This window comes from Camelus bactrianus, chromosome 10 (assembly GCF_048773025.1).
Source record: "Camelus bactrianus isolate YW-2024 breed Bactrian camel chromosome 10, ASM4877302v1, whole genome shotgun sequence".
Lineage (NCBI taxonomy): Eukaryota > Metazoa > Chordata > Mammalia > Artiodactyla > Camelidae > Camelus > Camelus bactrianus.
In genome coordinates this window covers 8,201,849-8,329,157 of record NC_133548.1, presented here as the reverse complement: position 1 = coordinate 8,329,157, position 127,309 = coordinate 8,201,849, and the positions used below count along the sequence as shown (strand labels likewise).

Below are 127,309 nucleotides of genomic sequence, written 5' to 3'. Positions count from 1 at the left end.
GAGATTCAGCTCTAGTCATCTAGAATGGATCTTTCTCCATCCTTGTGTATTTTTCTCACTTGCAGAAATATCTGACTGAATACTTACAAGAGACTCCCTGGTGAATGCTCAGTGTATTCTCTCTGCAGGTCTCAGAATGAAAATAATTTCTAAGAAGTCCAATTGAACTTGACAGTTCAAAAAAACCTTAGTGTGTATGGAATAATTTATGATTCTATATAGGTGAATTTAGAAACAGTGTGGAAAGTAGTATAGTTCTAGAAAAAATATTTAAATATTTTGGGGAAATAATATGATAGATTTATATTACATCAAAGTAAATCGATTAATCTAAAAGTTATAACTTTAAATAAAAGCAAATCATCAAAATACTACGAGAAAATAGAGATGAACATTAAATCTTCAGGATGTGAAAGGTTTCAATCAGCAACCACAATACAGCTAGCATGACTACATGAATATCATACAAAATAGACTTTAAGACAACAACTGTTACTAAGGCAAAAAAAGGTGATAAACATGTCAATTCTTAATGAAGATATAATAGTTATAAATTTGTTCTTTTAATATTTTTATTGAGTCATAGTCATTTTACAATGTTGTGTCAAATTCCAGTGTAGAGCACAATTTTTCAGTTATACATGAACATACATATATTCATTGTCACATTTTTTTTTTTTTTTGGTGTGAGCTACCACAAGATCTTGTATATATTTCCCTGTGTTATACACTACAATCTTGTTTATCTATTCTACATATGCCTGTCAGTATCTACAAATTTTGAAATCCCAGTCTGTCCCTTCCCACCCCCAACCCCCTTGGCAACCACAAGTTTGTATTCTATGTCTATGAGTCTATTTCTGTTTTGTATTTATGTTCACTTTTTTTTTTTTTTAGATTCCACATATGAGAGATCTCATATGGTATTTTTCTTTCTCTTTCTGGCTTACTTCACTTGGAATGACATTCTCCAGGAACATCCATATTGCTGCAAGTGGCATTATGTTGTCGTTTTTATGGCTGAATAGTATTCCATTGTATAAATATACCACTTCTTCTTTATCCAGTCATCTGTTGATGGACATTTAGGCTGTATCCATGTCTTGGCTATTATAAATAGTACTGCTATGAATATTGGGGTGCAGGTGTCATTTTGAAGTAGGCTTCCTTCTGGATATATGCCCAGGAGTGGGATTACTGAGGGAACTAAAAGAGATAGTGTTTAGGAACATAAAATATGTAAAAAATGAAATTGAAGCTGCAAAGAAGAGCCAAGTAGAATTGGTAAACTCATTGGCCGAGATGAGAACTCATCTAAAGGCTGTACAAAGCGGACTAGATAATGCAGAGGAATGAATAAGTGACCTAGAAGACAAGACAACAGAAAGTACCCAATTAGAACAGCTGAGAGAGAAACAAATAAAACACAATGAAAACAATATGAGGGACCTATAGGATAATATGAAGCTTGCCAATCTACACATAACAGGGGTTCCAGAAGGGGAAGAAAGAACAAAGGGGATTGAAAAGGTATTTGAAGAAATCATGACTGAAAACTTCCCAAAACTAAAGAAGGAATCAGATATCCAAGTACAGGAAGCTCAGAGGGTCCCAAACAGGAAGAACCCAAACAGACCCACACCAAAACATATCACAATCAAGATGGCCAGAGTCAAGGATAAAGAAATAATCCTAAAGGCAGCAAGAGAAAAACAAAGAGTGAGTTACAAGGGAACCCCCATAAGGCTCTCAGCTGATTTCTCTACACAAAAACTATACATTTGCATTAACTTAACAACAGTATCCTAAAGTACATGAACAAAAACTATAGAATTGAAGGGAGAAATAGAAAACTCAACAATAATGTTTGGAAACTTTAATATCCTACTTTATAAAATGGATAGAACAATTAGGCAGAACTTCAGCAAGGATATAGAAGACTTCTACAATACTATAAGCCAACAAGTCCTAGCAAGCATGGAATATTTCCGCTAAAAGATCACAATTCATATTCTTCTGAAGAATTCATGTTTGCCAGAATAGATTATATATTAGTCCATTAAACAATTCTTTACACATAGTAAAGAACTGAAATAATACAAAGTATGATCTCTGACCACAAGGGAATTAAATTAGAAACCAACAAGACAAATTTTGAGAAATTTACAAATATGTGGAAATTAAGTAACATACTTTCATACAACCATTACTTAAAGAAGGAATCACATGGAAAATTAGAAAATTCTTTGAAATTAATGAACATGAAAACAAAACATACCAAAACTTATGTGATGCACTAAAGCAGTGGTCAAAGGAAAATATAAAGCAATAAATGACTATTTTAAACAAAGAGAAAGAGCACAAACCAGCAATCTAACCTTCAATCTTTGAACTTGAAAAAGAAGAGAAATCTAAACCCAAATAAAGCAGAAAGAAGATAATAAAAATTAGTACAATAATCAAAAAGTTAGAGACAATAGAAAAAAATAGAGAAAAATCAGTGAAACCGGAAGTGTTTCTTGAAGGATGAACAATATTGAGGAAATAAACTTTAGGTAACTTTTTTAACCAAGGTAAAAAAGAGAGAGGACTCATATTTCTCAAATTACAAATGAAAGAGAGCAGTAGATAATGCTGTGAACAACTGAATGCCAAGAAATAAGGTAACTTTGATGAAATAGACACATTTCTAGAAAGATGACATTTACCAATGACTGACTCCAAGAAGGAATAGAAAATTCCAATAAGACTATACAAGTTAAAGATCTTTAATTAGTAATTTAAAAACTTACCACAAATAAAAGCTCAGGCTCATGTAGCTTTACTGGTGAACTCTGCCAAACATATAAAAGAAACTAACACGAATCCTTTACAAACTCTTCTAGACATACATGAGATGAGAGCATTTCCAATTCACCATAGGAGTTCTGTATGAAACTGATAAACAACTCAGAAAAAGACATCATAAAAAAAGAAAATCACAGACTGCTATAGGTAATGTTTGTGTCTTACCCAAATACATACACTGAAACTTAATCCCTAATATGATGGTATTCGATGTGCAATTTTTGGGAGGTGACTACATCATGAATGCAGAACCATTAATGGGATTAGTGTCCTAATAAAAGATAACCCAGAGAGCTCCCTCATTCCTTCAACCACTTGAAGGCACAGCAAAAAGATGGTTGTGCATGAACCAGAAGTGGGCTTTCAGCAGAGATCAAATCTGCTGAGAATTTAATCTTGAACTTGCTTGCCTCCAGAGCTGTGAGAAATAAATTTCAGCCATTTCTAATTGTTGGAGGTGAGGCATGGCTTCCACTAACTGCTTATAGCAAAATGTGAGAAGAGAGAAGTGACTTAAAGATAGAATCATTAATCAAAAAGTAAGCAGAACTTAAAGCTTCAGAAAATTTTCAGCCTATCTGTGTTGTAAAATATGGGAAAGCATGATTGGAAGAGAATACTAAGGGTGTAGCCAAATGACTTTTTGATAAGGAGGTTATTATGAATCAGCCATCTCAACAGAAGCTAGAAGCTACTGTCCAAAATCATGGAAGAATTACTCCAATGGCCTTTCAGAAATCATCAGAGCTGCCACTCCACTCACAAGCCCTGAATGTAAGGGACTGTCAGTGCCTGCACAACCTCAGTGTGCCCTGCCTAGTACTGCCTCAGATTATGGTCTCTACTACCAGCACTCCAGCTGTGAGCTCCTTGGCCACCCTGGATGGGGCTGATGGGCTCTAGTGATGTGTGGGCTGTGTTCAGCAGAGCCATGGAGGGGTGTGGCTGCTTCCACTTACATTTCCTAACAGAGCTTAGGCTTGGGACTCAACCTCAGGTAGTAGGGGAGCTTCGGGGCCCAGACAGAGAACTACCATTGTGTGGCCCAGGCATAGAGGTGCTGTGGGAGAGGGGCTGTCCAAAGGTGTGAGGGCAGAGGATCTTGGAGCTTGGGAACATAATCTCTGTCTGGAAAAGCTATGGGAGTAGGAGTGCTACCCCATTGAATCCAGAAAGCAGAGCATTGAGCCAATGGGAATTATTCTTGACATTTAAGGTCTAATAAAACTTGCCCTGTGGGGTTTTGGACTTGCTCATAACCTGTCATTCATTCCTTCTTTGCTATTTCTCTTTGTTGGAATGGGAATGTCTAGCCTATGCCTCTCTTAACATTATATTTTGGATGCTCATAACATGTTGATTTTACAGGTTCATAGCTGGAGGAAAAATTGCCTCAGAATGAGTTATATCTTGAGTATCACCCATACCTAATTTAGATTGTACTTAGATAAGCTTTTGGACTTAGACTTTAAAGTTGATGCTGGAATGAGTTAAGACATTTGGGGCTATTTGGATGGAATGAATATATTTTACACGTTAGGAGGACAAGAACTTTGGAAGGCTATAGAGTGAGTACTTGTGTCCCCATAAGGAAACTTAATTCCAAATGTGATAATATTTCAAGGTGGAACTTCTGGGAGGAAATTTGGGAATTGATACTAGTCCATGGTATTCTGTTATAGCACTCCAAATGAACTAAGACATAGACCAATTTCCTTCTATTTTTAAAATTTGAGAAATAATTGAGATATAAAATTGTGTATACTTAAGGTATACTATGTGATGATTTGATACATTTATATATTGTAATATGATTAGCAGTGTATTGCTGGCTAACATCTCTATCATGACACATAATTGTAATTTCATTTTTGTAGTGGGAACAATTAAAGTTTAGTCTCTTAGGAACTTTGAAGTTTAAAATACAGTATCATTGACTATAAACACTATGCTGGGCATTAGATCTCCAGAACTTTTTATCTACTAGTTGCTAGTTTGTGTCCTTGAACAATATCTCTCTAATTCTCCTTTCCTCACCTTCTGGTAACAACCATTCTACTCTTTATTTTTATGAGTTTGGCTTTTTAAGATTCTACATATAAATGACATCATATAGTATTTGTCTATCTCTGACTGATTCATCTCAAATATCATAACGTCCTTGAGGCCCATTCATGATATTTCAAATGGCAGGATTTCCTTCATTCTCATGGCTGAATAATATTTCATTGCATATATGTATGTGTGTGTATATGTATATGTATATGTATATATATAATGTTTTCTTTATTCATTCACTTTGACAGACATTTAGTTTGTTTTCACAAATGGCTATTTTGATAATGTTGCAATAAACATGGGAATGCATTTATCTCTTCAATATATTGTTTGTTTAAATTGAAGTATAGTCAATTTACAGTGCTGTGTTAATTTTTGGTGTACAGGATAATGATTCAATTATATATATATACTTTTTCATATTCTTTTTCATTATAGTCTATTAGAAGGTATTGAATATAGTTCTTTGTGCTATATAGTAGGATCTTGTTTATTTATTTTTTAGTTTATTTTTTATTGAGGTATAGTTGATTTACAATGTTAGTTTCAGGTGTACAGCAAAGTGATTCAGTTATACATATACATATATGTATTTTTTTTTCTTTTCAGATTCTTTTCCATTATATATTATTACAAGAAACTGAAAATAGTTCCCTGTGTTATACAGTAGGTCCTTGCTGTTTATCTATTTTATATATAGTAATGTGTATCTGTTAATCGTCAACCCCTAATTTATCCCTGCCTGCTCTTTCCCCTTTGGTAACCATAGTTTTGTTTTCTATTGTTTTCTATGCCAGTGAGTCTGTTTTGGTTTGTAAATAGAATTTGTATCATTTTTCTTTTTAGGTTCCACATATAAGTGATATTATATAGTTTTCTTTCTCTGTCTGACTTACTTCACTCAATGTGATAATTCCTAGGTCCACCCATGTTGCTGAAAATGGCATTATTTCATTCTTTTTTATGGCTGAGTTGTATATGTATGTGTATATATATGTGTGTATACACACACACACACACACACACACACACACACACACCCTGCATATCTTCTTTACCTAGTCATCTGTTGATGAGCATTTAGGTTGTCTTCATGTCCTCGCTATTGTAAGTAGTGTTACTATTGAACACTGGGGTGCATATGTCTTTTTAAATTATAATTTTCTCTGGATATATGCCCAGGAGTGGAATTGCTGGATCATATGTTAGGCCCGCTTTTAATTTTTTTTAATTTTTAAAAAAAATTTAACATTTTTTATTGAGTTATAGTCATTTTACAATGTTGTGTCAAATTCCAGTGTAGAGCACAATTTTTCAGTTATACATGAACATACATATATTCATTGTCACATTTTTTTTTTGGTGTGAGCTACAAGATGTTGTATATATTTCCCTGTGCTATACAGTATAATCTTGTTTATCTATCTACATATGCCTGTCAGTATCTACAAATTTTGAAATCCCAGTCTGTCCCTTCCCACCCCCAACCCCCTTGGCTACCACAAATTTGTATTCTATGTCTGTGAGTCTATTGCTGTTTTGTATTTATGTTCTTTTTTTTTTTTATTTTAGATTCCACATATGAGCGATCTCATATGGCATTTTTCTTTCTCTTTCTGGCTTACTTCACCTAGAATGACATTCTCCAGGAGCATCCATGTTGCTGCAAATGGCATTATGTTGTCGGTTTTTATGGCTGAGTAGCATTCCATTGTATAAATATACCACTTCTTCTTTATCCAGTCATCTGTTGATGGACATTTAGGCTGTCTCCATGTCTTGGCTATTGTAAATAGTGCTGCTATGAACATTGGGGTACAGGTGTCATCCTGAAGTAGAGCTCCTTCTGGATATATTCCCAGGAGTGGGATTCCTACGGTAAGTCTATTCCTAGTCTTTTGGGGAATCTCCATAGTGTTTTCCACAGTGGCTGCACCAAACTGCATTCCCACCAGCAGTGTAGGAGGGTTCCCCTTTCTCCGCAGCCTCTCCAGCATTTGTCATTTGTGGATTTTTGAATGATGGCCATTCTGACTAGTGTGAGGTTATACCTCATTGTAGTTTTGATTTGCATTTCTCTGATAATTAGTGATATGGAGCATTTTTTTCATGTGCCTATTGATCATTTGTATGTCTTCCTTGGAGAATTGCTTATTTAGGTCTTCTGCTCATTTTTGGATTGGGTTGTTTTTTTTTCTTATTAAGTCGTATGAGCTGCTTATATATTCTGGAGAGTATCTTCTTATTTCTGCTCTAAGACCACCCTGTAGCATTTCTTGTAAGGTAGGTTTAGTGGTGTTGACTTTCCTCAGTTTTGTTAATACTGGAGAATCTTTATTGGCTTCATTCCTCAAGGGCAGCTTTGCTATGTATAGTTCTCTTGGTTGACATTCCATCCCTTCCCCAATATTTGTAATAAATCATCTCACTCTGGAGTACAAAATTTCAGCTCATAAATCTGATCATAGTGCTACAGGGGCTCCCTTGTATGTGAAAGTCACCTTTCTCTTGCTGATTTCAAAAATTTCTATTTGTGTTTGACTTTTGACAATTTAATGATAATATGTCTCAGTATATCTCTTCTCAGGTTTAACCTATTTATGGTCTGGGTCTCATGAATCTGATATCCATTTCTCTCCCTATGTTTGGGAATTGATCAGTCTTTATTGCTTTAAATTGGTTCCTGTCTCTGTCTCTTTCACTTTTTCTTGGATTCCCATAAAGCATATATTCTTTTCTGGAGTCCATAAGTCTCATAGACTTTCTTCACTCTTTTTAATTGTTTTTTTTTTCTCCCTCCACTGATTGGATAATTTCAAATGACCCATCTTCTAGTTCACTAATTCTTTCTTCTGCAATGTTGAGTCTTCTATGGAAAGTATCTATTAAATTCTTTGGTTCAGTCATTGTCTTCTTCAATTTTAGGATTTCTGTTTCTATTTGTTTTTGGTAGGTTTCTATTTCTTTTTTAAAGTTATTTTGTTCATGCATTGTTTTTCTAACTTAGCTTTACTGTGTGTATGTGTGTTATTGTAGTTCACTGAACTTTAAAAAGAAGATTATTCTGAATTATTTGTCAGACAGTTCATAGATATCTATTTCTTTAGAGTCAATTACTGGTGGTATAATGTTTATGTGATTCTTTGTGATTCTTGATTCCTTGCATTGGTATCTGTGCCAAGAACAGGCAGTGTCCTTTTCCAGACTTTATAGGTTTGTTTTAACAGGGAAAGATCTTCACCAGTCAGCTTAGTCTGGGGTACTGAATGGGTCAACTAATAGTGTTCATGGACAGGTAGGGCCTGCTATTGAGGTCTCTAGTTCGGTGAGACCATTGCCTGTTCTCTGAGGTTGTGGTAGTGGTGTTTCTGGCTATGCTCCATGGTTGGGTTAGCCTGCTGGCTAGGATTAACCTACATGGGGAGGGGATGGTGCTGTTTGAGCTCCCTATTGGGCCGGACTGCTGTCTGTGCTTCATTGTCAGGTGAGGTAACTAGCTGGGCTCTCAATCACATCTGGTTGTCAAGGTTGCAGACTGTGTTCCTTAGCAGGGTAGTGCCACTAGTTGGGCTCTGATTTGGCAGGGCTCCAGGATAAGCTCCATAATTGTCTATGTTTGGATAGGGTCTTAGGCTCTGCTCCCCACCTGGATGTTACTGCTGAGTGGACTCTGTTCAGGTAGGGCCACAGGCAGGGTTTCACAGTTGGACAGGCCTTTAGTCCGTGCTCTGTGATTAAGCAGGGCTGTATACTGTGCCTGAAGTTGGGCAGCTCTGCAGGCTGGGTTTCATAATTAAGCAGACTGTTGACTCTCATCTGCTGTTTGGCAAGGTTGCTGGCTGAATCTTTGGTTTGGGGGACCTCCAGCTGTATATCACAGTTGAGTGGGCCTGGAGGCTCTATGCTGTGAGTAGGTGAGGTCAACCATCTGGGCTTCCGTGTTGTGTGGGGTTGCAGGCTATGGTGCACAATTGTCTTGGGTCACTGGATGAAGCCTGGATGAAACTGCAGGCTGTGTTCAACAATCAGGCAGGGCCATAGCATGGGGTCTGCTGTGGAGTTGAGCTGTTTTCTGGGCTATTCAACTAGGTTGTACCATAGTCTGGGCTTGACATTGCCCAGGGTCACTGTTCAGGATTCCTGGTTATGTGGGGCCAAAGGTTATACATAACAGTTGAGGAGGCTTGCCTTCTTGTCCATATAGGGCCATAGGATGGGATCTATGGCTGCCTGGGTTCTATGGGCAGGCTTTCTGGTTGGGTGGGAATAGAGACCATACTTAGCAACTGGGCAGGGCTATGAATTTGCTTCCTGGCTCAGAGAGGGTTGTAGAACCAGCTCTATGGCTGTCATGGCTTATTGGCTGAGAATCCAAAACAGGTAGAACTGCCAACTGAGCTCCTTGGCCAGACAGGGCCACCAGCTCAGCTCTGTAGATGGACAGAACCAATGGCCAGGATCTGTGCTTGGGTGCCACTGCAAGCAGAAATGTGGTCCACCAAGCCTTGAGTGCTGTTTGCTGTGAAGGTTCCCCACTTCCTCATCTTTGTCTGATTCCCAGGGGTGAGCCCTGAAGATTCTCCCAGTGGTCCCCACTGTGAGGGGTTACCTGAGTGTGCCTTATATGGAGCATCTCACAATTCTGGGGGAGCTAGATGCCCACTTTGGCTCTCTTTTTCTTGCTGGAGAAAATGTAGGCTCAATGGTTCCCTATTATTGTGGTGCTGTTCTGGCCTGGGGAAGAAGTGATGCAGTCAGTGTGTAGTCACTCCTCTTACCCTTCTAATGTGGTTTTTCCTCATCTTTGTGTTGCAGGTGTTGCTTCAACCTCACTCTCATGTTCTGGGATTTTTCACAATGGTGACTTGTCTGTGGATAGTTGCTAGTTGATCTTCTTTTGAGGAGGACTGTGTTAGAAATGACCTATTATACCATCTTGATGATGTCTCTCTGCTATTTTATTCTTTGTATGTAACAATTTTTAAATTACAAGAGTGAAAGTATCCAAAACTGATTAGTAGTTGTGAAAAATAGAAAAGGGAATGACAGGAGCAATAGGAAGGTGAGTATACTTACAACAGTATAACAAGAAGGGTGCCAATGGAGATGGAATTCTTTAGTGTCTTGACTGTATTGGTCATTTCACTAACCTACATGTATGACAAAACTATACAGTACGAAATACACACACACATACACACACACACACACAAAGTACCAGTAAATTGACTGGGGAAATCTGAATAAGATCAGTAGATTGTATCAGTATCAATATATTAGTTGTGATACTATACTATAGTTTTGCAAATGTTACTACTGGGAGAAAATGGGTGAAGTGCATGTAGTTTCTCCTATTATTTCTTTCTACTGCATGTGAATCTATAATAATCTTACTGGGCATTTAAATTAAAAGTATAAAGGATTGGAAACCAAAACATGCAAATTGTAGTGATAAGAAACCTGGAATGGCTATATTAATATGATTGTGAAGTATGTATTCTTTCATATTATTAATAATATCAAGGAGCTATACCAGATATGAGAGGCCAAATTCATAATGATATAATAATTAATCAGGATTCTGAATGCTAGCATATAAAAGACCCTCTAAAATAATCTGTAAATTGAAAAAGAAACCTAAGAAAATGAACCCTTGTAGAGCTTACAATTGCCTTTCTCCTGTATCTATGTTTCAAGGAATTTAAAATTATTGTGAGTTCCTGGTGTGATTTACACTGAAGCACAATATCAATTACCAAAAGGTACTAATTGCACCCATTCTACTCTGTTTTAATTAAAAACAAAAGATTGTATTTTGTTAAATATTTTAATCATAAATTCATATATAAGAAAATACTTGTTCTCTGTTCTTTCCAGAGAAAAAAATCATAAAGCAGTTCACTTCTGTGTCTCTCAAATTCCATTTTCTGGGAATGACTGAAGACTGTGTAGGAGGCTTATTTTAGATTATTTAGAGATTCATGTACTTGCCAAAGTTCAATGCTGATTTTGCAGAATCACTGAAGACAAGCACATTCAGAGAGTAAACCTTTAAAAGATTTCATTGGCAAGAGCTAGAAGTATCTTTGGTAAATAATTTTCTCTATGACTTTACTAAAAAATAGTATCTCCTGATTCCAAAAGGACTTGGGAACTGCTCCCACTGTTCTGTTTCAATAGTGAGGTGGGTGGGACCCATTTATGGAAAGTGGTGTGAGGTCACATAGAATTAATGTGAATTAATGAAAGGAAACATTTTTTCCTCCCTTTGAACTTATAAAGTCATTGTGCCTCCTCTTGAGGATCACCTGTTCACAATGGCCTTTGAGGAGCTCCTGGATAAAGTTGGTGGCCTGGGAAAATTTCAGATCCTTCAGATGGCTTTATTTTTTCCCTTTTTGATGCTTGGAGTCTGTCAGGTGCTGTTGGAGAATTTCACTGCAGCCATTCCTGGTCATCGCTGCTGGGTCCACATCTTGGATAATGACACTGTCTCTGATAATGGCACTGGGATACTCAGCCCTGATGTCTTCCTAAGAATCTCCATCCCATTGGATTCAAACTTGAAGCCAGAAAAATGTCATTGCTTCCTTCTTCCCCAGTGGCAGCTCCTTCACCTGAATGGGACCCTCCCCAACATGACTCACCTGGACACAGAGCCCTGTGTGGATGGCTGGGTGTATGATCAAAGCTCTTTCCACTCTACCATAGTGACTGAGGTAAATGCCCCATTTACCTTTTGTAAGTACATGGTCTGGGTGTTTAGAATAACATAAAACAAACAAGGTTCAAGTCTTCAGTTACTGTGTAGATTGCATAGCCATCTTTCTTTCATTGTTTCAGCAAAAAGTGATTGCTTTTCTTTTTAATTGCCAAGTAATTACATGACAGTAGAGGACAGTGGAATCAGCCAGTGAGACATGAAATTTACTATCACAAACCGTTCAATGTAAGATGAAGGCTGATGATTAGACAAATAAGGACTTGATATAATGTGTGAAAAATTATTCTTAGTCACTTGTTATCAGCCTAGTTGCAAATTGGAAATACTGTATTAATTAATACCAAACTTCATGCCCTGGCTACTTGATAGAGAAACCTATCAGGTATTCCACTCTAAGTGTGAAATCCAGGCATCAGTATAAAAAATCAACCTCAATATTTTCAATGTGGGGCAAAGATTGAGAATGACTGAAGTATGCAGTTCTAAGTGAATATAAAGTTCGGCTCTAATATAACTTAGAAAATTTAGTTGAAGATTTCTAGAGAAAGCCATGCTTAAGCTAAGACTTGAATGATATAGATGAATATATCTAGTAATAGAAGCCAGAGAGTGTGCTCCCTAAGGGTTACTGGAGTGAGTGAACACATAAGATGGTGTGAATCTCCGTTGTGCTGGTTTCCTTCTCTTCCAGTGGGACCTAGTATGTAATTATCAGTCACAGAAACCAGTGGTTCAGTTCCTATTCATGGTTGGAATGCTGGTGGGAGGCTTCGTGTATGGCCATCTCTCAGACAGGTGAGTGTCTCCAGATCACTGCTGTCCTTCCTCTGTGGTGTTTTCACAGTTTATGATTAATTGTTTAATAAAGAAGTCTTTATTGAGTTTCAATATGCAATTTATTCTGTTTTGGGTTGCCTTGGTTCCCAGGGAGCTATAGATGGAAATGTAGAATTAAACTTATTGTGATCAATGCAATTTTGTTGTCACACAGCTCTCTGTCTTGGACACAGAAATGACATTTCCATAAGATATGGGTGGCATTTCAGAGCAGTATTTAGAGGTGAAGTATCATGATTCTTAATTTAGCAAGATGAGAAGGAATTACCTATGGGAAGTGGGGGAGGGTTGTTCAAGACAGGAGATTCAGCCTGTTCAAAAGACATGGATATGGTGAACAGCACTGTAGGCCTTTGCCATGGTTTCTGTGTTAAGTGACTCCTGGACTCTGATTAAATTCTTCTGTATTCCCAGATTGATCATTATGTTATCGAGCATGCCCCACTGTAATTAGTAGGTATTTTCATAAAACCTGGGTGCGTTGTGAGATGGCACTATATTGTATTAAGAAATAATTGTGATTATAATCTGGACCTCTGATCTTGTGAAAAAAGGCTCTTCAGTGGTAATACTTGCAAACATATAAGGTAATTAATCTATAGACCTCAGGCGTCATAATCTGTGATGTGAGATGTTTGGGTTATCCTTGCCTGACTATACCCATCCTGAAGCAAGAGACAGCCATAGCAGCCACACATTTAAGTCTTTCAGAGAAGAATTGGAAGACTTAAAGTATCCCTTACCATCTATAAACCTAGCATCATTTAATCTTTCAGTTGAAAATTGTGAACTCAATGTATCACTCTGAGTTCAATTTGTAAAATATTTCAGGGTTAGAGTGCTCATATTGACCAGTTTTCAGACTGAGCTCTTTATGGTGATTCACAATAAAATGCTGATTGATCAGTTTAGGGGGGCAGAAAGTGATAAATGTTTTAAATTTCTTAATGTGGAAAAGAGGTATGACAGAACATAAGAGTTGAAAATTTGGTGAAGAAAAGGGAGAATGATAGCTAAGCTAAAGACTTTGAACCAAACATAGGTATAAAGCTTCTGGACATTGACCTTGACAATAAGGCACAGGTAATGAAAGCAAAAATAGACAAATGAGATTATGTCAGTCCATAATGCTTCTGCACAGCAAACGAAATTATCAACAAAATGAAATGGAAGCATACCAAATGGGAAAAATATTTGCTAGCCTCATATTTGATAGAGTTAATATCCAATTATACAGGGGAACTACTACACCTAATAGAAAAACAACCAATAATCTGGCTCAAAAATGGCACAGAAGCTCAATAGGTATTTCTCCATAGAAGTCATAGAAATAGTCAACAAGTATATGAAAAGATGCTTAACATCATTAATCAACAGGGAAATACGATTCAAAACCACAATGAGATATACCCTTATGCTAATTTGGGTTGTTATTATATTAAAAAATAAAGCAGTGTCAGGGAGCTATTTGCCTATATTTTCCCTAGAAGTTTTACTGTTTCAGGTCTAATTTAAGTCTTTAATCAGTTCTGAGTGAATTTTTAAATAGTGTAAATAGGGGTCAAATCTCATTCTTCTACATGTTATCATCTCATTTTCCCAACATCATTATTGAGGGGACTGTCTTTTCCCCTTTAAGTATTATTGGTTCCTTTATCAAATATGATATATGAAGCACTAGTTTCTGGAATCTTGTTTCTGTTCTTTTGGTTTATGTGTCTATTTTTTATGTCACTACCATACTGTTTTGATCACTACTGTTTTATAATATAGTTTGAAATCAGAAAATGTGATGCTCCTATCTTGGTTCTTTGTCAGGATTGCTTTGGCTTTTGGGGATTATTTGTGATGTCAGATAAATTTTAGGATAGTTTTTTCTATTTCTGTGAAAAATGCCATTGGAATTTTAACAGGGATATCATATAATTTATGGATGGCTTTGCATAGCATGGTCATTTTAACAATACTAACTTTTCCGATCCATAAGCATGGGTTCTCTTTCCATTTTTTGGTGGGGAGGAGGTAATTAGGTATGTATGTATGTATGTATGTATGTATGTATTTATAGAAGAGGTATTGGGAATTGAACCCAGGACCTCATTCATGCTAAGCATGCACTCTACCACTACCACTTGAGCTATACCCTCCTCCTCTTTTTCCATTTTTTTTGTACATTATTCAACTTCTTTCATCAAAGCATTATTTCCAGTATCCAGATCTATCACCTCCTTGGTTAAATTTATACTTAAGTATTTTATTGTTTTTGATTCTATTATGAGTGAAATTGTTTCCTTTATTAGTTTTCCCCCCAAATATTTCATTGTTCATGTATAGAAATGCAGTTGTTTTCTGTATATTGATTTGTATCCTACAACTTTACTGTATTTATAGATAATTTCTAACAGATTTGTAGATTATTTCTGTAGATTTTTGGTTGAGTCTTTAGGATTTTCTATGCATAAGATCATAGCATCTGCAAAGACAATTTAATCCTTCATTTCCAATTTGGATTCCTTTTATCTTGCCTGATTAGTCTGACTAGGACTTCCAGTATTATGTTGAAAGGAGTGGTTTGAGGGGCACCCTTGTTTTTTTCTGAATTTAGAGTAAAATCTTTCACTGTCATTGTTGAATGATGTTAGCTGAGGGCTTGTCTATATATGGCCTTATTATGGTGAGCTACTTTCATTCTATAATAATTGAGGATTTTTGTCATGAAGGATGCTGTGTTTTGTCAAATTGGTTTTTCAGCATCTGTTGAGGAGGTCCTATTATTTTTGTCTTTCACCCTATTAATGTGGTGTATCACATTTATTGATTTGCACATGTCAAACTATCCTTATATCCTATGGATGAATCCCACTTGATCATGGTGTATGATCCCTTTAATGTACTGTTGACTTTGGTTTGCTTATATTATGTTGAGAATTATTTGCATCTATCTTCAGCAAAGATGTAGATCTGCAGTTTTCTTGTAATGTCCTTATCTGATTTTGATATCAGTAATTTGGTGGCCTTCTAAAATGAGTTTGAGATTGTACCTTCCTCTTCAATTTTTCAGAAGTGTTTGAGAAGAATTTGTGCTAATTCTTCCTTAAATGTTAGATAGAATTCATCCATTTGACATCTTGGTGCTTTTTAAAAAATTTAAATATAGTTGATTTACAAGATTATATTAATTTGCAGTGTGCTGTATAGTGATTCAAGATTAATTAATTAATCTCTTAAAGATCATACTCCATTTAAAGTTATTAGAAAATAATGGCTGTATTTCTTTGTGCTGAACAACATTTCCTTGTTGCTCAGCTATTTTATACATAATAGTTTGTATCTCTTAATCCCATACCCCTGTCTGCTGCTCCCCTTTCCCTATTTCCCCTGATAACTAGCAGTTTGTTTTCTATATCTCTGAGTCTGTTTTGTCATATACATTCGATTGTTTTATTTGTTTAGTTTCCACATGTAGGTGATACTGTCTCTTGCCTGATTTATTTCACTAAGTAAAATACCCACCCCAATTCCCAAGTCCATCCACATTGTACAAATGCCAAAATTTCATTCATTTTTATGGCTGAATTATATTCCACATATATACCACATCTTTATCCATTCATGTGTTGATGAGCACTTAGGTTGCTTCCATATCTTGGCTATTGTAAATAATACTTCTGTAAACTTTGCTGCATGTATCTTTTTGAATTAGTGTTTTTGTTTTCTTTGGGTATGTACCCAAGAGTAGAATTGCTGGATCACATGGTAATTCTATTTTTAGTTTTTGGAGGAATCTCTATACTGTTTTCCATAGTGGCCTCACCAATTTGCATTCCCACAAATGTTGCATAAACGTTCACTTTTTGGTTCATTGTCACCATCATTTGTTTGTGGTCTTTTTGATGATAGCCATTTTGACTGGTGTGAGATGGTATTTCATTTTGGTTTTTATTTGCATTTGTCTGATGCTTAGCAGTGTTGGACATCTTTTTATGTGCCTGTTAGCAATCTGTATGTCCTCTGGATAAGTGTCTCTTCAGGTCTTTGTCCATTTTTTAATTGAGCTGTTTGTTTTTGATATTGAATTATATGAGCTATTAATATATTTTTGATAATAAGCCTTTTTGAGGGTGTGTGTATGATTACTGATTGAGTCTCCTCAATCATTATTGGTCTGTTCAGATTTTCTATTTCTTTATGATTCAGTTTTGGGTGATTGTATGTTTCTAGGAGTTTATCCATTTCTTCTAGGTTATCCTACTGTGATACTAATCCCTTATTTTTTGTATCATTTGCAAATATATCTTCTCCAGTTCAGTAGATGTCTTTTCATTTTGATGATTTTCATTGTTGTGCAAAAGCTTTACAGTTTAATTAGTTCCCATTTCTTTATATTTGCTTTCAATTCTTTGCCTTGGGAGGCTGATCCAAGAGAATATTGCAATGATTTATGTCAAAGTGTGTTTTGCCTAATTTTCTCTTCCAGGAGTTTTATGGTTTCATGTTTTACATTTAGATATTTAAACCAGTTTTTGCTAATTTACTTACTTATTTTTCATTGAAGTATAGTTGATTTACAGTGTTAGTTTCAGGTGTACAGCAAAGTGATGTGATTATAGATATATACACATTTGTTTTCAGATTCTTTCCCATTATAGGTTATTACAAGATAATGAATATAGTTCCCTGTTCCATACAGTAGGTCTTTGTTTTATCTATTTTGTATATAGTAGTGTGTATATATTAATACCAAACTCTTAGTTTATCCCTCCCCCTCTTTTCCCCTTTTGTAACCATGTTTGTTTTCTATGTCTGTCAGCCTATTTATGTTTTGTAAATCAGTTCATCTATGTCAGTTTTTTAGATTCTACATATTTCCTGTCTGGATGTTCTATCTATTGATGCAAGTTGGGTGTTAAAGTCACTATTATTTTGTTATTGTCAATTTCTCCTTGTATCTTATTATTTGCTTCATGTTTTTAGATGCACCTATGTTCGGCACATATATGTTTATAATATCCTCTTCTTGTACTGATCCCTCTATTTTTATATAATGCCCTTCTTTGTCTTTATACTTTTGTTTTAAAGTCTATTTTGTCTGCTATGAATTTTGCTACCTCTATTTTCTGTTGTTTCTGTTTACATGAAATATCTTTTTCTGTTTTCTCATTTTCAGTCTTTGTGTGTCTTTAGCCCTGAAGTGAGTCTCTTGCAGGCAGAATTTTGAAGGGTCTTTTTAAAATACAGTCAGCTGACATATATCTTTTTTTTTTAAACATTTTTTATTGATTTATAATCATTTTACAATGTTGTGTCAAATTCCAGTGTTCAGCACAATTTTTCAGTCATTCATGGACATATACACACTCATTGTCACATTTTTTTCTCTGTGAGTTATCATAACATTTTGCGTTTATTTCCCTGTGCTATACAGTGTAATCTTGTTTATCTATTCTACAATTTTGAAATCCCAGTCTATCCCTTCCCACCCTCCACCACCCTGGTAACCACAAGTCTGTATTCTCTGTCTGTGAGTCTATTTCTGTCCTGTATTTACGCTTTGTTTTTGTTTGTTTGTTTGTTTTTGTTTTTGTTTTTTAGATTCCACATATGAGCGATCTCATATGGTATTTTTCTTTCTCTTTCTGGCTTACTTCACTTAGAATGACATTCTCCAGGAGCATCCATGTTGCTGCAAATGGCATTATGTTGTCGGTTTTTATGGCTGAGTAGTATTCCATTTTATAAATATACCACATCTTCTATATCCAGTCACCTGTTGATGGACATTTAGGCTGTTTCCATGTTTTGGCTATTGTAAATAGTGCTGCTATGAACATTGGGGTACAGGTGTCATCCTGAAGTAGATTTCCTTCTGGATACAAGCTCAGGAGTGGGATTCCTGGGTCATATGGTAAGTCTATTCCTAGTCTTTTGAGGAATCTCCATACTGTTTTCCATAGTGGCTGCACCAAACTGCATTCCCACCAGCAGTGTAGGAGGGTTCCCCTTTCTCCACAGCCTCTCCAGCATTTGTCATTTGTGGATTTTTGAATGACGGCCATTCTGACTGGAGTGAGGTTATACCTCATTGTAGTTTTGATTTGCATTTCTCTGATAATTAGTGATATTGAGCATTTTTTCATGTGCTTTTTGATCATTTGTATGTCTTCCTTGGAGAATTGCTTGTTTAGGTCTTCTGCCCTGACATATATCTTTTGATCAGAGCATTTAGTGCATTGACAATTAAAGTAATTATGGCGGGTAGATATTTATTGCTATTTAATTAATTGTTTTCTGCTTGTTTCTATAGTTCTTCCTTGTTCATTTCTTATTTTTTTTCCTTCCCTTATTTTTTGATGATTCTCTTTAGTAGCAGCCTTTTGTTCCTTTCTTTCAATTTTTGCATATTTGTTACAGGTTTTTGATTTGTCACCATGGGGTTCATATATGTAGATGAATAATTATATCTACTTGTTTTAAACTGATAGTCATTTAAGTTTAAACACATTCTAAAGGATCTACTTTTTTTATTCCCCTCCCCCACATTTTGTGTTTTTGATGTCATGTTTTAAATATTCATGTTTATTCTTTAATTATTTATTTTATTTATAGTTGCTTTTACAGTTTCTTTTCATCTTATAATCTACATACTGGCTTATTTATGTGGTTGATCTTAAGTCCTTAATGTATATTTACCTTTCCTAGTATTGTTTTACCTTTTCTATAGGTTCTTCCTTCTTTTTCACTTAGAGAAGACCCTTCAACATTTCTATTAGTGTAGTTTTAGTATTGATGAATTCTTAAGTTTTTTGCTTGTCGGAGGATTTCTTTAACTCTCCTTCCATTCTAAATAATAATCTTGCTGGGTAGAGTATCCTAGGTTTCAGGTTTTTCCCTTTCAGCACTTTGAATATATCATACCAGTGTTTTCTGATCTGCAATGTTTCTGAAGTAGAAAAATTTTCTAGGCTTATGGGGATTTCCCTGTGTATGACTATTTTTCTCTTGCTTCTTTAGAATTTTCTCCTTATCTTTCATTTTTGCCACTGTAAGTATAATATGTCTTGGTGTGAGTCTGTTTGGATTCATCTTGTTTGGGATCCCCTGTGCTTCCTGTACTTGGATATCTATTTCCTTCTTTAGGTTTGGGAAGTTTTCAGCTATAATTTCCTCAAATACATTTTTGTTCCCCTTCTCTCTCTCTTTCTCTTTTTTTCTAGGACCCTTATTATGCAAATTAGTGTTGTCTCAGAGATCTCTTAAATTGTTTCATTTTGAAAATTTCTTTTCCTTCTGCTGTTTTAATTCAGTGATTTCCATAATCCTGTTTTCCACATCACTTATGCAGTGTTCTATATCACTTAGTTTTGTATTCATTCCTTCTAGTGTGTTTTCTAATTTTAGCTATTGAATTGTTTATTTCTGATTGGGTCTTTTAACAATATTTTCTGGTTTCTCATTAAATTGTTCACTGTTTAGATCAATTCTTTTCTGTAATTCAGATAATGTTTTTATCATCAATGTTTTGAATTCCTTATCTTGTTTTTGTTTCATTATTTTTTTCAGAGGTTTTCTCTTGACCTTTCAAGTAGAGTAGTTCCTCTGCCTTTTCATTTGCTTAATTTTCTCTGCCTCTATTAATTTTTTAATGAAAGTAAAGAAACAATCCCCTTTAAAATAGCACTCAAAGTAAAAAAATACCTAGGAATAAATCTAACCAAGGAAGTGAAAGAAATATACACAGAAAACTATAAACCATTGATGAAGGAAATTAAAGAAGACTTTAAAAAATGGAAAGATATCCCATACTCTTGGATTGGAAGAATCAATATTGTTAAAATGGTCACACTGCCCAAGGCAATCTACAGATTTAATGCAATCCCTATCAAATTACCCAGGACATATTTCACAGTACTAGAACAAATCATATTAAAATTTATATGGAACCATCAAAGACCTAGAATTGCCAAAGCATTACTGAAGAAAAAGAAAGAGGCTGGACGAATAACTCTCCCAGACTTCAGACAATACTATAGAGCTACAGTCAACAAGACAGCATGGTATTGGTACAAAAACAGACATATAGACCAATGGAACAGAATAGAGAGCCCAGAAATGAACCCACAAACTTTTGGTCAACTAATCTTTGACAAAGGAGGCAAGAATATACAATGGAATAAAGACAGTCTCTTCAGCAAATGGTGTTGGGAAAATTGAACAGCAGCATGTAAAGCAATGAAGCTAGAACACTCTCTTACACCATACACAAAAATCAACTCAAAATGGATCAAAGACTTAAACATAAGACAAGATACAATAAACCTCCTAGAAGAAAATATAGGCAAAACATTGTCTGACATACATCTCAAAATTTTTCTCCTAGACTTTATTCTTTTAGAGCAGTTTCAGATTCACAACAGAATTGAGCAGAAACACAAAGAGTTTACACATAGCCCTCCCCACCTACACATATATACTCTTCTACCCTCAACATCCCTCATCAATGCAGCATATTTGGTACAATTGATGAAACCACATGGGCACATGATTATCAACCAAAGTCCATAGTTTACATTAGGGTTCACTCTTGATGTTGTACATTCTATGGGCTTTGACAAATGCATAATGACATATAGCCATCACTATATTATCATACAGAATAATTTCATTGCCCTAAAAATCCCCTGTGCTCCATCTGTTCATTCCTCCATCCCTCCCTCCCTCTCCCCAGACACCTGGAAAACACAATCTTTTAATTGTTTCTGTAGCTGTGCCTTTTCCAGAATGTCATTTGGCTGGAATCATAGTTTGTAACCTTTTCAGACTGGCTTTTTTCATTTAGTAATATGTCTTTTAAGTTTCTTCTATGTCTTTCATGGCTTTATAGGTCATTTTTTTTACTGCACGTATATTTTTAAATTTATATGTATGTACTGTTCATTTTTTCTAAGAACGTTCAGAGCTTTAGCTTTTTAAACTTACATAGCTATCAAAGAAATAAAGTCAACCACAAAATAAGAATTAACTGAAAAAGATACATACACAATACTATCAACAGCAACATTATTTATAATTGCCAGGATATGGAAGCATCCTAAGTGCACATCAATAGTTCAATAGATAATGGAGATGCAGCATATATATATGTAATGAGATACAACTCACCCATAAAAATGAAGAATATTTTGCCATTTGTGGCCCTTAATTCACTTTTTTTTTTCACTTCAAAAGCCAGAATTTTATAACTGGCAGTGACATTTCCATTACATCAAAACACCTAAAAATAAACTTAACCAAGGAGGTTACCTATACTCTGAAAACTGAAATGACACAAAGAAATGCAAAGATTTCTTGTGCTCTTGGATTGGAAGAATCAACACCATCAAAATGGCCACAGATCCAACACAACCCCCAACAAAATACTCACGACATTCCTCACAGAACTAGAGCAAATAACTCCAAAATTTATAAGGAACCACAAAAGACTCTGAACAGCCAAAGCAATCTTTTGTAGGTTTTTTTTTCCTCTTCTTTTTGTTCTCTTTTCTTATGGTTTGATGACTAGAGAAGTTCCTTTAACATTTGTTATGGAGCTGATTTGGTGGTGCTGAAATCTTTTAGCTTTTGTTTAACTGTGACACTTTTGGTTTCTCCATCAAGACTATACGAGAGCCTTGCTGGATAGAGGATTCTTGGTTGTTAAGTTTCCCCTTGCATCACTTTAAATATATCGTGCCACTCCCTTCTGGCCTGTAGAGTTTCTGCTGAAAAATCAGCTGATAACCTTATAGGAGTCCCTTGTATGTTATATGTTGCTTTTCTCTTGCTAATTTTAATATTTTCTCCTTATCCTTAATTGTTGTCAATTTGATGGCTATGTGCCTTGGTGTGTTCCTCTTTGGGGTGATCCTGTGTGGTACTCTCTGCACTTCTAGGACTTGGATGACTGTTTCCTTTCCCAAGTTGGGGATGTTTTTGGTTATTATCTCTCCAAAAATTTTCTCAGGTCCTTTCTCTTTTTCTTCTCTTTCTGAGACCCCTATAATGAGAATATTAGAGCACTTCATGTTGTCCCAGAGTTCTCTTAAACTATCCTCATTCCTTTTTATTCTTTTTTCTGTTATGAAGTAGTGATTTCCACTAATCTGTCTTCTAGCTCACTGATCCGTTCTGCCTCATTTAGTCTATTCTTGATTCCTTCTTGTGTATTATTCATTTCAGTGATTTTATTCATCAACTCTGTTTGAGTATTCTTTATATTTTCCAACTGTTTGCTAAAAACTTTATTCTGTGCATCTATACTCCTCTTGAGTTCTCTGAACATCTTAACTGCCTCTATGAATTTAGATGAAAGAGTTACCTACTGGGAAAGGGTGTTGTTATGTGGGAGCTTTCCTGTATAGACTGTGTGTGCCTATGCCTTTGTATGAGAGCTAGATATACCTGGACACACATCACATCTTTCCTTATGTTGTGCCTTCAGCTATCACCTTGGTAGGAGGTGGGACTGGAGATGGAGGGACTAGATCCAGCACCTAGTGTAAGATGGGACTTCCTCTGTGCTCAGTGGCTATAATTGCCCTGTCAGGGTTGGGATATAATCTTAAAATATTGTAACAGAAGCTCTGAGACTTGGACACATGCTGGATTTGTCCTTTTTTTTTTTCCTCTCCCTTTGCCCTGGGACCTTTTCTCCAGAGGAAAGGTGTGATGAGGCAATGGGGCCTGTGTACTGACAAGGGCTCTTGTGCAGACAAAGGTTTGATGTGCTGCTGTTTGGCATCCATGGCTACAGTCAGACACAGGCTCAGGTGCATGTACCCTTTGTTTCTCACAGCCAATCGCTTCTGCATGCTTCCACTACTCTTACCTTATCGTGGAACTGCTCCATAGGATTGGCAGTGGCCCATGAGGACTCAGCATATATTGGGTGGTTATCTATGGAGAAGCAGCTGTTGTCAGAGATCTGGGTGGTTTCTGAGATGTTGCTTGGCTGTGTCAACAATAGCTGCTGCCACCCTACCCAGGTTCCACCCCAGAACTAGGTTGCCTCTGTGTCCCACAGTTTTTCTGGTTGTGGGTACCACAGATCCAATGCAGCACTGAGGTGTGGAATTGAGTGGGGCCAGAGAGTTTGCTTGGTTATGGGTGTGATGCACTGCAAGGTGGTAGTGGGAAACCTTGCAGCTGCTAGGGCAGAACTTTCTATGCCCTGCCTTCGGGGCTAGCAAGTTCATGTGTGTTCCTCAAAAGCTGAGTCCAGACTCTCCAAAGCTCTTCAATTATTCCCAGTAGTCCTCCAACCAGCCAAGGGGGATTGTCTCCTCCAGTAGGCCCCCGGATTTGGACATGCAATCTGTAACCTGACCTTCTCATTCCCCAGGTGACGTGTCCACCCATATAATCTCCCTTTTCCTCTGAGTCTTCCCGATGAGCACAGGTCCTGACCTAATAGAGTTTCTTCCCTTCCTACCTGTTTACATGTGTATCTTTCTTACATCCTTGGTTTACAGAAGTCAATCCGCCATTTTCCAGTTAGTTTTAGTGAGAATTGTTCCATATGTAAATGTATTTTTTATCTGCTCATGGGGAGAGGTGAGCTCCACGTCCTTTACTCCACCGTCTTGTTCATTTTCCAGAGTTGTGGTGCTCTTATACTCTGTTCTAGATGAAACATATTGCTTGAGCCTTATAAATCCAGATTCAACAAAGACTGGTCCTTACATAAACCTTCAAAAACTTTAGTGCATTGCTCCATTGATCTTTTGCATCAGTTGAGTTTTAACCTGTCTAGTCCTAGAGATTCAAGTATACTTCTAGCTCTCTTATATTCTAGACATTATACAGACTCTCTACTTTGCTAAATACATGTACAAGTATAATGGGTGCTTCTAGTATATTACAATTTCCAACATTGTAGTTTCTTTTATATGATATCTCTTGGTGTCAGATGCCTCCTGACAATTGGAGAATAAAATTTTTTGGTATTGTTAGTGTATATTATAGACAAGGAGTGTTACTTTCAGATTTCTGTTGTTGATTTAGCTCTTGATTTTTCAAGTTTCAGGTACAAAGAATCACTTGTTAAAACATTCTCTATGTTCATGTATAACTGAAAAATTGTGCTCTACACTGGAATTTGACACAACATTGTAAAATGATTATAACTCAATAAAAATATTTTAAAAAATTCTCTAAATTTCAGAGTAGTCTTTTGTTTTTACCACAAATTGTCATTTCTCCAATAATCTAATTTGCTTCTCTGTTTCTTAGGTTTGGGAGGAGGTTGGTTCTCAGATGGTGTTTGCTCCAGCTTGCCATCTCTGGGACCTGTGCAGTTTTGCTCCCACCTTCCTCACTTTCTGCTCACTACACTTTTGGTCAGGTTGTTCTACTGTGGTCATCTTAATAAATACCAGTACACTCAGTAAGTCAACAGTTTTGATCTCCATTTTCCAAGTCTTGAATTTGACCTTCAAATTTCACATTTATCTGACATTAATATCCCAACTGGATTTTCTTTCAGTTGTGGAGTGGACAAGATCCCAGTCTAAAGCCATGGTAATAACACTGGTAACCTGTGCCACTAGTATGGGACAGATAGTCCTGGGAGGACTGGCTTTTGTTTTTCAAGAGTGGCGTACTCTGCAGCTGGTGGTGTCTATACCTTTCTTTGTCTTCTTTATCTCCTCAAGGTATGAGCCTTCTCTCTCACTCTGTCTTATGGGGTCCTGGGATGAAAATGCAGATTGTATCTGGATGTATTGATTTCTTATTCCCTAGGCCCTCTTTTATTGTTTGAACCTAGAACCTATGACTATCATCTGTTCATTCTGTGCAATTTGCAAAACAGAACAGGGGATAACAATGATCTTTCTGCTGGGGAGTTCTAAATATTTTCTGCTGTCTTCCTTCATAAGATTAACTCACTATACTGGTCGTAGAGTTATCCCAATTTTACTCTCCTTAATGTAAAATATAGACTAAAACATTTAAAAAGAAATGCCTTTAATTCTTTTTTTTTTTGAATTTGAGTGAACCAGGTCATGGTAAAATTTTCTGTGACTTTCATTGTTGTAGATGAAATTGGATAATAGGAAGATGTAGCAAATTTATTCTTAGAGCAATTTGACAAAAGAGCAGTGTAATTTCTCCAGTACCAAAAACTGGCATGCAGTTTAGATGATTTACATCATATGTTCAGCACTCTCTCTTCCCTTAAATAATTTTAACAAATGTTTATGTATAGATAATGTCATTCTTACAAGTATAACCAGTCTAGGAAGAATCAGATTTAGTCAATCACAGAGAGATGACTATAGATTCAATACAGTGAGATGAGTTCACAGACAGAGGGAGTGTGATACATGTAAGACTCATTCATTATGTCATTCCATCCTATAACAACCCTACAGAGAAGAAGACACCATGGTCCCCATTTTATTGATAAAAATCTGAGGTGGGTGTAAATAAGTGACTCACTTGGGTAATTAGTTACCAACAGAGCTGGTAGTGGCAGAAGTCTTCCAATCTTTGTTGGGCTTTAAGCTTACATATTTGGGGCCTTCTTTTTTATTTTTATTAAAAATTTGTTTATTGAGGTATAGTCAGTTTACAATGTTATGTCAATTTCTAATATATAACATAATGTTTCAGTCATACATGTATACATATATTCATTTTCATTATATATATAGTAGAAACTTGTTGTTTATCTATTTTATATATAATAGTTAGTACATGCAAATTTTGAACTCCCAAATTTATTCATTCCATCCCCTTTGCTCCCTCGTGGCCATAGTTTGTTTTCTATGTCTGTGAGTCTATTTATGTTTTGTAACTATGTTCATTTATGTCACTTTTTAAAGATTCCACATATGAGTGATATCAAATGATATTTTTCTCTCTGGCTTACTTCACTTAGTATGATAATCTCCAGGTCCAACCATGTGTAGCAAATGGCATTATTATATTCTTTTTTATGGCTGAGTAGTACTCCATTGTACATGTATACATCACAACTTCTTTACTGAGTCTTCTATTGATGACATTTAGGTTGTTTTCATGTCTTGGCTATTGCAAATACTGCTGCTATGAACATTGGTGTGAATGCATCTTTTTGAATTAGAATTCCCTCTGGATATAACTCCAGGAGTGGGATTGCTAGATTATATAGTAACTCTATTTTTTTAGTTTTTAAGGAATCTCCATATTCCAATGGCTGCACCAAACTACATTCCCACCAACAGTGTAGGAGGGTTGCCATTTCCCCACACCCTCTCCAGCATTTGTCATTTGTAGACTTTTTCATGATGGCCATTCTGACTGATGTGAAGTGATACTTCACTGTACTTTTGAGTTGCACTTCTCTAGTAATTAGTAATATTGAGCACCTTTTCATTTGCCTATTGGCCATTTTTAAAACTTTTTTTACTGATTTATAATAAGTTTACAATGTTGTGTCAAATTCCAGTGTAGAGCACAATTTTTCAGTTATACATGAACATACATATATTCATTGTCACTTTTTTTCTCTGTGAGCTACCATAAGATTTTGTGTATATTTCCCTGTGCTATACAGTATAATCTTGTTTATCTATTCTACAATTTTGAAATCCTGTCTATCTCTTCCCATCCTCCACCCCCTTGGCAACCACAAGTTTGTATTCTATGTCTATGAGTCTGTTTCTGTTTTGTATTTATGCTTTGTTTGTTTGTTTTTGTTTTTTTTAGATTCCACATATGAATGATCTCATATGGTATTTTTCTTTCCCTTTCTGGCTTACTTCACTTAGAATGACATTCTCCAGGAGCATCCATGTTGCTGCAAATGGCATTATGTTGTCGGTTTTTATGGCTGAGTAGTATTCCATTGTATAAATATACCACATCTTCTTTATCCAGTCATCTGTTGATGGACATTTAGGCTGTCTCCATGTCTTGGCTATTGTAAATAGTGCTGCTACGAACATTGGGGTGCAGGTGTCATCCTGAAGTAGGGTTCCTTCTGGATATATGCCCAGAAGCGGGATTCCTGGGTCATACGATAAGTCCATTGATGAAGAAAATTAAAGAAGACTTTAAAAAATGGAAAGATATTCCATGCTCTTGGATTGGAAGAATCAATATTGTTAAAATGGTCACACTGCCCAAGGCAATCTACAGATTTAATGCAATCCCTATCAAATTACCCAGGACATATTTCACAGTACTAGAACAAATCATATTAAAATTTATATGGAACCATCAAAGACCTAGAATTGCCAAAGCATTACTGAAGAAAAAGAAAGAGGCTGGACGAATAACTCTCCCAGACTTCAGACAATACTATAGAGCTACAGTCAACAAGACAGCATGGTATTGGTACAAAAACAGACATATAGACCAATGGAACAGAATAGAGAGCCCAGAAATGAACCCACAAACTTTTGGTCAACTAATCTTTGACAAAGGAGGCAAGAATATACAATGGAATAAAGACAGTCTCTTCAGCAAATGGTGTTGGGAAAATTGAACAGCAGCATGTAAAGCAATGAAGCTAGAACACTCTCTTACACCATACACAAAAATCAACTCAGAATGGATCCAAGACTTAAACATAAAACAAGATACAATAAACCTCCTAGAAGAAAATATAGGCAAAACATTATCTGACATGCATCTCAAAAATGTTCTCCTTGAACAGTCTACTCAAGCAATAGAAATAAAAGCAAGAATAAACAAATGGGACCTAATGAAACTTACAAGCTTCTGCACAGCAAAGGAAACCATAAGTAAAACAAAAAGACAACCTACCGAATGGGAGAAAATTTTTGCAAATGAAACCGACAGAGGCTTGATCTCCAGAATATATAAGCAGCTCATACGACTTAATAAGAAACAACCAAACAACCCAATCCAAAAATGGACAGAAGACCTAAACAAGCAATTCTCCAAGGAAGACATACAAATGATCAATAGGCACATGAAAAAATGCTTAATATCACTAATTATCAGAGAAATGCAAATCAAAACTACAATGAGGTATCACCTCACACCAGTCAGAATGGCCATCATTCAAAAATCCACAAATGACAAATGCTGGAGAGGCTGTGGAGAAAGGGGAACCCTCCTACACTGCTGGTGGGAATGCAGTTTGGTGCAGCCACTATGGAAAACAGTATGGAGATTCCTCAAAAGACTAGGAATATTGGCCATTTGTATGTCTTCTTGGAGAAATATTTGTTTAGGTCTTTTGCCCATTTTTGGATTGGGTTGTTTGTATTTTTTGATATTGAGTTGTATGAGCTGTTTGTATATTCTGAAAATTAAGCCCTTGTCAGTTGCATCATTTGCAAATATTGTCTCCCAGTTCATAGGTTGTCTTTTTGTTTTGTTTATAGTTTCCTTTGCTGTGTAAAAGTGTAAGTTTATTTAAGTCCCATTTGCTTATTTTTGCTTTTATTTCTATTGCCTGGGAAGACTGCCCTAGGAGAACATTGCTAAGATTTATGTCAGAAAAGTTTTGCCTATGTTTTCTTCTAGGAGGTTTATAGTGTCTTGTCTTATGTTTAAATCTTAAGCCATTTTGAATTTGTGTGTGTGTGTGATGTGAGGGACTGTTCTAACTTCATTGATTTACACGTGACTGTCCAGCTTTCCCAACACCATTTGCTGAAGAGACTGCCTTTTATCCATTCTTGCCTCCTTTGTTGAAGATTAATTGACCATAGATATGTGAATTTATTTCTTGGCTCCCTGTTCTTTTCCATTGATCCATGTAGCTGTTTTTGTGCCAATATTGTGCTGCTTTGATTACTGTAGCTCTGTAGCATTGTCTGAAGTCTGGGAGGGTTATTCCTCTAGCCTCACTCTTTTTCTTCAGTATTGCCTAGGTAATTCTGGGTCTTTTGTGATTCCATATAAATTTGAGGGTTATTTGTTCTAGTTTTGTGGAAAACATCCTGGGTAATTTGGTAGGGACTGCATTAATCTGTGTGCTTTGGGTAGTACGGTCATTTTAACAATATTAATTCTTTCAATCCAAGAGCATGGGATATCTTCATTTCTTTAAATCATCTTTAATTTCCTTTATCAATGCTTTGTAGTTCTCTACATAAAGGCTTTCACATCCTTGGTCAGGTTTACTCCTATGTATTTTTTATTTTTTGGATGCAGTTTTAAAAGGGATTGTTTTTTCACTTTCATTTTCTGGTATTTCATTGTTAGTGTAAAGAAATGCAACTGATTTTTATATATTAATCTTGTAGCCTACTACCTTGCCAAATTCTTTTATCAGTCCAGTAATTTTTGTGTGGAGCCTTTAGAGTTTTCTATAGTATCTGTCATCTCCATATAATGACAATTAGCTCTTCTCTTCCAATTTATATACCTTTTATTTCTTTTTCTTGTCTGACTGCTATGGTTAGTACTTCCAGTAGTATGTTGAATAGAAGCAGTGAGAGTGGGCATCCTTGTCTTGTTACAGATTTTAGTGAGGAGGCTTTAAACTTTTCACCTTTGAGTATTATGCTGGCTGTGGATTTGTCATAAATAGCTTTTATTATGTTGAGATAGTTCCCTCTATACCCACTTCAGTTAGAATTTTTATCACAATTGGTGTTGAGTTTTATCAAGTACTTTTTCTGCATCTATTGAGATGGTCATGTGATTTTTGTGTTTTCTTTTGTGATGTAACATTGACTGATTTGTGTATATTGAACTATCCTTGTGTTCCTGGGATGAATCCAATTTCTTCATTATGTATTATCTTTTTAATGTTTTGTTGGATTCTGTTTGCTAATATTTTGTTGAGAACTGGGGAGCCTATTTTTTTTAAAAGTATATATATTATAAATATATATTGGGAGTACAAATTTGCTAGATCCTATGCCAAGGTTTGAAAGGAAATCATTCATGTGAGGAACTCTCAATCTTAAGCTTCATAAGCTTCTTGGAAAATCTCCTAGAGAGTAAGCAGAGAGTCATTTTGGCTCCAAAGTTTGTTATCCTTTGCATTTAGTACACCTTTAAATGTACTGTACGGAGAGATCATTGCCATATTTGTGTAATAGAACACGATTTCTATTCCAAACCCAACAAGTGAAATGTTGGATATTACATGGGAGACAAAAGCATGTGTTATCAAAATCATATGACAAACAAGCAGAAGAGAGTTGACTTACATGTGTGTGCCATTCTTTCATCAGGTGGCTGATAGAATCTGCTCGGTGGCTGATTATCACCAACAAACCAGATAAGAGCTTAAAGGAACTTAAAAAAGTTGCACAAAGAAATGGAATAAAGAATGCTGAAGCTATGCTGAACATGGAGGTGAGCAGGAGAACAAAGGTGGCTACTGGGTTGGAGGGAAGTCATAAACTGACAACTGTCTTCTTATTGAGACAGGCAAACTGCTTTTCTAACAAGGGCAGCTAGATGAGAATGCAAGCTCCATTACTTCATCTTTCATGTCTGTCTCATAGAAAGGTAGTGTTGCCCACTGTGCAGCTTCCTTCCTTTCACTTCCTGATCTGAATCTATAATCTATGTACTCTTGTGGATGCCCTGTCTCCATCGGTGGCCTTGTTTTCAAAATACCATTATTGCTATCTAATTTCCTGGAGTGTCCCTTAACTCCTTACATCTTCCTTCATATCACGTGCTCACCTGTGACTGTATGTGTAATATGTTGTACTCAAAAGAAAAGGAACACATCTTCTCATCCTGTTTGGTGTTAGTGCTCACAGAAATACGTGGCACTATGTTGGCAAGTGATACATGTTTGTTGTTGTTGAAGGGTTTGAGATCTGCCATACAGAAGGAGCTGGAGGCAGCACAGACCAAAGCTACTGTGTTTGACTTGTTCCGCACACCCAACCTACGTAAGAGGATATGTCTCCTGCTCTTTGTGAGGTGGGCTTCACATAGTGCATGACAACATTCAAAGAGTGGAGCCATGATTCTATTCATTTCAAATGTTATAATAGTGTTACGAAAGAGGGGCACTGATTTGGAGAAAAAAGATGAGGAAAACACTAAATATGTGCTATGTTTGGGGATAGTCAACAGATTGTAAAAAGACTCACATTGAACTAATTATACAATGAGGAGTAGTTATTTCATGTCACACTCCAGTCTTTTCACTGGAGTCCGATGTTAAGAACTTCCATCACAGTGCAGATTTTGACATTTAATTTTTTCATTGTTTTCTTTTAATTTTAATTGAAGCAAATCTTGCAACTGTAATATGAAGAGATCATGAATATATACAGATCAATGAATATTTCAATATGCAAAAATACAACCAACATCCAGATGAAGATAGAAAAATCTGAATTCCCCACAAGGTCCACTCATATACCATACATTAATAACCACCACCATCACCACCATCACCACCATCACCACCACTACCACCACTATGACAGCTCCACTTTCATTCCCTTCTCCCTGCCCTCCCATGTCAAATAAAACTTAACAACTGTTCTCAACTTTGTCACCATAGATCAGTGTTGCCTCATCTTGACCTTCACATAATGTAAATGATAAAAAGATTCTGTGACAGGCCCTCTTTCCTCATACTCATTCATGAAGTTTCATCCATTCTGTTGCATGTAACAGTAGTTTGTTCTCCTCTCTAGTGTTTTAGTTTCCAGTAGATGAATACACTACAATTTTTTTTTATGTGCTTCAACACTGGTGGACTTTCACTTGTTTCCAACTTGAGGTTTTAGCAGTAGGGCTTCTGTAGAAAATTTTGTACGTTATCTCTTGAGATGATATAAGTACTTAATTTGGTAGGGTTAAAAGGAGAAAATTGAGATATAATTCTGAATTTTTGAAGACTTATGAAAAAGAAAAGGAATAACAGGAGAATACAGACCTACTGCCAAGCTTAAGAAATTAACTATTGAGTTGTACAGATTACCTCTTCCTTTGCATATCCTAGTAGACTGCTTCTTTGATTAACTGCATTGTACTTTATAACCTTTCCCCTATCCACTAGGTCACAGACTTAGGTTAATGAACCCTAGGCACATTGAGTGGAAAGAAAAAGTAGAGATAATGGTCAGGAAAGGACATACTTGCTTATAATTTCTGTGATCGGTGGTGGCTTCTTCTGCTGTAATGTCTAGGTCTAGCTCTATCTGGGTGTACTAGATCATTAAAGTGGATTCTTAGATAGTGTCTGGATAAATTTTAGCTCCCCACTAGCTACCTTTGATTCCATTTGCTATGTTACAGTTAGTACATATTTGTTTGCCTGAATTCTTGCATTTTCTCTCAGCCCCAAGAAAGCAGATATGAACTTTAATTTCCTAGAATTATGTTAGACCCCAGGAGACTGTGCTTCCTGGTCAAGGGGACAAGATAGATTCTTTGCAGCTTCAATCACCTGTTGAGAAAAGGGAAATTATTCACAGTATTGGGATGGAGGAGGGGATGGGGAACCCAGAGCATACTGAGAAACCTCAAAAAAAAAAGAAACTCTTCTTAAATTTCCAGTTTTCATTCTTCTATATTCAACTTCTATACACCATCCAAATGGTGACTGGGTCAGATTATGTTTTCCTATCAGTATCTAGTCTATGCTTATGGATGGCAAAGAATCACAGAAGGAATATCATTTTCATATATTGTCATGTAATTGTTTATGGTAACTTTAAAATGATCCCTTTACGATGTAGTATATACAAATCAGACTGGGTGTTTATTATTTAACATTGATCATTGGCTGCCTGGATCAATATAATCATCAACTATAGCACCCAGGCACTAAGGCTTGTGTCTTTCCTCTTTTGTTCACTACAGATTTGCAAACACAGTGCCAGTCTATGGCATCTCTCTAAATCTACAGCACTTTGGGAGCAATATTTTCTTGTTCCAGGTAATCTTTGGAGCTCTCACAGCTTTAGTCCGAAGTCTTGTATTTTTAGTACTGAAATATATGGGCCGTCGACCAACCCAGACACTTTTCTTGTTCCTGGTGGGACTTGCCATTTTGGTCAACATGTTTGTGCCACAAGGTGAGAGAAGACTGTACTTTGGGGAAAGGAAGTGTCTTTTCTTTACCTTCAGGGATTTTATTGGCCACACTTGTCTGAAGCCAGGAGTAAACAGAGGTCCCAATTGTATGCTAAGTATTCCCCCAAACCAATCTGAGGGTTTAGGAGAAATTCTGCTACTAAGTTGTTGGGAAAAGAGCTAAAGGACAACAAAGGGCAGCTCAGGCATATATTTATGTTCCTCACAGTTTAGTAGTGCCTGGAAACTGGTATCACTTATTCCAGACAGTTTCCTTAGGACAGCATGTGTTCACTTGCTCTTTGCCCATTCATACTTTTAAAAAGAAGCTTAGAGGGGCAATGCTTTGCAATTATAACCCAGGTGAGGACACAATATGGTCACTCCCTCTGTATGGGCTCTTCATTACCAGCTTTGATGACTAGTCTACTTACCGATCTCTATGTATCCACGTGTGAGTGTGGTGTTTTTTAGGTTACCATGACTACAGCTCTTGCTTATGAGAGTCTTCCAGGAAATGAAAAAAAAAAAAAACCCCATTTTTAAGAGGTGAAGGAGTATCGAGTGGGTACTTTTGTCAGAGTAAAATCCTTGTCCATTCCCTGTTCGATTATTTTATAAGTTGAAACAGTGATGATACGTAGTAATTAGGAGAACCTTAGTGAACACTATGCTTCACCATCTCCCAATGCAAGAATATGCTTTACAGCATCACAGATTGATGGACTCTGCTCCTCAGAATATCATGAATGAGGCAGGTTTACACTTTTACAATAGAATTCTTTCTAATATCATAAAGCTATAATTACATTTCTTTTTATACTGTGCAGAAAACTCATTCTCTGAAATTTTTTTTAGTGGTTCCCAATTTCTGATCTTTTTTTGCCTAAGTGATGTTTCAATTCTCGGTTCCATGTGTGTAACATTGATCTAAATCTAGCTTCTCTGCAGCTGGTCCACTTACAGAGTAGTCTTGTCCTTTTACTACTCTCATGCCATCCTCGCCCTGTGACAATGTTGTATCTACACTAGGTTAACTGACTCATTTAGGTTTACCTGGGACTTTTCCTGGCTTTATCAATGAAAATATCGCATTTCTAAAAACCACCTAATTTACAGGAATGCCAGGATGCCTCGTCACTTAAATTCAGCACTTTAATTGTCAAGTCCTCAAGATGAGAACTGAGTCTGAGACTCAGTAATTGTGTACTTGAGAGTCCTACTTCCTGCAATAAGGATTTACCAAATACTGGAAAGAATACTTAAAAGCAATTTCTGCCAGAAGCACCTTTTCTTCTCCATCTCCAGCAAATATCAGATATGCAGAGAGATTTGCTGCATTGACATCAGATAATTTTATGTACTTTTTAACCAAGTATATTGTTAATTCTACGCTTCTCAACTACTCCATGACGTCTGCCACTGTAATATTTTCTACAGTATATTTCAAAAATACCAATAACCTTTAGTCCTGACTAAATTTGTTGGATACTAATTTCTTCAGCCTGATTTCTTAGTCTTACTTGTTTTCCTGTCCCCAGAAATGCAGACTCTGCGTGTGACTTTGGCAAGTTTGGGGGTCAGCTTTGTTTCTGCCTCTGTCACCAGTTTCTCTATCCACTCTGCTGAACTCATCCCCACTCTGCTCAGGTATAAGAGTTTATGGATAATCTGCCTTGACCAAAAATGGGACTTTCCAAGCTAATTGATGCTTATTGCAAGAATAAACACAATAAGGTCTCTTCATTATAAGTAATCATTTGTAATAATAATATACTAACAGCAAGTATTACCAGATTTATTGAAAAAGCTGACTTTGTGCCATGTACTGAGATAAACAATACATCAATTCATCCTCTCATTTACCTTTTGGACCACTCACCAGAATATGTGTAATGTGCAACATTCTGTTTAAAATGATGAAAGTGAGTATTAACACACTTTGACCCTGACAAAGACAGCTAGAATCACAGAACAAATCTCGAAAACAAGTGTTTTTCATCAAGCCCATGTATGTAACAATTGTATTTTATTGTTTTCCAATAATAGTGTCAAAATAATAGACCATAAATTACACGTGTGTATTTTTCCTGGATTATTATGTATTTTCACTTACTCTTCAGGACAACAGCTTCAGGATTAGAAATGATAATTAGCAGGTGTGGGGCAGCACTGGCTCCCCTCTTGATGACCCTAGTGGTGTATCGACCCACCTTGCCCTGGATCATCTATGGAGTCATTCCCATCATTGCTGGTTTTGTTGCCTTTTTCCTGCCTGAAACCAGAAATCTGCCCCTGCCTGACACCATCCAGGATGTGGAAGATAAGTAAGTAAACCTAGCCATCCCCTGGAGAACTGTGTGCTTTGGATCTGTGGGTGAGAAAGGCAAAACACAGAATGAGTCCCTCTGGTCACTGGTAAGGCTGAGCCTTGCCTGGGATACTTCCATCTTGGGCCATTGCCTTTCCTGAGTGGCAAGGTCATTTCTACCCATTGTGAGCTCCAGTCTAGACTGCAGAGATCCCCTCTGCCCTGCTTCTGTTGGTAGTTTTAGTGCTGAAGAGACAATAATTAGGTTTGTGGTGATGGTACTTCCTTCATCCTACCTGCCCTCGTGAGAGAGACATATTCCTGATGGTGTTTCATGATCTTCAAACCCATAAGAGCCTGAAATATACTAGGAAATAAATGGGATAGCCAGTGAAGGAATAAAGTTAGGAAGATCACTTAGAGTTAAAGTCTCTCTGTGGAACGTGTGTGCGTGCCTATAACAATAGGCAATTTACTACCATAAGTAATGGAAACATTGAGGATAGTTAAAAATAAGAAACTGGCAAAAGATATTTTAAAATAAGAAAAATGATATATTAGTGACCATATAATAAATAGAGTTCCACCAACTGAGTGATTTAAATGAGAGAAATTTCTTGCCTCACAGTTCCAAAGGCTGAAGCCTGAAATCAAGCTATTGGTAGGGCCATGCCCCCCTGAAGACTTTAGAGAGAGATCTGTTCCAGGTCCTTCTTCTGGCTTCTGGTAGTTCCTTGGCTTGTGGCAGCATAATTCCAGTTTTCACATGGCTCTCACCCTGGAATGCTTCTATGTCCAAATTTGCCCTTTGTATAAGGACACTAGTCATACTGGGTTAGGGGCCCATCCTACTCCAGTATGACCTCAGCTTAATTAATCATATTGGTAACCACCCTGTTTCCAAATATGGTAATCTCATATTTTGAGATACTGTGTGGCAAGACTTCAGCATGTGAAATCTGGAAGGGACACAGTTAAATGCATAACAAACAGGGAGTTCCCTTAAGATTTTCAGTCCACCTCTTGACTTTCCAAATGTGTCATTGGCCAGAGGTTTAAAGAGACCGTGTGAGAATAACAACTTTGAAAACTGCTGTTTTGGGTTTGCACAATCAATAGAACCTTTTCCAGCCTGAGTGTCAATCCCTCATGGATTTTATTGAGCTTAAAAAGCTGATGGTTAGATCAGTTTGTACTTGAGCATGAAGGGCACCCAAACTTATTTTTATTTTTTTATTTGCTGATTGTTTGATTGATTGGTTGTTTCTGTTTTTTTTTTTCCAGACAAAAAAATATATATAATTAATACATGATACTTTGACATTATAAATCACTGGCTACTAGAAAGATTACGTGCTCTTTGGAAATCCATTCATTGAAATAAAAATGGTGATCTTTTAATGGTGGAATTTTAAGTGATTGTTACATTTTCTTTGCAATGTTCTCTCTTCATATTGTCAAGAGTTAACATATATAATTTAAGATATTATAAACATATCAAAATTGAAGGGCAAGTAACAGGAGAAGCAATTTTCAAATTGTATATACACTTAATGAAATCACTATAAATTAAAAATTATATTTCAAGTGTCATGGCTAATAAAATATGAAAAGCTGTTCAAATGTAATAGTAATTTAAGACAAATGCCAGTTGAAATATAAGCTCTCATTTTCAAAAGAGCAGACGTAATAATTCTCATTGTGTGTGAAGGCACACTGCAGTGGGCATTCATAAAGATCAAAATGTGTTATAATTAAAATATCAAGGAAGATTGAATCAAGATGGTGGAGTAGTAGGACCATGAACTCGCCTCTCTTTGCCACTACAACAAAACCACAACCAACTTCTGAACAGCCATTGAAAAAAAAGGCTGGAATCTAGCAAAAAGGATCCACTTCAACTGGAAACATTGAGACAGAACCACAAGAAGAAGGTAGGAGGAGTGCACTCATGATATAGTCAGGCCCCATACCCTCTGGGTGGGCAACCCACAAGCTGAAGAACAATTAAGTCAGAGACATTCCCATGAGAGTGAGAGTTCTGAGCTCCACCTCAGGCTTCCCAGACCAGAGTTCCAGCAGTGGGAGGAGGAGACCCCAGGACATCTGGTTTTGAAGGCCTGTGGGGCTTAACTTCAGGAGCCCCACATGACTGGGAGAGACAGAGACTTAATTCTCTTGGGAGGCACACATGGGATTTTGAGTGCACCAGGTCCAGGGGCAGAGACAGTGACTGCATAGGAACCTGGGCCAGACCAGCCTGCTGGTTTTGGAAGTTCTCCTGGGGAGTTAGGGAACTCCTGCAGATCACCCAGGGGACACAGAAGCTGGTGACAGACATCCTGGGAGTGTTTATCTATAAGAGCTTCCCTGGAGGCTGACATCTTCATTGGATTAATAACACCAAGACCTAGCTCCACCCAAAAGCCTATAGGCTTAAGGGCTGGGAACCCTCAGGCCAAACAACATACTGGGTGGAAACACAGACTCACCTATTGGCACACTTTCTGAGCCACAAACACCTCTAGGCAGGGCCCTATGCACCAGAGGTTCAGGCCAAGCTTCACCCAGCAGTGGGCAGACACCAACTGCTCCTGCCAGGAAAGCCACATAAGCCTCTAGCCCAGCCTCATCCACCAGGGGGCAGATACCAGAAATAAGAAAACAATAGCCCCAAGCCCGTGGAAGGAATCCACAAACACAGGCCAGACTCTACACTGGACCAGCCCAACCCTGCCCCTTGGGTGACAAGAGAGGAGTGTACTATTGGGACACATAGGACATTTCCCACAGAGAGCCACTTCTCCAAGTTCGAGAATCATAACTAGCCCATTTAAAAACAAAGAGAAAGACAGATAAAACGAGGCTGCAGAGGAATGTCCTCCAGGACAAGACACAAGATAAAATCACAGAAGAAATAAGTGATGAGGAAATAGGCAATTTATCCAAGAAAGAGTTTAAAATGATGATGGTGAAGATGTTCAGAGAACTCAAGAGGAGTATAGATGTACAGAGTGATGTTTTTAGCAAAGAGCTGAAAAATATAAAGAATACCCAAACAGAGCTGAAGAATAAAATTATTGAAATGAATAACACATTAGAAGGAACCAAAAATACACTAAATGAGGCAGAATGGATTAGTGAGCTAGAAGACAGAACAGTGGAAATCACCATTGCAGAACAGAAAAAGAAAAAAGAATGAAAACAAATGGGGATAATTTAAGAGAACTCCAGGACAATATGAAGCCACTAATATTCACATTATAGGGGTCCCAGAAAACGAAGAAGGGGAGAAAGGACCTCAGAAAATTTTTAAAGAGATACTAACTGAGAACTTCCCTAACTTGGGGAAGGAAACACTCACCTAAGTCCAGGAAGCTCAGCGAGTCCCACACAGGATCAACCAAAAGAGGAATACACCCAAGGCACATACTAATTAAATTCACAAAAATTAAGAATAAAGAGAGAATATTAAAATCAGCAAGCTAAAAGCAACAAATAACATACAAGGGAGCTCCCATAAGGTTAACAGCTGATTTTTCAGCAGAAACCTTTCAGGCCAGAATGGAGTAGCATGATATATTTAAAGTGCTGAAAGGGAAAACCTACAGCCAAGAATACTTTATCCAGCAAGGCTATCATTTATACTTGATGGAGAAATGAAAAGTTTTACAGATAAATAAAAGCTAAAAGAATTCAGCACCTCCAAACCAGCTTTACAAGAAATATTAAAGGAACTTCTCTAGTCATCAAAGTACAAGAAAATAGAACAAAAAGAAGAAAGAGAAGGGAGAAAAAAGCCCTACAAGAACAAACTCAAAACAATTAACAAAATGGTAGTAAGAACACACCTATCAATAATTACCTTAAATGTAAATGGATTAAATGCTCCAACCAAAAGATACAGACTGTCTGAATGGATACAAAAACAAGACCCATATATATGCTGCCTACAAGAGACCTACTTCAGAGCTAGAGACAGATGCAGATGGAAAGTAAGGGGACAGAAAAAGATATTCCATGCAAACAGAAACCAGAAGAAAGCTGGAGTAGCAATACTTATATCAGACAAAATAGATTTTAAAATAAAGACTGTTACAAGAGACAAAGAAAGGTACTACATAATGCTTAAGGGACCAATCCAAGAAGAGGATATAACAATTGTAAATATATATGCACCCAACATAGGAGCACCTCAATATATACAACTTTTAACAGACATAAAAGGAGAAATTGACAATTACACAATAATATTGGGGGAATCTTAACACCCCACTTACACCAATGGACAGATCATCCAGACAGAAAATCAATAAGGAAATACAGGCCCTAAATAACTTATTAGACCAGATGGACCTAATTGATATCTATAGAGCATTCCACCCCAAAACAACAGAGTACACATTCTTCTCAGGTGCACATGGAACAATCTCCAGAATCGACCACATGCTGGCCGCAAAGCTAGCCTCAGCAAATTTAAGAAAATTGAAATTGTACCAAGCACCCTTTCAGACCACAATGCTATTAGGTTAGTAATCAACTACAAGGAAAAAAACTGCAAAAACTGCAGACACTTGGAGGCTAACAATTTTGCTACTACACAACCAGTGGATCATGGAAGAAATCAAAGTGGAAATCAAAAAATACTTTGAGACAAATGAAAACACAACAATCCAAAACTTCTGGGATGCAGCTAAAGCAGTTCTCACAGGGAATTTTATAGCGACACAAGTATACCTCAGGAAATAAGAAAAATCTCAAGTAAACAACCTAAACTTACGCCTTAAGCAGCTGGAGAAAGAAGAACAAACACACCCTAAAGTTAGTAGAAGAAAAGAAATCATAAAGATTAGAGCAGAAATAAATGAAATACAGACTAAAAAAACAATAGAAAAGATCAATGAAACTAAAAGCTGGTTCTTAGAAAAGATAAACAAAATTGATAAGCCTTTAGTCAGACTCATCAAGAAAAAAAGGGAGACGGCTCAAATTAACAAAATCAAAAATGAAAAAGAAGTTACAACTGACACCACAGAAATACAAGGGATCGTAAGAGGATACTATGAGCAACTATATACTAACAGAAATGACAACGCAGAAGAAATGGACAATTTCTTAGAAAGGTACAATATGCCAAGACTAAGCCAAGAAGACATATACAATATGAATAGACCAATTACCAGTGCTGTAATTGAATCAGTAATTAAAAAGCTCCCAACAAACAAAAGTCCAGGACCAGATGGCTTCACAGGTGAATTCAACCAAACATTTGAAGAAGAGTTAACACCTATCCTTCTGAAACTATTCCAGAAAATTGCAGTGGAAGGAACACTTCCAAACTCATTCTATGAGGCCATAATCACCCTGATATCAAAACCAGACAAGGATATGGCAAAAAAAAAAAAAAAAAAAGAAAATTATAGGCCAATATCGCTTATGAATATAGATGCAAAAATCCTCAACAAAATATTAGCAAATTGACTCCAATAATGCATTAAAAGGATCATACACCATGATCAAGTCAGATTTGTCCCAGGGATGCAGGAAGTTTTCAATATACGCAAATCAATCAATGTGATACACCACATAAACAAACTGAAGAATAAAAACCATATGATACTCTCAATAGATGCAGAAAAAGCTTTTGATAAAATTCAACACCACTTATGATCAAAACTCTCCAGAAAGTGGGCATAGATGGAACATAGCTCAACATAATAAAGGCCATATATGACAAACCTACAGCTAACATCATACTTAACGGGAAACAGCTGAAAGCATTCCCTCTAAGATCAGGAACAAGACAAAAATGTCACCACTTTTATTCAACATAGTTTTGGAAGTCTTAGCTATAGCATTCAGAGAAGGAAAAGAAATGAAAGGAATCCAAATTGGAAATGAAGATGTAAAACTGTTACTGTTTGCAGATGATATGATACTATACATGGAAAACCCTAAAGAAGCAACCAGAAAACTACTAGAACTCATCAATGAATATGGTAAAGTTGGAGGATACAAAATTAATATACAGAGATCAGTTGCATTTCTATACACTAAAAATGAAATAGTAGAAAGGAAATTAAGGAAATGATACCATTTACTATCATGCCAAAGAGAATAAAATACCTGGGAATAAACCTACCCAAGAGGCAAAAGACCTGTATGCTAACAACTATAAGACAGTGATGAAGGAAATTGAAGACGACATGGACAGATGGAGGGATATACCGTGTTCTTGGATTGGAAGAATCAGTATTGTTAAGATGGCCATAGTGCCCAAGGCAATTTACAGATTCAATGCAATCCTTATCAAGTTACCAATGACATTCCTCACAGAGCTGAAACAAAAAATGTTAAAATTTGTATGGAAACACAAAAATCCTCGAATATCCAAAATAATCTTGAAAAAGAAGAATGGAGCTGGAGGAATCATGGTCCTTGACTCAGACTATACTACAAAAATACAATAATCAAAACAGTATGGTACTGACACAAAAACAGACACATAAATCTAGGAATAGGAGAGAAGGTCCAGAAATAAACCCACACACGTATGTTCAATTAATCTATGACAAAGGAGGCAAGAATATACAATGGAGAAAAGACAGTCTCTTCAATAAGTGCTGCTGGGAAAACTGGATAGCTACCTGTAAAAGACTGAAATTAGAACATTCCCTAACACCATGTACAAAAATAAACTCAAAATAGATTAAAGAGCTAAATGTAAAACTAGATACTATAAGATCCCTAGAGGAAAACATAGGCAGAACACTTGTGGACATACATTACAGCAATATATTTTTTGAACCAGCTCCTGGAGTATTGGAATTAAAAACAAAAATAAATAAATGGGATCTAACTAAACTTAAAAGCTTTTGCACAGCTAAGGATACCATCAACAAAATGAAAAGACAACTTACAGAAAGGAAGAAAATATTTGCAAAGGATGTGACTGACAGGGGACTAACTTCCAAAATAAACAAACAGCTCATACACCTTAATATCAAAGAAGCAAGCAACCCAATCCAAAAATGGGCAGAATACCTAAAGAAGCAATTCTTCAATGAAGACACACAAATGGCCAATATGCACATGAAAAAATGCTTAGCATCGCTAATTGTCAGAGAAATGCAGATCAAAACTGCAAAGAGGTATTACTTCAAACCAGCAGAATGGCCATCATTGAAAAGTCTACAAAGGATAGATGCTGGAGAGGGTGTGGAGAAAAGGAAACCCTCCTCCTACACTGTTGGTGGGAATGTCAACCTCTGCAACCACTATGGAGGACAGTATGGATGTTCCTTAAAAATCTGAAAATGGACTTACCATGTGACCCAGCAATCCCACTCCTGGGCATATATCCAGAGAAAAATAAAATTCAAAATGACACGTGTACCCCAATGTTCATAGCAGCACTGTTTATGATAGCTAAGACATGGAAACAACCCAAATGTCCATCAACAGATGACTGGATAAAGAAGATGTGGTACATAAATACAATGGAACACTACTCAGTCATAAAAAAGAATAAAATAATGCCATTTGCATCAATCTGGATGGACCTGAATAGTGTCATTCAAAGTGAAGTGGGCCAGAAAGAGAAAGAAAAATGCCGTATGACATCATTTATATGAAGAATCAAAATAATAATAACACTAATAATAAGGACACAAATGAACTAATTATTATTTTGATTTCTTAAGTATGTGTAAGCACATTTGACTGTCCTTTATGATTGGATTACCGCATTCTGTTGATTCTAATTTTGTACTTGGCTTTATTCCTTTGATAAGTATGTAAGCTTAAAAAGCTAAAGATCTAATCTGTTCTTAGAAACAATAATTAGTATATATATGAAAACTAAAAAAAGTCAAACATGCTATAAAGCTGCTAAAAGCAAATGACATTATATTAAGGTTTTTATTCAGTTCTTTAAAAAACATTTTTAATTGAGTTATAGTCATTTTTTTTTTCAGCAAATTCTTGTTGAGCATTTCTAACTTAAAATGGACTTGGCCTGTCCCTGCGGATCTTGAGATTTAATGAGACAAAAAGCATACAATCAGAAGTGTCAGGTAGTCCTCAAATGCAGTTTGGATATCACATTGTGCTTTTCTAAGAGTCCATGTGATTTTAACTTGTAGGCTCAACTCTCTGTAAATTGACAGAATTCCAGAATTATTTTCGGTGCATATACCTCAAAATCTTTCCACCTGAGGTATCAAGTTTCCAGCATTTTTATACAAAGCCAAAATTATGAGTTAGAGCACAGAGAGGGGTTTCTCACTTTTCTGTTAAAAAAGATTAGTAGTTCTCTGGAAAAGTACCCTTGGTCCATGTTCACTTTGCAGTTCAACAACTCTTTGCCTTTCCCAATAGATTTTTGTCAAATATATTGAGATAAGCATCTGATTTTATGTGTTTAGTCTAAGTGGTGAATTACAGATATATTTTAAACATTTTTTATTGAGTTATAGTCATTTTACAATGTTGTGTCAAATTCCAGTGTAGAGCACAATTTTTTCAGTTATACATGAATATACATACATTCATTGTCACATTCTCTTTCGCTGTGAGCCACCACAAGATCCTGTATATATTTCCCTGTGCTACACAGTACAATCTTGTTTATCTATTCTACACAGATATATTTTAAAATGTTAAACTAATCTTCCACTAGGCAAACCTACTTGTTCAGGATATAGTAACCTTTTTATTAAAAACATATTGCTTATTTGATTTGCTAAATTTCAGTGAGAAGTTTTCCATATATATTAATGACAGGTACTAGCCTGTAGATTATTTTTCTTCTATCTTCATCTGCTTTTGGTATCAGAATAATGCTGGCCACATAGAATACATTCTGATTAATTTGAAAGTTAAAACTTTAAAGAAAAGCAAGTCATAAAAATGCTATGAGAAAATCCAGATGAACATCAAATTTTCAGAATGTGAAGGGTTTTATAACTGCAAACTAAGTGTTCAAAGGTGTAAAAAAAAAACAGTGCTTACATTAACACTTAACTATTTCTAAGGAAAACACTTAGAAATTAATTAGGAAGAATAAACTATAAAAATACCTATTTTCACTTCTGAGCTGTGGATGTTTGGGTAAGTTTTACATTCTTTAAAAGCTTCTCTTAATTTTATTTTTTATTGAAGTGTAGTTGATTTACAGTGATAGTTTCAGGTGTACAGAAAAGAGATTCAGTTATATGTATACATACATATATTTTTTTATTTTCAGACTCTTTTCCATTATAAGTTATTACAAGAAATTGAATATAGTTCTCTACTCTACAGTAGGTCCTTGTTGTTTATCTGTTTTATATGTAGTCATGTGTATCTGTAAATCCCAAACTTCTAATTTATCTCTACTTCTCCCTTTCCCATTTGTTAACCATAGTTTGTTTTCTATGTCTGTGAGTATGTTTTTGGCCTGGAAATGGAATTTGTGTAATTTTTCTTTAGATTCCACATATAAGTGACATCATATGGTATTTGTATTTCTCTATCTGACTTACTCACTTAATATGATAATCTCTAGGTCCATTCATGTTACTGCAAAAAGCATTATTTCGTTCATTTTTTATGGCTGAGTAATATTCCATTATGTTTACATACCACATCTTTTTTTTTTTTTAACATTTTTTATTGGTTTATAATCGCTTTACAATGTTGTGTCAAATTCCAGTGTTCAGCACAATTTTTCAGTCATTCATGGACATATACACACTCATTGTCACATTTTTTTCTCTGTGGGTTATCATAACATTTTGTGTTTATTTCCCTGTGCTATACAGTGTAATCTTGTTTATCTATTCTACAATTTTGAAATCCCAGTCTATCCCTTCCCACCCTCCACCCTCCTGGCAACCACAAGTCTGTATTCTCTGTCTATGAGTCTATTTCTGTCCTGTATTTACACTTTGTTTTTGTTTGTTTGTTTGTTTTTGTTTTTGTTTTTTAGATTCCACATATGAGCAATCTCATATGGTATTTTTCTTTCTCTTTCTGGCTTACTTCACTTAGAATGACATTCTCCAGGAGCATCCATGTTGCTGCAAATGGCATTATGTTGTCGGTTTTTATGGCTGAGTAGTATTCCATTGTATAAATATACCACTTCTTCTTTATCCAGTCATCTGTTGATGGACATTTAGGCTGTCTCCATGTCTTGGCTATTGTAAATAGTGCTGCTATGAACATTGGGGTGCAGGTGTCATCCTGAAGTAGGGTTCCTTCTGGATATATGCCCAGGAGCGGGATGACTGGGTCATATGGTAAGTCTATTCCTAGTCTTTTGAGGAATCTCCATACTGTTTTCCATAGTGGCTGCATCAAACTGCATTCCCACCAGCAGTGTAGGAGGGTTCCCCTTTCTCCGCAGCCTCTCCAGCATTTGTCATTTGTGGACTTTTGAATGATGGCCATTCTGACTGGTGTGAGGTGATAGATACCTCATTGTAGTTTTGATTTGCATTTCTCTGATAATTAGTGATATTGAGCATTTTTTCATGTGCCTATTGATCATTTGTATGTCTTCCTTGGAGAATTGCTTGTTTAGGTCTTCTGTCCATTTTTGGATTGGGTTGTTTGATTGTTTCTTATTAAGTCGTATGAGCTGCTTATATATTCTGGAGATCAAGCCTTTGTCGATTTCATTTGCAAAAATTTTCTCCCATTCCGTACGTTGAAGAATGGTTTTAATATAATCTTAGTAGAGGATTTCTAGAGAAAACTATGCTGAAGCTGATACTTAAATGATATATGTGAGTAAATGTGGTAAATGAAGCCAGAGAGTGTGTTCACTGAGGGGATGCAGTGAGTGAATATTGAGAGGTTGTAAGATGCTGTGAAGCTCCTTTGTGCTGGTTTCCTTCTCTTTCAATGGGACCTAGTCTGTGATTATCAGTCACAGAAACCAGTGGTTCAGTTCCTAGTCATGACTGGAATGCTGGTGAGAGGCTTCATATATGGCCATCTCTCAGACAGGTGAGTGTCTCCAGATCATTGCTGCCCTTTCAGTTTGTAATTAATTTTCTCATAAAGAAGTCTTTATTGAATTCCAGTATACAGTTTATACTCTTGTGGGTTTCCTTAGTTCCCGGGGAGTTAAAGATGGAAATGTATAATTAGATTCATTATGATGAAATAAATAAATGGAAAGATATATCATATTCTTGTACTGGAAGGCTTAATACTGTCAATAAAGCAATACTCCCAAAATTAATTTACAGATTTAACACAATTTCTATACAAATCTTGGCTAGCTTTTTTTTCTTTTGGAAGACATTGACAAGCTGTCATGAATACTCATGTGGAAATTCAAGGACCCAGATTGTCCAAAAAAACCAATATTATAAAAGAGAATAAACTTAGACAACTTCCATTTTTCAGTTTCAAAGGTTACTGCAAAGCTATAGCATACTGTTGTTCAGGCATAAGGATAAACAGAGATAAAGGAATGAAATTCAAAGTACAGATCTTGTACACACAGACTGAAAGTGAAAGGATGGAAAAGATATTCTATGCTAATGGAAATAAAAAGAAAGCTATAATAGCAATATTTATATAAGACAAAATGTTTTCATTACACACACACTCACAAATGATACTTATGTGATGTGATGAAGGTTATAACTAACCCTATTGTGACAATCATCCCACAATATATACACATACCAACTCATCACATTGTACAACTTATACTTACACAATTTTATATGTCAATTACATCTCAGTAAAATTAGAAAAATAAAAACATAATATGCTAAAAATAAATAAGTAAAACAGAAAAGAAAAAAAATCTAAATCAGAAAAGTAGAAGTGAAACTGTATTTGCAGATGACATGGTCACTTATATTGAAACTCTAAAGACATCATTTAAAAAGTTGTTAGAAATAATAAATGAATTCAACAAGTTTGCAAAATACAAAATTGACCTACTTAGGAATAAACTTAATCAAGTAGGTGAAAGACTTGTACACTAAAAACTAAAACACACTGATGAAACAAATTAAAGAAGAAAGGAGAAAACGGATAGACATCTCATGCTCACGGATCAGAAGACTTAATATTGTTCAATTATTCATACTGCCCAAAGCAATCTATAGAATAAATGCTAACCTCATCAAAATCCCAATGGAAATTTTTAAAGAAATAGAAAAAATAATCTTAACATGCATATAGAGCTATAAAAGACCGTGAATTCCCAAAGCAATCTTAAGCAAGAAGAACAAAGCTGGAGACATCACACTTCTTGATTTCAAAATACATTATAAAGCTGTAGTATTAAAACAGTATGATACTGGCATAATAACAGATGAATAGACAAATGGAACAGAAGAGAGAGCCTAGAAATAAATCCATGTTTAGTTAGTCAACTGATTTTGAACAAGGGTGTCAAGAAAAAAGAGTGGAAAAAAGCAAATAAATATAAATTAAATACAAATACAAAATCAAGTAATTGTATAAGTTTTACAAATAATTAAGTATAAAAGTAAATAATTTTAGTTGACAAATTTCTTTTACTTGTTTTTGTGTCCACAGGATTAAAAAATAAGCAAACAGTGCTAATGGCTACTTTGGGAAGAATAGTTTTGTCAACAAATGGTGTTGGGAAAACTAGATATCCACATGCAAAAGAATTAAATTAGACTTTTCTTTTATACCACACAAAATTATCAGCTCAGAATAGATTAACAACTTAACCATTAGACCTGAAACTATAAGACTCTGAGAAGAAAACATAGAGGGAAGTTTCTTGAAATTGGTTTTAGCAATGACTTCTTGGATATGACACTGATAGCACAGACAACAGAAGTAAAAATAGACAAGAAAGGTTACATAAAACTAAAATCTTTTCAACAGCAAAGGATAAAGCTCACAAAATGCAAAGGCAACCTACAAAAGGGAGAAAATGCTTGCAAATAATCTGATAAGGGTTAAATATCCAAAATATATTAGGAACATAACAAATAGCTCAGTTTAAAAATGGGCAAAGAATTTGAACAGACATTTCTACAAGGAAGACATAAAAAGGGTCAACAGATGTATGAAATGGGCTCAACCTCAATACTATACAATGCAGGTTTATGATACAAATGCCTGAAACTATTTGAGAACCAAAGCCCAGAACATATATGTATATTCTTACAGTCACTGAACTATTAGAACATTAGGGAGATTCTGTAACTAATAGGAAGGAAGAAAGAATGACTCAAAGTAGAGGATTCAGCTGAAGTTCTCCAGTATCATAAATCTCCACTGTATAGTATCTGGAATACTAAAACTGGGTTCTTCCTATCCTTGGAAATTCCATGCCCCAGTGCCCTCCAGATAACAAAGTCATGTTGGTAACTACTGCACATTTCTTAGGGTTGCCATCTAGTGAAGAATAAGTAGAATCAAGTGAATCATGTTCAATCTCAGAGGAACAGAGGCTGCTTTACTGACCTTGATAACCATCTGAATGAGACTTGAGACCTATTTGAATTTGCCATGAGAAAACTTCAAACAAGTTACCTCTTTTGAAATTTTCTTTTAATGTAAAACATTTCAGTAAGTCAAAATATTTTTAGATATCTTAACTCTGCCATACACTTATTTTTTGGTTGTCATTTCTCCATATTATTTGATCTTTCATTGATTTGACACCAGTCTGTGCTTTATCTTGTGGTGTTAGCTTCTAAAAAACAGATCAACTTATGCATGGATTTATTTTCCCCCAAATTATTTTCTGGTTCATTATGTTAACATATTCAATAAATCCTTCTATAGTAAGATTTGGTGAAGATGATCATTCTTGGTCTTAAAGAAATTTTAATTCTATCACAAAACTTGTTTCATAGGATCACAATTTTACTTTATAAGTTCCAGATTTGGACCATTGTCCAACAACCCTTTTGACAAATGATTTAATGTACTTTTTCTAGAAATTTGTCAGCTTCTTTGTCTCATATTTCACCACTGTAACTTGACTATGCTAGCTATCTGATGCAGCTATTTCCCCTATAATGCAAAAGTAGTTTACCGCAAAATCTAACTCCTTAGAGTTGGTGATTTTTAAGAATTTGCTGTTAGAAAATGCATGTAATAAATGCATATTACTATAACAAGTGAAATTCAGTTTAGAACCTTCAGTTGCCAACTCCTTTTATCCATATTCTCTGTTTATGCATAAACCTCAACTCCACATTTCTCTGAAATTAATCAATTTTTTAAAATATTCTTCGGCATATGACTTCAGTGACACCTTTTAAGTTAAACTTGCCTGTCTATCAGCAAGCACAAGATTTCTCTCTAACTTTGAATATCCAGTCAATTGTGATGGAATCACAGTGGACTAACATGACTTCTGGCTTTTCAGCTGTTATAGACTTATCACAGGGTGACTTAGAATGTCTCACCATTTGTAAGTTCTTAACAGGTATTACTTTTCACATAGCTATCTATTGAAATCACTTTATCATACCCTGAACTAAAAATTATTTTGTCATATGCTTGCCTTTATATTTGCTGGAAAATTCCAGAATCTATAGACAACTTTTCTTATTCTCTTCCACTTCTCCCAACCAGGTCAGAAATGAGGGGGAAGGAAAAACCTTTTAATAAAATATAAGGTAGGGAGAGATGTACTGTAACTGGTAAATGGTGATTGAGGAAGAAAATAATTATAACTAAAACATTTTGTTCAACAAATTATTATTTTTATTGTTGATAAAAACTGAGTGCTATTGCCATTAAGGAAAATTGGTGCCACTGTTTTGAAAATAAAATCTTGTCCCAAAATTTCAGCTGAACAGAAAACAGTTGATCATTGAACAACATGGGGTTAATCTGCATATAAATCACCTTTGGCCCTTTGTGGTTCTTTCACATTTGCAGATTCAAACAACCACAGACTGTGTAGTACTGTCGTGTTCACTACTGAAAAATGTTTGTATGTAAGTGGACCTACACTGCTCAAACCCGGTTGTTCAAAGTTCAACTAAAAGGTCTTTAGTTCACACATTAATGCTGTTCAAAAATGAATAAATAGAAAATAATTTTGAATAAATAACATAATTTCATTCTAAGATCACCTAGTGTGATCCATTATGACCGTTCATTATGACCATTTTTCTATTTTTCTTTGCACAGAAGGTTATGTATTCTGGATGATTTTTTAAAAACAAGCATTTTAAATCCTACAAACTGATGTTATATATCAATTTTTAACATAGTAATATTTTTCTCACTCATCTTTTAAGAATTATTATATTTACATGGCAGAGAAAATGGATTGTTTCTGTATATAAGACTACTTTTGTATAAATGCTATTAAAAGCATTCAAAAGTTTATGTTGTAGGAGACATGTAGTAGAAGTAATAATGAACAATCTAATATTATAAATTCATGAACTATGTATTTGACTTCTTAAACACATACAGTACTAATATTAACCATCTGTAAAAAACTAGTTTTCCAAAATTTTTAATACACAAGAATTTTTTTCTTCCAGTTTTATTGAGATATAACTGACATGCAGCACTGTATAATACAATTGTACATTTTAGTAAAAAGATTTGGTCTAGGTAGTACCAATACGGTCATATTTATTTCAATGTCACTGAGCAATCAGTTGCATTCACGCTAAATAAACTGTAGAATTATCAAACCTGCTATTTGCATTATTGAACAAAACACACTATAGCTGTAAACTCTGAATTTTTGTGGGCTAGTTCCCTATGCTTCTGGAATCAGACCAGAAGAACTGAGGAAAAGACTTCTGGTTTCTGCTCTGATTTGCAAAGAGCATGGAAAATGTCATTTGTGTCCTCACATAAGAAAAAAAAACTACATAAACTGAAAAACAACTATTCTTAGATTCATCAGAGAACCGAGGTCAAAGGGCACTACTGGGGAGACCGAAAGTGACATAGAATCACTGCTTGCCAGGAGCAGAAGCTTAGAAGCAGCTCACTGCTGGAGCCTGTACTTGCAGGAACACTTAGATTGTAATTGAAGAATTATCAGAGTCTCAGCATAGAGTAGTTAGAGATGCAGAAGTACCGGGGGGTGGGAGGTTCCTGCACATTCATGGAGCACCCCCAGATCCTCATTCTGAAGATCAAAGAAAAATACCTTCTTCCTTTCAACAGGAAGAGACACAAAGTAAACATTTTGAAATATACCCAGAGCCAGAGTATCCGCTCTTGGCTCTATTTTCTGTAACAAAGGCCCAACATCAAGAGAAACTGTAATACCAAAGCTTAGCTGACATGGAGAAAGGCAATTAGTCAACTCCAGCGCCTTCTAGGCTTTCTATCTCACATAAAGGGAGCAGAAAAGACAGTGTACTCATCAAAAGATTACAGCACGGGGACTCTGGCCTACCAAAATAAGTAAATAAATTTGTGATAATAATATAGAATTTTTTTTCTCCCCAGTATCTAATCACCACATAAACAGGGCTCTGGGATAATGACAGTGGCTTGCAAGGGAGAGAACTGCAAGACACAGATTCCATATGAGAAGGAGTTTCTAGAGATTCTATATAAGAAGACCCCAAGACAATAGGGGGAGAAATTAAAAAGTGCACTAGACGAAATTGAAGCTTCTGACACATACATATACAGAAAATACTAAACATAGCATATCTTCCAGGCAGGTAAACATTAAACCTCACTAAAGATCTGTTTGCCTCAAACCGATTACCCAATGCATCAGAGACAAAGAAAACATCAGAGACAAATTCAGATGTGGCATAGATTTGGGGGTTATCAGGCCAGGAATTAAAATATCTATGATTGGTTGATCACACGATGGTGGAGTAGAAAGAGACTGAGCTCAACTCCTCTCATGGGAACACCAAAGTTGCAACTATTTACAAAACACCTATCAATGAAAAAGACCAAAAACTAATGGAACCTAGTTGTCCTTATACAAATAAAGATATAAAGAAAGAAGGAATCACAACGAAATGGGTAGGAGGGGTGGAGTCAGTATCATCAAGACCTACACCCCAGGGTGGGCAACCCACAAATAGGAGGATAATTGCAATTGGAGAGGTTCTCTTCAAGGTGTGAGAGGTCTGTGTCCCACATCAGCTCCCCAGCCCAGGGATCCTGTGCTAGGAAGTTGAACCTCTAGAAAATGTGGCTTTTAATGCCAGTAGGGCTTACTTTCAGGAAACCAAGAGAGCTGTTGAAAATAGAGACTCTATTATTTTTTCTTAAACACCTTTATTGTGGTATGATTCCTGTACAGTAAACCACACATACTTCAGATGTACAGTTTGATGAATTTTGATGGATGTATACACCAATGAAGCTACCACCACAATCAAGTTAGCTAACATTTCCATCGCTCCCCAAGAGGTGCAAATTTTGAATTCCCAATTTATCCTTTCCCACCCTCTTTACCCCCGATAACCATAAGTTTGTTCTGTATGTGAGTTTGTTTCTGTTTTGTAGAAAAGTTCATTTGTGTCCTTTTTTTAGATTCCACATATAAGCAGTATCATAAAATTTTTCTTTCTCTTTCTGGCTTACTTCACTTAGAATGACAATCTCCAGGCCCAACCATGTTGCTGCAAATGACATTATTTTATTCTTTTTTATGGCTGAGTATTATTCCATTGTGTATATATTATCTTCTTTATCCAGTCAACTGTCGATGGACATTTGGGTTGTTTCCATGTCTTGGCTATTGTAAATAGTGCTGCTGTGAACATTGGGGTGCATGTATCTTTTTTGAATTAAGGGTCCTCCTGGATATATGTCCAGGAGTGGGATTGCTGGATCATATGGTAAGTTTATTTTTAGCGTTTTAAGGAACATCCGTACTGTCCTCCATAGTGGCTGCACCAATTTACATTCCCACCAACAGTGGAGAAGAGTTCCTTTTTCTCCACACCCTCTCCAGTGTTTATCATTTGTACTTTTTAACGATGGTCATGGGTGTGAGGTGATACCTCATTGTAGTTTTAATTTGCATTTCTCTAACAATTAGTGATGTTAAGCATCTTATCACATGTTTGTTGGCCTTCTGGGTATCTTCTTTGGAGAGATGTCTATTTAGGTCTTCTACCATTTTTTGATTAGGTTGCTTATTTTTTTATATTAAGGTGTAGGAGCTGTTTGTATATTTTGGAAATTAGCCCCTTGTCAGTTGCATAATTTGCAAATATTTTCTCTCATTCTGTAGGTTGTCTTTTCATTTTGTGATTGTATCCTTAGCTGTGCAAAAGCTTTTAAGTTTAATTAGGCCCCATTTGTTTATTTTTGCTCTTATTTCTATTACTCTAGTAACTGGTTTGAAAAAAATATTGCTATGATTTATGTCAGAGAGTGCTCTCCCTTGTTTTCTCCTAGGAGTTTTGTGGTTTCTGGTCTTGCATTTAGGTCTTTATATGGTATTAGAGAATGTTCTAATTTCAGTCTTTTACAGGTAGCTGTCCAGTTTTCCCAGCATCGCTTGTTGAAGAGACTGTCTTTTCTCCATTGGATATTCTTGCTTCTTTTGTTGCAGATTAATTGACCATAAGTGTGTGGGTTTATTTATGGACTTTCTCTCCTGTACTATTGATCTATGTGTCTGTTTTTGTGCCAATACCATACTGTTTGGATTACTGTAATTTTGTGATATAGTCTGAAGTCAGGGATCATGATTCTCCCAGCTTTGTTCTCCTTTTTCAAGATTGTTTTGGCTACCCTGGGTGTTTTGTGTTTCCATATAAATTTTTAACATTTTTTTTTGTTCCAGCTCTGGAGACTCCACTCTTAAAAGGCACACACAGAATCTCATGCATTCCAGGACCCAGGATAGAAGCAAAAATTGAAAGAAGTATGGGTTAGACCTACCTGCTGGTTAGAAAGAAGTCTTTTCAAAGAATAGTGCTGACATACCTGGATATTCCATCCAATAAATGAATTTTTACCTCTACATCATGCCATAAACAAAAATAAACTCAAGCTGAATCATAGACCTAAATGTAAAAGCCCTAGAAGAGAATATAGGACTAAATCTTCATGATTTAGGAATGTGCAATGATATGGTAACACAGCACAAAAAGAACAAGTGATAAAAAAGAACTTTGATTAGTTGAACTTTATCGAAGTTAAAAAATTGTGCTTCAATAGACACCATCAAGAAAGTGAAAAGATAACCCAAAGAAATGGGGAGAGGGAACTTTTACAAATTGTAGATTTGTTAAGAAACTTGTGGCCAGAATATATAAAGTACTCTTACACCTAAATAATTAACTGACAAAGAACCTAATTTTTCAAATGGGAAAATTAAGTTACTACACTTTCATATAAACATGATATACAAATGACAAAAAAGCACATGAAATTACACTCATTATCACTAATTCTAAGGAAATGCAAATCAAAAAATAGTAAGATACACCTTACAAACAACTAGGATGACTATAATCAAACAAATAGTAAGTGTTGGTGGAATTGTGGAAAACTGGAACTTTCTTGTATTGCTGATGACAAAGAGGAAGGTACAGCCACTATAGAAAATAGTGGGGAAGTTTCTTAATGAATTAAATGAAGAAATACCATATGTCCAAGCAATTTCTTTCTTATGTGTGCATTCAGTCAAATTTAAAACTTATATTCACACAAATGAGTACAAGAAAAATCACAGAAGCATTGTTCACAATAGCCAAATGTGGAGACATCCCAAAATCCATCATTTAATGAATAGATAAACAAAAATGTATTATATCCATACAATGAAGAATTATGTAGTTATAAAAAGGAATGAAAGAGTGCATGTGCTACTACGTAGATGAAATTTGAAAACAGTATGTTAAGTGAAAAAACTGAAAGAAGCCAGATACAAAGGTAGATCCACATATTTTACAGCTTGATTTCTATGAAATCTGTAAATTAGGTAAAGTCATAGAAAGAGGTGCAGATTAGTGGCTGCTAAAAGCTAGGGGTAAAGTGGGAAGCAGGGAGTGACTCCTGGTGGGTACAGGTTTCTGTTGTAATGAAAATGTTCTGTAATGAGCGAGTAGTGATGGATGCACAACTCTGAATAAAACCTATGTAATTGTATATTTTAAAGAGTGAATTATGTGGTATGTGAATTATACCACAATGAACTTCAAAAGAAGAATTTTTAATCAAAGATTTAGTGCTAACAAAAGTGACAGTTTACCCGTATTGCTCTTCAATTCTTCCACAGCACATTGTGCATTTGCCATATATGTTTTATAATACCAGATTGTAGTTATGTACCTTTTCCTTACTCACCATAGTCTTACACTTAAAAGACCTTGTCTTAACACATTGCTGTACTCCTAGGACAGAAAAGATCCTAACAAATGTTATCTGGATGGATCAATAAGTCAGCAAAAAATAAACTTTATACACTCACCACTGGCTTAGCCCTCTGCCCTCCATCACTACCCACCCTGCCCCTCATTTCAAATAATTTATTTTCAGTGTGAATTCATGGTTTGATTTGACTTGTCATGTACCAAAAGGAAAGGACTGCACTATATTTCACGTGCTTTAACTCAGGATTGTTTTCATTAACACTTTTAATCAAAATTCAGTACTAAACAAGCACAGAACCTACTTCCAGTACTTTTCACAGAAAAATTTAAAGCATTTCATTTTTGAGTCTCACAAATGACATGTTCTGAAAGGAACTGCAAACCATGTAGCAGGTTTATTTTATTTTATTTACAGATGTGGAGATCAAAGTTCAATGCCACTTCGGGGCACTGCTGACGATAAGAATTTTCAAAAAGTAGACCTTTAAACAGTTTTGTCAACTGCTGGAAGCATCTCAGTAGAATATTTCTCTGTGACTTTCAAGAAAATAGTTTTCTATCTGATCCCTAAACAACTTGGAGAAATAGCTTCCATGGCCTTGTTGTGAGACGGGTCCCATTGAGTTAACGCTGGGATCAGGATCAATACACACCTGGTGTGTGACATAGTGAAAGGAAACTTTTTCTGCCTTTGAACTTCTCTCAGTAGTCATCTTGCCTCCCCTTGGGGATCACCTGCTCAGCCTCGATGGCCTTTCAGGAGCTCCTGGATCAAGTTGGAGGCCTGGGGAGATTCCAGATCCTTCAGATGGTTTTCCTTTGTATCTCCAGCCTCATAGTGTACCCTCATATACTACTGGAGAACTTCACTGCAGCCGTCCCTGGTCATCGCTGCTGGGTCCACATCCTCGACAATGACACTGACTCTGCTAATGGCACCGGGACCCTCAGCGAAGATGCCCTCCTGAGAATCTCCATCCCACTGGACTCAAACCTGAGGCCAGAGAACTGTCGTCGCTTCCGCCACCCCCAATGGCAGCTCCTTCACCTGAACGGGACTTTCCCCAAGACTGAGCTAGACACTGAGCCCTGTGTGGATGGCTGGGTGTATGACCGAAGCTCCTTCTCCTCCACCATCGTGACTGAGGTAAGAGGCTCCATTTACCTTTTGTAAGTACATGGTCCAGGAGTTTAGAGACAACACAGTACTGAACATACTTCTAGCCTTTAGTTACTGTTAAGTGCTCATTTTTCATTCTTTCATTATTTCTTTATTGAATGCCAGACACCTATATATTTAACAAGTCCAATGAACTCAAAAATAGATGTGACCTAGCTATGATATGGCTTTGATTATTAGAAAGACCAAAGGTTAAGCAAATAATTTATGTGATGTATTAAAAAGGTCAGTAATGCTCATCTTTGCTTGAAAATTAGAAATATCAGGGATATTGATCAAAATCTCTAAGCACTGTACCCCAGAGCAGTCATATGAGATGATCTGCGGTGAAATTTGACACCATTAAATGTTTAAAGCTCTTCAAATGACTGTATTCTGTGGCCAAGGTTGAGGACCCACTTAGTATGGAATGAAACAAGGCATTAATATAACTAATAGGTTTAGAGGAAGCTTCCTAAAGGAAGTTATGTTTAAGCCGAGACCTGAATAATAAAAGTCAGCTAATATAAATAAAAGGAAGCTGGAGAGGAAGAAAGGGCTGATTTAAAGAAACTTGTAAATCATTTAAGCTGTTTCAATCAGGTTTCCACTGAGGGGTTATAAGTCACGGAGCTCTCCTTTGCTGGTTTCCTTCTTTTCCAGTGGGACCTGGTATGTGAATCTCAGTCACTAAAATCATTGGCCAAATTCTTATTCATGGCTGGAATGCTGGTGGGAAGCATCATATATGGTCATTTATCAGACAGGTGAGTGTCTCTGGATCACAGGTCTCTTCACTCTGGAGTATTTTCCTGAACTCATGAATCATTCCTCCATTAAGAAACATTTATCACAAATTAAACTGTCCTGGGTCTTCCTTGGTCCCCAGGGATCTAGAAACACAAACAAATGGAGAATTACAGTCAGTGTGGTGAGTGCTATCTTGTCAGCTGTGGGGGCACTGTATCTAGGCTACAGAAACAACATCTCCACCAGACATGGGGGCATTCCAGGACAAGGTTTAGAGCAGAGGTGCCACAACACGTGGTTTATGAAGATGAGGAAGAATTACCTATGGGAACAGAGAGGAAGATGTTTCATGTCATGAGATTCAACCTGTTTGATGACACAGATATGGAAGACATTGTTGCAGGCCTTGGCCAGGGGGCCATTTTCAGCCCCTCCTGGACCCTTTGACCTGAATGCATGTGGATTTTCATGGTCATCATGTCATTATTTCTCAAGCATGATGGGCAGACATTCTCATGAAACCCATAGTATACATAGCAGTGTGTCTTGGTGGTGTATAGAAAAATTATTCCAGTAACCTTTATTTTTATTTTTGCAAAAACAGCACTTTAAAGGGAAAATTTTCAACCATGTAAGGTAATTAATCTAATGACAACTGCTGTCACCAATTGTGGTATTAGAAATTGGAGTATCCTGTGCAAGACAGTACCACTTCTGAATTAGATAGCCAACCATTGCCACCATCCAAGCCTGTCTCTTCTAAAGGGCATGGGAAATTAAGATACCCCTTACCATCTATTAGCATAACATCATTTGTTAGCTCAGCTGAAAACTGTGAATTATGAATGTATGGCAGTATATATACCTTATAAAAATGTTCAGAGTTGGAGTGTTCATTTCTAACAGTTCTATAACACAGAACTACCCACCTTGAAGAAATAAAAATAAAACAATAATACATCTATGCTGGTTGATTTTTGAGAAGGGTTCTAAGACAATTCAAGGGGTAAAATATGGCCCCTATTTAACAGACAGTGCCATGACAATTGGATATCCACATGCAAGAGAATGTGAATAAACCTAAAACCATAACAAATATTAATACAAAATGGAATAGTGTCTTAAATACAAGAGCTAAAACCACAGAACTCTTAGAAGAAACAAGGGCAAACCTACTTGATTTTAGGTTTGGCAATGTATTCTTAAATATATCACTAAAAGCCTGAGTAGCAAAAGAAAATATAGATAGATTGGACTTCATCAAAATTTAAAACTTTTGCACATCAAAGGACATTATCAAGAAAGTGAAAAGATAACTTGTGTAATGTGAGGAAAATATTTGTAAATCATATATAAGGAGTGAAGATAGGTGAATAGACCAATGGAATATGGTTTAATATCCAGAATATATAAAGAACTCCTACAACCCAACAACAAAAAGACAAAAAACTCATTTTTTAAATGGGAAAGAATTTGAATATACATTTCTTTAAAAAGATATACAAATGGTGCATAAGCACATGAAGAGGTGCTCAACATTATGTCATTTAAAAAAAAATGCAAGTCAAAACCACAATAAAATGCTACTTCATACCTACTAGGATGGCTACAATCCAAAAAAAAAAAAAAAGGAAAATAACATGTATTTGAAAGGATAGAGAGAAATTGGAATCTTATACATTGCTTGCTGATGGAGAGGTAAAATAGTGCCATTACTGTGAAAAATGCTTTGGAAGTTCTTCAAAAAGTTAAATTTAGAGAAACCACATGACCCAGCAATTACACTGCTAGGTATAAAACCAAAAAATTTGAAAGCAGGGACTAGAACAGATAGCTTATGCAACAATGTCATTTCAGCATTATTCACAATAGCCAAAAGGTGAAAACAACCCAAGTATTTTATCAACAGCTGGTTAGATAAAATGTGATGTGTACACAAAATGGAATACTGTTCAGCCATAAAAAGAAATAAAGTTCTAAATCATATTAAAACATGTAGAACCATGAATACATGCAAAGTAAAATAAGAGAGACAAAAGGGGACAAATATTGTATGATTCCAATTATATGAAACATGTAGAATCGGAAAATTCACAGAAAAAAAGGTAAGTTCGAGATACCAGAAGCTGGGAGTAGGGGAGGAATAATGGAGAATTATTGCCTAATGGGTACAAAGTTTCTGTTGAGGATTCTGAAAAATTTTGGCAGTAGATATTGATGATGGTTGCACAACATTGTGAATATATTTAATACCAGTGAGTGATTTATACAATCAAAAGTGATTAAAATAGCAAATTATACTTAATATATTATACTGCAATTAAAAAGAAACATAATCAAAAGAATGAAAAGACAAACCACAGACTGGGAAAAAACACTTGCAAAAGACAGCTGAAAAAGGATTGTTATCCAAAATATACGAAAAGCTCTTAACCCAACAACAAAAAAATGGGTATCCCAATTTTAAAAATGGGCAGAAGACTTGGACACCCCACCAAAGAAGTTATACAGATGGCAAAGAAGAATATAAAAAGATGCTCCACAACATATGTCATTAGGAAAATGCAAACTAAAACAATAAGATACTACTGCACACCTATTAGAATAGCAAATTCAAAACAAAACAAAACACTGACAACACCAAATCCTGACAAAGATGTAGAGCAACAGGAACAAACTCTCATTCATTGCTGGTGGGAATGTAAAATGGCACAGCCACTTTTGAAGACAGTTTGGCTGTTTCTTAAAAAATTAAGCATTCTCTTGCCATATAATCTAGCAATCATGCTCCTTGGTATTACCCAAAGGAGTTCAAAACTTATGTCTACACAAAAATCTACACATGGATGTTTATAGCAGCTTATTCATAATTGCCCATAGTTGGAACCTATCAATGTCTCCTTCAGTAGATGAATGCATTAATAAACTGTGATACATCAGACCATGGAATCTTATTCAATGATAAAAGAAAATGAGCTATCAAGTCATGAAAAGACATAGATGAAACATAGATGCGTATTACCAAATGAAATAAGCCGATTTGAAAAGACTACATACTGTATGATTTCAACTATATGACATTCTGCAAAAGTGAAAACTATGGAGACAGTAAAAGGATAAGTACTTGGTGGGGGAGAAAGAAATCAATAGGCAGAGTACAGAGGTATTTTAAGGCAGTGAAACTACTCTTTATGATACTGTAATGGTGGGCACATGTCATTACACATTTGTCAAAACCCATGGAATGTACAACACCAAAAGTGTATCCTAATGTAAACTATGGACTTTGGGGGATAATGACATATCATCATAGGTCCATCAATCACATCAAATGTATCACTTGGTTCAGGAATTTGATAGGTGGGGACACTGCATGAGTGGGAGCAGTGAGATATATGAGAAATTTCTGTACCTTCTGCTCAGTGTTGCAGTTAACCTAAAATTGCTCTAAAAATAAGATTTTTTAAGAAACACAAAAATTAGTTTAAAAGAAGAAAGAAAAATAAGAAAAAGACTTAGGCTCACAAAGTCTGCAATAATTAATTCAATAGTTCTCTAGCCCTTTATAGAAATATTTGCTGACTCCTAGTGTAACAACATTTTGAGACTCTGTTCATTTTCTTAACATCATTATTTCTCTCCATCCTTCACCTTCTACAACATCTGTTGATCTCTCTTCAAATATACTCTCTCATGTCTATGTGGTTGTTAAGTCCACTGAGTGAATTTTTGAAACATAAACTACTTTTTTTTGATTCTATAATGTCAATTATTTGGGGGGGTTTTGTGTCCCTGTATCTGCTGATAGTGCTTATTTCTAAGCTGTGATTTCCATATATTAAAATCATATTTTATTTATGTCTTTGAGGTAATTATATTACCACTTTAAAATCCTTGTTGATTAGTTCCAAAATTTGTCTCATCTCAGGAGAAATTTTGAAAGATTTCTGTTCTCTTGGGAATGAGTTCCATTATCTTGGTTCTTCACATATCAAGATATTTGAATTATATCTTGAATATTATAAATATTAAATTGTGATGATTCTATTTTCCAGTATTATTCATCAATAATACTGATTCCTTACTTTAGTAAGAAATTTTCATGGCTGGAGTTAAACTAAAAACTGTTTCTTATGCAGCATCTCTGGCCTCAGTTTAGATCTTTGTCTTTAGTTGAACTTGTTCTGCATGTATATGTTTCAGGTAGGGCAGAGATACAGTATAGTCAATACCCACAAACAGAATAATTGGACAGGTTGTCTCCATGGAGCAAGGGGCCCAAGCCCTAATCAATCTCCCCAGCCCAGGGGTCCTGCACCAGAAAGATGAGTCCCCAGAAGGTTTGACTCTGAAGGTCAAGAGAGCTTACTTTCAGGGGAGACAGAGGGCTGTGGGAAATAGAGGCTTCACTATTGAAAGGCACACACACAAATCTCACATGCTCCACAACCCAGGAGAGGAGTAATTTGAAAGGAACCTGGGTCAGACCCACCTGATGATCTTGGGGATACTCCCAGAAAGGCAGGGGGCAAATGTAACTTACTCTGTGAACACTGACACTGGCAGCAACAATTCTGAGGAGCTCATTTTACCATGTGGACATGGCTTCTGGCAAGCACCATTTTGGAATCCTTCCTCTGGCTTTTTAGCACCAGGATCTAGTCCTGTCTGCCAGCTTGTCAGTACCAGTAATAGAATGTCTCAGGTCAAGCAATTAGCCAGGTAGAGATACAGTCCTGCCAACCAGCAAGCGGGCAGCCTTAAGACTCCCTGAGCCCACAGCCACCCCAGGACATGTCCCTGTAAACCAGAAGGCCCAGTACGTGACCACACACACCAGTGTGCCATCACTGGTCCCAGGACCCATTGGGTCCCAGGCCCTCCCACCAGTGGGCAAACACCAGCCCCAAACCACCACAGCCCAACTGCCTGCCAAGTTAGGACCCAGCCCACTCATCCAGACCATATCAGCTCAGAGACACCTTGGCCCCCTCAGCAAGATGCTCCAGGATTAAGTCCTACTCATCAGCTTTGGGATAATCTGGAACCCACAGCTTTGGGATAATCTAGAACCCACAATCAGGTGTGTTAGGAACTGGCCCCAACAACCAGCAGGCTGACACTAGGTCTGGAAGCTCTGACCACACAAGCACCCACCCCAGAACTCACCCCACCAGTGGGAAAGCACTATCCCCAAGACAAATCAGGGCTCTACACCAGCCTACTTACAACCCATCCAAGCCAACCAGTATCTGGTAGCCTCCATACAAACCAGGGCCTGGCAACCAACTGGACTGGGGCCAGAATGCCCTCAGTAGGCAGCCCACAACAACAGAAGGACCCATGCAGCCCACATAGGGGGCCCCTAGAACATACAGCTCTTGTGACCAAAGTGGAGTGTACTGCTGAGATGCATAGGTCATGTCCTACAAAAGAGCCCTTCTTCAAGATTGAGAAACATAACCAACCTACCAAATACATAGAAATAAAAATAATGAATTAGGCAAAATGAGGCAACAGAAGAAAGATGTTCCAAATAAAAGAACAGGATAACACCCCAAAAGAAGAACTAAGTGATGTGGAGATAGCCAATCTACTCAATAAAGAGTTCAAAGTAATGATTTTAATGATGACCAAAGAAATCAAGAGAAGATTGAATGAACAGAGTAAGAAGTTAGAATTTTTTTTACGAAGAGTTAGAAAATATAAGGAACAACCAAATAGAGATGAAGAATACAATAACTTAAATGAAAAATACACTATAAGGAATCAACATACTAAATGGTAATGAGAAATGGATCAGCAAGCTGAAAGACAGGGTAGTGAAAATCACTGAAGCTGAACCAAGAAAAAAAACAGAATGAAAAGAAATAAGAACAGTTTAAGAGAATTCTGGGACATCAAGTATACTGACATTTACATTATAGGTGTCTCAAAAGGAGAAAGGAGAAAGAAAGGAGCAGAGAACATATGTGAAGACATTAACAGCTGAAAACATTCCTAACCTGGGAAAGAAAATAGACATCAACATCCAGGAAGCACAGAGTACCAAACAGGATCAACCCAAGAGCACCACACCAAGCACATTGTAATTAAAATGGCAAAAATTAAAGACAAAGAGGTAATATTAAAAGCAGAGAGGGAAAAACAACAAGTTATGTACAAGGGAAGTACCATAAGCCTATCAGCTGACTTTTCAGCAGAAATTCTGCAGGCCAGATGGGAGTGGCATGGAACATTTAAAGTGATGAAAGGGGAAAACCTACAAACAATCGTGCTCTACCCAACAAGGCTTTTATTCAGATTTGATGGAGAAATCAAAAGTTTAAAAGACAAACAAAAGCTAAAAGAATTAAGCACCACCAAAGCAGCTTTACAAGAAATGTTAAAGGGAATTCCTTAAATTAAAAAGAAAAGGCCCCAACTAGAACCATGATAATTATGAACAGAAAAATCTCATTTGTTAAGACAAACATACAGTAAATGTAATAAATAGGCCAGATATAAAGCTAGTCTGAAAGTTAAAAGACAAAATTAGTAAAATCATCTCTATGTGCAATAAGTACTTAAGGACTATAAGTAATAGAAAGATGTAAAATATGATGTCAAAAACAGTAATTGTGGAGGGAGGGAAGTAAAAATGCAGGACTGTTAAAATGCGTGAAACTTAAGAGACCAGCAACTTAAAATAATCATGTGTATAGATATAGAAATAGATTTACACACACACACACACACACACACACACATACCATGGTAGCCACAAACCAAAAATCTATAATAAATGCACACAAAAAAAGAGAAAGGAATCCAAGTATAACAGTAAAGATAGTCAACAAATCGCAAGTGAAGAGAACAAAAGAAGAAGAAAAAAACAAAAAAGAACTACAAAAACAACCCAAAGACAATTAACAAAATGACAATTAGTACATACCTAACAATAATTACTAAACATGTAAATGGACTAAATTCTCCAATTGAAAGATATAGAGTGACTGAATGGATTTTAAAAAAAGACTCATATATATGCTGCCTATGAGAGATTCATTTCATATCTAAAGACACACAGACTGAAAGTGAAGGGATGGAAAAGGGTATTCCAGGCAAGTGAAAATCAAAAGAAAACCAGAGTAGCAATACTTGTGTTGGACAAAATAGACTTTCAAAGAAAGACTATAACAAGAAACAAAGGACTTGCATAATGATCAAGGGCTCAATCCAAGATGAAGATATAAAAATTGTGTGCATGTGTGTGTGTATACCCAACATAGGAGCACCTAAATATATAAAGCAAATATTAACAGACATAAAGGGAGAAATTAGCAGTAACACAATGATAGTAGGGGATTTTAGCATCTAAGTTACATCAATGGACAGATCATCCAGACAGAAAATCAATAAGGAAACACTGACTTTACTTAAATGACACATTATACCAGATGGACTTAGCAGATATAGAATATCTCATCAAAAAATCAGCAGAATACACATTGTTTTCAAGAACACATGGAAAATTCCCCAGGATAAATCATATGTCAGGCCACAAAATGTCTCAGTCAACTTAAGAAAATTGAAATCATATCAAGCATCTTTCCTGACCACACTATGAGACTACAAATCAACTACAAGAAAACAACTGCAAAAAACCCCACAAAGATGTGGAGGTTAAACAAATGCTAAACGATCAATGGTCACTGAAGAAACGAAAACATACCTACAGACAAGTGAAAACAAAAATACAATGATGCAAAATTTATGGGATGCAGCTAAAGCAGTACTAAGAGGCAAGTATATATAAGCCTACCTCAGGAAACAAGAAAAGTCTCAAATAAACAATCTAACCTTACACATAAAGGAACTAGAAAAAGAAAATTAGACAAAATCCAAAGTGAGCAGAAAGAAAGAAATCCTAAAGATTAGAGCAGTAATGAGTGAAGTAGAGGCTAAAAAACAAAAAAAAATAGAGAAGACTAACAAAACTAAAAGCTGTTTCATTGAAAAGATAAACTAAATTGATAGATCTCTACCTGGATTCATCAAGAAAAAAAGAACAAAGAAAGAAATGAAAGAGGAGAAATAACAACCAACACCACCACAGAAATATAAAAAATTATGAGAGAATATTATGAACTACATGCCAACAAATGGGACAACTTAGAAGAAATGGACAAGTTTCTAGAAACACACAGCCCACCAAAACTAAATAAAAAATAAACAGATAATTTGAACAGACTGATCACTAGAACTAAAATAGAATCAGTAATTAAAAAAAAAAAAAACAACCAAAAAACCCCCCTGCAAACAAAAGTCCAGGATCAGATGGCTTCACTGGGGAATTCTACCAAATATACAAAGAAGAGCTTATGCCAATCATTCTCAAACTCTTCCAAAAGACTGAGGAGGAGGGAACACTCCCAAAATCATTCTATGAAGTCACCATTACCCTGACACCAAAACCATACAAAGACATTACCTAAAAAGAAAATTACAGGCCACTATCTTTGATGATAGTTGCAAAAATCCTCAACAAAATATTAGCAAACCAAATCCAACAACACATAAGAAGGATCATATACCATGATGAAGTTGGATTCATCCCAGGTCTCAAGGATGGTTAGTTCAATATGTGCAATCAATCAGTGTAATATACCACATCAACCAAAGGAAAGACAAAAACCACACGGTCATCTTAATAGATGCAGAAAAAGCATTCAATAAAGTTCAACATCCATTCATGAAAAAAATCTTACCAAAGTGGACATAGAGGAAACATGAATAAGCATAATAAAAATCTCTTTATGGCAAATCTACAGCCAACATAGTACAACAGTGAAAAGCTGAAGTCTTCCCACTAAATTCTGGAACAAGACAAGGATGCCCACTTTCACCGTTTCTATTCAACATACTACTGGAAGTCTTATTCACAGCAGTCAGACAAGAAAAAGAAATTAAAGTATCTAAATTGGAAGGATAGAGGTAAAATTGTCATTATATGCAGACGACGTGATCTATATAGAAAATCCTAGACTACATCGAAAAACTATTAGAACTGATAAATGAATTCAGCAAAGTTGCAGAATGCAAGATTTACATACAGAAATCTGTTGCATTTCTTTACACTAACAATGAAATATCAGAAAGAGAAAGTAAAAAAAAATCCCTTTTAAAATTGCATCAAAAAAAATCTTAGGAATAAATCTGACTAAGGAGATGAAAAACTTACACAATGAGAATGATAAACATTGATAAAGGGAATTTAAGATGATCCAAAGAAATGGAAAACTATCCCATGCTCTTGAATTGGAAGAATTAATATTGCTAAAATAGCCATAATACTACCCAAAGTAATTTGCAAATTTAAAGCAATCCCTATCAAATTACCCAGGACATTTTTCACAGAATTAGAACAAATAATCCTAAAATTTACATTGAATAATAAAAGATCTAGAATTGTCAAAGCAATCCTGAGGGAAAAGAACGAAGCTGGAGGCATAACCTTCCCAGACTTTAGACAATACTACAAAGCTACAGTGATCAAAACAGCATGATATTGGCACAAAAACAGACATGTGTCAATGGAACAGAATAGAGAGCCCAGAAATAAACTGACACACCTTCAGTCAATAATCTGCAATGAAGGAGGCAAGAACATGCAATGGAGAAAAGACAGTCTCTTCAGCAAGTGGTGTTGGGAAGCCTGGCCAGCTACATGTAAATCTATGAAGTTAGAACACTCCCTCACACCATACACAAAAATAAACTCAAAATGGCTAAAGACTTAAATATAAGAAATGACACCATAAAATTCCTAGAAGAAGGCATAGGCAAAACACTCTCTCTCATAAATCTTAGCAATGTTCTCCTAGGGCAGTCTACCCAAGCAATAGAAATAAAAGCAAAAATAAACAAATGGGACCTAATGAAACTTATAAGCTTTTACACACAAAGGCAAAAAGGCAACCTACAGAATGGGAGAAAACATTTCACAAATGATGTGACCAACAAGGACTTAATTTCCAAAATATACAAGCAGCTTATACAGTTCAATATCAAAAAACCTAATAACCCAATCAAAAAATGGGCAGAAGACCAAATAGACATTTCTCCAGAGAAGACATACAGATAACCAATAGGCACATGAAAAGATGTTCAACATCACTAATTATCAGAGAAATGCAAATCAAAACCGCAACCTGTTATCACCTCACACCAGTCAGAAGGACAACCATCAAAGTATCTGCAAATAATAAATGCTGGAGAGGGTGTGGAGAAAAGGGAACTGATGCAGCCACTATAGAAAACAGTATGGAGAAAAATTGTAAATAGAATTTCCGTATGACCCATTAATTCCAATTCTAGGTATTTATCCAAAGAAAAAGAAAGCACGAATTCAAAAAAATATGCACACCAATATCCATTGCAGCATTATTTACAATAGCCAAGATACGGAAGCAACCTAAATGCCCATCCATAGATGAATCAATAAAGAAGGTATGGTGTGTGTGTATACACACACATACACACACACACACACACACACACACACACACACACACAATGGAAAATTACTCAGCCATAAAAAAGAATGAAATCTTGCCATTTGCAACAACATGGATGGACCTAATGTGTATTATGCTAAGCGAGAAATAAGTCAAACAGAGAAGGACAAAAACTGATTTGATTTATATGTGGAATCTAAAAAAGAAAACAATGAACAAACATGACAAGATACAGAGAACAAACAGGTGGTTTCCAGAGGAGAGGGGGCTATGGGGAGGGAAGAAATAGGTGAGGGAGATTAAGAGTAATAAACCTCCAGGTGCAAAATAAATGAGTCAAGAGTATGAAATGTACAGTATGGGGAATATGATCCGTAACCACATAGTATCTTTTTATGGCGACAAACCAGACCTATTGTGGGGATTATTCTGAAATGTATAGAAATATCGAATTACTATATTGTATAATAGGAACTAATATAGTGTTATAGGTCACTTATACTTCAAAAACAGATTCATAGAAAAAGAGATTTGTGGTTACCAGAGGTGGGCATAAGGGGAGGGAAAATTAAATGAAGACAGTCAAAAGGTGAAAACTTCCAGTTATAAGAAAAATAAGTACTAGAGATATAATTCACATGATAAATATAATTAACACTGCTGTGTGTTACATATGAAAGCTGTTAAGACAGCAAATTGTGAGTTCTCATTTCAAGGAAAAATTTTCTATTTCTTTAATTTTGTATCTATATGAGATGACGGATGTTTGCTAAACTTGTAATAATTATTTCGTGATGTATGTAAGGCAAATCATTACACTGTTGCACACCTTAAACTTGTCCACTGCTGTATTTCAATTATATCTCAGTAAAATTAGGGGGAATAAAGAAAAACAAAAATGCTTAAATAAAATTAAAATAAGAAAACATCCCCTAAATTTCAAAGTGTCTTCTTTTTGTTAATCTTTACAGCAGGTGGCTACTATTACCATATCTAACCTGTTACCATTTCTCAGGTTTGGGAGGAGGTTAATGCTCAGATGGTGTTTGCTCCAGCTCGCCATTGCTGATACCTGTGCAGCCTTTGCTCCCACCTTCCTCATTTACTGCTCACTGCGCTTCTTGGCTGGGTTTTCTACCATGAGCATCCTGACAAATAGTTCCGTGCTTAGTAAGTCAAAACTTTGGATCTTTGACATTTTCCAAGTGTTAGCTTTGACTTTGAAATTCTAACTTTGTTTGAAGTCAAAATCCTGTTTGTGTTTTCTTTCAGTTGTAGAATGGACAATACACCGATTCCAAGCCATGGGAATGGTAATGGCAATCTCTGCCGCTTGTGTGGGACAGATCATCCTGGGAGGACTGGCTTTTGCCATTCGAGACTGGCTCACACTTCAGCTGGTGTTTTCTGTACCATTATTTGTCTTCTTTCTTTCCTCAAGGTATAAGCTTTCTAACTTTCTTTGTCTTAGAGGATCATAGGATGTAAGTTACATGGAATTAGGATGCAATAATTCTGTTTGATCTTAGTCAACACTTGAGCACATGCTTTACTAATCTGTGTCCTATGTACAATTTAAAAAGCAGAACAGGTAGGGTTGCCAGTTAAATGTGAATTTCAGATATGCCACCAAATTTTGGTATAGTATGCCAAATATTGTATGGAGCATAGTTGCACTAAAAATTATTCATTGTTTATGTAAAATTTCTATTTACCTAAGAGTTCCACAGTTTTATTTACTAACCTGATAAAATACAGAGTATCTCACTAAAGTAAAATGTCAAATAAATAGCAAATACTTTTTAGTGTATATCTAAACTATTGCATGGGACATAGTCATACTCAAGAATTACTCATATTCACTATTTATCTGAATTCAAATTTAACTAAACACACTATTTTTATTTGCTAAAACTGATTATATCCCCCTGAATAATGAAGGGCACTATGACTTCTACTTTATATTCCCAGCAGTGAAGTTGTGCTGCATGGAGAGTTCATCTTCACAGTTTCCTAGTTATGGTACAAGAGAATATAAGTTTATATTTCCCGATATAACAAAACAGAGGTAGGTATTAAAGGGGAAGATAGAGCCATTTCAGGAAAAAGGGTATGCGAATAAATGAGCAAATGAGAGTTGGTTGCACTTCTGTACTCTTCTTTGATCAGGTGGCTGGCAGAGTCTGCTCGGTGGCTGATTATCACCAACAAACCTGAGGAGGGCTTAAAGGAACTTAAAAAAGCTGCGCACAGGAATGGAATAAAGAATGCTGGAGACACCCTAACCATTGAGGTGAACAGGAGAGGGAGTTGGTTAATGGGATATAGGGGAGACATGACCTGACATATACACTACTTGGTGTCCAGAAAGTGAATAACGGGTGGGAACACAGGTGTGGTTTGGGGTCTTCTTACCTCATTGTCCTGGTCTTCAGTGCCTGTCAACATTGAACTAGCATTAAGAGAGACTATGCTGCTTCTGAAAGAATTGGACACAGATATTTTACTCAACATTGGTGGATAGAACTTAATATTTGGGATTGTAAAAGTTGTGTATTGGTCTCACTCTGTGTTAGAGAAAGTAACAAGAACTAATCCATTTCTTTCCAATTAACATTCTGATGGCTTTTTTTCAGGACAGTAAGGCAAGTAGAAGGGCAGCTAGTGACCATGCCGAATAGAGCATTAGGAACATCACTTATTTGTCAATTCATTCATTCATGCGTTCATTTATGGTATAGCTACTTAATGGGCCAATTCTGTTCTACATAGTAAATGTGGTAGTGATCACGAAAGTCCAAATCCCTGTTTTGTGGCCTTTGCATTACAAGTTCCAAGAGCATGACTGGGTGGAAATGCTTCTTTCTTTCATTTTCCATCCCAAGTATGGAAGGCAGATGTTGCTGTGCATCATAAAGTAAACCATTCATCATGTCGTGAACATATAAGTTATTTATTGAAAAATTATAATATATTAGGCATGGTGCTTGATCATACATGGCAGTGTGAGTCAGACTTCCATGTTTCCAGGAACTTTAATACGAGAAAAATTAACATACATTTTAAAATAATTTTTATTATGGTCAGAAATGCATGAAATGAAATCTGTCTTCTTAAAGTTTTAATTATACAACACAGTTTATTAAATATAGGTACAATGAGCTCTAGAACTTTTTCATCCTGCATGACTAAAACTAATTGAACAACAGCTTTCTCAATTCTCTTGTCCCTAGTCCCTGGTGATCACAATTCTACTTATTATTTTACTATTTTAACATTTTAGATACATCATATGAGTGGAATTATGCAGTATTTATCCTTCTGTGAGCACTATTTTTCCTTCTGTGGATGGTTTATTTCACTTAGCAAAATGTTTTCAAGATTCATTTATGATGTAGCATATGGAAGGATTTCCTTCTTTTTTATGGATGAATAATATCCTAGTGTATGAATATACTACATTTTATTTATCCATTTATCTATTGGTGGACATTTAGGTTGTTTCCATGTGTCAGTAGTGCTGCATTGAGCATGTGTAAACAAATACCTCTTCAAGATCCTGTGTACAATTCTTTTGGATGTATAACCATAATCAATATTGCCAGATCATGTGGTATTTCTATTGTTAACTTTTTTGTTTGCAGTGATAAGGGAATGGAAAGAATGCTAATAGAAATAAGAAGTCATCTACTCTCATTTATTAGGTTAAGAGAAGGTTAGGGAGCTAGAGAGTCAAAGAGGAGCCATAAAACACGTTGGATGGCACATTTGATGAATTTTTTAAAAAACCTTTACTGAGGCATGATTAACATACAAAGAGATGTACATATTTAATATATACAACTTGATGAATTTGGAGATGAGTGTACATCTAAATATCACCACAGTTTATGCAATAAATATATCTATTACCTCCTAAAACTTTCTCCTGCCTTTCTTTATTCATTATTTTTTGTAATAACACTTAACAAAATCTACCCTCACAGCAAATTTTAAGTGTACAGCACAGTATTATAACTATAGACACTATGTTGTGCAGTAGATTCCTAGGATTGATTTATCTTGCATAACTGAAACTTTGTACTCTTTGACAAATATGTCCCCATTTCTCATATCCTCCAGCACCTGGCAAACACCATTCTACTCTCTGCTTCTTTGAGTTTGACTATTGTAGATTCCTAATATAAGTGGTATTATGGAGTATTTGTTCTTTCACATAGGCTTATTTTACTTAGTATAATGTCCTCTAGGTTCCTCATGTTGTGGCAAATGGCAGAATAGCCTTATTTTTATTGATGAATAATATACCATTTGATATGTGAGATATATGTATTTTTTCTTTATCTATCCATGGATGGACTTTTAGTTTGCTTCAGTATCTTAGCTACAATGAATAATGATGCAATGGACATGGCAGTGCAGGTATCTCTTCAAGATCCTGATTTCAATTCCTTTGGATATAAACCCAGAAGAGGGATTACAGGATAATACAGTCATTCTATTTTTAATTTTTTGAGGAGACCTCACACTGTCTCTGTAGTGGCTACACCACTTCACATTCCCACCAACAGTGCACAGATGGTACCTTTTTCTCCACAACTTCACCAATAATATGTTTTTTTAATAGTAGCCATCCTAACTGATGTGACGTGATCATTCATTGTGATTTTGATTTGCCATTCCCTAACAATTAGTCATGTTAAGTACTTTTTCATGTACCCATTGGCCATTTGTATGTTGTCTTTGGGGAAAATGTCTATTCAGTTTTTATTCCCATTTTTAACTGAGTTTTTTGGCTTTTTTGTTATTGAGCTGTAGGGATTTCCTATATATTTTGAGTATTAACCTTCTATAAGACATATGGCTTACAAGTATTTTCTCCCACTCTGCAGAAGCTTTTTCATTTTTAAAATTATTTCCTAGCTGTGTAGAATCTCTTCAGTTTGACGTAGTTCCATTTGTCTATTTTTGCTCATTACCTGTGCTTTTGGTGTCACATTAAAAAAATCATTGCCAAAATCAATAATAGCAAGCTTTTCTCCTATGTTTTCTTTAGGAATTTTATAGTTTAGGTCTTATGTTTTTGTCTAATCCATTTGCATTTATTTTTGTGTATAGTGTAAAGGTAAATTTCCAGTCTCACTCTTTTGCATGTGGATATCCAGTTTTCCCAACACCATTTATTGAAGACAGTATCCTGTCCCCATTATGAATTCTTGGCACAACTATCAGAAATCAACTGACTGTTATATGCATGAGTTTATTGGTGGGCTCTCTGTTCTGCTCCATTGATCTAAATGTCTGTTTTTGTGCCAGTATCTTACTCTTGGTTACGGTAATTTTGAAATCAGAATATGTGATCCTTCCAGCTTTGTTCTTGCTCAAAAATGCTTTGACTGTTAAGGGTCTTCTGTGTTTCCATATGAATTTTAGGATTGCTTTTTTTTTTTATTTCTGTAAAGAATGCCATTGGGATTTTGACAGGGATTTATTTAATCAATATATTTCTTTGGATTGTATGGACACCTTAACAATATTAATTTTTTTCAATCCATGAACATGGATGTATTTCAATTTTCTAGTGTCTAGCCTTAATTTCTTTCTTTAATGTCTACAGTTTTCAGTGTGCAAGTCTTTGACCTCCTTAATTAAGTTTATCTCTAAGTACTTTATTATTTTTATGCTAACGTAAACAGGATTGTTTTCTTAATTTATTTTTAGGTAGTTTGTTGCTGGTGTATAGAAGCGCAACTGATTTTATATGTTAATTTTGTATCCTGCAGCTTTACTAAATTCATTTATTAATTCTAACAATTTTTTAATACAATGTATTTAAGGTTTTCTACAAATAAGATCATGTTGTCTGCAAACAGATAATTTCACTTTTTCCTTTCTGATTTAGATGCCTTTTATTTCTTTTTCTTACCTAATTACTCTGGCCAGGACTTCCAGTCCTATTTAAATTGAAATGTGATCCTTGTTCAGTTCCAGATCTTAGAGGAAAAGCTTTCAGTTTTTCACCATAGAGTATGATGTTAGCTGTGGGCTTTCCATATATGGTCTTTAATATAAGTTCCTTCAGCATCTAATTTGTTGAGAATTATTACCATGGAAGTGCACTGAATTTTGTCAGATGCATTTTCTGTATTTATTGAGATACTCATATGATTTTTAGACTTCATTCTGTGAATTTGGTGTATCACATTTTTTAATTTTCTTATGTTGAACCATCCCTGTATCCCAGGAATAAATCCCACTGGGTTATGGTGTATGATCCTTTTAACGTGCTCCTGAATTTGGTTTGCTAGTGTCTTGTTGATGATTTTCTCAACTATGTTCTTCAGGAATATTGGCCTGTAGTTTTCTTTTCCTACATTATCTTTGTCTTACCTTGGAGTCAGGGTCATATTGGCCTGATAAAATGAGTTTGGAAGTGCCTCCTTCTATTTTTTGGAAGAATTTGAGAGACTTGGTATTCAATCTTTTATTATTTTTATTTTGTATCAAGTAGAGTTGATTAACAATGTTGTGTTAGTTTCTAGTTTACAGCAAAATGATTCAGATATGTAAAAAAATATTCTTTTTCATATTTTTCCATTATAAGTTATTACAAGATATTAAACATAGTTCCCTGTGCTATACAGTAGGATCTTGTTGTTTATCTATTTTATACATGGTACTTTGTATCTGCAAGTTCCAAAATCCTAATTTATCCCTACCACCTTCCCCTTTGGTAACCATAAGTTTGTTTTCTATGTCTGTGAGTCTGTTTATGTTTTGTAAACAAGTTCATTTGTATCATATTTTAGATTCCACATATAAGTGATATCATATGATATTTGTCTTTTTCTGACTGACTTAACTTCACTTAGTATAATAATCTCTAGATTCAGCCATGTTGCTGCAAATGGCATTATTTCATTCTGTTTTATGGCTGAGTAGTATTCCATTTGCCACATCTTCTTTATACATTCATCTATGGATGGACATTTAGGTTACTTTTATGTCTTGGCTATTGTAAATAGTGCTGCTATGAACACTGTGGTGCATTTATCCTCAAATTAGAGTTTTCTCTGGATATATGCCCAGGAGTGGGATTGCTGGATCACATGGTAACTCTATTTTTAGATTTTTAAGGAACCTCCATACCGTTTTCCAGAAGGGCTGCACCAGTTTACATTCCCATCAATAGTGTAGGAGGGTTCTCTGTTCTCCACCCTCTCCAGCACGTATTGTTTCTATGCCTTTTAATTATGGCCATTGTAACCAGTGTGAGGTGATACTTCATTACAGTTCTGATTTACACTTCTCTGATAATTAGTGGTGTTCAGCATCCTTTCATATGCCTATTGGCCATCTGTATTTCTTCTTTGTAGAAATGTATATTTAGGTATTCTGCTCATTTTTTGATTGGGTTGTTTGTTTTTCTTATTATTGAGTTGCTTGAGCTCTTTATATATTTTGGAAATTAAGCCATTGTCAGTCACATCATTTGTAAATATTTTCTCCTAGTTCGTAGGTTGGCTTTTCATTTTGTTTATGATTTCCCTTGTTGTGCAAAAGCTTATAAGTTTGATTAGGTCCCATTTGTTAATTTTTGCTTTTATTTCTATTGCCTTGGGAGACTGACCAAAGAAAACATTTCTATGATTTATGTGAGAGAACGTTTTGCCTATGTTTTCTTCTAAGAGTTTTATGGTGTCATGTCTTATATTTAAGTCTTTAAGCCATTTTGAGTTTATTTTTGTGTATGGCATGAGGGAGTGTTCTAATTTCTCTTCTGCCTAAATCATACCCAACTGAAGGATAGTTAATGAGCTCAGAAAGATGGAGATTAAAATCTTTTGTTTTTCACTGCTGTGAAAACTGGAATAGAGGAAAAGACCAAGTCTCAAGCAACAATGGGTTCTTTAACACTTCAGTTCACAACTGAACTTATTCACCATTGACATGTTTTCCCACAGGTGCAGAATTTGCATTGCTAAATATAAGGTGTGGCCCAGGCAGCAGATCTGAATGAAATTTCTTTGTAAAGGCATTCTGAGTCACTGGAGCATGTCCACCTCATTCTCCTACCTTTACCAATAAAATACCTCAGTTCTCCATGGGCCATTGAAGATATGTATAAAGGAGTCTGTAGTATTAATCTTTCAAAATCTTTCCTCTTGGAAACATGAAGACTACGAAGAAAGTGTCTCCACCCTAAACCACCAGTGTTTCTCAGGCATCTTCTTTTTGGTGTACTTTCTAGGTCACCCCTTATTTCAGTCAGCCCTTGGCATATCCATATGTCCATCTTCAGAGCAGCATCTTCTTCATCTTTTAATAACTTGTCCTCCTTCTCTGCTCATTACATTCTATTGGTTCTGGTTTTTTTTTTATGCAGTTATGATCTTATGCACCTTCTTTCCTGCTCTAAACTCTATACATTCCAAACTCTGATACTCTCTTCTCACCACTTCTCTGCCCAATTTCCTCCTCCCATTCCTGTGTGACATGTGCAGTCTTTTTCAATCTTCATTTCTATTGTCCAAAGTATTTCAGACCCAGTAGAAACCAAGAAGTCATACCTCACAGTAGCCCAGTCTGAACTACATTCTCCACACACTCCCTTAAAGGAACTCAAGGTGCACTCTCCAGTCAAACCATAAGGAAAATATTCAGTGGAAACTCAATCCTCACAAAGTCAGTGATGGCACACTTATATACTGGTGAGTGACATGGTAACTATGAGAGACCAAAGCAAATTTCTCCACTGAATCCTCTGCAGGTTTCTCTTACAGCCATAAAACATCAGTGTTTTCCCAACTATACTGTGGTAAGAAATGTGTCAGTCTAGATACCATAAATTGTAATTTTGAAGAAATAAATGTCCATTTTATCCATCTCTGATTTAATTTACAAAAATTTTCCCAAAACTCTCCAAATCAACATTTTATACCTTTATTGGTTCTTGAATTCCAGATCGTTCAGCTTCTAAATGCATTCCACCTTCAATCAGCTTCTTCCACCCCTCCCTGTCTTCCCTCTTTCCTTTGTCTTCCTCTTTCCCTTCCAAATTTATTTTATAACTACTTGGTGAAGAATCCTGTGACAGTTGGGGGGTGGGGGGAACATCTACAGCTTCTTCAGTCTTCAGAATATATTACTCAACAAGTAAAATGGGCTTGATAAAGACTCTTTGAAGTAAAACGATGGTGGAATGTGAATGCTAAGGAGGGAGATATAACCTGCAAGTTATATGAACTGCAGGGGTGTGGGCAATGAATGCATCTTGGAGGTAGTTATACCTGAAATGGGTCTTACAGGTTAAGGTGGAACTAGCCAGGTTTAAACCAGGCAAAGATACAATTAAATTTGCAGTTTACTACAGAGGGATCAAGCCAGTGGTATGCTGGTAAATGCTTAACACTTAACATCATAGGAGAAAAAAAAAGCCATAGATCTCAGATTTGTGGTGATTATCAATTTCTATGGTGTGAATATTATAGCACCATCATCAATTTCAAGCCACCAACATAATGGCAACTGCTTTACAAACTATCTAAAAATTTATCAAAAGGCTTTTGTGATTTTGTGCACACTGATTTCAGGACACTCCTGGGCAAGTCTTCAGACGGGAGCTGTTTAGTGCTTCTCACCCCAGCATAGTGTTATGAGTGGTACAAATAGGTTTGTTTTTTTTTTTTTAACAAGCAAAGGAAGTGAAAATCACAGAGAACAAAGCATTTAAAAAAGCGAAGATCCAGCAGGCTCCCATTTGACTATGGGCTGCTTCTTTCAGGAATAAAGATGTTACCAGATAGGAGGAGTTCCTTGAATTCCTGTGAGGGATCTGTTATAGCCTCCCTAAATACTTCTGCTAATACTATTCACATCTCTACTTCCTCACCAAAAATGAATGGCCAGTGTAAAATAACTACAATGTATCCCGAACTTTAACTTTGATATTGGATATAATTTAAGGCCAGTCTTACAGGCATTGCATCCCTCACCTGGTCCAAGTTTAAGGTACTACTTGAACTCATTCTTATACCACCATCCATGACAGTGGCCAGTGATCATGGGTTTCCGGTGTTAGATGCAGGAAGGAGATGCCATCATGACCCCTCTCTTCCAAAAGTATGAATCTAATATTTTGCTCCTCAAGCTAGTTCTGCAGCTGAAAGGACATTCTTGAGTATGTGTAAGTCCTTAGTTCAGGTGACCTTTCATTTCTATGATTTCTTCATGGAATTATACCAATGGATTTCATGGTATTTTTCATTTGTAGAGATGAGATAAGAATTAAGTCTATATTGTTTGAATAATTAGTAAATAAGTATCTGAGTGTGTACTACCTATAATTCCATGTTCACATTTGTAGCCTCATGTATGGCCCAAGAATTCCTTCCGAGAGAGGTGCTCTTCTTTTTCTCCACCTACTATTCTCCTACTCTAATTCTTTTACGTATTCTTCTTTTTAATGAGAAGTAAATTGACTTTTAGAAATATTTAATTACCTTCCTCAAGATATACACCCACCATGTTGCAAGGCCATTAAGTAACTCCAGATTGTAACCAGTTCTGGGTATAAATCATTCTACACCAAAATCTCCCCTGATTTAGTCCTCAGACTTAATTCTAGGCATCTCATTCATGGAAACACAATGTGCCAGGATTCCTCCCAAAGTGACTGAGCAAAGAACCAGAATAAAGACTCTCAAGAAGTGTTCTTTCTCCTGAGATAAACTGTTTTTCTACAAAGGACAACCAGCCGAGAATCAAGCTTAGTTTCCAGATCTTTCATGACCATCTGACACAAATGGAGCTTTGGCCCATAATCCAAGTAACTCTGTATTTGATTCCCTTTCTAATCTTAATATCTATACACACCCTTTCTGAGGCTCTGTAGCCCTCCTGAATCTTTTTTTAATGGCTAAATTTTTAAAATATATTTATTTAGTTAGTTAGTTGAAGTATAGTCAGTTTACAAACTTTTGTCAATTTCTGGCGTACAGCATGTTTCAGTCACACATATACATACATATATTCCTTTTCATTATAGGTTACTGCAAGATATTGAATATAGTTCCCTCTGCTTTACAGTATAATCTTGTTGTTTATCTATTCTATATATAGTATTTAGTACCTGCAAATCTCAAACCCCAAATTTATCCCTTTCCACCCCATTTCCCCCCTGGTAACTAAAGTTTGTTTTCTGTATCTGTGAGTCTCTTCTGGTCTCGTAAATAAGTTCATTTGTGTCTTGTGTTTAAATATTTTCATTGTTACATAGTAATTTCCCTCAGGCCCCTTTAACCCCATAATTCACTATTCGTACCACTTTTACACCTTTCATTACATCTTCCATGGCTATATTTTCCAGTAGACAAAAAAGGAAGTTGTCTACCTTGTCCTCTGTTGGAGGTCTCACAACACCTACCATTGTGTGACAACTGAACAGTCTGTTGTTGTTGAAGGTCGTGAGGTCCACCATGCAGGAGGAGCTGGAGGCAGCACAGACCAGACCTTCTGTATTTGACTTGTTCCGCACACCCAACATGCGTAAAAGGATCTGTCTCCTGTCTTTTGTGAGGTATGCTTCACACCGTTTATGAAGGGTGTTACAAGAGTGGAGACATTGAATCTATCCCTTATCAAAGGATACAGCAAGTTGTGGGAACAGATTTGAGATAAAACATGATGAAGCCATAAAGATAATTGCTGTGTTTAAAGGTAGTCAAAGAGTTATGAAAAGACTGACCCAGAGCTAGTTATACAAAAAAGAATTTTATCGTATTACTCTACCAAGCTCATCACTGGAAACTAAGGCTGAGAATTTCAGTCATGGTACAGATGTTGGCTTTAACTTTCTCCACTTGTTTGTTTCCATTAGATGAAGATATAGAAAAAAACTCTAAAACCCTAGAAGGCTTCATCATGCATCCTCCAGATAAACACTCAAAGCCCTCCCCCGAAACTCAACAACAATTAGGAGCTCAAATAATATAATTAGTTTGTAGTTTTAAAATCATCACCATGCAAGGATATGTTCCGTAAAACATACCATGTTTTTATACTTTAAAACCAACCACTGACTGGCTGGCTAATATTTATTATCATCATTTGTGATGTCTCTGTGTCATTTAGAAATATATGCTAAATGTCTTTCATCTTTGTTCACTACAGATTTGCCAACTTCATGTCATTTTTTGGCCTGACTCTCCACCTCCAGTACATGGGGAACAATGTTTTCCTGTTCCAGATTCTCTTTGGTGTAGTCAACCTCCCAGCCAATTATGTTGCATTTTTGGCACTGAATCACTTGGGCCGTCAAGTAAGCCAGACACTTTTCATGTCTCTCCTTGGAATCTCCATCCTGTCCATCACATTTGTGCCTCAAGGTGAGAAAAGAGCACATGTTGAAATAAGAAAATGTCTTAGCTCAGAGGTTTGAAAACAGAATCTGAAGCCAGAGGAAATGGAGACTAGAGTTCTAAGGATTCCCCAAAACCAATCTGAGGATTTAGGATAGATTCTACCATTAAGCGGCTGTGAAATAGTCAAGGTCAGTAACAGTCAGTTCACATATGTCTTCATCATATCTGAGATGTATCTGATAATTGGTGCCATTTATTCTTGACTGTTTCTCTAGGAGAACAATTGATCATTTGTCCTTTGGCCAATCACACTTGTAATTGTAAGTGACAAGATTATGTCATTATATATAGTTGTATCTCTTGTGAGGACACAATACTGTCACTTCCTCTGTCTGGTCTCTTTCTCATTACTAAGTTTCAGTGACAGTTTACTCCCTGACTCTATGTATCCACTCGTGTGTCTGGAATTAGGTCACCATAACTGCAGCCTGGTTTTAGGGGATCATCTTGACTCCCTTGTCTTCAAGCATTGAAAGTGTATAGAATAGCATTAAGCTGTTCAGAGCCTCTGTTAAAAATCTATTTTACTAAGTTAAATAATCATATATAATAAATAAGGGAACCCACGTGGTCACCATCCTTCACCTTACTCCCAGTGTAATTATGCATTTTGCAGGATCCCATATTGGTGGGTTGCACTCCCCATCTTGTGTATCAGCATCAGTGAAATTTTGCTGCCTTACAACAGAGTCCACTCTGATGTTGTAACACTTTCATGATTTTTTAATGGTTAGGAAGCTGACTCTCTGAAATTTCCTTTCAGAAGTTCCCAAAGTCTATTTTTTCCCCTAATACAGGTCCTTATTCTTAAATCTTCCAATATTATGCTAGATCGAGCAACTCTCCAGCTTATCCATTTACATGAGTCCCATTCTTTTATTACTCTCTACTGCGGTACTAGCCAATATTGCATGTGCACCCAGGTTTTAAACTCCTGAAGGATACTGATGAGTTTTACATCCATAGTAATTGCTCATATGACCATCCTAAGTTATACATGAAAGGCAGAGGAGACACTGGACAGAATAAACAAAAGCAAATTCTTGCTGGCCTTTTGTTCCCCTCTCCATCTTTGGCAAATTTCTGAAATTTCTGATATGTAGAGAGAGTTGACACAGTAACTCAGGTTCTTAAATTCTTATTTAATCAGTTATGTACAGATAAGTCACATTTCTCAGCTATTAGTCACGGCACATCCTTTGCCTCTGTGCAATTTCTCTACTATGTATTTGACATGTACAAACATTTGCAATAGAGTCTTTTTCACTTATAATTTGGTAGATGGTGATTTCAGCTCAGATTTCCTGAGTCTCACTGGTCTTCCTCTCCAGAAATGCAGACTCTCCGTGTGGCTTTGTCCGCTTTGGGAGTAGCAGTTTCTTCTGTGGCTCTTCTGTGTTCTTTTACCCATGGAAATGAACTAATGCCCACCATCATCAGGTACATAATCTCATGGAAGCTATATCAGGGTCAAAACAGACCTTTCCCAGCTAATCAGTACATATAGTGGGAAGCAAACTAATCTGAAGAGTTATCAAAAGAATTGATTGTAGTAGTATTAATAATAACAAAACTGTAGCTAAAATTTATTAAAAGTTGACTTTTATCAGGCACTGAGCTAAGCCCTTTAATGTATCATCTCATGCAATCTGCTGAACCATTAAAGGGTAGGTACTGTGGATAAGAGTATTTTTGAAATAATGAAAACATGTCAGTGCACTTGTGTACTTGAAAAAATTTGTGAACAAATAAGAGCATATATCATATGTAAGAGTACATCATCAGGAGAGAGTAGAGCTCAGTGGTAGAGCGAGTGCTCAGCATGCACAAGGTCCTGGTTCAATCCCCAGTACCACCATTAAATAAATAAATAAATACCTAATTACCTCCTCCTCCCCCCAGTTTTTTTTAAAGAGTTAAAAAAAAAAAAGTACATCGTCAGCTTCATGTACCTAAACACTGCTGCGGTGTCTCCCATAATCAAAGTAAAATAATAAATCACAAATTACATATATGTGATTTATACTATATTATTTTTATATTGTTGTTTGCACCCCAAGGGTAACAGCTACAGGAATCATGGGAATTGCTGCTAATATTGGGGCAGCCCTGGCTCCCCTCTTGATGATCCTAACGGTGTATTTTCCCCACCTACCTTGGATCATCTATGGAGTCTTCTCCATCCTCGCTGGACTTGTCGCCCTACTCCTTCCTGAAACCAGGAATCAGCCTCTGCCTGACTCTATCCAGGATGTGGAAAAGGAGTGAGTAAACCCCTGGCTGTCCCTTAGGGGAGCTGTGTGATATAGGTCTGTGCTGAGAAGCGCAAGACACCATGCAGGGCCATAGACCCCAAGGAAAACTTACACCTGAACTACTGCATGTGGTCAGTGCCTTTGGTTTAGTTACAGCCTCATCCCTCCCTACAGTGACCTCAGACTTCTCCAAGACTTCCTAGATCACACAGATCAGCTCTGCCCAGCCTGCAACAGGTTTACTGGTGAAGAGGCCAAAATTAGGTGCCTTATTGTGACATAGACACCCCTGAAGGTAGTTCACAAATATGCACAGATCCAAATACAAGATTCTCATCCCTCAAACCCTGGCAGCCCTCAGCCCAGTGAGGGCAGTAAGCTCTCTGGGATTGCTGGTGCCTGTAGGTCTGTGACCTTCCCTGGTCACTGAAGAATCTGAGGGAGATCAGGGAGAGGACAAGAGCCCCTCCCACAGATGACAATTATCTCAGGGGAAGGAGACCTGTTGGGCTGCCTGTGAGATTCAGACCATCTGGTCTTCACTGGGAATGAAAGTGTTGAGAAAAGAGAGGAAAGGGGTGGTAAATATTGATATTTTTAAATGATCAAGAAAGGATTTTAAAACGTTTGTATACTTCCTTTGCCTCTTCCAAAGACCATATTAGCCAATACCATGGTGTCTGAGGGTGAGAGCTGAAAACTCAAAACTGCCTTCCAGATCCTGCCCTGGGAGCTTGGCCTTTTTGTTCATAAAATTTAATCAAATCCTCAGGGCAAGTGTCATGGTTTTTATTAAAATTTGTGGCCCAAGAATCAACTTGCTCTAAAGAATGCAGGACGTATATGCTTTTTCCATGTTTTCAGTTTAATTTCTGTTTGTTTGTTGTTGTTGTTTTTCTAGGAGAAAAGGCTCAAGAAAAGCAAAGCAGGAAGATACCTTCATAAAAGTGACACAGTTTTAAGTAATTCCAGGAACTAACTCTAAAATCAAAGAGCAAGATAAATGAGAGAAAAAAAAATGGGATTATTCCTAGACAAAATTTGGAAACATAAATAAATAAAAAGATGTAATGGAAAAAATGGACCCCGTTTACAACTGCAGTACTAAATCATCACATATAAAATGCCTATGACTAATCATAATAAGAAGTTTGAGGAAAGTCATAATACCTTTAAAGAAATAGTAATAAAATATGTGTATAATTGTAGATCTATAGCATGTTTCTCGATAGAAACATAGAATAGTACTAAAAACTTTGATTCTGCTCCAAATAATAACACAGTAATTAATAGAATAATTACTTTTGGGACAATTTGCAAAAAGAGTTCCAAATTTATTTACAAATTAGCAGGCAAAATAATTCAGAAAAATGAAGTTTATGGAGGGGAGGAGGTGCAAGTATTTGGGGCAGCATATGCTGGAATGAAATACAGATGCATTTACAAATCAGAAGCAGTCTAGAATGAGACAGTGGCATGTATATCACCTAAAATTCGATAATTTGGGCATTATAAATCACTGGTGGAAATAAATGATTATGTAATAAATGTCATTAACTAACTTTAGAAATAAATGACTCCTAATTTGACTTCATTCGCTAAACCAAAAAATATATGTATATCGCATGTGATTAGAATGACGAATGGAACAATTAAGCCATGTTATTCAATAGGAAATGTGTATACAAAATCTTGGGATTAAAAAAATGTTATGAATAGTAAAGCAAATGCCAGAGATTTAAATAAAGGTGATTTGACTAAATACTCATTTAAAACCTCTGCTGAACAAAACCCTAAAAACTTACTGGATAAATCTAGAAGAACATTCACCAAGATGATAAAAGCTATTAATTTTTAGTGGTATACCTTTATGAGATTTTACTGTCTTCTTTGTAAGTTTCTGTATTCTAGTTTAAAAAGGGTAATGAAACATTTTTAAATGTTATATCATCAAAAATAAACTGCGAAAGACAACAATTTTTTAAATGTTTATATATTAATATGTAGAATTCTAATAAATAGTCAGGAAAAGAATACATAATTCAATATTAGATGGTCAAGAGGCAACAGCATATAATTTTCAAAAGAAAAATCCTATGATTAATAAATTTATGAAAACTGTACAAAGTCACTGGAGTTTCATGACATACAAACTAAATAAAATGCCAACTTTTATTTTCAAAAAGGATATAAATGGAAATTTGTAAATTGATGATAGAGTTATAAAATAACATATACTGTACGGCTGCTTAAAACAGAATGGTGTCATTATAAAGAGCTTTAAAAATCTTTCATGGATTCAACAACTATTTATTCAGCATATAATAGTTACCAAGCAATATGCTAGGAACCTTGGATACAAAGAGGAAATGAACGAACAAGTTATAAAAACAGATGCTGCAGATATTAGTCTATGTGTAGTGGTGTGGCATCACATTTTTATTTCCCATGGGCAACAGAATTTTATTTTAAAGTCCTCATTCCCTCCAGATTGGTGGAAAATTGCAAGTCAGTTTGTTGGGGAAATTATTTCCACAGGTCTTCCACACCAGAGCTATCTAGATCCCAGGAGCATACACAGTGGCAAGGAGATAAGGTGGTTACAAGGAGAGGCTGCACAGGTTATTAGTTATCTGTTCAGAGAGATTACCAAGTTACTACCGGGCCAGTGGACGCTCAGGTACAGCACCTCTGCCATTCACATCATAATGAGACGTTGGAATCTGGGGCTTCTCGTCTGACCGCTCAGCTACTTTTGCAGCCACACTGGTAGGGGTCTTCTGTTTCCATGGAGGGCTCCTAAGGCTCAGACTTGGATTCTTGCTCCCCCAGGACCCACAAACAGTCCGCCCTCCTCAGGCTTCCTAAACACTCAATTTCTTTCTCTTATGAGCTCTTTCACACACACCCTCTAGGTACCCCTGTGGACTTTAGCTTTTGAAACAGAGTCAATCAAGTCAATCAGTCTTACAGGCTTCTTTTGCCTTTCACCTGCCAAATGACTTCCAAGAGATCAAGAAAAACAGAAGTGACAACCTGCAAGACACAGGAAAGAGAAAAGGGAAATGCCAGGGAATTGTCGATAATTAATGTCATTGGTTTATCCAGTCTCTTTCCTAATGAAATGTTTGATATCCCATCAAAAGAAAGACCAGACAATATCTACTGTGCATCACTGCAAGGGCCAACTGCCAGTCCATAAAATCTAACGTTTTGTGGCAGAGAAAGTCCCACAGGTCCTCATGAGTTGTCAATGCTACCACCAGCAGTGTAGCCCAGCAGAAGCTCCATGACACAGAGAGTAAAGTGAGGTGTATTTTGGTGGAGAAGCATAGTAAACACAAGTATAGAAAATTGTGGCGAAAGGGTTGGGCAAGTTTCCTTTCAGTCTAACACAGAGTTGCAGCATCATTCTTCAAAAACCTCATTAATATTTCCAAATTGTCATCATTTTACAATAGGATTATCAGCGAACATGTTTCATCTACTCTGTATTTTGTAGTATTTCTCAAAAGGATTTTTATAAAAGGAAAAACAGCAGTCAGAGAATTAATGACATTTGAAATCAAGTGAGGAAATGTTGTATGGAAAATTCTCTCTTAATTGTAGCGTTAGAGCTTCTTCCTGGACACAGACACACAATACCCTATAAGAGAGGCCCTGTCAACCATACTGATCTGAGCCATGAGACAGTATATAATTTTTGACAGTCATGTTTTATAAAACATGATTCTATTAATTATTTGGAAATAGTATCATGGAATCTAGTCAAAGATTCCTAAACAAGGGTAGAACATAAAACAAGTGTCGCTATTTACAGGACAGCAGGTGATTTACACAGTGACATGGCATGAAAATCTCTGATGAAAAAGGCTTCCATTCATACTCTCTCTAAGCAGTTATTGGCCCTTTATTTTTCTCAAAGTTATTATAACACCACTGAGTGGAATACAGCCTTGTGGTGAACCTGAGGTAAGGAAATGTGTGAAAACTAGACCTAGGCTATGTGGCCGCTCATGGAATTTAGTAAAGCTGGCTTTTGGTTTTTTGTTTGTTTGCTGACCATCCCACAGATGCATCCTTCTTTGCAGAAAACTCAAGGAGACATTAGTTCAGCCCTGTTCCCCAGAGTTTATCTTCTCCAAAGGCCACGAGCTGCTGTTGATCAAGACACAGGCCGAGCAGTTTCGTCACCATAAGCTGTCATCTGCACAGCATGTTCTGTAGGAGCTGGAAACCCTTACACGAGGATGTCTCAACTACAGAGCTGCTTTATCAATTTATTTATCAATGTGTTTATATATGGCACATACTGTTCCATTTTAGAAAGAGAAATTAGTTCATCTCTCCACTGCAAGTGAATCTCTAAGTCTAACAAACAGCAAAGGCAGGAGAATTAGGCTTCAACTCTTGAAGAAAGGATGATTGAAGAATTTAGGAACATACTTTTTAAACCAACAAAGGCTACATTAAACTTTCGCCTCTTCTGTGAAATAGAATCTGAGATAAAATCTGGCAGGACTGGCACGTTCTGAGGGCTGTGAAGCAGGTACCTGTTCTGGGCCTCTCTCTTAGCTTCTGGCAGTTTTGCTGGCAATCTTTGCTGTTTCTTGGCTTCTGCTGTATCACCCTAATCTCTGTTCATCTTCACATGGTGTTCTCCCCATGAATGTGCCTTGGTTTCATACTTCTCCTTTTTATAAGAACACTAGTCATACTGGTTTAGGAGTGCACCCTACTATGGTATGACCTCCTCTTAACTAATTACATCTGCATTGACAATTCTGAGAATTGCACATCCTCAGAATAAGTCACATCCTGAGTAACTGAGGGTTAAGACTTCAACATATAAATTTTGGTGGACTTGGTTTAACTCATAACAGCCTTTAAAAGACAGGAGGAGAAGAGAGATGAAGAGAATAATGAGAAGTTTGTTGATTTTTGTACCCACAACTGGTTAAGATTTAAAGTATAACTTGAAATTTGTTAAAAATATTAAAATTTTGGTTAAATAAAATACATGCTTTAAATGGTATTTTAAAAAATATAAAGGTAAAACAAAACAAAACATTAAATATTTAAATAGCAAATGTAATAAAACACACCACAGGGAGAAAGAGCAAAGACAAACTCATACACATACAGTCACGTCCAGAAGTCTGAACTAGCAAACCTAACCTGTCACCTAAAGGAACTAGAAAAAGAAGAACAAATGCAACCTAACGTTAGCAGAATAAAAGTAGTTTTTAATTCCATTCACAAGGCAAAACTCAACTCTATGCGGTATACAAGACACATACCTGAAGTAACTCAGAAGGTGGCAACAACCACCACCATCAGCAAATGTACACTTACTGAGTGAAAATAATAAGAAAGCAGAATATTCAGTCCTTGTGTCAGATGAGGCAGAATTCAGACCAGAAAGAAATGAATATGAAAAGGGAGGATGGGGGTTAACATTAACACCAAAACGCACAATGAAGAGAGACCATTTATGAGTATCTGTGCACTAAATAACTCATCAACCGCCTTCAGAAAGGTGATACATAGGAAAGAAGACAAAGGTTGAAATGCCAAACTAATGGAAGATTTTAACCACTTCTTTCAATACAAGGCATAACAATAGGATAAATATAAGAAAGGATATAGACAATCCTAAACATGCAATAAGTAAGGTAGATCTTATGGATTAATCTATTGAACTTTACTATCTAATATGATAGAATATGCTTTCCTATTAAACAACTATGGCAAATACACACACACAAATTAATCATATATTAATGGAAAGGAAAACCCCCTGTTTTCTGTCTACTCACAGAACATCTCTGAGACCAGATGTGTGAGCTTTCCCCGACATGGATCAATTTTCTAACATCAGCCGGGTATCCTACAATTCAATTCACTCTGACACCAACTACCTGGAGTTAGTGTCAGAGCCCACAGATTAAGGGTTTACCACAAGACTGCCTCCACTTCAGAAAAAAGTAGGTCCTCAAGTTACCCATACTTCTGTCTGACTTGGCTATAAATTGGGGGTTCCCACAGCCAGCTTCTCAGGCTCCCAGAACTCAAGGAAACTACTGACATCTCCTGGTTTATTATATAATAAGGGTTATGATAAAGGATACAGATGAAGATGAAGAGGTACATAAGGTGAAGTCTAGAAGGGTCCCAAATGCAGGATTTTGGGTGCACCACCCTCTCCCAATGCATGAGTGTGTTCAGCAGCCTGGAAGCTCTCAGAACCCCACAGTTCAGGGATTTTTATGGAGGCTTCATCACATAGGCATGGTAGATTATTAACTCAGTCTCCAAGAGCCCACCAAGAGTGACCTCATTAGAACAAAAGAAAGTCCCATCACCTTCTTTTTACAAGGGATTTAGGAACCTGTGTCAGAAACAGATCAAATATTAGAACAAAAGATGCTCTTAGCACCTTTATCGCTCAGGAATTTACAAAGGTTTTAGGAACTTTGGCCAGGAGCCAGCTACAAAAACCACAATATATGCTTATTATACCACAATATCACATCAAGTCACAATGAAAAATCAGTAGTTTCTATAAAATATTACAGTCCACAATCTCTGATCATCGAAGTAAAATTAGAAATTTACAAAATAAAAAAATTAAGAAGTCTTCCTTCCTGGAAATTATAAACCTTCCTAATAAGTATTTCTTTGTTGAAGGAGGCAAGAACGTACAATGGAGAAGAGATAGTCTCTTCAATAAGTGGTGCTGGAAAAACTGGACGGCTACATGGAAGAAGATGAAATTAGAACATTCTCTAACACCACATACAAAAATAAATTCAAAGTGGATTAAAGACCTAAATGTAGGATCAGATACTTCAAAATTCCCAGAGGAAAACACAAGCAGAACACTCTTTGACATAATCAAAGCAGTATTATTTTTGATCCATCTCTTCAAGTAGAGGAAATAAAAGCAAAAATAAGCAAATGGAACCTAATTTAACTTAAAAGCATTCACACAGCAAAGGATACCATCAAAAAAAAATATGAAAAGACAACTTACTGAAGGGGAGAAAATATTTGCAAATGCTATGACTGATAAAGGATTAATATCCAATATGTGTAAACAGCTCATATAACTCAACATCAAAAAAACCAAACAACATGATTAAAAAATGGGCAGAAGAATTGAATAAGCATTTTTCCGAATAAATGCAGATGCCAACAGAAACATGAAAAGATGCTCAACATTGCTAATCATTAGAGAAATGCAAATCAAAACCACAATGAGATATCACCTCACACTTGTCAAAATGGCTATTTTCTACAAATAACAAGTGTTAGTGAGGATGTGAGAAAAGGGAACCCTCATGCACTGTTCCTAGGAATGTAAGTTGGTGCAGCCACTGTGGAAAACAGTATGGAGGTTTCTCCAAAAACTAAAAATAGAACTACCGAATAACCCAGCAATTCCACTCCTGGGTATATATATTTGAAAAAAAACACAAACACTAATTTGAAAAGATACACACACCCCAAGCTTCATAGTAGCATTATTTACAATTGCCAAGGCACGGGAGCAACCTAAGTGTCCAGCAACAGATGAATGGAAAAAGAAGATGTGGTATATACACAATGGAATTCTACTCAGCCATAAAATAGAACGAAATTTTGCCATTTGCAGAAACATAGATGGACTTGGAGGGCATTGTGCTAAGTGAAATAATTCAGACAGAAGAAGTAAATACTGTATGATATCACTTACATGTGGAATCTTAAAAGTACAACAAACTAGTGAATATAACAAAAAAGAAGCAGGCTCACAGATACAGAGAACAAACTAGTGGTTACCAGTGGCGGGGGAGGGGTGTGACAGACAAACTATTGGGAGTAAGATTGGCTCAAGGATGTATTATACAACATGGGGACAATTGTCAATATTTTGTACTAACTATAAAAGGAAAATAACCTTTAAAATTGTATAAAAGTTTTTTTTTTAATTTACATCTCTCTTTGTTGAAAGGGGAAAAACCAACTGAAATGGCAGAATAGTTAAAATAATAAAAATTAAAACGCTACAGATAAGGAATTACGGGATTTTTTAAAACAGTGGTCAAAGAAAAATTATAGCCCTAAAAATTCCTACTAGTAATAAAGAGTGAAAATAATGATTTAACTTTCACCCAAGAACCTGGCAAAAGCACACAAAGCAAACCAAAAGAAATCACAAGTAAATAACAGATCTAAAGGGAATGGAGAACACTATGGAATAAAGGACACATAATTAGCACATGAAAATACTGTATTTTTGAAACTATCAAATAGGAAAACACTTATCAAAAAAATAGAAAAACAGCTGAAGTAATCAAGAGAAAGAGAGAAAGTGCAAATATATGAAGCTTAACGGGATGAATAACCTGAAGAAATTAGGAAAAATCACGAGCTTTGCGCGGCGCTCCTTGCAGTGGCGCTTCGGAAGCCAAGTCCCCGCAGTCGTCGCAAGGGGCGCCAGCCTCGCTCCACCCCCGCTCCACCCGGTGTGGGCGGTGGGCGCAGTGAAGAGCAGCCCACACCGGCCAGAAGTGGAGGCGCTCCAAGGACTGGGACTTCTGCTCTACACTGCATCCCAATGACCAGGATCTCCAGGGCTGACCCACCCCAGTGCCTCTCGCTACTCTCCAATACCACTCAATGGACAATCCTTGTGCCCCAACTCGCTTTCGCCGCTCCTCTCTTCAGGGTGCTGCCAGGACCAGAGCAAGCAGGAGGACGAGGTGCAGTTAGTGAGTAGTCCTCAGTGCCCAGACCACTGCATTGTCCAGCTGGAGGATGCAGTCAGAGGAAGAGGCTGGTGGTGCCGTCATGAAAGCAACTTACAAGAGGCTAGTGTGCGGGGAAAGTAAGATGCCAGGGGAATATTGGGGAACCAAGACGGAAAGCCCAGAACACAAATGTGGTCTCTGAATTATGAGGAGACTGGGAAGATTCTGTAACTATAGGAAGAAAGAGAGAATGGTTCTAACAAGTGGATGCAGTTGGAGTTCTGGAATTCCATAAACCTGCACCTGCAGTGTATCTGGAAAACTAAAGTTTAGTTGTGCCCAGCCAATGAATTCCAGGCTCTCCTGTCCCACCACCCTACTCCCAGATAACAAAAAAAGTCTGCAACCACAGGACATTCCTCTGAGTTGCCATCTAGTGTAGGATAAAGACAGTGGAGAGGCTGTTTACCACCAGGTACAATTGGCAGGGAGAGGGACAGGCACTATGTTGTCCTTGGCGTACATCTCCATTAAGCTTGTAAGCCATTTCAAACAAGTTGCCTCCTGGGGGAGCAAAATTCACTACCCCAAATACTACCCCTTTTTGGCATGAGGATTATTTTAGGCTGTTTTGTTGTTGTTGTTGTTTTAAAGAAACGGAAGGTTCAGGAAGTTTTTTACCTCCCCATTAGCTGCCTAAAGAGTTCAGATAAAGATCCTGCTCCTGAAATAGACCTATCACCAAAGATATCTGGGAAGAATATGGGCTGGGTGTGGTGGGGGAGACGGCCAGGGCCTAGACATCAGCCTCCACTCTCTGTCCCACTGTCTCTGCGTGGCCCAGCTAACATTTGTTTACCAAATATTTGCATTCCTATTTCAAGGTGAATTGCCTTCCTCCCCTCTGAAGTCCCAAACCACTACCCCCCAACATCCTCTTTTATCTTTAACCGAAGGTAGTGTTTAAGGTGAGGGCTTCCACCATCTTAGCAAGTTACTCAGTTCTCCTAGGTCTCTCATGAATATTAAACTTTTGTTTGATTTTCTCCTGTTAATCTGGCTCATGTCAACTGACTTCTTAGGCCAGCCTAAGAAGAACCTAAAAGGGTAGAGGTTTTCTTGCTCCTGATTCCTCCCTCTCAGTTGCTTTGAAATTTTCTTTTTTCTTTTAAATAGTATCAACATTTTATTAAGCCAAACTGGGTGGATTTTTTTTTAGATGTCTTAACTCTGCCACCCCTTTGTGTTTATTGGTTGTCAGTTTTCCCCAGCATTCAAATTTTTTTGTCCATTTAACATCAGTCTGTGACTTATTTTGTAGTGGTAGCTTCTAAAAGTCACCTCAACTTACCTATGGGCTTGATTTCCTCCTAACTTTTTTTGTTTCACAGCATTAACGTATTTAGCAAATCCTTCTGTGATTGGAAAATTGGTGAAAATGATCAGCCTTGGTCTTAAAGAAATTTTGATTTCGTCCCAAAACTTGCTCTATAGAGTCACAATTTTACTTGGTAACTTCCAGATTGCGAGTATTTCTCAACTGCCCGATAACTATTTGAACAAATGATTTAATTTGCTCTTCCCATAAATTTGTTGATTCTTTTATCTCAAATCTCATGATTATTATTTAACTAAACTGACATGTCTAGTCCACTATAATGCAAGAGTTGCTTAACATAAATTATGACCCTGTAGGACTGGTAATACTTAAGAAGGGATTGTTGTTGGAGAATAGATTCTTGCCTTGTGCAGGAAAGAATTCAAGAGCAAGGCATAGTAAAGTGAAAGTAAGTTTATAGAGAGGTACACATGCTATAGACAGAGTGTAGGCTGTCTCAGAAGGTGAGAGAGAGTGACTACAAGGTTAGGTTTTACAGACTTGGTAATTTCATATGCTGATTAGTAGGAGAATTACTCCAACTACTTTGGAGAAGGGCAGGGATTTCCAGGAACTGGGCCCCTGCCCACTTTTTGACCTTTTATGGTCAGCCTAGGGACTGTCATAGTGCCAAGAGGCTCAAGGTCTACTGGAAGTCAAATCTTTCACCATCTTGGCTCTAACCAGTTTGTCCTGTCCTCAAATGCTGTGTCATTCCTTCAATGGCAGTGCCCTGCCTGCTTCCCTCCTGTCTCACTGTTAGCGAAAGGCATGAAATAAGTGCATCTCATCATGAAAAGTGTATTCATGGAATTTGAAATAGCAAGCTCAGTTGCCAGTTCCTTTTACCTATAATCTCTCTTTACACAGACTACCTTTGCACCATGTTTCTCTGAATTTAATCTAGTCTTTAAAGTATACTTTCAGTTTTTGAATTCATGGCACCTCTTCAGTTAAACTTATTTAACTTCAGTTAAATGTGCCTATCTATCAATAACTGCAAGACTGTCTCTAACCTGAAATGTTCAGTCAGCTCGGAAGCAATCACAGTGGACTAACACGACTTCTGTTTTTTCAACTGTTACAGACTTTTCATATGGTGACTTAGAATGTCTCATCTTTTATAGGTTGTAGACAGGCATTACTTCACATACAACTAATTTTTAAGGGGACTTTATCATACCCTGAACTAAAAATTATTTGTCTCATACTAACCTTTATAATTATTTGAAAACAAGAATCCCACAGAAAGTACACAGACAGTGTTCCTGAAACTCTTCCACTTTCCCAACCAGGTCAGGAATTAAGAAGGTGTGAGGTGCAAGCGATCATCCTATATGTACATTCAAGCCTTCTGGAAATATTGTAAATGATAAGTGATGACCTTAAAGTAGAAAATAAATATGTCTAAAACATTTTATACAACAATCCAGGTTTCCCACCTCCAGACCTGGTTCCTGAGGAGGTTGTCACCTATAAATTTCTGTTCAGGTGAGCTGTGATTCTCTGTATTTTCCTGTCAGTCTCTTCAATTTTAGAAATAGTGCTTTGCCCTGGGACCTCAGTTTTCTTATGAATATAAGAGGCACTGATGATTTTTCAGTTCATTCAGTTTTTTATTTGTTGTCAGGACAGAGTGGCAACTTCCATGCTTCTTACATGCCAGACCAGAAACCAAAATTTCTGGGTTTGGAATGAAATATTTTCCCAGAAGTGCAGCTAAACTAAGTATAATCTTCAGTTCACAAAATAATGAATGTCAAAGGAATGAACAAGTAGAAAATAACTTTTAACAAGTGACGTCATTTCGTTCTGAGTTACCTAGTGTGATCCAGAATTTTTCTGCTTTTCTTTGCACAGAATGTTACATGTCCTGGATGATTTTTTACAAGCAAACTTTTTAAATCCCAGTTGTCTTTCATATCACTCTTTAATGGATTTTTTTTCTCAGCCATCTATTATATATCTTTAAACTATAATATACAGCACAAAAATGAACTGTTTCGTGTATAAGACTACTCCCAGGTGAAATGCTGCTCAAGAAGTTGAGGCCTTATGTTGTGCGTGGTATTCTAGAGGTAATGATGCATGATGTTAGCTTAAAATTTATGAACTACGTATTTGACTTTTCAAATGTATACAATACTGATGTCAACAACTCTAAAAAGCTGGTTTATTGATATTGTTGTATAGTTTTCTTGGTCAGAAGCATTTGGAATAAATGGTGTCAGCTGGGGTTAGAATTATTTTCAACGCCATTTAGCAAGCTATTGTATCTAAGTGGCAAAAATGCCAAATTTACTATTTGTATAATTCAACAAAATACTTCACAGTTCTCACACTTTTGTTGACCTAAAACAGCTAGACTGCCAGGTATTTCTCCAGCAAAGATGGGTCTATCTGGGATCAGCAGAGAATTGCAGTTTGGAGTCTACATCCATGTCAAACCACTTGCAAGTCCCCGCACAGCAAAGGAAGGAGAATGCTTTCTTAGAGGCGAAATGAGAGCTAACGACTTGTAACGACTCTAACAAGCAAGGAGTCCATGGCTTTTCATTGGCTGAGTCCTTGCCAGGAAAGAAGAGGAGTATTTCCGCTTCCTAGTGGGCCCCACTGTCCTCACAGGGTGCCAGAGCTCCCCTTTCCGATCTCTTGATTCTATTTACTTAAGGTTTCTGTTAATTTTTTTTTTTTTACACTTTGAATTTCACATGGAATTCTTCACAATGCTTCTAGAATCCAGTCTAGCAAAAAAAAAAACAAACAAACAAACAAAAAAAAAGTAAAAGAGACTTCAGGTTTCTGCTCCATCTTATACTTTTGAAGTCATCCTCACAACAAGAAATAAAGCTGAAGAAACTGAAAAACAACAATTCTTCCTAGATCCATCACAGAATTAAGATTCAGTGCCGGTAGCTTTCCCAATGCCTGGAGGGACAGAAGGTTACAGAGAATCACAGATTACCAGGAGCAGTCTCAGGAGCAGAAACCCACTGCTGGAGCCAATAGTGGAGGGACCACTCAGACTGTAATTGAGGAATTACTGGAGGCTCGAGGTGGAATAGCTTGAGAGTTAAAAACTCAGGGAGGAGGCAGTCCTAGGAGGACTGTATGCTTTCGTGGAGCCCCACCAAGTCCTCGCTTTGAAGACAGGACAATCCTCTCCCTTCCATCAGGAAAAGGAGCAAAGTAACCATTTAGAAATATGTCTGCTTTGGGCCAGATCTCAAGAGAAATTACATTACCAAATCCATATCTGACCTAGGGATGGTAAATTCACCAACTCCAGCCTCTTCTGGGCTTTCTGACTCACATAAAGGGAGGGAGAAAAAGATAAATAACTCTTCTGAAGATCACATCTTAGGGATTCTGGCCCACTAAAAGAAAAAAAAAAGGATATTTAATAGAAATTTAATAAGATTATAGATGCTTTCCCTTCTTGATAACCAAACACCACATCAATAAGGATCTAGGATAACAGTCAGCTACAACTGAGAGAGCTACAAAGCTCAGAGTCAATTTAAGAAGTTTCTGTGGAAACCCATAGACATTAGGAAGTAAAAAGGAAAAACTCAAATTTATCCTTCCCATGTAGGGAAGAAGAGTTTTCCCCTACTGTGTGTTTTTTCTCTCTGTGTCTCCCTTACTCTCATATTACTGCAACACAAAACAACACAAAACACCACTTCTGACACTTCTGGTTACCATGTGTATGGGAGTTTTCCCCGCTTATAGCAAGTCTCTGTGACACGAGGTGGGTGTCCTACAATGTAATTAAACTCTGACACTGTCTACCTGGAGACAGCATCAGATCCCACAGGCTGAAGGCTCGGTGCCACAGGGCTGAAGCCCTGCCCACTTCAGACAACAGCTGCAAGCCCAGGTTACCTGCTGTGCTTCTGGCCAACAGTCCATAGATCAGGGTTTCCAAGGACCCCCTCCATGGCTTCTATTAATTTGCTGGAATGACTTACAGAACTCAGGGAAACACTTACCTTGCATTTACCAGTTTATTAAGGAATATGTTAAAGGATACAGGTGAGCAGCCAGATGAAGAGATACACAAGTCCAGGTCTGGGAGGGTCTGGAGCACAGGAGCTTCTGTACCCATAGAGATGGGGTACATAATCCTCCTGATGTGTATGTGCTCACCGACTTAGAAGCTCTCTGAACCCAGTCCTTTTGGGAGTTTATGAAAGCTTTATTGCATAGCATGATGGATTAAATTATTGACCATTGGAAACTGATTCAACCTCCATCCCCTCTCTCCTCCCTAGAGGTAACTGAAAGTTCCAGTCCTCCAATCAGTTGGTTCATTCTCCTGGCTACCAGCCCCTACTCTTACGAGTAGTGCAAAAGTTATGAACCTCATGAACATAAAAAATACAACTTTGTTGCTCTCAACACAGAAAATTCCAAGGTTTTAGGAGCCCTGTGCCCAGGAAATTGGATGAAGATGAAATATATATTCTTATTATAGATCACAGTATCACAGGGAGGAAAAAAAACTACACTAGAGAAAATTGAAACCTCTATCACCTACAGCTACAATTTTTTTTTTTGTTCTGTCTTGCTTTTGTGGTGATGATAAAGATGAGATAGTGGTGATGGTTGCACAAACTCTGTAATAACTAAAACCCATTGAATTGTGCACTTTAAACAGATGAATTAGATGGTTTATAAATGATATCTCAATAAAACTGTAAACAAAGACATTTTTAACAGATGATTTAGTGATATGAATAGTGCTATGAAGTTTTATCCCACATTTTCTCTCCAGTTCTGCCCTAGCACAAGGTGCACCTGCCATATGAATTTTATGACATCAGAGTGTAATTATTTATTTACTTCTCCTTTACTCACCAGGCAATAAGAGCCATGAAGATCTTGTCTGACACATCGCTGTATTCCTGTAAACTAGAATGGAAAAGATACTCACAAATGTTATCTGAATCAATATGGATCAATAAACCAGTAAAAATAAACCTCTATATGAGCTTACACTGGCTTAACCCTCTGCCCTCCATCACTGCCCACTCTGCCCCTATTTCAAGAAACATATTTTCAGTGTAAATTTGTGGTATGATTTGAACTGAAGGAGAATGTCACTTACCAAAAGGGAAGGGTCGCATTACAGTTCACTTGCTTTAATTTAACTCAGGATAGTTTTCATTAACTCTTTAATTAAAATCCAGTATTAAGCAAGCAAAATACTTTCTGTTCTTTTAAAAAAAATAATCAAAAAGCACTTCACTTTTGCATCTCGTAAGTGATATTTTCTGGGGAGAACTATTAATTATTTAGCAGGTTTATTTTAGTTGTTTTACTAACAAAGTCCAACACTGACCTTGTAGGTCAAAGTCCAACACTGAGTTTGTAATGTGGTACTTGCTGAGTACAAAAATGTTTGCAAAGGACACCTGTAACAGCAAAATAGTTCTCTCTGTGACTTAATGAAGACAGCTACCTTCCTGACCCTAAAATAACTTAGGAAAACAGCTTCCATGACGCTGCTGTGGAGGTGAGAAAGAAGTATGGTCAGCATTACCACACACTTAGTGTGACGTTGTGGAAGGAAATATTTTTCTCCTTGAACTTTTCAAAATACTTTCATTTTGCCTCCCCTTGGGAATCACCTGCTCAGCCTCGATGGCCTTTCAGGAGCTCCTGGATCAAGTTGGAGGCCTGGGGAGATTCCAGATCCTTCAGATGATTTTCCTTTTTGTATCCAACCTCATAGTGTACCCTCATGTGGTACTAGAGAACTTCACTGCAGCCGTCCCTGGTCATCGCTGCTGGGTCCCTATCCTTGACAATGACACTGACTCTGCTAATGGCACTGGGACCCTCAGCCAAGACGCCCTCCTGAAAATCTCCATCCCACTGGACTCAAATGGGAGGCCAGAGAACTGTCGTCGCTTCCGCCACCCCCAGTGGCAGCTCCTTCACCTGAACGGGACTTTCCCCAACATGACTGAGCTAGACATGGAGCCCTGTGTGGATGGCTGGGTGTATGACCGAAGCTCCTTCTCCTCCACCATCGTGAATGAGGTAAGAGGCCCCATGTACCTCTTGAGGGTACATGTGTTTCAAGGCAACACAGTAATGAACATGTGTCTAGTCTTTAGTCACTGGATAGGCATTCATTCTTTTGGCAAATATTAATTACTTCTCTATTAAACACTAAGCACCAGAATAGATAATGAGACTAATGAATTCAGAAATAGACATGAACCCTGCTTGCATAGTGCTTTATTCTTAGCAAGACCAGGTTTAAGTAATATGTAATATGTTAAAAATATTATACTAGGTTAGTAATGTTCAAACTTTGGTTGCAAATTAGAAATATCTGGGTGTTTCTTTGCTCAGACTGTACCCTAGAGCCATCAAGTAAGAAAGTCTGTGGTGAAATTCAGGCATCAATAAAATTTTAGAACTCAAATAATTGCACTCTGGCCAAGGTTGAGAACCAGTTACCATGGAGTAAAACAGAATGTTAATAAAACCTACAGTTTTAGAGGAGTCTTCCCCCAAAATTGTATGTTTAAGCTATGAAATGAATGGGAAGTTTAACTAATGCAGAAAGGGAAGATGAAGAGGAAAATAGGCGCCTGATATTAAATTAGCAAGTAATGTTAAGGTGTTTCCACTGAGGATCTATAAGCTGCTATTGAGCTCGCCTTTGCTGGTTCCTTCTCTTCCAGTGGGGCCTGGTATGTGAATTTCAGTCATTGAACTCAGTGGCTAAATTCCTAGTCATGGCTGGAATGACGGTGGGAAGCATCATATGTAACTATTTATCAGACAGGTAAGCATCTCTGGATCACAGCTCTCTTTACTCCTGGGTATTTTTATCAATTCATGAATCATTCTTTCACTAATAAACATACATTACAAATTACACTGTCCTAGAGCTGCTTTGGTCTCCACTCTTCTAGAAACACAAATGGAGAATTAATCAGTGTGATGAGTGCTATTTTTTTTTCAAGATTGAGCTCTGTGTACAGAACAGAATAATGACATTTCACCAGATTTGGAAGCACATCAGGACAGGATGTAGAGAGGAGGTACTGTAACATGTGATTTAAAAACGTAAGAAAAAGTTAGCTATGGGAACAGAGAAGAAGATGTTTTGTGGCATGAGATTCAGCCTGTTTGAAAACAGATATGGAAATGACATTGTTAGCCCTGGTCAAGTCTGCCATATTCAGACCTTTCTGAACCTTGTGAGCTGAATGATTGATGAGAGAATGGTCATCATGTCCTGGTTGCTCTGGTGTGAAGGGTAAATTTTTCTGCATAATATATGGTATACAAATGCATACTATGAATAGAGTCCACAAAAGAAATGCAAAACTCTTTGTAATTCTGTTAAAACTTTTATGTGGATTTATTTGTGATCAACCTACTAATTAAAAATATTTTGCTTGACAAAAAAAAAAAAAAAAGAAAAAGAAAACATGGCATACAGAGCAATGTGACATTGGTGATGTTTTGAAAATTTATGCCAGTAACCTTGATTTGGGGTTTTACAAAAACAGATTTTAAGGTAAGTTTTGAAATCATATAATCACTCTAACAATTACTATCACAGTTTGTCATATGCAAATTCAGTAATAGACCTTTTCTGAAATCTTTGCCAACACCCAACCATGTCTTTCCCCAGGGAGATGGAAGACACGAGGTGTCCCTTACCATTCACCAGCATAATGTTAACTGTTGCCTTAGCTGAAAACTGAACACTAAATGTATCACAGAAAATGTAACATAGAAAAGAGTTCAGATTCTGAGTGTTCATTTTCAGCTGTTCAGTAACCCAGTCTTCTGTAATAGTATTGTGAGAAGATAAAAATGTATCAATTTTTATGGATCACAGAGTAGTAGAGGTGGGGAATGGGAGGGGCCTAATAGCAGATTACAGTGTATAACTAGCTGAAATTGAGTGGCCAAGATATTCCAAGGATTTTGAACTTCATCAGAAAGCTAAGAGAAAAAATTAAGGATTATGTGCAAGGGAGGGGCATGATCAAATTGATCATTTTAAAATAACGCTCTCAATTATTCAAAGAATTTCAATACTGGAAATAATCTAGAAGTCTACAGATAATAGAACAAATAAATAAGATGCAGAATAGTCGCATAATGGATTCATATGCAGTAAAAAGAATGAAGAAGCTACCTCTATGCAGTGACATGGATGAATTTCAAAACCATTTAGTTGAACAAAACAAGCAAAATATAAATGATTATATACTAGACAATTACACTTAGGTAAAGGCCAAAAACAGACAAGCTATACTGTTTGGAAGTCAGAATATTGGTTGTCTTAAAATTTTTATTGGGATTTATTGAATTTATGGAGCAGTTAAACTAAGATTATCATTTTTAACATATTGAATTTTCTGATCTATTAACATTGTGGAGCTCTCCATTAATTTAGATTTTCTTTAATTTCCTTTTTCAATTATTATAGTTCATGGCAAAGGTCATATTTTTTTTCATCAAATTTATTTCTACTTAACTTAGTTTTTGAGGCTATTAAGTTGCTTTTTGTTACTTTAATTTCTAATTATTCATTGCTACTATGTGGAAATTCAATTGACCGTTTCTCTTTGCTTTCTTTTTTATTGAAGTAAAGTCAGTTTACAAGTTGTGTCAATTTCTGGTGGACAGCACAATGTTTCAGTCATACATATACATATATATTCATTTTCATATTCTTTTTCATTATAAGTTACTACAAGATATTGAATGTAGTTCCCTGTGGTATACAGTAGAAACTTGTTGTTTATCTATTTAACATATTGTAGTTACTATCAGCAAATCTCGAACTCCTAATTTATCCCTTCCCACTCCCTTTACCCTTTTGATAACCATAAGTTTGTTCTCTATGTCTGAGTCCATTTCATTTTGTAGGTAAGTTCATTTATGTCTTTTTTTTTTCAGATTCCACATATAAGTGGTATCATATGGTATTTTTCTTTCTCTTTCTGGATTACTACACTTAGAATGACCATCTTCAGGTCTATCTGTGTTGCTGCAAATGGCATTATTTTATTCTTTTTATGCCTGAGTAGTATTCCATTGTAGATATGTACCACAGCTACTTTATCCATTCATCATCAATGGACATATAGGTTGTTTCCTTGTCTTGGAAATTGTAAACAGTGCTTCAGTGAACATTGGGATGCATGTGTCTTTTTGAATTATAGTTTTCTCTGGATAAATGCCCAGGAGTGGGATTGCTGGATCATATGGTAAGTCTATTTTCAGTTTTTTAAGGAACCTCCATACTGTCCTCCATAGTAGCTGCACCAATTTACATTCTCACCAACAGTATAGGGGGATTTCTTTTTCTCCACACCCTCTTCAGCATTTATTATTTGTAGATTTTTTAATAATGGCCATTCTGACTGGTGTGAGGTGATACCTCATCGTAGTTTTGATTTACATTTCTCTAATAATTAGTGAAATTGAGCGTCTTTCCATGTGCTTGTTGGACTTCTGGATATCTTCTTTGGAGTGATGTCTATTTAGGTCTTCTGCTCATTTTTGATTGGGTTGCTTTTATCATATTAAGCTGTGTGAACTGTTTGTATATTTTGGAAATTAGTCCTTGTTGGTCACATCATTTGCCAGTATTTTCTCCTAGTCTGTAGGCTGTCTTTTCATTTGGTTGATGGTATCTTTAGCTGTGCAAAATCTTTTACATTTAATTAGGTCCCACTAATATATTTTATTTCCGTTACTTTTATTTCCATTACTTAGGAGCTGATTCAAAAAAAAAAAATTGTTGTAATTTATTTCAAAGAGTGTTCTACCTATGTTTTCCCCTAGGAGTTTTATAGTATTTGGTCTTACATTTAGGTTTTTAATCCATTTTGAGTTTCTTTTGTATATGGTATTAGAGAATGTTCTAATCTTACTCTTTTACAGGTAACTGTCCAGTTTTCCCGGCACCACTTATTGAAGAGATTGTCCTTTCTTCGTTGTATATTCTTGCCTCCCTTGTCATAGATTAATTGACCATAAGTGCCTGGGTTTATTTCTGGACTTTCTCTCCTGTTCCATTGATCTATGTGTTTGTTTTTGTGCCAATACCATACTGTTTTGATTACTGTAGCTTTGTGGTATAGTCTGAAGTCAGGGAGCTTAATTCCTCCAGCTCTGTTCTTCCTTCTCAAGATTGTTTTGACTATTCAGGGTCTTTTGTGTTTCAATATAAATTTAACAATTTTTGTTCCAGTTCTGTGAAAGATGTCATTGGTAATATTACAGGGATTGCATTGAATCTGTAGATTGCCTTGGGTAATATGGCCATTCTAACAACAGTGATTCTTCCAATCCAAGAACACGGTACATCTTTCCATCTGTTTATGACATCTTCAATTTCTTTCATCAGTGTCTCATAGTTTTCTGAGTACAGGTCCTTGGCCCCCTTAGGTAGGTTTATTCCTGGTTGTTTTATTCTTTTTGGTGTGATGGGATTGTTTCCTTAATTTCCTTTTCTTATATTTCATTGCTAGTATATAGAAGTGAAACTGATTTCTATATATTAATTGTATCCTGCAACTTCAACAAATTCATTGGTGAGCTCTAGTAGTTTTCTGGTAAGGTCTTTATGATTTTCTATGTACAGTATCATGTCATTTGCAAACAGTAACAGTCTTAATTTCTTTTCCAATTTGGATTCCTTTTATTTCTTTTTCCTCTCTGATTGCTATGGCTAAGACTTCCAAAACTATGTTGAATGAAAGTGGCAAGAGTGGGCATCCTTATCTTATTCCTGTTTTTAGAGGAAATGCTTTTAGCATTTCCCCATTAAGTATGATGTTAAGCTGTGGGTTTGTTATACATGGCTTTTGTTATGTTGAGATATGTTCCCTCTATGCCCACTTTCTGGGCAGTTTAATCACAAATGGATGTTGAATTTTATCAAAAACTTTTTTTGCATCTATGAAATGATAATATGGTTTTTATTCTTTAATTTATTAATGTGGTGTATCACATTGATTTATGAATATTGAAAATTCATTGCATACTGGGGCAAATTTCACTTGATCATGGTGTATGAACCTTTTAATGTATTGTTGGAGTTGATTTGCTGGTATTTTGTTGAGGATTTTTGTATCTATATTCATAAATGACATTGGCCTGTAATTTTCACTTTTGTGATATCTTTGTCTGGTTTTGGTACCAGTGTGATGGTGGCCTCATGGAATGAGTTTGAAAGTGTTCCTTCCTCTGCAACTTTTTGGAAAAGTTTCAGAAAGATACATGTTAACCTTCTCTAAATGTTTGGTAGAATTCTCCTGTGAAGCCATCTGGTCCTGGGCTTTTCTTTGTTGGGAGTTTTTAAATTACTGATTCAATTTCAGTACTGGTAACTGGTCTATTCATATTGTCTATTTCTTCCTGGTTCAGTCTTGGGAAATTTTACCTTTCTAAGAAATTGTCCGTTTCTTTTAGATTGTCCTCTTTATTGGAGTATAGTTGCTCATAGTAGCCTCTTATGATCCCTTGTATTTCTGTGATGTCAGTTGTAACTTCTGCTTTTTCATTTCTGATTTTATTAATTTGAGCTTTCTCCATTCTTTTCTTGATGAGTCTGACTGAAGGTTTATCAATTTTGTTTATATTTTCAAAGAACCAGTTTTTAGTTTCATTGATCTTTTCTATTGTTTTTTAGTCTCTATTTCATTTATTTCTGCTCTAAACTTTACAATTTCTTTCCTTATACTAACTTTGGATTTTGTTTGTTCTTCTTTCTCTAGTTGCTTTAGGTGTAAGGTTAGGTTGTTTATTTGAGATATTTCTTGTTTCCTTAGGTAAGCTTGGATCACTATAAACTTCCCTCTTAAAACTGCTTTTGCTGTATCCCATAGGTTTTGGATCATGGTGTTTTTGTTTTCATTTGTCTCTAAGTATTTGTTTTCCTATTTAATTTCTTCAGTGACCCTTTGGTTGATTAGTAGCATATTGTTTAGCCTCCATGTGGTTGCAGGCTTTGCAGTTTTTTTCTTATAGTCGATTTCTAATCTCATAGCATTGTGGTTGGAAAAGTTGCTTGACAGGATTTCAATTTTCTTGAATTTCCTGAGGCTTGCTTTGTGGGCCAGCATGTGGTCAATTCTGCAGAATGTTCTTTGTGCACTTGAGAAAAATGTGTATTCTGCTGCTTTCAGATGGAATGCTCTGTAACTATCAGTTAAGTCCATCTGGTCTAATGTGTCATTCAAGGCTTATTTCCTTATTGATTTTCTATCTGGATGATCTGTCCATTGATGTAAATGAGGTGTTAAGTCCTCCATTATTACTGTGTTATTGTCAATCTCTCCTTTTATGTCTGTTAACAATTGCCTTATGTATTGAAGTGTTCCTATGTTGGATGCCTATATATTTACAATTGTTACATCTTCTTGGATTGATCCCTTGAGCATTATGTAGTGTCCTTCTTTGTCTCTTGTAACAATCTTTATTTCAAAGTCTATTTTGTCTTATATAAGTATTCCTACTCCAGCTTTCTTTTGGTTTCCATTTGCTTGGAGTGTCTTTTTCCATCCCCTTACTTTCAGCCTGTATGTGCCTCTAGCTCTGATGTGGGTCTTCTGTAGGGAGCATATATACTGTGAAGCTTTTGATTTCTCAATCAAGTCTGAATGAGAGCCTTGTTGGATAGAGTATTCTTGGTTGTAGGTTTTTCCCTTTCATCACTTTAAATATGTTATAACACTCCCTTCTGGCTTGTAGAGTTTCTGCTAAAAAACTAGCTGATAACCTTATGGGAATTCCCTTGTATGTTATTTGTTGCTTTTCTCGTGCTGATTTTAGTATTTTAGTATTTTCTCCTTCTCTTTAATTTTTTTCAATTTAATTACTATATGTCTTAGCATGTTCCTTTTTGGGTTAATCCTGTATGGAACGTTTTCCACTTCCTGGACTTGGGTGACTGTTTCCTTTCCCGAGTTAGGGAACTTTTTAGCTATTATCTCTTCATATATCTTCTCAGGCCTTTTCTCTCTCTCTTCTCTTTCTGGGACCCATATAGGGTCCCATTATAATGTGAGTATTAGTGTGCTTTATGTTGTTCCAGAGTTCTCTTAAACTATCCTCATTTATTTTCATTCTTTTTTCTTTTTTCTGTTCTGCAGTAGTGATTTCCACTAATCTGTCTTCTAGCTCACTGATCCGTTCTTCTACCTCAGCTAGTCTATTCTTGGTTCCTTCTAGTATATTATTCAATTCAGTAGTTTTACTCTTCAGCTCTATTTGGGTATTCTTTATATTTTCTAACTCTTTGCTACAAACTGCTCTGTGAATCTGTTCCCCTCCTGAGTTCTCTATCATCTTCACAATCACTACTCTGAACTCTTTCCTGGGTAGATTTCCTATCTCCTTATCACTTATTTCTTCTTCTAGGACTTTATATTGTGCCTTTACCTGGAGCATATTCCTCTGCCACCTCATATTGTCTAAATTTCTATTTGTATCTGTATGTAGGTTAGTTGTGTTTCTCAACCTTGGAGAAGTAGCCCTCTGTATGAAACATCCTGTGTATCCCAGCAGTGCATCCCCCTCTTGTCACCCAAGGGCCAGAGCCAGCTGGTCCCAGGGTAGAGTCTGGCCTGCATTTGTGGACTCTTTCCATAGGCTGTGGGATTGTTGTTTTCTTATTTCTGGTATCTGCCCTCTGGTGGGTTTAGCTGGACTAGAGGCTTGTGCATGTTTCCTGGCAGGAGGGTTCAGTGCCTGCGTCCATCTGTAAATCAGTGAAGTTAAAACACTCCCTCACACTACACACAAAAATAAATTCAGAAGATGAAAGAGTTAAATGTAAGGCCAGATACTTCAAAATTCCTAGAGAAAAACTTAGGCAGAACATTCTTTGACATAAATCACAGCAATAGTTTTGATCCATCTCCTAGGGTAATGGAAATAAAAATAAAAACAAACAAATAGTTTAAACTTAAAAGCTTTTGCACAGCAGAAGAAGTCATAAACAAAACAAAAGACAACCTCTGGATTGGGAAAAACTATTTGCAAAAGATGCTTAATTTTCAAAATATACAAGAGCTTAATTTTCAAAATATACAAACAGCTCATACAAATAACAATGACAACAAAAACCAGTTGAAAAGTGGGCAGAAGTCCGCTTCAAGATGGCAGAATAGAAGGGCATAGAGCTCACCCTCTCCCACAGTACATCAAAAATACATCTTCATTTGGAACAATTCTCACAGAATAACTACTGAACTCTGGCAGAAGATCTTGTACAAGTGGAATTACAAGGAAAATCATCACACAACCAGGTAGGAGAAAAAAGTGAAAAGGAAACTGGGATGGGACCTTCTCCTCAGAGAGGGAATAGCGAAAGAGGAAAAGTGCCCTCACCCTGGGAAGACCCCTCTCCAGTGGGAAGCTTAGCTGTGACAGAAGGGGAACTTTAGAGACTCGGAGGAGAGCACAGAAGCTGCTTATGCACTATGATCAAGTTAAATTCATCCCAGGAACACAAGAATGGTTCAACATATGCAAATTAATCAATGTGATACAGCACATCAACAAAAGAAAGAAAAATCACAAGATCATCGCCATAGATGCCAAAAAAAATTTGATAAAATTCAACATCCATTCATAATAAAAACTCTTACCAAAATAGGTAAAGAGGGAACATAACTCGACACAATAAAAGATATGTATGACAAACCCACAGCCAACATAATAATCCATGGTGAAAAGTTGAAAGTCTTCCCGCTAAAATCTGGACCAAGACGAGGAAGCCCACTCTCACCACTTCTTTTCAACATAGTATTGGAAGTCCTGGCAATAGCAATCAGATAAGAAAAAGAAATAAAAGAGATTCAAATTGGAAGAGAAGAGGTAAAATTGTCACTATATGCAGATGACATGATACTACATGCAGAAAACCCTGAAGACTTCATACACAAACTACTACAGTTGATAAACCAATTCAGCAAGGTAGCAGGATACAAGATTAACACATAGAAATCTGTTGCATTTCTTTACACCAATAATGAAATATCAGAAAAGGAAGTAAAAAAATTTTTTTTAAATCAATGAAGTTAGAATACTCCCTCACACCATACACAAAAATAAACTCAAAATGGTTTAAAGACTTATATATAAGACAAGACATGATAAATCTCCTAGAAGAAAATATAGACAAAAAAATTCTCTGACATAAATCTCAGCAACGTTCTCCTAGGGCAGTCTATGCAGGCAATAGAAATAAAATCAACTGTAAACAAATAAATTAAACTTATAAGCTTTTGCACAACAAAGGAAACCATAAGCAAAACAAAAAGACAACCTACGGAATGGGAGAAAGTATTTGAAAAAGATGAGACTGAGAAGGGCTTAATTTCCAGAATATATAAACAGCTCATACAACTTAATAAAAAAAAAAAAAGTTCAAAAATGACCAAAAGACCTAAACAAGCAATTCTCCAAGGAAGACATACAAATGATCAAAAAGCACACGAAAAAATGCTCAATATCACTAATTATCAGAGAAATGCAAATCAAAACTACAATGAGGTATCACCTCACACCAGTCAGAATGGCCGTCATTCAAAAATCCACAAATGACAAATGCTGGAGAGGCTGTGGAGAAAGGGGAACCCTCCTACACTGCTGGTGGGAATGCAGTTTGGTGCAGCCACTGTGAAAAACAGTATGGAGATTCCTCAAAGGCTAGGAATAGACTTACCACATGACCCAGTAATCCCACTCCTGGGCATATATCCAGAAGGGATCCTACTTCAAAAAGACATCTGCACCCCAATGTTCATAGCAGCACTATTTACAATAGCCAAGACATGGAAAACAGCCTAAATGTCCATCAACAGATGACTGGATAAAGAAGAGAGTATATTTATACAATGGAATACTATTCAGCCATAAAAATGACAACATAACACCATTTGCAGCAACATGGATGTCCCTGGAGAATATCATATTAAGTGAAATAAGCCAGAAAGAGAAAGAAAAATACAATATGAGATCACTCATATGTGGAATCTAAAAAAAAAAAAAGAAGAAGAAGAAAAGAACATAAATACAAAACAGAAGTAGACTCATAGACATAGAATACAAACTTGTGGTTGCCAGAGGGGAGGGGGATGGGAAGGGACAGACTGGGAGTTTGAAATTTGTAGATACTGATGGGCATATGTAGAATAGATAAACAAGATTATACTGTATAGCACAGGGAAATATATACAAGATCTTGTGGTAGCTCACAGCGAAAAAGAATGAGACAATGAATATACGTATGTTCGTGTATAACTGAAAAATTGTGCTCTACACTGGAAATTGACACAACATTGTAAACTGACTATAACTCAATTTTTAAAAAGGTTTAAAAAAAATGGGCAGAAGATCTAAACAAGCAATTCTCCAATGAAGACAAACAAGTGGCCAATAGGCACATGAAAAGAATGTTCAATATCGCTAATTTTCAGAGAAATGCAAATCAAAACTACAATGAGGTATCACCTCACACCAGTCAGAATGGCCATCATTCAAAAGTTCACAAACAATAAATGCTAGAGAGGGTGTGGGGAAAAGGGAACTCTCTTACACTGCTGTTGGGAATGTAGTTTGGTGCAGCCACTATGGAAAACAGTATGAAGAGTCCTTTAAAAACTAAAAAGAGACTTACCATATGATCCAGCAATCCCACTCCGGGGTGTATATCTGGAAGAGAATATAATTAAAAAAGATACATGCACTCCAATGTTCACAGCAATACTATTTACAATAGTCAAGACATGGAAACAACCTAAATGTCCATCAACAGATGACTGGATAAAGAAGCTGTGGCATATTTATACAATGGAATACTATTCAGCCATAAAAAAATTTTTAAAAATGCCATTTGCAGCAACATGGATGGACCTGGAGATTGTCAAGCTAAATGAAGTAAGTCAGAAAGAGAAAGAAAAATGCCATATGATATCACTTACATGTAGAATCTTTTTTGAAAGGGACACAAATGAACTTATCTACAAAATAGAAACAGACCCACAGACATAGAAAACAAACTTATGGGTACTAGGGGTTAAAGGGTATGGGAAGGGATAAATTGGGATTTTGAGATTTGCACCTCCTGGGGAATGATGGAAATGTTAACTATCTTGATTGTGCTATGGTTTCATTGGCGTATACATCTATCAAAATTCATCAAATTGTACATTTGAAATATGTGTATTTTACTGTCCAGGAATCATACCATAATAAAGGTTTTTTTTTTTAAGTCTACAAATAATAAATGTTGGAGAGGTTGTGGAGAAAAGAGAACCCTCATATGCTGTTGGTGGGAATGTAAACTGGTGCATCCACTATGAGAAACAATATGGAAGCTCCTTTAAAAAGTAAAAATAGAACTACCATATGATCCAGTAATTCCACTCCTGGGTATATATCTGGAAAAATGAAAACTCTAATTCAGAAAGATGCATGCACCCCAATGTTCATAGCAGCATTATTTAAAATAGTCAAGACGGGGGAGCAACCTGGGTGCCCATGATCAGACAATTGGCTTAAGATGTGATGTATAGATATAGATATAGATGTAGATATAGATAGATATAATGTTATATTACTCAGCCATTAAAAAATGAAATATTTCCATTGGCAACAAGTGTAGATGGACCTAGAGAATATTATGCTTAGTGAAATAAGTCAGACAGAGAAAGACAAATATTACATGATACCACTTATATGTGGAATCTAAAAAATACAATTGAATGTATATACAAAATGGAAACACATCCACAAAGATAGAAAATAAATGTATGGTTACCAAAGGAGAGAGGGAAGGATGGAGGAACAAATTATGAATATGTAATTTATAGGTAAAACTACTATACATAAAAAAGGTAAGCAACAAGGATTTACTGTACAGCATAGTGAATTACACCCAATATCTTGTAATAACCTGTAAAGGAATATAATCTGCCCCAAAAAAATGAATCAATATGCTGTACACCAGATACTAACACAATATTGTAAATCAGCTATACTTCAATTTTAAAAGGTTCAAACCTCTAGTTTTAAGATAAGTAAGTACTGGGTAATCAGTAAGTACAACAGGTGACTATGGTTAAGACTGCTGTATGATATATTTGAAAGTTGCTAAGCCAGTAGATCCTAAAAATTCTCTTCACAAAGAAAAAATTTTTTCTTTTTATTCTTGTGTCTATATGAGGTGATAGATGATAACTAAATTTATTGTGGTAATCGTTTCACAGTATATGTAAGTCAAGGCCTTATGCTGTATACTTTAAGCGTATACACTGTTGTGTATCCATTATATCTTAATAAAACTAGAAAAAAATATGTGCACCAAACATTGGCATACCTAAATACATTAAGCAGACACTAGCAAGTGTGAAGGGAGAAACAGTCAACAACAGTACAATAAAAGTAAAGAACTTCAATACTCCATTTTCATCAGTGAATAGACCATTAAGATAGAAGATCAATAAGGCAGTATTGGACTTGGACTGCACTTTAGACTAAATGGACCTAACAGATACATACAGAACCTTCCATCCCAACAGCAGTGGCATACGTATTCTCAAGTGCATATGGATCACGTGTAAGGTCACAAAATAAATCTTAGAAAAATTAAGGATATTGAAATTGTAACAAGAATCTTTTCTTACCACAGTGGTATGAAACTAGAAATCAGTAACAGGAGGAAAGCTTTCACATTAGTTTACCTTTGCCTGCAGGGTCCTAGAGAACTTAGATCCATTGCATTCTAGACACTATACAGACTTCTTACTATGCTAAACGCATCTGTTAGTACAAGGGATATTTATGATGCATGAACATTTCCAATAGGGCAGCCTGTCTTATTTGGTTTCAACTGGTATCAAAGATCCACTGGTAACAGATTAGAGAGGAAGCTTTGTTACACTCAGCTTACAAACAGGAAGGTTGTTTCTGAGATCTGCTGTTGACTATCTGTTGATACTTTAAGGTTTCAAGTGCAAAGTTTTACTAGTCAAAGCATTCCCTAAATTTCAAGATGTGCCCCCTTTTTTCACACATTTTTACAATATGTTGTTGTTGCTTCTATATTCTAACCTGTACCTATTTCTCAGGTTTGGGAGGAAGTTAGTACTCAAGTGGTGTTTGCTCCAGCTCGCCATCGTTGATACGTGTGCAGCCTTTGCTCCCAACTTCCTCGTTTACTGTATACTACGCTTCTTAGCTGGGGTTCCTATCACAGCCATAATAGTAAATAGCACTATGCTCAGTAAGTCAACACTTTTAATCTTGTACGTTTTGACTTGACTTTGACATTGACATTCCACCTTTGTTTGAAGTCAAAATCCTGTTTGTATTTTCTTTCAGTTGTGGAATGGGTGATGCCCCGATTCCAAGCCATGGGAACAGCACTGATGTTCTGTACCTATGGTATGGGATTCATAACTATAGGAAGTCTGGCTTTTGCCATTCAAGACTGGTGCACCCTCCAGCTGGCGATTTCTGTGCCACTGTTTGTCATCTTTCTGTCTTCAAGGTATAAGCTCTTTCTTAGTCTTAGAGGATCCTAGAATGAAAGATGCATGGAGTCAGGATGCATGAATTCTGTTTGCTCCTTGTTCTATACTTCATGTGCTCTACTAGTCTGTGTGACTCAACAATCTGAGCAGACAGGGTTGCCAGATAATACCATGAACACTAATTAAATTTGAATTTCAAGTAGACTACAGAATATTTTTGAATAATAATACACCAAATGTTACATGGCACATAGTTACAACAAAAATTATCCATTGTTTGTGTCAAATTTTCATTTCTCTGAGAGTTCTGTATTTTATGTGATAACTGGATGAAATAAAGGATATCTTATCAAATTCAAATTTCAGATAAACAACAAATAATATTTTAGTATAAGTATGTACAAAATATTCCAGGAGTTATCCAGCTTCTTTGAATAAAAATTTAACTAGGCACACTATATTTTTATTTGCTAAAATTAGCACCTCCCCTGAATAAGAGAGGAGCCAATAAACTCCAAGTCTGTATCCCCAGCAATGAAGGTATGCTACATGAAAGGGTCTGCCTCGCATTTTTCTCATTATGGTACAATAGGAGTAAATTGATATTTTCTGGTATAACGCAACAGTGGTGGGTATTAGCTGGGAGTGGAAAGGCATCTACAGAGAAAGAACTTCCTTCTGTCCTATTAGGTTCTATGGATGGCCTAAGACATAAGACAGATTAACAGGAGAAATGCATACAAATTTATTTAATATTTTTGCATCTACACATGAGACTTAGAAGGAAAACAAAAGCCCACAGAAGCCATTAGGCCCAAAAGCTTGTTTTACCTCTTTACACACACAGACACACACACACACACACACACACACACACACACACACACACTCACACACACACACACACACACACACACAAGTAAATTGTGGTTATGTGACAAACGGGCTTGGGCTAGAGGCATAATTTGTGGAACAGTGACTAGAAAGTATATGGGAAAACTAAGAGAAAACAAGAGTTGCTTTAGTAAGTTTGTTTGTGCAGGTCTATTTTGGCATCCCCTTCTAGCCTCTGGTGATAAGAATGTTCTTCCTTTCCTGACAGAGGAAGGGCATCTTTTTCAGGGGAAATGTTATGACCTACTTTTAGGTAGAAAGGGAGAGGTCAGAGAACTCTCTTCATGCATTTTCTGATTCTCAAATGCCTTCAGCTCAAAATAATCAATATGACAAAGCAACATTTTTTGGATGGCATATTCTGAACCACTTCACATTTCTGAACAAAAGTTATATTAAAAATGGGTAAATGAGAGTTTATTGCACTTCGGTCCTCTTCTTTGTTCAGGTGGCTGGTAGAGTCTGCTCGGTGGCTGATTATTGCCAACAAACCCAAGGAGGGCTTAAAGAAACTTAGAAAAGTTGCACACAGGAATGGAAGGAAGAATGCTGGAGACATCCTAACCATTGAGGTGAGGAGGTGGGAGCTGGTCATGGGATACAGGGAAGACATGACTTGACATCCATACTAGTTAGCATCCATTAAAGGAGTAGCAGGTAGGATCACAAGTGTGGTTATGGGTCTTCTGACCTCCATGACCTGGTTCTCAACGAGTGTCAGCATCATATGGGCTAACATTAGAGAAGAACATGCTGTTGCTGAATGTATTGGACATATATTTGAGTCAACAGAAAGAGAAAGCACTGAGTATTAACAACTAAAAAGATTGTGTATTTGTCTCTATGTAAGAGAAAATAATTTTTAAAAATCCATTCCTTTTCAATGCTCTGATGGCCATTTTTCAGAGAAGCAAGAACAGTAGAAGGAAGAATTATTAGTGACCATGCAGAATAGAGCACGAGGAGGTTCTCCTGTTTGTCCATTCACCAACACACTTTCTTTCACGGTCTATTTGGTAAGTGCCTACCTGTGGCAGGTTCTGTTCTAATCCTGAAAATATGGCAGTGACCGAAGTCATTCAAATCCATGTTGTGTAGATTCTACTTACTACAAGTTCCAAGAGCATAAGTGAGTGGAAATGTCTCAGAGAAGTCTTTTTCTTTCTCATTTTACCTCCCAGGCATAGAAGGCAAATATTGCTGTGGATCATTAGTTAAATCATTCTTTATGTCATGCATGTATATAAAGTATGTATTTAAAAATTATATTGTGCCAGACATGGTGCTAGAGCATGAACAACAGAATAAGTTAGAGTCCCAGGTTTCAAGGAGCTTTCATACTAATATGGGAGAGAAAATCCATAGACATTTTTGAATCCAAGGGTTTAAAATGATCAGAAAATATAACGAATGCTAGTGGGGACAAGGAATAAAACATCTACTTCCTTTTGCTGATAAACAAGAGGATTAATAGTTAGACACTCAAAAAGGAGGAATGAAACATTTATGAAAACATGTACAATAGCACATCTGAGGAAAGTTCTTATAGTCGCAGAAGAAAGCAGATGTCCTTTAGGAGATTTCAAATAAGAAAAAGCAAAATGCTCCTGAGAATGAAGATCCCACCAAAGATGGTGAGAAAGAATGAAGATTTCCCAGGGATGAAGCCGTTACACAGAGATAGTGGCACCGAGGGCTCTTAATATGATGGGAAAAACATGGGTTTGTGCTTTTTCATTTCAAAAAAAAGGAGGGTGTTGACCTTGAATTAGATGGGGCTTTATGGCACTTCTATAATATGCACAAATTATATGAAATTCTTTTGGCCTAATCCAAAGAAGGAAAGCTGAAATACTTACAGGGCCAGGCAGATAAAAAAAAATTATAAGTGATACTAGCTGGAAGCAAGAAAATAACAATTCATAATCAAGGTGAATGGCAACAGACAATCACCTCAGTGACAAAGGAGAAGAAAAACAGCATGGCACATGGGTGGCAGTTAATGTGGTTTAAAGCAAGTGTTTCTATTCATGAATGGGTAGCCAAATGCCTTCATTTTATTTTATTTTTTTTGTTTTGTAATGCTAACTTAGAAATTTGTGGGTTTTGTCTTGTTTTAACATCGTGTTTAATCCATCTGATGGATGGCCAAACACATATGTGCTCCAGACGATCCTTCTAATTTAGAGCTGCTCTATTTTATATCAATACCAATCTCTTGATGACTCCAGATATCCAAGAAGGGTTGCCTTTTATTTCTGTGAATTCCCTTTATCATGGATTTTTCTAATTGACTTCATGGAATAATTGTATTTGTAGATGGGATGATGATGGAATAAATATCACTTGAATAATTAATAAATCCATAACTGCCTGAGCTGTGCTAGATGTAATTCTATATGTGCATTTGTGACTTCTTGTATGGCCTTGGAAATCCTTGTGAGAGAGACAGTGTTTTTTACCTCCTACTTCTTCTCCTGATTCTGATACTTGCATATCTTATTCTTTTTTGAGGTATAATTCACATATAACATTATATTAGTTTCAGGTGTGCAACATAATGTTTCAACATTTGTATATATTGTGAAATGATCCCCAAAATAAATCTAGTTAGCATCTATCACCAAACATAGTTGCATTTTTTCTTGTGATAAGAAATATTAAGATCTACACTTTAAGCAAATTTTCAGATACAAAATTCAGTATTACTAACTATAGTCACCATGCTGTACATGACATCTCCATGACATATTTATTTTATAACTGGAAGTTTGTACCTTTTAACTCCCTTGATCTATTTCACCTACCACCTAAACTCCACCTCTGGCAAACACCAATCTATTCTCTGTATCTATGAGCTTGGTTTAGTGTGATTTGGTTTTTAGATTTCATATATATTTGAGATCATATGATACTGGTCTTTATCTGATTTGTTTCACTGAGCATAATACCCTAAAGGTCCACTCATGTTGTCACAAAAGGCAAGATTTCCTTCTTTTTATGACTACATAATATTCCATTAGATTTATATACCACATTATTTTTATCCGTTCATCCATCAATGGACACTTAAGTTGTTTCCATATCTTGACTATTGTAAATAATGCTGCAATGAACATGAGGGTGCAGATATCTTTTTTAAGTTAGTACTTTCATTTTCTTCAGATGAATTCCCAGAAGTGAAATTGCTGAATCATATGGTAGTTCTACTTATAATTTTTTGATGAACTTCTATACTGTTTTCCATAGTGGCTACATTAATTTACATCCCCACCAACAGTGCACATACGTTCCCTTTTCTCCATATCCTTGCCGGTATTTGTTATTTCTTGTCTTTTTGATGATAGCCATTATAACAGGTGTTTTTATTTGAGGTTCCCTGATGAATGGTGATGTTGAGCACTTTTTCATGGCACCTATTGGTCATCTGTATGTCCTCCTTGGAAAAAAATATCTATTCAGAACCTCTTCTTATTTTTTAATTGGACTATCTGGTTTCTTGCTATTGAGTTGTATGAGTTATTTATATATTTTGGATGTTAACCACTTATGAGATATATAATTTGCAAATACTTTCTCCCATTTGGTTACCACATTTTCTTATTCCTATCCATCTTTTTAATGAGAGGGAAATCGAGGCTTAGATATGTCCTGTTATCTTCATCAAGATATATATCTAGCTTGTGGGAGAACCATTGCATAATGCCAGGTTCAAGTCTGGGCATAAATCATACTACACCAAGATCTCCCTGATTTTGTCCTTAGTTTTAATTCTAGGCATTTCATTCATGGAGGCACAACATACCAGGATTTGCCTGAAAAAGGCTGACCCAAGAACCAAAATTAAGGCTCTCAAGGAAATTATTCTCCCTCCCCGCCCCCCAAAAAACTATTTTACTACCAAAAGCAGCCAGCTGATAACCAAGCTCAGTTGCCAGACCTTTCATACCTCTCTGATATACATGAAGCTTTGGACCTGAATCCAAGTAACTTTTCCTTTCCTTCTTTCCTGACCTAAGTTTCCCAATTTTACATCCCTTTTTATTCCCAGCAGGCAAATTGTCTCATGTTAAACTGTTCTTGTCACTGAGCAATTTCCCTTTAACTCCCTAATTCACTTTTCATACCACTTTTATATCCATTATTGCATCTTCAATGGCTATATTTTCCAGTAGACAAAAAGGGAAGTTGTCTATCTTGTCCTCTGTTGGGGACTTACAATGCCTACCATCGTGTGACAACTGAACGATTTGTTGTTGTTGTTGAAGGTCGTGAGGTCCACCATGCAGGAGGAGCTGGAGGCAGCACAGACCAGACCTTCTATGTTTGACTTGTTCCGCACACCCAACCTGCGTAAAAGGATCTGCCTCCTGTGCTTTGTGAGGTGGGCTTCACACAGTGCATGAGGGATGTTAAAACAGTGGAAATATGACTGTATTTGTTATTTCAGAGTATATAACATACTATAGGAACAGATTTGAGGTAAAGCATGAAGAAGCCAAGAACTGCTATGTTTGCAGAGACTGAAAGGGTTATGAAAGGACCGAGGAAGAACTAATCATACAATGAGGAGTTTTGTTTATCACATCACCTTACAAGGCTCATCATTACAGATGATGCTGAGAACATCGATCATGGCACAGATTTTGGCTTTAAGTTTCCTCACGTGTGTTCATTTTAATTGAAGTAAAATAACAAACTGTAGTGTCCAAATAGATGCAGCTCAATGAATATTTCTATATGTAAATATATAACCATCACCCAGACCAAGATATAGGGAAAAAATACTAAAACCCTAGAAGGGCCCCATCATGTATGTTCCATGACAAAACTCCCCACCCCCCAAAAAAACTTCACTACTACAACCTCCATTATCGTACCATTATTTTATGATAATTTAAATCATCACCTTGTAAGGAAATTGTTTTTATAATGTACTTAAGATTTGTTGTTACCAAGTATGGTAAGACATGCAGACTTGGAAACAACTGCCACAAAGAAAGTTTATATTCACAGATTCCTAGAAAAAGGAAGAACATCAAGCCACACAGGGCCATTCAGGGAAGCATCAGGGTCAGTCAGAAGGCAGAAGAGAGAAGAAAAGGAAGAGCATGGCCCAGAGCCTTTATTGGGTTGTGAGAGGGAATGGGAGAGGAGGGTAGGTACCTTGAACAAGCTTAGGATTGGATAGTTTGAATAATTTCAGCAGAATCTTAGCTGTAGAGGCGATCCCTAGTTGTTCAGCACTTGGCCCCGGGATGATTTAGAGCAGGGAGAATATTGGCTTGGTTGAGAGTTTGATAAAGGAGATGGTTATGGGTGTTGGTCCTGGCTTGGTGGTTTGTACAGTGAAGGTGTACTCACAGGGGATTTGTTTGCTATCTCCAGGAATTAACAAGCCCTGGGAGAAGAAGACCCTCCAGGATCAAAACCCAAATGCCAGAATATCAAAAATACAAAAAATAGGGGTAGGGGTTATAGCTCAATCGTAGAGTATGTGTTTGGCATACAGCTGGGCCTGGGTTCAATCCTTTGGGGAAAAAAATACAAGGGTAAAAATTGTTTTTAAGGATAATGTAATCAAAATGAAAATATTCTACAAATCAGACAATGCCTGAATACTTTACCACCAACCCCTGGCTTCTTGGCTCCATATCATCATTTATATGATGGAGAATCTAAAATTTATGACATCTGTCTTTCCTCTTTTGTTCACCACAGATTTGTAATCTCCATACCAACTTTTGGCCTTCTCCTTCACCTCCAGCACGTGGAGGGAAATATTTTCCTACTCCAGATTCTCACTGGCATAGCCAACTTTGCAGGCAATTTTGTTACATTTTTTGCATTGAATCACCTGGGCCGAAGAGTCAGCCAAATACTTTTCATTCTCCTGCTGGCAATCCCCATTCTGGCCCAGACTTTCATACCTCAAGGTGAGAAATTAACACAGGGTGAAAACAGGTTTATCAACATCCCTCAAGAATTGTAAGGGTCACACCTACATAAAGTCAGAAGGAAAGAATGAATTGTGTTCTAAGGATTTCCTGAAGCCAAGCTATGGAGTTAGTATAGCTTCTGCCCTTATGTTGCTAGTAACAAAAAACTGTCAGGGAGGAAGAAATTTTCCTCTACCCTTCTAAGTTCTTCTGGCTGATCTAAGAAGTCAAGTGACATGAGACAGTTTGACAGGAGAAAATTAACCAAAGTTTAATATACACCTAAGAGAACTGAGTAGCTCGCCAGATGATGGAAGCCCTCACTTTAAATACCATTTCCAACTAAAAACAGAAGAGGAAAAGAGGTTGTTGGGGAGTAGTGGTTTGGGACTTCAAAGGGGAGGAAGGCAATTCACCTGGAGATGGAAAAGCAAATGTTTGGTAAAGAAATGTTTGCTGGGCCGGGTAGAGACAATGGTAGAGACATAGAGTGCACGGTGATCTCTAGGCCCTGCCAAGTTTCCCCCAGCACACCTAGCCCATTTTCTTTACAGACACCCCTGGTGTTAGCTCTATTAGAGGAACAGGCCCTTTACCTAAGTTCTTTAGTCAGCTAAGGGGGTGGTAAACAGAAAGACTTCCTGAGTCTTCTGTATTTTAAAAATAATCAGCCTAAATTAATCTTCATGCCAAATAGACACATTTTGGGGTGAAAATTTCATTCCCTTACAGAATCAAAGGTGATAAAGGTCAGCTCAGACATATGGTTGTATTCATCACATCTGAGAAGTATCTGGAAATAATCTATGATTGGCAATTCTCTAGGACAACCATTGATCACTTACCTTTGGCCAATCACACTTTATACATAACAAGCATGGAGGGTCTTGACCTTGAAATTATATCCCTTGTGAGGACACAATACTGTCACTTCCTCTGTCTGGGCTCTTTCTTAGTCTAGAGCTTCAGTGACAATTTATTCTCAATCTCTACATATCCACTTGTATTTCTTATATCAGGTTCCCATAAGTGCAGCTCTGGTTTAGAGGTATCACCTTGACTTCAAGAAAATAAAAATGCCTTGACTTCAAGCAGAGAGGTATACAGTAGGAACAAAGCATTAAGCAGTTACGAGCTTGTCTTAGAGTCTATTTTACTAAATAGAATGATCATATGGAATGAATAGGGGAACCCAGGTGGTCGCCATATTTCACCTAACTCCCACTGCAGCTGTGCATTTTACAGGATCCTGGATTCGTGGACTCCACTCCCCGATCTTGAATATCAGCAACGATGCAAGTTTGCTACCTTGCAGCAGAGCCCATTCCAGTGTTGTAACACTCATAATGGAATTTCTTTTCAGGGAAGGATAGGTAGAGGTAGAAAACTGACTCTCTGAAACTTCCCTTCAGTTGTTTCCAAAGTCAGACCTTTTTCCAAATAGAGGTTTTTATATTTGATTATTGAAACAATGTTCTAGATCAAGCTACTCTCCAGCTTATTCATTAACACAGGAGTCCTGTCCTTTTATTAATCTCTTCTGCAATACTAGCCCAGTGTCAACATTGTGTGAGCTCCTAGGTTTTAATCTCTCGAGTCATAGATAATCCTTACACCCCTCAGTTATTACTCACATAACAGTCTTATATTCTACCTGAAGGGCAGAGAAGACACTGGACAGAATAAATTAAAGCAAATCCTGCTGGTCTTACCTTCCCTCTCCTTTTCTGCAAATCTCAGCTATTCAGGGAGAGTTGATGAAATGACTCAGAACCTTTTATTCACTATAAGCCATAAAATGTAGTTAAGTCACATTTCTCAGCTTATTAGACACTGCACATTTTCTGCCCCTGTGCAGTTTCTCTACAGTGTATTTATTCTTGTGAACTCCTCCAGTAGGGTCTTCTTCATTTGTAATTATGAGAGTGCTAATTCCTGAGCCTCTCTTGTCTTCTTCTCTCCAGAAATGCAGATCCTGTTTATGGTTTTGACAGTTTTGGCAGTAGGAGGTTCTTGTGGCACATTCACCAGTTCTGTTTCCCATGGATTTGAACTAATGCCCACTGTACTCAGGTATGAAAGCTCATGGATATTTTTTCAGGATCAAAACAGACCTTTCTCAGCTAACTGGTAGTTATTGAAGGAAGAAAACTAAGATTGGTTAGTTACCAAAAGGAATCAATTATAATAACAAAAACACCAACAATTTATAGGCAAAGTTTATTTAAAGCTGACCTTTGCCAGGCACTGGCTGAAGTCCTTTAATGTATCATCTCATGTAATCTTCTGAACCACACAAAGGGTAGTTGCTATGGGTAATGGTTTATTTTAATGATCAAACTGTGTCTTTGTGCACTTGAATTTGAAAAAATAAATTGCTAGCAAATAAGAGAGAAAATTTCAAGAGTATATTGTCAACTTTCTGCACTGCTATGTTGTCTCCCATACTAAAAGCAAAATAATGAATCACAAATTACATGTGTAGATTTTTACCAGACTTTCTTGTGTTGTTGTTTGCACCCCAAGGGTAACAGCTACAGGAATCGCAGGAATTGCTGGTAATACTGGGGCAGCCCTGGCTCCCCTCATCATGATGCTAGCCGTATATTCTCCCAAGCTGCCCTGGATCATTTATGGAGTCTCACCCATCCTCGGTGGTCTTGTTGTCCCACTCCTTCCTGAAACCAGGAATCAACCTCTGCCTGAGTCCATCCAGGATGTGGAAAAGGAGTGAGTAAACTCTCTAACTGTCCCTTAGGGGAGCCATAGGTCTGTGAAGAGGAGGGCAAAACATGAGTTGAGGCCACTTTCCCCCAAAGAAACTTAGATCTAAGCTATTTCCATGTGGTCAGTGCCTTTGGTTTAGCTACAGCCTCATCCCTTCCCACAGTGACCTCAGACTCACCCAAGCCTCCCTAGATCACACAGACCAACTCTGCCCAGCCTACACCAGTAGGTTTAGTGATTAAGAAGCCAAATTAGGTGCCTTCGTGTGGCATACACACTTCTGAAGGGTTGACACACATGCACAGATCCAAACACCAGATTCTCGTCCCTCAGGCCCTGCAGCCCTCAGCCCAGTGAGGGCAGTAAGCTCTCTGGCTGCTGGTACCTGTAGGTCTGTATAAATCTAATTCTTATTCTCCAGACAAGCAGAATCAGTAGGATGTAAATATATACAGAGAGAGGCTGATTTTAAGGAAGTGGCTCACAAGACTGTAGAGGCTGGCAAGCCTGAAATCTGTGTTGAGCCTGGAGACCCAAGGAAAAGTTAAAGGAAAAGAGAAGTCTGAAGGCTGAATTTCTTCTTCCACTAAGGACTGTTTTCCCTTCAGGTCTTTAACTGATTGGATGAGGCCCACCCACATTATGGAGGGTAATGTGCTTTACTCAAAGTCCATTGATTTAAATGTTAATAACATCTAAAAAATACCTTCACAAAACATCAAGCCTGGTGTTTGACCAAACATCTGGGCAGCACAGACTAGCCAAGTGATCATATAAAATTAATCACAACAAGGCCTGAGGACAGCCCTGGTCAATGAAGAATCTTGGGGAGACCAGGGAAAGGACAAGAGTCTCTGCAACAGATGACAATGTATCTCAGGGGAGGGAGGCCTGCTGGGTTGCCCATGAGATTCAGATCATATAGTTTTCCCCTGGAAATGAAATGTTAAGAAAAGAGATAAAAAGAGGAATTAACACTGCGAGTTTAAAATGAAGATTGGGAAAGTATTCTATAACTTTCTGTGTTCCCTCTGCCTGGTGTCCAAAAGTAAAAAGTAGAAACTATCAAAGCTGCCTTTCCAAATTTTGCTCTTGGAGTTTGATCTTTTTCTTCACAAGGTTTACTCCAACCCTTGGAGCAAGGGTTATGATTTATACCAAAGCTGGTTGGCAAAGGATAAGCTGGCTCTAAAAAAGATGCAGGACATATATGCTTATTTAATGCCTTTTTATCGTGTTTATTTGTTTGTTGGTTTCATTGTATGTTTTCCAGGAGAAAAGTTTCAAGAAAAGCAAAGCAAGAAGTTACCTTCATGAAAGTGGCACAGGTTTAAGGAATTCCAGTAACTCACTGCTGATTCAAGAGCAAAAGAAAAGAAAAAAATGAGATAATGCTTAGACGCCAGGAAATTTTATAAAATAAATAAATAAAAGTACGTAATGCAAAAACAGATTCTTTACCATTGTGGTACTAAATTACTAAGTATAAAACACCTATGAATAATCATAGTAAGAAATGTGAAGAAAACCACAATATTTTAAAGGACTTTGAATATTTGTATAACTGTTGATAACTAGCATGTTTCTGGATAGAAAGTTTCAATAGTACTAAAAATAACAAGTCTTCCCCCAATTAATTGGTAGAATAATTGATGTAATAATTACATTGAAAAACCACATATTTTTTGAAGAATTTAAAAAATGGTTACAAATTATCTAGAATTTAATAATTCCTGGGGTATAGCTCAATGGTAAAGAATTTGTTTATCATGCACGAGGTCCTGGGTTCAATTCCTGGTACCTCCATTGAAATACATAAGTAAACCTGACCCCAAGAAAAAAAAAAGTGATAATTTTAAAAACAATAATAATTAGAATTTAATAATAAACTAGATGATTCAAAGAAAGAGGATAATGTAGTGGGGGTAGCTGGCTAGTCTATGGAGTAGCATTTGCTGGACTTTATTATAGTTGCAATAGTCAAAGCAGTTGTAGCAGATGCATTTGCATATCAAAGGAAGTCCAGAAACAGACCATAGTTGTAACATTTTATAATTTTGGCAACATAAATGTGGGCAAAATAAAGAATTATGCAACAAATAGTGTAACTATATAAAAATAAATGACTAATAATGCAATTTCATATGCTAAACTAAAAATTTCTACTTTAATAAAAAGTTAAATGGAATCAATAAGCCATAATTTTCAATAGAAAACTTGGCTACAAAATCTTGGAATAAAAAATATTCGGAATAGTTAAGCAAATGCCAGAAATTTAAAGACAGGTGGGTTGAATAGTACTTATTTAAAGCCTATGTTGGGCACAAGGGATTTTTAGGGCAATGAAATTATTCTGTATGATACTATAGTGGTGGCTTCATGTCATTATGCATTTGTCAAAATCCATAGAATGTACAACATCAAGAGTGAACCCTAACGTAAACTACAGACTTTGGTTGATAACAACGTACCCATGTTGGTTCATTGATTGTACCAAATATGCCACACTGATGAGGGATGTTGAGGGTAAGGGAGTATATATGTGTGGGTGGGGAGGGCTATGTGCGAACTCTCTTGTATTTTCTGCTCAATTCTGCTGTGAACCTGAAACTGCTCTAAAAAGTAAAGTCTATTAATAAAAAAAAATAATAAGTAAAGCCAATGTTGGGCAAAACTCTAACAGTGTATTGGATAAAACTAGAAAAATATTCACCAAAATAAAAAAAAATTAACTTTTAATGGACTTGTGAGTGATTGTTAGCTTTTTAATGATTGACTTTTGAGTGATTGTTACTTTCTTCTTTGTAAGTTTCTGTATTCAAAGTTTTAATCAAGGAATATGTAAAATTTCAAAATATTATAAGATGTCAAAATGAAAGAACAAATGACAAAATAAGCAAATTTCCAAGTGTACTTTTAATTCTCATAAATACCTACCAAAAAAGAAAAAAAGATAACAAATAATTCAATCGAAAAATGGGTAAAAGCCAGAATAAATCATTTTTAAGAGAAAAAAGCTACATGGCTAATAAATTTATGAAAAACTATACAAACCCACTGGAAATTAGAGACATACAAACTAAAGTGAAATATCAGCTTTTATTTTCATAAGATCAAAAACTAAAGTGTGCTTATTGTCAAGGCTAGTGAGAGCGCAGTTAAATGGAAACATACTAATCAGTGGTGAAATTATAAAATAATTCATACTAGATAGCTGCTAGAAATACAGTTTGGCATCATCAAGGGCTTTAAAATAAGATTCCATTAATTCAGCAACCATTTATTTAGCACATAGTAAATACCAAGCAGTGTGGTAACAATCTACGTAGACAGGTGAAATTTTAAAAAATAAGCATAAAACAGATGCAACAGTATACAACTGCAGATGTCGTCTCACAGTTTTATCTTCTACAGGTCACCATAACTTTAAGTTCCCTTTCCTCTAGCTCATAAGCCAGTTAGTTTGGGGAATTAGTTCTATAATCCTTCCCTTCCGGAATAATCTAGATCCCACCGGCATATGCAAAGATGCAATGTCACAGTGGTGGGATAAGAACAAGATAACTGATTATCAGTTATCTGTTAATATTGACCCTGTACACATTTGGTTGCTACCACCTTGCCATTCACCACATGAGGCACTGGAATCTGGGGCTTCCAGCCTGACTGAATGACTCTTTATGCAGCCACTCCGTGATGGGTCTGCTGCTTCCCCAGGGTGCTACTGGAGCCTTATCCCCCATAACACCCAGAACCTCCCTCATTTTCTACTTTTCCCAAATACTTAGCATCTTTCCTCTTCTCTCATTACCTCTTCCAGAGACCTTCTCATCCCTATGGACTTCAGATTTTTAAAACAAAATCAGTCCGGCTTACAAACTTCTTCTGCTTTTCACCTGTGAAGTGCCTTCCAAGAGAAACACGTCATGACAAACTATAAGAATGTGAGAAAGATGCAAGGGTAAAAATAAAGTGGGTTGATATAATCACAGCGCTCACTTTAGAAGCAAACCATAAATATGTTGAAAATGAAAGGACAGAAAAACATATTCCATGCAAATGGTAATCAAAGGGGGTCTGGGTTGATTATACCAGTATTAGACAAAATAGACTTGAAATCAAAAAGTTTATAAGAGACAAAACAGAACATTATATATTAACAAAAGTTTCAATGTTGTGTGAATATCTAACAGTTACAAACATTTATGCACCTAATAAGAGACCTTCATATATTTTGACTGAGAGATATCTAGAATGGATTGTGGAGGACAGAAATAATAAGTAACATTTGCAGTCCTGAGGCCAGTTACAATGGTGGGATGTGTGTGTAAATCGTTGCTCTCTCTTTTATAAGTTCTCCCTGAAGGAGCTGTTCCTTGGTGATATGAACTCATGTAAATCAAGTGGATCTATGTGGCACGAATGGTGGACTGTAGTGGAAGCTATGACAGCTATGATGCATCACATAGATCTTCTTTTCAGGACCAAAATACTAATTCCCCAATGCTGTGAGTTTTGGCAAGTGATAGCTTATAGCTTCCCTTAGAGTTGCCCTTGGTCAAAGGGAACTACAGCCCCCTAGGTTATACCCCTGTAGTGAGGGGCAGCCTGTATCCACTGACTAGTCAATGTGGAGTTACAAAGGATCACACTATGGCTTAATTTCGGGCATTTCTGAAGGGCATTCCATCTCCACATCTGCCCATGAAATGGCTTAGGGACTATCTGTTATGACTCAACATGTACCTCTTAACAATCATGCTTCTATCATACATTTATGGAATGTAGTTCTAAGAGTATGCTGCAACAAACCTCCTTGTGCACATTTGTGCCTCAGAACTTCTTTCCCAGGAAACTAACCCAAGACAAATACTAAAGCATTTGTGGATCTGCAGTGAAGCATCCAAGATAGCATGAATACCATACCTTCAGTTTGGGTGGGAGCCAT

General features: G+C 36.5%; 2 protein-coding genes, 1 long non-coding RNA gene and 1 pseudogene across 5 annotated transcripts; 3 read left to right on the top strand and 1 right to left on the bottom strand.

Annotated features, from left to right (window-relative positions):
* The first annotated feature begins 11,134 nt into the window (after positions 1-11,134).
* LOC105070193 (solute carrier family 22 member 10-like) lies at positions 11,135-35,797 on the top strand (annotated as a pseudogene).
* A 20,745-nt stretch (positions 35,798-56,542) lies between these two features.
* Positions 56,543-85,436, top strand: LOC105070157 (organic anion transporter 7). Its single transcript, XM_010956475.3, has 10 exons — positions 56,543-57,209; positions 57,885-57,988; positions 69,486-69,640; positions 69,743-69,911; positions 70,640-70,763; positions 79,933-80,048; positions 80,642-80,856; positions 82,224-82,332; positions 82,953-83,156; positions 84,049-85,436. Exons 1-10 carry the CDS (start codon positions 56,811-56,813, stop codon positions 84,107-84,109), a joined length of 1,656 nt encoding a protein of 551 aa, XP_010954777.1. The 5' UTR covers positions 56,543-56,810; the 3' UTR covers positions 84,110-85,436.
* A 9,432-nt stretch (positions 85,437-94,868) lies between these two features.
* LOC141578934 (uncharacterized) lies at positions 94,869-98,544 on the bottom strand. The gene is made up of 4 exons (XR_012509845.1): positions 98,374-98,544; positions 98,124-98,177; positions 96,522-96,637; positions 94,869-96,188 (listed from the first exon to the last, which is right to left on the bottom strand). It is a non-coding gene; the product is annotated as an uncharacterized LOC141578934 (long non-coding RNA).
* A 112-nt stretch (positions 98,545-98,656) lies between these two features.
* LOC105070158 (organic anion transporter 7) lies at positions 98,657-125,100 on the top strand. 3 transcript variants are annotated; one of them, XM_010956476.3, is made up of 10 exons: positions 98,657-99,311; positions 99,965-100,068; positions 112,397-112,551; positions 112,650-112,818; positions 114,144-114,267; positions 117,964-118,079; positions 119,417-119,631; positions 121,599-121,707; positions 122,161-122,364; positions 123,635-125,100. In XM_010956476.3, the coding sequence occupies exons 1-10, from the start codon at positions 98,910-98,912 to the stop codon at positions 123,693-123,695; spliced, it is 1,659 nt and encodes a 552-aa protein (XP_010954778.2). In that variant the 5' UTR covers positions 98,657-98,909; the 3' UTR covers positions 123,696-125,100. The 3 variants fall into 3 exon arrangements, with proteins under 3 accessions (XP_010954778.2, XP_045373700.2, XP_045373701.1); XM_045517744.2 differs by lacking the exons at positions 112,397-112,551; positions 112,650-112,818; XM_045517745.2 differs by lacking the exons at positions 119,417-119,631; positions 123,635-125,100 and having other exon boundaries at positions 122,161-122,298.
* The last annotated feature ends 2,209 nt before the right edge of the window (positions 125,101-127,309 follow it).

What these genes read in the sequence shown, in the direction of transcription:
- LOC105070158 (XM_010956476.3), top strand. Translation starts at nt 98,910, where the DNA reads ATGGCCTTTCAGGAGCTCCTGGATCAAGTTGGAGGCCTGGGGAGATTC. An exon ending in CCTCCACCATCGTGAATGAG is followed by an intron (nt 99,312 to 99,964) that starts GTAAGAGGCCCC and finishes CTTCTCTTCCAG; the next exon opens with TGGGGCCTGGTATGTGAATT. An exon ending in GAGACATCCTAACCATTGAG is followed by an intron (nt 114,268 to 117,963) that starts GTGAGGAGGTGG and finishes TTGTTGTTGAAG; the next exon opens with GTCGTGAGGTCCACCATGCA.
- LOC105070157 (XM_010956475.3), top strand. Translation starts at nt 56,811, where the DNA reads ATGGCCTTTCAGGAGCTCCTGGATCAAGTTGGAGGCCTGGGGAGATTC. An exon ending in GTCTTCTTTCTTTCCTCAAG is followed by an intron (nt 69,912 to 70,639) that starts GTATAAGCTTTC and finishes TTCTTTGATCAG; the next exon opens with GTGGCTGGCAGAGTCTGCTC. An exon ending in TGTCTCCTGTCTTTTGTGAG is followed by an intron (nt 80,049 to 80,641) that starts GTATGCTTCACA and finishes TGTTCACTACAG; the next exon opens with ATTTGCCAACTTCATGTCAT.